Source organism: Galendromus occidentalis, unplaced genomic scaffold (genome assembly GCF_000255335.2).
Source record: "Galendromus occidentalis unplaced genomic scaffold, Mocc_1.1 scf7180000075612, whole genome shotgun sequence".
Taxonomy (NCBI): Eukaryota; Metazoa; Arthropoda; class Arachnida; order Mesostigmata; family Phytoseiidae; genus Galendromus; species Galendromus occidentalis.
The window spans coordinates 1910934-2012577 of NW_003803602.1; the positions used below are offsets into that span (position 1 = coordinate 1910934).

Here is a 101644-nt window from a genome sequence, read left to right on the forward strand (position 1 = left end):
TAAAGCTCTGGTGGGCATCTCCTCCTGTACCTTCATTTTAGCTCTGGCAGCCGTTTCATTATTGTACAGCAATATACAGGATGGACTATTCGGACTAGCATTTGTTTCGGAATACGCTTGACGTTGATCCGACTTCATCTCCGGTCTGGGGAAACCCTCACGAGTTTCCCTTTGTTTCATTGCGCTCTATATCAATGCTCATGACATGCCTCCACAGGCCTAAACTATTAGCCGAATAGTACTCGAAACTCCTATGAAGACAACAAACACGCACCGACTACTCACGGCTAGGCCGACATGCCGCTCCGGGACTATTGCAGGGATCGGTGGGGGAGGAGGGGCGAAGGGGTAGGGGCAGCGGTCGATGCGTTTGTTGATGACAATTCGAGTTAGAAAAGTTGACAAAGTGCGAAAAAGTAGAAGATGCTCTAACCGATATACACTCCTCATCGACGACATATTTTTTCCCGCGGGTCGAATCCATGACAAATCATCAAGAAAGTCGGTTAGTATCCTTATTTTTCAACTCTAGAATATCTCCCAAGACTGTATCCATCGAAATGGGAGAGATCTCCATTGAATCAGGGCAGAACTCTTAACAACTTGAGTTCATCCTTCAACAGATGGCTGACCAGATTGATGAGTGAGTGAATTTCGTGTTGTCGCCTGACAGGATTTCGCGCAGAGGGGCTGAATCGGGATTATCCGTCTGCACGGAGGAGCTTTCTCCGATTCCCCGAAGCCGCACCGAATGCCCGAGTCTCAGAACTCGATCCTGATGAATTTCCGTCTCGAAAATCGTATATCTATAGTTATCCACCCCTACATTCCCGTCCGGAGTAGTTTGTTCTGTTTTTTTGTACGGTATGCATGGAGAATGTGCTTGTTTGGAATCTGAGACGGCGAGCTGTCAAACTCGTCCTCACTTCTTTTTGATCGGTATGATCAATTATTATCATTTGTGATAAACAAAGCAGACGCTCTCGATGAGATCAATGTGTTGCGTGCTAAAGCATAGAGAGAAAATGCTCGGGATTCGGAAATGGGAAAAAATGCGTGGGAGTTCTAGAGCAGCACGACAAGCGTATAATATTGACTCATGGAAGAAAGAACCGATCGATGGGCAAGTGGTCGACCGATCGGAATACAGTACATCGTTCTGGCTGATTCCCATGTTTTCATGTTTGCCCACACGCTCTCTGTTCAGCCAGTCCTGATGCTCTCACAAGCACGCGATATCGCGAGTCCCTTTCGATAACACATTCCAGCAACAATATCCAAAGTGCAATGAACCGTTCTGGGTAAGATTCCACTCGCATCACACGGGGAGCACAAAATCCACACAGGGATCACGGAATCAACTGGTGCAAGACAATTCGATGGACCGTTGAGTTTTCACAATCAAGCATTCGCACTGAGAAAAAAGATTCGGAAAAGGCGAATATGACCGCGAGATATCAGGAACGGGACCTGTCAATGAGGTTTTACGTCGCCCGTTTGTCAACCATAGCCTTTCCCTCATAGGGATATATCGTACGGAACAATTTGTATGTCTTGATATAAGTTCATTCGCCTGATTTAGTGATTTCCATGAGCCCGCGGCTTCTCCGTCAAGCACTCGGACGCTTGGTCACTTGTTGGTTCGGCATTTCCATGATATTGTGGAATTCGATGTTTTGATTGGTGTCGCTTTCGACGACCGAGGTACCGTTAGGGAGTTGATTCGGAGGTTCCGTTGACGTCGCCGCCGTTCGGTTGCTCGTTTCCGCCAGGTCAGCCATCGCTGGCTCTCTTGAAGCGACTCTGGAAGCCCGAATGGCGTCCTCGTAACTCGGTGGAGCTTCTTCTTGAGCATACGGAGGGGGTGGGGACATGGCCGAATCCCGTCGCTCCGTTGGTCTGCTGCTGCTATTGTTGTTGTCGTGAGTTTGACCAGCTCTATCCGATGGGAGCGGCTGAGCTCTTTCCTGGCGTTCCCGTCCGCTAGAATCCCGCTGGGAATGTGCGGAGCCTCGACTGCGGCGGGAATCTGTAGCCGACGAAGATTCCCTCCGAAGTCCTGCGTCTCCGACCATCACGACGGCGTGACCGTTTTGGGAGCCGCTCGAGTTCGAACCAGCGCTGCCGTTCGGCAAAGTAGTGGAGTTCCGAGGGGGAGTGGTAGCCTGGTGGAAAGTCACGCCGCGCCACATGGGGACTATCCGCCTATTGCTCGTTGAACTACCCCGTCTCTGAGGAACTTTCGCGCCACGCTGATAGCCCAGGTACACGAGAATTATACATATAACTAACAAGGGTACAGGGCTAACCTTAAAGAACGTCAGGTGAGCGTGGTCAGCGTTGAAACGGTATTCATCGAGCAAGCATCGCACCGAGCCTTGACTGATGTTTGCGCCCGGTATGGGGTTGTACCTGTCACGATAGAGTCGATCAGCATTTGATGGGCGACGTCGACGTGTCAGGATCGTCGGGTTCTAACTCTACGAGAGGAAACTGCAACTGAGGGCATGAAAATTCCTGACCATAAACGGAACGCCACTCACCCCGGAAGGCAGCGGCACACGTGTGCCACGCAGTCCGAATACTGGTCCACTAACAGGCATTCCCTCGGAGAACGGCACCGCTCGTTGTAGGCTTTTCCCACGGAGCATTTTATTTCACGGTACGGGGGTCCCCTGCAACGATATCCACCACGGTGACTGCACGATCCCTCTCGGCTCACACGAGTCCCTTCTCAGGTAATTCTGATAGAGCGCATGAGCCGATTCATCGGTTCGAAACCGGTGAGGGAGAAGCTGCTCTTATTGTGGAACATTGTTCCTCTTCATTGTCGAGAGCTAGAATCCCGGAGAGTGACCCACCTGTAAAGACCGTTGGTGCACTTGCATAGGCTATGGTTTGTGTCGCAGACGGCGTTCGAGTCCTTGCTAGAGCAATCCAAGTCAACGCTACATTCGTACGCGGGAACCGCAGTCACGATATGGGTTCCCCCCACTGCGATGATCACGAAAAATCCCAGGGGGAACCAGGGTCTCCTGATCCGACGGCTCCAGCTCATGCCTCGCCTATATCGGATTGGCCTGGTAAGAGAAGAACTTCCGTAACAGGCAGCAGACAAGGGGAGCAGGGAAGAGAGGCTGCCCCCGGCAGAGAGTTGACGAAAACTTTCAGACTTCATTCCACATCGCTTACCGGTATTCGCTAGCAGTTGTTGCAATCCATGCTGTCTATCCGTCGGATGACCGTCTCCGGATACGAGCCGAGCTCTGATCAGACAAAATGGGATTCTTTCAATGATAATCAACTGAAATCGGGGCTATAGAATGGGTCCGATTGTTCGGAGACAAGACCCGGACCGTGTCGCAGGAACTTGGGATGAGGATAAATATTTTCCACTTCCAGCCTCCAGCAGAGTTCGCTCCGCTACGAGGGACCGATGCTTGTCGGGTCGATCTCTCCCGATCGAGGAGGGAACTTCTCCCGGGGGCGCAACCAACACGTGGGAGCTGATTCTCGAGCCGGAGTGATGACACCAAGGGCATCTCCTGATCGGCGTTTTCTGTTAGAGCTCTTCGTGCGCCATTGAGAAGAGATCTCAATGAGAGTTCTGGTTCAACTACTCTCGCTCTGTGTCAGTGTGCCGTGAGACCACTCGGCTCTCCCTGACTCCTCGAGAACACATGACATCCGCCCACAACGTCTGAGGAAACGCTCCCAAGACTAATTCCCTCGAGAACTTGACAGAGCACTGCGCGAGAGTGGAGCTTATAGGAATTTGAATGCGCAAGACTTTCACCAACCTGGCGGCCTCCTTTGGCGAGGGCCATCGATCGCTGTCAGATTTTCATTGTCACAACGAGCAGTGCTCAAGGCACAGGCCGATCTCGGGTCGCGGTAAGTGTCGGACGATCCACAGAATTCTGTTCTTTCAAGAATCCAACCCTTGTTCGAGGTCGCTTGTTTAGCCCATATCGTCTGCTAGGAGAGTTCAGATGAAGCAGCAGCTGAGAGAGAGATTTTTGAGGTGGAGAGAAAGGTCGCACCGACAGAGGCGGTCATTGTCGATGCCCGAGCAGGAGCAAGGCTTCTTTAGGCGAGAGAGGGAACAAGCTAAGAAAGAAGAGACGGAGGGAGGCGCTACGGATCGAGATCATTCACTCTCGACCCGCGGGATTTGCCCCGAGACTCTGGTATCACTCTGGTCGCCTATACCGGGTCCTGACTGTGTCCTTTTGTTCGGAGGTACCCGGGCGGACCAGCGTGGATGCGAACAACTGACTCGAGGAGCCAAAGACTCGAGGAGCGGGGGGAAGGGGAGGTTCGGAGATGCTGGTCCCTCTTCTCTGGACTCGAGTCCTTATACCGATCTGAATCGCATCTGAATGTATAATTTCCGTTATAAGTCATCACTGGATACGATAGTGAGAGAATAAAGGGATTTGGCAAAATGATTTTATTGCTCCTCGATTGTTGTTATCCGAAAACGGGAACTATTGCATCGCGTCCGGAGCCGCATGTTTTGACAAAGCGACTGGCGAGAAACATCTATCACAGCTGATCGAACGGATAAAGGCACTCTATACAAGAGCATGTACGAATCGTATCCACTCATGATGAGTATTATCCGCTATCCAGGGGTTGAACATACTCGATTTCACATCCATCTGATCCAAAGCTGGCAATAAATATGTCCGAAGCTTGAACTCGCTCTTAGTTTGTACTCCACTGTACAGGGGAAATTCGGCTGAGTGACTCTCGAGGTAACGGAATACAAGCTACCCATTTCAACGCGAATACAAGTATAGCAAAAATCTTTAAACTCTCCTACATATGTATGAGTATGTCCCTCAGGATGCTGCTCTGAACAATGCGGAAAGTAGAGCTTATCAAACAATTATTGCTGCTCTTCACGGAATCTCTAGCTATTCAAGCTGCCCATGAGCAGTCCCTGACCGCCACAAGACGCTCCGCGCAATCCGCGATCCGATTCCTCTGGAAGAAGTCGAATCCGACTCTGTCCGGTTCTGATATGGAACGAGGATCGACAGTACGATGAGCAAGCGTTAGATGGCTCCGGAATCCAAGGAGGAACTGGGGGCATCAAGTGCGCAAAATCTTCTCGGAACTCAGAATCGTGTTTTCCAGTGAAGGGCTCGCGAATTAAAACAGGCAGGGAATCACAGCCGTGGCTTCTGTTGATTTGATTGCAAGATGCTGCTTCCTGAGTGCAGCTTGCGCGGAAATAGGCGATCGATTCGACGACCTGACCTCCGTAGACTCTCTGACCAACGAACGATCTCGGATCTAACGCGACCAATGAAATGATTACATCTTTGCGTCTGGCATTCATTCATCCACAGAAATGAGGGAAGCTCTATGGATTAATCGATGGGGACGCTTGAACCTGTTGAGCTTAATCAGGTGTTATCAAGGATCAGTGACACGAATCACGCCGATTCGTCATACCATTGACCTATGGGAGTGAATCTATAAAATGTGAAGACCTATCCAGATGATTCACGACCGCTTCCGACCCGTGCATTTTTCCGCGGGGTCTCAGGTTTCGACAGCGATTTCTTGCGCTGAAGTCGGGGATTCGCCAGGGTCAACTTCGTCCTCTCCTACGTCGGTAGCAGCAGCAGCACCAGCTTCCACATCCTCAGCAGGTCCTGCCATGGGTGATGAGTGAGTGGAGGAGGCGTTCTGTATCCGATCCACACCTATAATATTCAGTCTCGATCAGGACGACCTCGAGCGCGGAATTGCTCCTTATGAGAATTCAGATCAGCGAAAATCCTTCCGAACTGCCCTGGCGTTTACCTTCTTCGGCTTCAGCATTCATGGCGTCGTTCAGCGGAGATATCTTTCCTTTCAGTATGTCACAGATGAGGTCTTTTTGAATCGCCAGGATAATGACGGCAAGAAATACGAAAACAGCGAAAGCCATGAAGTTCGCGTTGAAGAACATGATTTTGTCCGCCTCATCGACCATGTACACTTCTCCTTCGGGGTACTGCACGCAGCTCTTGTTGTCTGCGTTGAAATAGAAGCTGTAAAATAGCCGACGTAAGACGTTCTGAAGAACGGGAATATTCCCTGGGGAGGAATACGGCCTTCGAATGATTTTTTTCCAGTCTCCCGCGCCTTCCTCATAGTCCTCGTTCAACTCACCCGTGCAAACATTTGCAGAGACTTCTCATGAAGCTGCCAACGCAAGTGGTTTGAGTGTTTACGACGTAACATTGTTTCGACGAGCTGCACCATTGGTTAATCTGTCTGCCGCCTACGCAGCGGATCTCGGGAACAGTGATATCCCTGAGGGTGGAAGCACACGTTCCCATCGAATACTCGTAGAAGGATTCGAGAGGCGAAGCTCCGATCATTGTCAATCTCTGACGTTTTGCTGCCACTGACCTGTATAATTCGTGCAGGCAGATGCATCTAGAGTGATATTCATCACAAACTGCGTTCGGGTCAGCCACCGAACAATTGCTGTCCGTGCTGCACTCGTTTGTCTCATAGTAGTAGGGAAGGACTTCTTCGTTGTGCGACATTGTGCTTCGTGAGTTGTCCTCTAACGCTCGTAGTCTCTAGATTGTATAAAATTATTCCGTGTCGAAAAAAACTAAATCGTTGCTCTAAACGAGGAAAACTCACGGAGTCGCATGTTGAGGAAAACAGCCTCCTCCCGGGAGCGAGAGGAAAGCGGTTCGCAGACCTCCACGGAGAAAAGGATGGCCTTGGAAACGCTACTCCGGTGCAATGGCCGCGTCTGCTCCTGAGCACCCGGAGCCTCTCGACCGATCCACCATGCCTCTAGGAGGTTCCGACTCGGCGTCGAGGGAGAAGTCTGACAAGTCAAACGGGAGTGTCGCCCAGGACGATTCAAGCCCAAGTTTTTCCCGATAGGCTTTCCAGAATTCAGGGGACATTCGAACCTATATCATGCTTAGAGCAGCTGAAGCTGTGGCGCGGCGCCGGCACGGCGTGGGGAACGTGTCGAATAAAAAGAGCTTGACTGACCGAAAATGTAAAATTGAACAATCAGAAATGCTGTGAACTCACTCATCTCATCACCAATCTATAGCTCAGCTGATGAGAGGTCGACAGTCTGTACATGGAATCGATAGAAAACAATCCGCGCGACTAAGGAGTCATGAGCAGACCTGTGCGCCGCGGTTGAAGGTGACGGCGGCGGCGGTGGACCGAAATATTGACGGCGGCGGTGGACCGAAATATTGACGGAGGCGAAGCACCCCGCGGCGTTTTGCGACGGCACGGCCCGCCGCGGCGGGGCTGATCAGTCGGCGGCGGGGCGGCTGCGTAGCGCGTGGCTGAATCCGAGAAGACATCATGCAAGCATGTTTCCCCCACACCTTATCCGCTCTGCGAGCTGACTGATAGCATATCACTCGATGATCTCCTGTTCCAGCCAACTAAAGCGGGAACTGTGGTGGAAATTGATGAAATGCACAAGCCAAGAGAGTTATGTTCGAAAAACCCAAGCAGCTCATCATTCTTGGGGCTACATCACTCGGCTCAGATGAAGGCTTTATTAACATGGATGAAGAGAACTTCCGAGGCGGTCACGGAATCCATCGCACACCTTTTTTCGAGCAGTAAATTGCCAGCGGTCGAAAAACGTCTCTCCGGCTCAGCTGAGGTCGCCGGTATTGATAGGATGACCCGTGCTAATTTGGCTAGAGCAGGAAACGAGGGTTTGTTTTCGAGCCACCACTTCAGGACCTCACCTTGATCGGTTCTCTCACACAGACGAACGTGGATGATCATCACGAACGTGCACGTAAATTCGAGATGCGACATTAAAGAGTATCATCAGCGCTCTCAAATGCAATCAAGGCGATTTTCAATTTTCCCGGGGGAATGCAAGAGCTGCGAATTTGTCAAAGGTGTTCATGTAAAATTGCGTTTAGGAGGATCATGTGGAGTTATTGGCTCGGGACGAGTTTCCGCAGGCGGAACGAACGACGAGGCGCCGCGAGAAATCACCGGCGGCGGCGCGGCGGCGCGCCATGGTGAACATGCGGCTGGTGGCGGCGCGCCGAGAGTCTCGGCGGCGCAGCCCGCCGACGATTCTCCAACGCGGCGCACGGGCCTGGTCATGAGTCGCGGGATTCTCCCGAAAGAAGATTGTTGGATGCGGAACGCATTCTCATGAAATTCCTCTGTTCTATCCACCTGCTCTCGGGAGCGAATCTCCGTTCCTGCTTCGCCGTTGAATTGCCGGAAGTTCAAGTGAAATCTCCGTGCACACTGTCCGAAGAACATTCATGCAGGAACACCCTGGAGTCTAAACACCCCCAGGGCGTAAGATCCCGCAGAAGCTGCCAGCGCGGTCGAGACGGTCAACTAAGGCGAGCGTCGGAAGCACTCGGACAGAGTTTCCGTCCAGTGGGAACGGCGTGCGAGATGACGCAGGAGCACAGACGTGGAGCCCCACAGACGACAAACGTGACCTTGATTCTGCAAGAAAGACTTCCCATGGGACGTTCGAGTATCCTACGATTGCCTTTCCCGAGCGTTCAACATCTTTCCTCGAGACTCGAGAGGGTGACGAAAATGGGAAAGACGCTGTTCAGTCCGTCACGAGAAGGTCCGCCCGCATCGCTGCAGAAAGAACGATCTGTCTCAAAGGGGAGGGACCGATGGGATGGGACTGAGACTCAGCTCAAGCATGAACTCCGGATGCTCTTCCCATATTGATGATTCCAAATTATGTGGACAAAAACGAAGTCAATGGTTATTCCTGGCGGTGGTGTCGAATGTCTCGAAACGTGCGTTGCCAACTCCTCTCCTGACACGGTCCTTGTTTGTGACGATGGATCGAAGATTAAAGCGCATCGGCTCCCGCTGGCAGCCACTTCTGCGTACTTCAGAGTGGCCTTCTTCGAGTTCGGGAAGGTTCGCAACAACGAGTCCATACGAAAGTAAGTGTTTCGCGCATTTCGCCTCCTGAAAAGTCCCGGCGTTTCCGAGAGCGGTTCGACGTCAGCGTCGTCAGACGGATTTCCGGGCTCGGAGCATCCCGAGGGATCCCGTGGTTTCCACAGCCGTTCTCGGCCAATGCTGGCGAGCCCTTCTCCCCTATTATCATTGTCATGCCACCGCTCCATCTGTTGACTTCAATGTACAATCTTCGATCGCCCCAGGCAGGTGAGAGTTCCCATGCTCAAGATGGAGCAAGTCGAAGCAGCTGTTACGTTCGCCAACAAGGGGGAAGTCGAGCTGAGCCTGCGGAACATTCAGGACGTGCTCGAAGCTGCGGACTTCCTCGGAATGGAGTCTCTCGTTCAAGGCACGGAATTCGGATCATTCTTGGAAATCTGATTCATGTCGTTCCCCGCGAGAATTAGCTCATCATCAAGCTCTGAATTCGTTGCTGAAATTGGGCGTTTGACCGAAAAGTTTTCGTTTCCAGTCTGCCACAAGTTCATGAAAGAGAAGTCGAATGGCCCCAATGTGCTAGATCTCTGGCGGCTCTGCGATAAGTATTTGATGAACGGAATGCGAGACCATCTCTACCACCGGATCATGGAGGACTTCTGCAAACTCACTGAGAGCGACGACCTATACGAGACGAGCTTCGAGGAGTTTCACACGTTTTTGAACGACGATTGTTTGAACGTCCGAGACGAGGATAAATTGTGGTCAATCTGCGAGCGATGGATACGGCATGACTTCGAAACAAGGCACTCCCATATATTCGAGCTCCTGCAGACGATACGCGTTTATCTTATCGATGAAGCCGCGGTTCGCGATTTACTCTCGTCTAGTTCGCTCCTGAGCGGTCACGATAGGTGCAAGTTTTACTTGATGAGAGTGCACTCTTCCATGAACACGAGGACGCCATTCCTCCACGACCTCGGAGAGGAGCTGCCAGTGAAGTCCACGATCCCGAGGGAGCCTCATGGGGTGATCCTCATCCTGGGGGGCTGGCTCCAGGCACCTTCAAATCTGTTCGAAGTCTACGACCCCAGCGCTGACAGACACACCACTTTCCGTAAGATCGTTTGACCCCAAATCCTACGAAGCTCGAGCCATGACATATACCGAGATTGGACAAGGCCAGACCACAATGGAAAGACATCCAGTCTCGTCGCGCTCCCTCCGATAACCTCTATGTATTCCATCAACAGCCCAACTGGCCGACACCAACGAGTTGAGAGCATACCACAAAATGGCTTTGGTCAATAACGAAATTTACGTCATCGGTGGCTTCCACGGGGACAACCACTATCACAAGAATTGCAGAAAATTCAGCCTGTCCACACGAACATGGTCGCACGTGACACCTATGAACGTCGAGAGATGTTATGTGAGCGTAGCGGTCGTCGACGGAAAAATTTACGCCATCGGGGGCTACAACGGTCGCTTCAGGCTGAATACGGCGGAGGTTCTGAACTTGGAAACAAACCAGGTGGGTGGGGACTCGAGCGACGCAGGGCTAAAACGCGCGGGCTCTCATGCTGAATGAGAATCGGAGACGATGGTAGTCACAGTTTTCTCTCCCGTTTCCAGTGGTCCCTGATCCGACCCATGGAATACCAGCGGAGCGACGCCGCGTGCGCGGTTGTCAATGGCAAAATCTACGCGATAGGCGGCTTCACCGGCACCATGTGCAATCGCACTGTGGAGTGTTATGATCCGGCGAGTAATTCGTGGACTCTCGTCTCGAGCATGAGTACCGTACGTTCTGGCGTGAGCGCAGTAGCTCTCGACGGGAAGATATACGCGCTCGGTGGATCGAGCGGCAGCTCGAGGCTCAGTTCGTGCGAAGTCTACGATCCAGCGACCGATAAGTGGTCTCCGATTGCGCCCATGTTGACAGCCAGGAGTAACTTTGCGACGGTCGTATGCGCTTCGTATATCTACGTGTTCGGTGGTTATACAGGACAAGCGACGACCAAGTTCTGCGAATGCTACAGCCCGGCCACCAACGAGTGGTTCGTTCTGACCGATATGACGCACCCACGGTCGGCGTTGGCGGCGATTTTCATCCCGTGCTTCGACGGAATCAGAGAGCTCTCCTACCCCAATCGGAAACAGATATTTTTGGAAGCACAGCGGCCACCTGTTGTCACGGAGGTGGATTAGAGGAAAACTACCGCCAGGCGATAGCCTTGAATGACGATAATCAAGATGAGAAATTGGACCAGAAGACTCAAAAATCGGATGCGCGAGAAATAAACCTTTTGTGCATGATGTGAGAGTATTGCGGAGGTAGAGGCGGTGCATAGATATGTACAAACATGCCTCAGTCTTCCATGTTCAATATTTCCTCTTCTCCTATATGCCGATTCGACGGATGATGGAGGCATCATACGAACACCGCGTCTGATTCGAAGGAAATGGAATGTGAGAGTTAGAATCCAGCAGGGCTCCGGAGGGAACTCTAGAGCCAATAAATTGAGTCTTCCGCATTATGTTTCGTCCACAGCATGGGGAGCGAGTCGGAGCATGATTCGATTCTCATAATTATATATCGGCATTTATTACAAAAATATACTGTACATCGATAGTATTTTCACAAGTCTCGCCGCTGCTCCCAAATCCTGTCTCTCATCCCCAGGCCTCAGTCGTCGCGTAATGCAAGACGAGTTTGCCATTGGTGGCGTAAACTTCGAAGAGAGTTGCCAACTTTTCGTCTAGAGCCGGAGCGAAAGCTTGGTTCACGTAGAGGAACACTGACTCTGACGGCTGTAGCTTAGCCAGCTTCTTTATGTTGAGCACGAGATCAGATACCGGCAACTCTGAGCGTACGGAGAACTTCTGTATCTTGAGAATCGGCGCATCGCCGGTGGGTTTCAGAAGCACGTCGATCTTCTCCGGGACTCCCTGCAATTAGACGGATGTCTCAGAGAGAACCGCCAGACCCCAGACCCCTCGAATCGATGATAAGACTCGACGAGAGGAACATTTAGGCAGATCCTCCCTCGGTTTGCGCACCAGGGATAGTACCCGTTTCCCGATAGCATGCGCTCTCCCGCGAGAAGAGGCCGGAGAAGTGCGTTATGGGATCAGATGTCACTCACCTCCATAGCTCCCTGGGCGATCGTTCGAGCCACGGATCTATGAATGCGCTGAATAAATATTGGTAAGCATGACAGCAAGCATTCCGAAAAGCACACAGATCAACACTGTCGCAGAGCATCAGCTGACTGTGGTGCTGTGTGGTGGCTTTGTGGAGCTTTCTCGCTGCGTGTGTCGGCCGGTGTAGTGTGCAGGTCGATCAACTGCACTCATCGCGATTCGGGAAGAAGTGTTTCTAGGAAACATTTTTGTGAGTTTATCATTGTCCAAGCATCCTTTGCATAGTGCCCGATTCCGCAAGCGAAATTCTTCGGGTCTAGAATAGGAGAACACCTGCCTCGCGAGGAAGACGACGGAATCGCTCCATCCTCAATACTGCAGTACGTAATTAATCATGCAGAAACCGCGAAACGATAATCTACGATTGCATAGCTTGTTGCCAATTTTTGAATATTCGGTACTGAAAACTCGAGACTAAGTCCAGACATAGAGTCTCATTTCGAGATGTAATGCTGCACCTCGATACTATAATAAGAAAATGAATTACAGCAGCGAATACCCACAGTACGTAGGTGCCAGAATTCATAGACCTCGCTCGATGAGTCTAACTGAATCTTTCTTGCAGATCCTCGCTCTCCAGACATTTCAATCATTTACGATGTTATCGTTCGAAATAGTGGCAGCGACTTTGATGTCTGCCGTTCTGGCAGTCAGTGCGATTTCCATTACGGGCAGCGAGAGTACAATCTCTACTAGCCCTGCCACGCAACTAACAGGGAGCGTATCACCGCGGTATAATGAAGCGATCGATAGCACGCCTCTGGCTTCCACAGTGGCTCCACAAGCGCATCAAGCTCTGAAACCCAGCGGTGGCGATATGCCTGAACCATCCAGCTCATTGTCGGTCGCGGTTTACGCGGCAGTTCTTATAACTATAGCCGCCATGGCCTACCTGGTCGTGAAAAATTTCAGGTGAGTTCCTTGTACTCGAAAGGAGATGGTCGATAGCTCTCCCTACGATAGCTCGATAGTAATTCGCTGGGACGACTGACCGCGCTGACCAGAGATATCCATCATTTCCAGAATGCGATACGACGTGGTACGGGCAGATCGCTACGGCTTGAAGATCCGCCGTGGCCGAAGAGATCAAGAGGTGCAGCCATTGGCTCGAGATGACGAGGACGAGGAAATTTTGTTCGATGTCCGAGGGAATCTCAGATGAATGGCTGCACTCGTTCTTCTCTGACGTCATCGCGCGTCCTGTATATATTTTTTTCATCGAAATCGCAGTTTTTCTAACAGAGTGCCTTCCACAAGTCGAGAATACCGTTCTCCCGATTCCGAAGTGGGAACCTTCCGCCAAAGTATATTGGGTGCCATCTACACTATTTTTCTCTAAGAAAGAGAATGTCCCGTAGCTATTCCGCCAAAGTGATCCCGATCCCGATCCGCGAGTTCCGGGCTCGGCAATGAGAAATAATTGTGAAGTCACTCCGAGCCGCGCGGCCGCAGCGAGGAAAAAGATTCCTTGTCATTGTTAAGAATTTGCCACGGGGGACTTTTTCATTTACACCAACCATCCTCACGAGTCCTCGACGTGGGATACGTCCTGTACCTAGCGGTCAATCACATGCACCTATGAAGAAAAAAGAGATCGCACAATGCTTCAGAGTCGTGAAAATCTGTGTTCTTATTCGAAGGCTCGTCGTCGTCGGGAAAGGCATTCTTTGGGTCGCTCCCGTACCCTCCGTCGATGGGAGAAGTTTCAACCACATCATCCATCCTCGGGGGCAGGGTCTATTGCACCTTGAAAGTCATTTTGAAGTCATTCACTGACATCCCTGCCTCGATAGTATCTCCGGGCTTTACAGGGCCCACTCCTTCCGGGGTTCCAGTGAGAATCAAATCTCCCGCTTCAAGGGTGAAGTACTGGCTTATGTACGAGAGAATTTGCGGTACGCGGAAGATCATGTCTTTTGTGTTGCCTGCAAGAGGAAATTTAGCATTAGCCCATGTGAACAAGCCCGGTGCTCTGGGGGGAAATCATCGATTCTCGCTCTGTACAGAAGTTCTCCGTTTCGACGGGAGATCTCATGAACTGCCTCTCTCACCGTCCTGACGCGGTTGGCCATTCACTTTGCACCACAATTGAATATTGTCGGGATCCGGCACTCTGTCTTTGGGTATGAAGTCGCCGACGGGACACGAGGTATCGAAGGCTTTGGCAAGCTCCCAGGGAGCTCCTTTGGCTTTGAGTTTTGTCTGTATGTCGCGCGCCGTCATGTCCAGACACAAGACGTAACCACCGACATGGTCCAGCGCGCTCGACAGAGTGATATTCTTGCCGGGTTTCTCGATCACGACTCCCAGCTCGACTTCGTGGTGCAGCTCGTTGCAATCCGGGGGCAGTCGAATGAATTTTCCCTGAGTGATATACGCCGTAGCCGGCTTGAGGAAGACTAACGGTTTCTCATCCGGTATCGCGTTCCCAAGTTCTTTGGCGTGAGCTGCATAGTTGCGACCAACACAAATTATCTTCTTGCCAAACTCAACGAAGCGAACGAGACGCATTCCTGCAGACCAGAAAAATTAAGATTTCATGACGCTGACGAAACTTTATCTCGCCTTTCAAGCCGTCTTTCGACCTGATGAACTCCCTCAGAATGACCACAACTCATCCGACGTTTCCTTTCCTGAAAATACTTAGGTTCATGAGCTCACCGTAGATTGAAGTGAACGCGGCGGTGCGCGTTTCCACTTGCTCGAGAACCGAAATCCGGGGTCCCGGCGAGCTTAGAGCCGGACAGCACGATAGGGGACCACAATGTCACCCTGCGCGATGCACTTACCGGCTCGCCGATCTCAGAGGGAATAAAGAATCATTGACGCTCAAGAGGAAGACTCATTTGTGTTTATAACGGGGAAGCAATCGATCGAAAACCGGCAACTTTTCGAATGCGATCGACTCTGTTTCCGAAACGAGGGCACCAACACGTGAGGAGGCGGCGTTATGCCGCAGGATAACTTTGGTTCAGTTGTTTTGCTTAAGCGGCGGACCCATTGCCTCAGCTAGCCCGGATATCGCCCCTTCCTAGACGTCCGCTCTCCGAGAACCCCTCAATCTTTAATCGACGCATCTAATTGAAACCACCCCTCTCGACGACCCCTGGAACGGCCGCCTAGAAAGGCGAGAGCCGCCAAAGAAACGAGCCCGCGACGATTCGGCTGGCTTCGATTTACAAGGAACTTTGGCGCACCCTCCGCCGCGCGGGACAACCCCCGTCAGTATCCGTTTTGCTCCGATCAGGAATCGTGGAGCTCGTCAAGCGAAGAAATAGATCGACACAGAGCCAAGATCAAGTTGATTTATTTTTGCAACGATTCGAATTTAGTCTCATGGTTCCAACAGACATCTCTCCACTTAATATCATGGCCGATTAACAGAACTCCCATGGCGAAGTTTGATGCTCTCTCAAAGATTCGACACCCGTGATTAGAAGGAAGCCAGATCGTCCCGGCGGGCCGAGAGATTGACGATCAGCTCGATTCTGTCCTAGACAACGTAGATCAAGAGTGGAGTCCGAAGGTGGGTCTCCCTATTTATGTTTGGTAGAACAACTCCATCCCAGTTTCGTAGATGCATACAGAAATGTTTAATATACAACGCTTGGCCATGAGAACCCAGCCGTCTATCAACAACAAGCGGTACGGTTCCTTCTTCCTCCAACTCAAGTTTGTATTTCTTGACGTACAGTTTCCCCTTGTACTTCTTTATTGAAATAGATTTATCTATAACATTCTCCGTGATTCTGCGCGACACCAGCCGCGGCCCCAAAACTCAGATCACGAGAAGCCTTTCGCACTGTCTTTCTGGGTAGGATCGCCCGTTCTCCGTGTTCTCGCACCGCAGTTTTCCAGTCTCTGGAGCCTCATCACTGGGGAAGAAGGCTGCGCAACACCTCTCTCTGCTGATCGCTAAGACTTCTGGCGCAAGCCTCGAAAATTTCTCGGCTGTTCTGAATGACTTGCACAAGAGCAATGCACCTCTGACCAATGGGCGAAGTCCTCTCGATCGAGTTGTTACGAATAGCGTCGAGCATAAAGGCGATCAGTCGGGGTACGTTCTCGTTGTTGACACCGAGCAACGCGGCGTGGTTCTGCTCCATGAGTCCGCAAACCAACTCGAGGCAGGGTTCGATCTCCTCGTCGTCTTCGGTGATCGGGAGCCATTGGGCGAACATCCTGATCAGTTCGTCCATGTTCTGCACGGCGGAGGGTCGATACATGATGATTTTCGCGATTGCAGAAATCGCGTTTTCGGTGGCCGCAACGTTTTTCTCACACCGACTGTCCGGTTGACTGATCACCTGGCAAAGACTCGGGATCGCTCGACTCAGGTAACAAACCAGCTGTTCATCTCCGAATTTGGCGAGGATTCCGCAACCGTACGCGGAAGCCTGGCGGATCTCTGGTGACGGATGGACGATGTACTCGATGAGTTTGTCGGCGAAGACATCCTTGTACCGAATCGCCGCCACTGCTCCGGCGCACTCGGTTATGTCATCGTAGAAACACAATGCCCATTGTATGTCGGCCACCGGCCGATCGTTCTGAAGTAGACGAGCGAAAAGCGGAACAACTTCATCGAGGAAAGGAATCATTTCCGCTCCGAGCGCCTTACACAATTGTCGGTTGAGTTCTTCGACCCGCGTCAAGAGGTAGCCGTCTTCTTCGCCCTGCTCCTGGAGCTTTTCCTCGACGTCCTCATCGTAGTCCTCGTCGCGCCTTTGCTTCTGGCGCTCGAGATCGCGTTCGAAATGTTGGTTCAGGCACTTGGTGACAATCGACATCATTTTTCTGACTTGCTCCTGATTGAGACCCGGAGCTCCGACCACGTCGACACAACGCGCTAGGCAGTCAACGACTTCGGGCAAGACTTCCATTTCAGTCTCCTCGTCGAGTGCGCTGAGGATTTCCGGCAGGGTGAATTGCCAGAGCTCTGGGAGGTTCAAGTTGTTTGCTTTCGCGCACGCCAGGAGATCCGGTATGCAGTTCGCGGCGGAGATACGCACTCCTTCATGGAAACAGAACTTCAGAGTGGGGACAGCAACCTGGAAAGGAGGGATCGATCAGGCTACGGAAAATACGCTGCTCCGGACGGAAGGCTCGAGACAGGACATCGAGCCGATGCCGGAACTCCATGAGCTCCGGATGAATACCGATCCCGCAGAAAACTCCGGGGGGGAATCCAACTGGGATAATTACCTTCAAGACCTCCGAAACATAAGGACCGAAGCTCTCCTTGAGTTCTTTGGAGAAACAAACGAGCATTTCAAATGCCGTCGCCTTCTCTTCCAGACCTGTTGTTCGGATTCCGACGGATCGGTGGTCATCGAACGAGACGTATGTCCATTCCTCGTTGTCAGCTTCGTCCGGTACTTCATCTTCGTCGATAAGTGATATCTGAGGGCTAAGAGCCGCGGTTTTCATAACCGAGGGCATGACGCTAGGAAGGTATCTCTCAAATTCCCGTCCGAGGATTTTGCAGAGTCGCATCCACGCGTAGATCATGTACGAGAGAAGTGGCGAGTCTTCCGCTAGGTGAAGGTGGATTTCGTTGGCAAGCAGTAGCTCCATGACCCCGGCGGCGTCGCCCGTGAATCTTTCTTTTCCCACGGCGACACCGATCAGGGACACGCATTCGATGGCCTTACCACGCAGAAGCTCGAGTTCTTTCGTATTAGCTCTTTCGATGATGTATTTTAATTGAGGTACAAAGCTGTCGTAGAAGGGAATGAAGTCTTTTCCGCAGCTGTCGGCTAGCGCCGACGTAGTGACCAGCACTTGTTCGAGCACCAACTTGAGTCCGCGAGTCGCCAGTTCGTTCATCTGCGTCTGCAGAATACCAGCCAGCGGCGGAGCGATGACGCTGAGATATTGGACGATAATTTTTTTAGGGCACTCCTCGAAGAAATTCACCAACGCCGCTCCGGCATGAGCCTGAACGCGCGGATGACGGTTATCGGCCATTATATCACAAAGACGAGGCAATACCGTGGAGTGGAACTTCTTCTCGAAAGTTGGAGCGAAATCGTTTGCCATCTGTCCGAGACAGTTGATGGCCGCGTATCGGACTCTGGGATGTGAATCGCCCAAAAACCTAAGGACCCCTTCAACGATCTGGTCGAGCATGCCTGTCATCTGCTTCTTGCACCCTTCACCCATACTCGAGATCGCCATGAGCGCCGCGTGCCGCTGTTTCCAGTCGGGCGAGTTGAGCAACGGCGCAAGAACTTCCATAGCCGACGAGAGTAAAGCTTTACCGCCGAGAGCGATAGCCAGACGGTCCAGGGAACTCTCCCCGACGACGGCGGGACAATCGTTCTCCACCTCGTCCCTGTCACAGTTATCGTTCGAGTCCCAGGCCCTGTCTTCTTCAATATCGGCCATCATCATGAGAATTAGCGGCAGCAGAGCGTTGATGTGACGCACAGCGAACTTTCTCATCATTGCCGGGGCGGACTCGCAAAGCGTCACGATTAATTCGAGGCAGAGATTTCGTCGGCTCTCGAGAGTCGCCGGGTCTTGTATGTAGGCGAGGCAGATATCCAACAGGTGATTCAGGTGAGATCTCAGGATTTTCGGACACTGCTCCGCCAGCTCGGTCAGGCCTTCGATGACCGTGTCGTCGGTCTCTTCTTTTTGATCGGCGAGGAGTTGAACCATCAGAGGAATGAGATCGGCGAACCTCATCTGCTTCTCGTGAGTGTCCATGATATCCGAGCGAAGAAACGCGCTCACCGCGGTGGCAGCTGCGACCCGGATTACCGGGGAGTTGACCGGTTGCAGGGTTGCGCACAGGACGGTCCTGACGATTTCCACGCTCTGCGGCCCGAGGACACCGGGAAAATCGGCGAGAATGTGCAAACCCGCCCTACGCCAGTGGTCGTTCTGACTGCCTGCCCACATTAGAATGCGTTCCTGAAGTTCCGGCCAGGGCAGGTTCAACGCGTCATCGGCGAGGTTTCGAGCCAGTTCGGCCGTGCATTCAGAGATCCTCAAACCAACTTGAGGCGTCGTTTCGGCTTCGATGCTCTTGAGGAGATGATCTTTCAGCTGCTGCTGGTGTTCGACAGGTAATACAGGATAGAATCCGTCGAACTCCGACGTGATCAATCGCCGCAAGAGGATCATCGACAAAAGACGCTGGTCATCTGTCTGGCCTTGCAGGGTGTAACAGGTTAACAGGAACATGAGTTTCTGTGGGGGTTGGATGGCATCAAACCTCTGTTCAGCATTCTGCCGAGTGTCGTTGTCTACGGACATCAGGTCCCTGAGCAGTTGAGCTGCCTGTTCGTCCATGGCGACTGCGATGCAACTCAAGTTTGTCAAACGAAACAGCGAGAGCAAACGTGACGTTGCCCTTCGGATGAACCACTACACAATTCAGATCGAGCGGGTTTTGCGCCGCGTGAAACGCTCAACGTGCTCACAGTTGCTTGCCGCTTGAATAGAGAGGTTGTCTGCCTGACGAATGTCTCTCTCAAAACATTCGATGCGTCCATTCGCCTGGGAGAGTCTGCGCGCGCTCCCGCGCTGACTCGCTCCTCGAGGCGGCCCGAAGAGCTTCTTTAAGGGGGAGGTCGGCGCGAATTGCTCTCCAAGGACGGGAGCGTGGCTCCGCGTCGTATACTGGGATTTCCCTTGCAAGGGAGACCCTACAGAGGCTGAGAAGAGAGTCTATTTCGCTGAACGCAATTCTCAAGGACGAATTTTTTTGGCGCCGAAGAGGGCGCGCTAACCGGCAGACTCAGAAGTCAACGCGATCTCAGATGCATTGCGGACATGTATGTTGGTGGAAGTCTCTCGAAAACACTAAATATTCCTCAGAAATTTTGGGGACGAGGAACGCGGGAAGAATTTCCAGCGTGGGTAATTCGCGGGCGAATGGCTCTAGATGCTGATGGTGATGATCCATGCCGAACTCTTGAGATCGATCGGGCTGTTGCTTCCACTACAAGCGCACGTCGAGCTCGCGTCCTCCTACTCACTCAGTCAGTGCCAAGTGTCTCGGCGTCTCGGAGCAGTTGTCCACAATTCCTTCATGATAATTGGCACGGAGCTCCTCCTAGCCGATATCTGTATTTGATCTTTCCGTTGGAAGTTCCCCCGAGCATATCGCCTAATCGCAAGTGAATTTGGATGAACCTGGATCACTCCCCTCCGGATTCCTTGGGTTTCGTGGGGAAGTACGATACCCAAGGGTGGCTGCGGATCGATGCGGGGCTTCGGTCTCATGAGAGCACAGATCTCCACCGAGACTATGACAAACATTGAGGCTGTCCTCGTTCACGCCGAGGGACAGCGGAAAATAATGCCCTCTTGATGAAGTCGCAGTGATCGATCGGAACGACCTGCGCAACGAAGTAGGACCGCGCTCAAGAAGGTTGAGTTTTCGAGCTACCGGCATCATTCGCATTGCTCGACGTCTTCGACGATCCTGGTCACGGGCGCACGGGTCTGGTTTCGATTTGCGCGAGGTCCCCCGGCCTCTCCCCGACATCCTCCTCTCCGTCAAATTCGTCTGCGTTTCGCTCGCTGCGCCGGCAGCAGCGGCGGCTGGCAAAACAATCACAACTCGAGCAGAAGAGCATACGACATCTACACGTTTAGAACGTCGCCGGTAGAACTTCTTGGGTTTTCGCCTTGATTCCTGGAATTTCCGACGAAATGTCGCTCTTTGGTACCGTCCAGGCTCCGCCTAGTGAACAGGTCCAGAAAGCCAGAGTCCGCGTCGCGGAAATGCTTCAAGAATTAGACAGGTAATCGCAATATGGCCGGCTTCCCCATTTCTTGACGGAGCGTAAACTCGACTCGTATGATTTCGATGAATCGCAGGTCTCTAGACCGATTTCGCATGATCTCCGAAAGACATCCTCTGCGCCATGGCTAGATCGTTCGGCAGTTCCCCTGCATGCGTTCACGTGGAGCTGGTCACAGGCAGTTCGAAGCTGTCATGCATTGTCTTTGCTCCGTGTGAGATTTCGAGAAGTCAATGATTGCTTCCCGGAAACCGTGTCGAATCTCGAACGAGGAGTGTCCTAGCATCTGAATCCGTATTCATTTCTTCCAGATATAACCCACAGAGCATTCCTTTTCTGGAGAACTATGTCGACCTGCAATGCAAGGCCAACTTCTACGACCAGGAAGCTAATCTAGCGGTTCTAAAATTGTATCAGTTCAATCCCGGATCCGTCCGGACCGAGGTAATGGGGATTCTCCGACATCGGCGCCGATTCTATCACTACTCAATCTTATGTGTAGATGAATACAATTCCTCACCAGCTGGGAATATTCCCCCGAGAAAATCGATTCGCTCATCGGATATTCCCGTTGCAGGTCATCGCTCAAATCCTCCTGAAAGCATTGACAAACTTGCCGCACACGGACTTCGTGCTGTGCAAGTGTCTGATCGATCTCTCCCATTTTGGAGATCGAACTCTTGAAACAATCATGCAGCTACACAGGTATATTCCTCGGCAGAATGCAGGGAAATAATAGTAACCTGGTGATTCGCGAATCCCGTGGAAGGGATTAAACTCACTATGAATGCTCGAATTGCAGCGATCTGGAGCAGTGTGAATTTCAAAAAGTTTGGACGTCGCTGTCGAGCGACTTGCGAGAAGTCGAAGGAGTTCTCGGTTTTGAAGATTCCATCAGAAACTACATAGGAATCGTCGTCAACAAAACCTACCAGCGCATCGACAAGCGGATGCTCTGTGAATTCCTCAACGTCAAAGAGAAAGACCTCAAGCCTTGGATGGATCGTTTCTCATGGAAGGCTCAAGGCGTGAACGACATCTTCATCGCTAATCATGAAGAGAGCATCAAAACAAAGTCCATTCTGGAAAAAATCACCTTTGAAAGTGTAGAACAGATAATGGCTAACAGTCAAGCGAAGTGAATCGGTGGGAAATAAATCTTCTGGAGCTTCACATTCAATCAGTTTTGCCTCGATCTGCTTAAGAAACATCACGCATGAGCATGACGGACCTCCGCCTCACACTCAACCCACAAGAAGAAGTATGGGGCTCATCTGAATAATAGATCAAAAGACCAGCTCTGAAAGAATTCTCGGCACGATTCGGATATCGTCTATTGCTTTCCTCGTTGTCAAACGGAGAGGATGAGTTCAGTACGGCGCAAGAAGAAGGGTTTCCGGTAGGGAGGAATGGATTCGTCCCATGGGCATAGGTACCTCATTGATTTCTGTCTCGATCCTCGCGAGCAGTTCAACCTCTCGGATCTCATCCCGAGAGCAGATTGAGCCTAGGATCAAGACTCCGAATTCAGTCCGAGTCACTTCAGCAGAAGAGCCACCCATTATACATTTCCTTCGCTTCTGATCCCCTCGCTGATGGAACGCATCAGTGACACAAGGTTGAGCTTCATTCGAGTATATACACGGGTTTTTATTGCATACCGCACGCGGGGTACTCTCAGGAGACTTCGTCCTTCGCTCAATTCTTCCCCAAACGAACTGGGTTATCCAAGGGAAGCATTCAATAAGAGTGACTTAAATAAGCGGCCTCGACTAGTTCTCTCCAACAGGTATGGCATCCTCGATTTTTTTCACCATTCTTATACGGAGTTCCGTCGACGCATCCCCCCGCAGTGAGTCGTGGACGAACCAACAGCGGACTTCCATCTGGACCTATGGCGGATAAGAGATATTAATCGCCGGGAATCAACGCGTCCTATTATTGGAGAGCATAACAAGCTCTGGTCAATAATAATGTGAGAATCGCATTGGCCAAAGATTGTCGGCGAGCATCCCTGGAGCTGTCTCGCCAGCATGCTCTTCTAATACTTGGGGGGTGACCCCTCCGATACCACCGCGAATCTCAAACACGCCAATCCGACATTCAAATCAAACGCTACCATTTCAAGAGCGCCTCGGATGATGCCGGGAATTATACTGCAGTACTTCAACGTATTATGAGTGTCTGGTAACTCGACGAACTCGGTCAGAGGGTTCGAATCGAAAATCAGGGAAAACTCGTCCCCCGATGTGCTCCAATTCGTAATCGATGGTGAGATCGTCAGATACATCTTGAAGGCGCTCTGTTGATCAATGGCACGGCATTCAGTGAACCTCATCGCTGAAACCTAAATATGTTCAGTGGCACAAGTATTCCGAGATCGGTTCGGGGATCGATCGATTCACCTGGATCTTTTCTGCTGTGTCCCGAAGATCAACGCAACGTGGGGAGTTGGTTCGAGCGAGAAAATCCTCGATGAGTCTCTGTCCGATATTGAAGCCCATGCGGTCCAGATGCTTGTTGACCTAGCGAAACGCGATGGGTAATGAGAATATCGAATCATACACAAGATTTATCCCTCCGAAATTCGGAGAAACCAACAAACCTCTTCACAGTTTTCCAGGTCCTTCATCATCTGGGCAACCAACGCTCCATAGGTGAGCGTGAACAATTCATTATTCTGCAAGACGGCAAGAACTCAGCTACCCACTAATTTCCGGAATCGAGTAGTACTCTCCGAAACTCCGCTCTTCGAAAAGCCGATGAACGCGGAAGAGACAGGAAAAGGGCCGAGCGGTCGATCCGTTCGGAGCTGTCAAAAGGATATCGCCGGCTCCGAGTCGGGGAATTCATCTGAATCGGACACTCACGACTTTTTTGCTGTCCGGGACCTTGTTCGCCTGCCGAGACATTCCGGAGACCTGCGATAAGTTCGGGAGATCAACGAAACCTTAGAAATATATACGGTTTTCTTGGACTTCGGGAGACAACAACAGAGGCAGGGCGTTCGCAAATCATCCGTCGATCGGATGCGGGAAACGCAGCTGTCTTTCAGCGTCTATATGGGATCCATTCCAGTCTCGCTTGGCGCGGGAAACTCCGGGGGGCTCGGCTCGTTTGGTCGAATGCATACGCTTCTGATCGATGGAATGAACGAGTCTCGGCTCAGCGACTCGAGGATGACTCTTCACGAAAACTATTCATCCTACTTCACACCTCGTCGTCCCACAAAGCTCTTGATGACATTGCCCCGCCGAGCCGGGGTCTGAAACGACTCCCTCCGCTTCGTATTCTGAGCTTGAATTCCCGTGGAATCATCGGGAAGACGGCAAAAATCGACCGAAATCAGGAATCAGAATTATAGCTATCAGGCCATGATCACGAGAGAAATTCACAAGAACGCGTTCCTTGGATCGAAGGAATCATTCCGGATGGGGATGAAAACCGACGAGGCCGATGCATCATGGAGAAGCAAGAGTGAATCGAAATAAAATTTTACAGTGAAGGACTCCTCCCTACTCCATCGGAGTCGATCAGTCAGGCGAAAGAAAACAAACTACTCATTCAAATGAGCGGCGGGAGCGCGACGTGCGGAGCCAGGTTCAGTCATCAAAAAATGAAGTCACTGCGTGCTGCACGGACCCAAGATCGAGGGGAGCAGTGTCGGAATGCACAGTTGGCCGGACCCACTTGGCGGCTCGAATCCTCTGGTCTTCGGGTCGTTGGACCTGTACGTTTTGTCTTCTTCCCTGGACAGAGCATCTTTTCGCCTCACGCGACATTCCGCAGATTCGAGTGTTCGAAGTTGGATCGAGAGCCCCAATAATGTCCCGATACTGAGGCAAGAGCAGCAGAATGCGGAGCTCTTGCGGATAGCTCGAGCTCGCGGGTGGAGACGCTGATTACTGATTCTGATTACCCTTCAGAATTCATGGGGCGCAACACATAGATCAGTCCTAGCTGGATCATGACAACCGAACGAAATTCCAGCGAGTAACTGCGGCGGCAAGCTGAAAATCTAATTGTCAGTCCATCGGAGCTGAAGAGTTTCCGAAGTTTTCCGGGGGAAGAGCATTAAAAATTACGGCAGGTTTCTGAAAGCCGCGAATGGTTATGGTAAATTTTGCATTCCCGCGAGGCCGGCTCCTGCTGGGTTGCGTGCAGGTGGTGCTGGACCGAGTGAAGCAAAGGAGACAGCCCCGTAGACCAGGCTCGACGATTCCCGGGAAAATAACATCATGAAACCTCTGTCGACTTGAGATCGAATCTCGTGCCGCGCAACCTGCGCTCTAAGCACTGGTTATCCCAGAAGAGACGCTTCTTTTGGACTTGCCTTCCCTAATCCTTTGGCTTTGAGTTAAGCGGGACCCGCAGTTCGCTTGGTAGTGAGACCTCCCGCTCGCTTGCGGCGAACATTTTCTTTCGTTACGAGTCGGCGAGACACATAAGAAGATGGGGACGACAGCCGCCACGAAGAGATTCAGGAAAACTCATACAGCAGTGATTCTTGGCTGTTTATTCACTTACGTAAGTGAATCTCATCATATCTGCGATATTCCTGTCGCCAGCAGCGATCGACGACGCAATCTCAAGAGTTCTGCCCTCATTTCCATGAAGGGTTCGATGGATGGTGTCCTATCAGGAACTTTGGAAGATTTAGGAGAGATATACGGAAAGGACGTCGACGGAGTCTCACAAGTTCTAGTCACTAGGAGTGCCGGTATTCTTGCCGGTAGGTGCATTCCCCTCCGGAGTTCTTTATGAAAAGGTCAGAATACCATTGATAACGATCGATATACGTTCCGGGGCAGCGCTACGATGATTTCTTCCGTAGCCTCTCTCATATGCGGAGGCTTCGTCTACAAGTATGTCAACGTCAAAATCATACTCGTCTTGGTCCTTATAAGCGGTGGGATTGGTACAGCGATCGTACCTGATTTTGCGCCAAACTATTGGATAGCGCACGCTGGTCAGTTCGTGACGGGATTCAGTACCGGCGCCCTGGAAGTCGGTGAGATTGAATAGCCAGGGAAGAGTTCAGAGTCGTTATTTCGGGCTCGTCCGAAACTGGAAGGAAACCTCCGATGCTTTCCAGGATGCAATGTTTGGCTCGTCCAGCTGTGGGAAGACGGCGTCGAAACCGTGATGCAGAGCTACCACGTGAGTTTCGGAGTCGGGGCTTTTGTGGCGCCTCTGTTGACGACACCTTTCTTGGGTCCGGAACGAAGGTAGGAGAACGATGGGTGAGGTCAAACATGCTCCATTCACCTCGGAAAACTAACATCTTGAATTTCGACTCTACAGAGCTGAGTTCAATTCGACAGCGAAGCAACAAGATCTGACATTTTTCTCATCTGAAGCGGAGTCAGCAGTAAATGGAACTTCACATATCTCGATACCTTTCGGCGTTTTCGGGGGACTCTACTCATTCATGGGTCTGATCGTCCTGTTTCTCATGTTTTTCGATCGGTCGGTTCTGCGACAAGAACACGAGGAACGAATAGAGGAGGCGACAGCGCGCTCCGGCTCAAGATTCGAATGGACCGTGGTGCTGCTGCTATACGTTTACATTTTCATCGAAATGATCTACGAAGGGATCATGACTTCAATGATGACGTCCTACGTAGTTCACCGAATGAACATGACCAAGAAAGACGGCAACTTCCTGCTCTCCGTCTTCTCCGCATCGTATACGGCGGGACGGATCGTGTCAATGATACTGTCGACCCGCTTGAAACCAAACTCAATTCTGATCATGGCCCAAAGCATCACGGTTTTCGGAGCGGGCGTTATGCTGATGCTGGTTTCCCCTGTCGGGCAAGTCCAATTGACGCTGTGGCTCTGCAACGGCATCATCGGCTTCGGCCTATCCTCGCTGTATCCCACTGCCTTCACTTGGACTATTCGTTTCGTCGATTTAAAATTCATTCACATGACAGTCGCTCTCGCCTCTGCGTGCACAGGAGGAATGTTGCCCGCTTACATAGTAGCTCCTTATGTAATGGGTTCTTCGATCCAAATGCCGATCGTTTGCGCGATGTGTGCGCTTTCCATGGCCGGCGTTTCATATGCTATGCTTCGCACTACCAGAAACAGAACACCTCGACTAGAGCAGGAGGACGCGACGCTACTTATTATCAACGCGACTGAAGGCACGGACTCGGATTTCGCTCAGCGCCAGGAGAAAGAAAAATGACTCGGGGTGCGCACGAAGTGCCCTCCGGGATGCGCGACCGGGGCGATAAAGAAATGATTCACGGCCGGGGTAAAACTCCCGTTGTCTCCCTGCCGGTTCGTTTAGGATTTATTCGATTGGAGGCAATGATTCTCAATCTTTAGGAAGATGCGGGAATGATTTTGAGCTCGTCGAAGATGACGAGACATCACGCGGAGCCCTATCGATAATCGTGACTCTTCCTAGATCTCGGCGCTTCGTAGGAAACACAGACGACCCCTATATCACTCGAGTATCATCTAATCTAATCAGAATCGATCATCAGAGCTCTGTTCAGAAGCTGACACAAGTCATCCATCGACGAGCCGGCCTCCAGGGAGGTCCGCCGTACGGGAGCTCAGGAGTTCACGCCCGACTGATTTCAGTTCCCTGACGCCGACGGCATATGCCGACAGGAGACCACAGGGTCGGGATCCGTATAGGTAATTGTGGAGCAGAGAGAGACGACAGCCCGCGGTCCAATCTCCTGGATCGCCCGCCGTTGACAGACGGGACACATGTGGATGCTTTAGCGCTTACATGGGGTCCGCTTTCGAGCAAAGCATAGCCCGAGATAAACCTTTGGATTGCGTTCTCGGTTGTTTCGGAGTGACACCTATATAAGTAAAATTCATGGGGCAAATAAATCGATCTTGAACTCTTGGTCAGCTTGTCTTCGACTTTTCGATCTTCGCGGCGCCCCTTTCCCGGGGAGGGCAGCAGATAGCCTTGAATTTAAAGCCGAGCGGATCCAGCAGGAAGAAAGATATTCTGTGAAACTCCGCACACACCTCACTAGCGCCAACGTCGAATGTTCCCTCCTAACGGAAGTGTCTCCTGTCACGTGGAGGGCTAGGCCACCCAAACAAAGCTTCCGGTCAAAACAATGTTGCGGATCGATGTCCTCAAGTTCCGAGAAGCGCCACCTGCACCAAATCTGGCCCAATGCGAAAGGTCGAACATCTGGCGGAGTTCTGGTGGGAGTTATCTTTCCGAGCGCTGGACATTATGTTGCGAACAGCTTGTGATGTCGAATTCGTTGAAAGTTGAGTGATAGCAATATTTGGCTCCGAAGTCCGCTTGTTCCGGAGCTCTTGACCGTTTGAGACGCGTGGAAATGGAGAGACAAAGATCGTGCGATCCATTGCTGGAAAGGTAAAATTGAATCCTTTCGCGAGCGTCAATGATGCTTACGAAATAAGTCGAAATCGAGTAATCATCCGCACCCAATGCTCCAAAGATTATTTATCCAAGGAGAGAAACTGGTCGAGGAACTAATCCGCCTAATCTAACGTTTTGAAGCGGTGAAGCAGTTGAGAGTTTCCGCAAGCGACGACATTCCACGAGAGCGCAGACCCACGCGCGATCTCGCAGTGAAGACCGTTGGAGAAAGAAAAGAGGAGCCATGGCAAATTCTTCGAAAAAGCTGAGGAAAACTCATACTGCTGTGATTTTCGTCGCTATATTCGCTCTGGTGAGTTATCAACAGCCCGAGGCGACCTTGAACTGCTCCTTCGTGCTCGGATTCTGTCCGGTAGTGTCCTAAATCCTGTACTCATTAGGCTGTTAGGCAGAGGTGTAGTCTGTTAATTTCGCTGCTCACAACGATACGTGGTGCTGACTTTTTTTTCCACAATGCCGGGAAGGGTCTGGTATCCTCAGTTATACCAGCGAGCTTCGACGATCTGGAAGCCATTTACGGACTGGGGAAGAAGGGAGCCTCCCCGATCATAATTACGAGAAGCATCGGGACCTTGATCGGTAGGGAAATCCCCCACGAGAGCCATCGCAGACGATTTCTGAGTTTATGTCGAGACGATGATATTACTCGAACCGTTTTAGAACAGATGATCAATCAAAGGAACTCTCTCGCAGGTTCTCTGCTCTGTGGCAGCTTCATCTACAAATACGTCAACGCGAAAATTATTCTCGTTGTGGCGCTAATAGGCGGCGGAATAGGGACCATCATAGTGCCCGATGTGGCGCCGTATTATTGGATCGCGCACGCAGGACAGTTCGTGACGGGCTGGAGTACCGGAGCTCTGGAAGTCGGTTAGTTCCAGCTCTCTCCTCGACGGACAGGATCTCTGACGTGTCGGAAGACCCGTGAAGCTGATATTAGGTCGAGTTGCGAAATGGCGCTCCTTCTCACATTTTTCGACTTCCAGGGTGCAATGTGTGGCTCGTGCAGCTCTGGGAGGAGGGTGTGAACCCGATCATGCAGAGCTACCATGTCAGTTTCGGGATTGGGGCGGTTCTCGCCCCCGCGATTTCGGCGTCTTTCTTAGCTCCGCGAGTAGAGTAAGCGAGTAATTAGGCAGATTGCTCAGCCAGATACCTGATCCACGTCTCGCGATGGATAGAGTTCGCCAGAGAGGCCGGACACGATGAGTCACATCATCATCGCTTTGATTTTCCAGCGAGCCGACCAACGCAACGCACAACGGAAGCGACATGACGCTTTCGACGTCAGGGACGGAGCCGAAGGTTAATGGAACTTCTTACGTATCGATACCTTTCGGCCTCTTCGGGGGACTCTACTCATCCGTGGGCCTTGTCATCCTGTTCCTCATGATGATCGATCGCACATCTCTGCGTCAGAGCAGTACCGACGAAGACGAGCAGCCGACGGATTACGCCGAGACGAGATTCGAATGGACGGTCATAGCTCTGCTGAGTATCTATATATTCTTCGACGTGATCTACGAAGGAACAATGTCCGGATTCATTCCACAATTCCTCATGTATCGCTTCGATACAGACGCAGAGCAAGGCAATTACATGCTTTCCTTCTACTCAGCCACGTACACGATGGGACGGATCGTAACGATCCTAGTTTCGACCCGGTTGAAACCCGGAACGATTCTCATTGTGACGCACTGCATTTTGACTGTGGGATCTGGGATCATGCTTTTGCTCCTGATCCCCGCGATGCAAACACCGGCAACCATGTGGGTCTCCTCGGGAGTCATCGGTGTTGGCTTATCCGCGCTGTATCCGACCGCGTTCACTTGGGCAGTTCGCTACATTCATCTGAGATTTGCACATGTGTCAGCTATTCTCGTGGCCTCCTGCCTGGGGGCTATGCTGCCACCGTTTTTCGTGGCCCCTCAAGTGAAAACCTCCACGACTCAATTGCCTCTGACTGGCGCAGCCTGCGCTGTTGTGCAAGCCGGACTTTTATGCCTTATGCTCTACACCACGAAGAATAGAGTGCCCATTTTCGAAAAAGATGACGGAAGACCATTGATAGTGGACTCTGAGGAAGCGACGAATTCGGAAAAAGCGTTTCGTCTAAAAAAAGAGAGCCCTTGAGAATGAATGGCGAAGGTTTTCATAGATAGATTGAGATTTAGTTCTGTGACACAGAGAGCCTTCGAGACTGCTGAACTTGTAGGTACGATATTGTTTTCGAGCATTTTTATCCCGGTGCTGTTCTGTCGGGGCTCACGTGCCTGCTCCGACCAGACGGACCCGGAATATTGTATATTCATCATGTGAATGTGTTGGAAGAATATGCAGCAATAAACTTTATAGTGATTTGAATCGCTTGTCAGAGCTCCGTCTCCTTCGGTGGCGCCCCTCACCGCGCTCTGATTGTTCTTCGCCAACTGGCCGACCCCCACAATATCGCACTAAGAAGCTGGTTAGTATACAGAGAAGTTCTGGAACGCCTCTTCTCGATCCACAAGAATGATTGCGGGCAGAATCGCCGAGTTAATTCTTGGTGATCATTATTCCAAAGATCATCATTATGTAGGGAGGGTCGAGATATAAGCCACAAGATGCCTTAATCCAGCGGGATTCCATGGCGTCTTACTATTACGGTACTGGCCTGGGAACTGAGCGCAGCCTGACCGCGCCCGACACGCCTCCATGGATGAGGACTTCGTAATACGCGGGATGATTAGAACGTCTGATTCAGCCCAACCTTCTACTGTGATTCTTCAGCTAGGTGAAAAGGACTCTTTTCCTCGAAGAAGAACTCGTGCTCATTCTCTCGTACGCTAAACATCACCGGCAACCATTGAGGCTGTGAATAAAGAGAGCACGACGATGCGGGATCACGTGTTTCTTCCGTTATTAGGAGATATTATTTCTAGCAAACTCCTCTCGACAGGGTTCGGGATCATGCATAAATTGAATCGCCAGATGCCGCCGCGGAGGGAGCGAGTGAGGACAATATTGCATCCTCTCGAATTTCGAATCGTGATTTCCGAGTGTTCTAGCCGGGCTGCAAGGTATGGGCGGAGCTTGGCAGCGCGTGTTCCGGAAGGAGACATCATAAACTCTTCCGGGAGAGCTTTCAGCTGATTTGAGCTTACGAATGCTACGAATAACAGGGAGAAGATAGCCGTTAGCATAAGTCGTGGTAGGGGAAAAAAGGAAGTCGGGGGCAATGATTCGTACGGGACGGACGCCAGGAAGCCTCCCGATAGCACTGATCTCGAGCGCGGGGGCCAACAGAGATCGTCAGACTCGCTCTGGACGTCCTTTGCATTCGGGGAAGGAGGCAGGGCTGCATCTAACCTCATTTTTGAAGCGGTACATGGCTTTCGAGGGGATAGAGAGTCATCGACTCCACTCAGGAGCGAAGCACACACGAGAGGGACAGCCGCTGATCGCTCCGATTCATGGGAATGAATGAGGAGGAAAAAGCAAAATCCCAATCATGCGAGTCACTCATATGTAAGAACGTTCCTTGACGCTCTACTTAATGCCGGGGCTGCAGTGTTACACTCCCTATTCATATTATCTTCCGAATTCTAATATTCACTTGCCCGGCAGACTGCACAGCCGAGACTTTCGTATTCAAGGCCAGAGCGCAATCAGTTCATGAGCAAAGTTTGCTGAGTCAGGGTCATGGATCATGAGGAGCAAGAGAAATTCAGGCACGCGATCTTCTGCTCGCGAGGTCTAACCACGGAGTTTCCCAGATGCGACCGGACGAAAATGTCTGCCTCCGCACTCGAGGCTCTGTATGGGACTTATCTCGAAAGAGATCGGTGCGGATTAATTCCATTTATTCTCTGCTCGGGAGCATCGCTGCAGCTGCGACCTCGAACGAGCCGTCACAAACATTCGAGCTCGGACGTAGGACGAAGTCGCTGGAGATCCAAGGAGACGGCAAGGAAGGGCATGGATTCCATAGCCGATTCTCCGAAGAGACTGAGGAAAACCCATACGGGTGTGATATTCGGATGTCTATTCGCTTTGGTGAGTCAAACGTCCCTGCTCCGTCGGTTTCATGTCCGCATTATATTGTAGCTAAACTTTTCCGCTGTCGACGCTCGGGGCGGCAACGCGATGAGATTCAAATGCGATTCGAATAAGCCGAGGCGCGGAGCTTGCCGCTTCCGATCCAGCTAACATGCTTGCCATGGAATCCAGCTCAGTTCGATGTCGGAAACGATAGAGAAAACACCTGTATTTTCCTTTTCGGTGCTATCAGGGTTTGATCTCTGCGTTGGTCGGCGCCACGTATGAGGACCTGCAGAGCATATACGACATGAATCTCGGGGATATTTCAAGAGTGGCTGTTACGAGGAGCGCCGGAATTCTGGCAGGTGGGAATTTCGTTTAAAAAAAGGGAGGCTCACTCTTCATCAGCCGATGCGAGCTCGACAGACTTCTCGATTCCAGGATCCCTCCTATGTGCAGGCTTCGTATACCAGCACGTGAACGCGAAAATCGTCATAATATTTTCACTCATTCTCGGCGGACTGGGGACAGCGATTGTCCCTGATGCTGCACCTCATTACTGGCTAGCACATGTGGGTCTATTCGTGACAGGCTTCAGCGTTGGAGCTCTGGAGGTCGGTGAGCGGTGATTCAATTTCGTTTCTACTATCGTTTCGTATTGGAGGGCTCTTGGAAAAACCCGCAAAAATCCATTGCAACAAAATCATGCTTCGCTATAAATCCGAATGATAGAAATAGTTGAGCGATCACTCGAGTCAGATGTCTCTCGGGCTCTCTGAAGTTCCGAACGCTACGTTTTCCCTATCCTCAGGCTGTAATGTCTGGCTCGTCCAGCTGTGGGGAGATGGCGTGAGTCCCATGCTGCAGAGCTATCATGTGAGTTTCGGTGTTGGAGCCCTCTTGGCTCCTCTCCTGGCGGCGCCTTTCCTAGGACCACAAAACATGTGAGGACAAGGATGAACCCAATACCAGAAAAATACTACTCTTATATCTTCTAGTTCTGCCCTGACCTACATCAGTGATACATACGCTAGATCTAGAGTCATTCCACAGTGATACGGCTAATGTCACTGAGCTCGAAGCGACGTTTTCCGCAACCGGGATGGATGTCGCACCACAAGAGAGCTCCCATATCGCGATTCCGTACGCGATTTTCGGAGGTTTCTACTCTTTCATGGGTCTCGTCATGTTGTTCTTCTTCATGATCGATCGCACAGTTCTACGTCAACACCGGGAGCATCCATCGGATGGAGCGGCAGAGCGCTCCACGCTCAGCTTCGAATGGACTGTAGTTGCGTTGCTCGTCGCTTTCGTAGTTGTTACCGTCACTCTCGAAGGTATCATGTCTTCGATGTTGCCGTCGTTTGTCATCAATGATCCGGCCTTGCGTATGTCTAAAAGCGACGCCAGCTACCTCCTCTCGCTCTATTGGGCATTCTATACTGGTTCGCGAATGCTTTCAATGCTAATTTCGACGCGACTGAAGCCAAACACGATCTTAGTCCTGACTCAGAGCATCGTTGCCATGGGTGTGGGACTTCTCTTCCTTATGGTTTTTCCCGATGTGGCGGGTCGATGGACGATCTGGCTCGCCACTGCCATCATCGGTTTCGGAATCTCACCTCTTTATCCGACTGCATTCACCTGGACTGTTCGCTACATCAACTTGAAGTATGCACACGTGTCATTCGCTCTCGTGGCTTCATGTACCGGTGGATTCCTGCCAACATATGTCGTGGCCCCGTGGGTGCAATCGACAACGAAGGTCTTGCCCGCGGTCTCCTTGCTTTGCGTCGTCCTCCTCACTTGTATCATCTACGTGATGCTGTGGACTACGAGAAGGAGACGTCCAATTTCTGAGCGAGATGTAAATAGCGCTTCGGTTGCAGACGCGAGGGACACTTTCATTCAGGAAAACGAAGAAAATAAAGAGGATTCATGTTGAGAAAGATTCGGGATAACCTCGCAGACTAGAGCTACCGTTCCCCCATTGCTAATCCTACACGGAAATCTATCGAGTTCGGCAGAAGCAGAGTCGGCGCATCTTGAATAACGCCTCATTGATCAATCTTCCCTGTATTGAGCTGTCATAGCGCTTTTTGCGCAATGTCCATAAAAACGACTACGGACTACGTTAATCTAATGCGAAGAACGAGAGGCGAGCAATAGCCGGCTTAAGGAGGGGTCAAAGGATTTCGGGGAGGAAGATGAATATGCAGTGCGATGGCTCCTGACGCGAGAGACGTTCGCGGTCTAGGGTGTCAGGCTCCACTGAGACAATGGAATGCGCCCCGCCTTCATCGGACGTCTAGATCGGCTGAGGAAGGGGGCCCTCAGTCTTATCATTCGGGCCTTCAGTCGATGAATGGGGTCCACAAGACGTGATCGAGGATTCACGGGGAATCGAAAGCGTGATTCGACAGACGGTATTATTATTAACTCTTTCCAGCTCAGTATCGGCATCACCGAACTCTTCATCATTATGAACTCTTTACCTCGATCGTTCTCGCTCGTCATTCCCGACTCGGTTCTTCCCAGAAGGAACTCGCCCAAGTCTCACGAATGTTTTGAGTAAATCGAGCTGTTCCCCATCAAGTGGAGGTAGAGTCTAATGGTAGAGGCAGACTTGATCAAAGTTCACTCGGAGGACACCAATTTTTCGGACGGACTGCGCTGATCAGGGATCGCTGCGCTCAAAATCGTACCTATTGAGCGTGCTGTCACGACCCGCTATATAGTCCCTGACTTCAACGAATTCCGTTGCCGAAGGGGAACCACGACCCGACACACGACTCACACGCTTTAGCCTCCACTCGCATCCGTCACGAGAACGGTCCCGGGCAGTGGATGGAAAAAAAACGGTAGATATGGATTCTCAATCTGATGACGCGAATAGCAGATTGGGAGGAGCTCATACGGGCGTGATTTCCGGGTTCATATTCGTCGTTCACAGAGGATGCTCTTAGCCGAAATCGTCTCTCCGAAGAGAGGCTCGACTCTCCGGCGACAGACAGCTGTGCAACGGGATGAGATTCAAATGTTTGCTAGCGTTGCTGACGCGCGGAAGTCGCCGCGCTTGCATACTGAAGACGGAATTCTATTGCCTGGTGACTCAGCTCAGGAGAAGGAAGCTCCCATCTTTTTGTTCCCCGTGACCGATCTCTGGATTGGAGGATTCACAGAAGCTTGGTAGACATGATCTGGAGGAAGCAACTTGGATTGCTTGTGGGGCGAACCTCGGACTTCTGAGCTTCGAGGATACCTGGATGGCAGGTGCGCTCTCGAAGGAGAAATAAGAGGGCTCCGAGACTCGGAGGAGGACCATTGACCGTCGCGGAAGGTCGCTCCAGATTGATTGTGGGCAAGAATCATGAATTCACTGCGAGAATCGCCGCCGTAGTCTCCGGGAGGATTGAAGGAATCCCATACAGGCGTGATCTCCGAGCGTTCATTCGCTTTGGTGAGTTCTGACCTCCACGTTGCTATTCTCGTCGTTCGTCGGCTCGATTCCTGATCAGTCGACGGTTTTGAGAGTCAACACTATCGGATTCGCATAGCCCTTCCGCTTCGTGCGTCGAGTCAGGCGAAAATCCGAGACTCGACGATTCTATTCATGAAGTGGGATGAAAATCTCAGTTCCTTACGCTCTCCCAGGGTCTGGATTCCGCAGTTCCGGGTGCGACATATGAGGACTTACAGAGCATATACCACATGGAGCTCGCAGAAGCTGCGGAGATCGCGGTGATAATAGGTGAGAGAGCCCTCCCACACGACCCATTCCTTTCCTCCAACGAATCGGGAAGAAGATCTACATCGGTGGGGTATGGAGGATGGATTGAGATTCATCCGAACCTTTCCAGGATCTCTTCTTTGTGCTGGGTGCTTATATGAGCATGTCAATGCAAAAATCGTTATAATTTTCTTTCTCATCCTCAGCGGGCTGGGGACTGCCATCGCTCCCGACGTCGCACTTCAATATTTTATAGCTCATGCCGGTTCCTTCGCGACAGGACTGAGCGTAGGAGCTCTTGAAATCGGCAAATAGACGGTCATCTGTCTAGACTGATCTCTGGGACGGATTCACTCCTTTCCCGTTCATAGACGGGATGTGTATCCGACATCGAATAGAGGCATAGAGGCTCGATTTGCGCTGATCCCTCCCTTATACATATATCTCATTCACCGCATTCCCTCTGATTCTACACCATGAGTCATTTCATTTAGCTGCGTTTTCCTATCCGGATCATGGAACGACCCTCGATTCTTCGGTTACCCAAGGAGGTGCCCATAAATTGCAGTATGCCCTCCCAATATAATAATTCAATTAGAGGAAACATGGTATATCTCAAAAGTACTACCGAGGACGCATCCCCTTTCCAGGTTTCGACGTCTGGCTCGTTCAGCTGTGGGGTAAGGCGAGGACCAATGCTGCAGAGCTATCACGCAAAATCAAGGAGTTGCCTCGACGGACAACATTAATCCGAGTCAGTCGACAGCTCAATGAAATCTTCAGTTCTAGAGAAGTTTGAAATTGGATGCAAAGCTAGATGTTTCCTTACCCCGATTGAATAAATAACTCCGGATGACTCCGGGAATCGACTTTCGCTCGGAATCATACTCCTTTGAAATCGGCTACGGTGTGGGAGCCCTCTCGACCCACTAATAGTGATACCTTTCCTCGGACCTCCAGAAAAGTAAGTGGGGTTCATCAGAGCTCCATTCCTGTTCACGTGGAAATGACGAATTCGTAGCCGGGAGTCTACTGAAAACTGTAGAGGAAGACTTCCAAAGCGTAACGACCAACGGAACCGCCCATCAATTGACGTGCGTCTCATCCGGAAACGAGTTAGCTCCGAGCGAAACCTCCCACATCGCGATACCATACGCAACATTCGGAGGACTTTACTCCCTCATGGGTTCCGTCATCCTGTATCTCTTCACGATCGATCGCACAGCTCTACGGCAACACCGGACAGAGACATCAGAAGGGGCGTCGAACACCTCCGCGCTCTTCTTCGAATGGTCTGTTTTCGCTTTTTTGTCTAGCTGCATAATTGTCGCTGCCTTTCTCGAGAATGTGACGTGCACTATGTTGTTGTACGTAATACATAATCCGGCATCGCTGATGACGAAGAATGAGGCCAGCTATCTGTTGACCTTCCCTTCCACTGCGGGTCGTTGGACGGTTCGGCTCGCTACTGCAATAATAATCGGTATCGGTGTATCAACTCTATACGCCACCGCATTCACGTGGACTGTCCGCTACGTGGACTTGAAGTTCTTGCATGTGTCGATCGCTATCGTTGCTTCATGTACGGGAGGCTTCCTGCCGACGTATGTCGTCGCTCCCTGAGTGAATTCGTCAACGGAGCTGCTGCCTGCAATTCCTTTATTGTGCGTGATGCTCCTCACCACAAGAGATACACGTCCAATCTTCGATCGAGAAGAAGGAAGGAGTTCGATAGCACCTGAGAGAGAGATGCCTAGGAAGTGATTAGGGATGGGGGAGCGATAGACGTCGAGAGACATGCAGATACATGAATAATTCGTCATGAGAGCAAAAAATGAATAATATGTATGCCTTCCGTTGACCTCACGGGTTCCCATGTGCCCTTCCGCCGAACGATGCTGACCTCCCCCAGATGAGGGCCATTCGACGAACGGAAATAATGACGATGCATTCTCCGAAGGATGCTCCGGAAAATTTCAGAAAATCTCGTATCGCTGTGCATTCCGCGATTCACACTGACGAGTGGATCAGCCTAGTTCAGATATCACCCATCCGAGCGGCAGTTTGACTGCCATCACGTCGATATCCTGGATGAGAGAGCGATTGAACTCAGATACCACCTGTTTTAGCGTAGAACTACGCTATAGCCCTCGGTAAAGGGCACCATTTTCAATGGGGAGTATTGGGGGGCCAAAGCTCGAAAAAATTCGAATCTTGGAGATAGCATGCGTCTGTGCTGGGGTCGTCTGCTAGAGGCTTACGCATTTTTTCTATGCGAGTCACCTGTGTAACAAACTTGTCGAGCTTATTTCTCTGAAACAGAGCGTTTGACAATGAAAATGGTGATGGCTGAATATGTCCGGCTGAGAATGAGGCACCGCTCATGCTACTCAATTTCCCCCTTATCTTGATTATTTCATTAAATACAGGCCAAGAAGTAGGCTCGTTCTCGCAGAACGTCGGAACGAAGACTCGGAGGCTGAAAAAACTGAGGGCAAGAAACCCTCAGCATACCTTGATTAGTCCTAATCAACTGATCTGGAAACGCTATGTCGATTGATGGACCCAGAAATTCCCTTTTTCTGATCTTAAACATATATTTGGCGGAGGATCTCTCCTCCGCTAAAGATGGATCTATTTCTTCAGGATCGCCTCAGTTTTTGCTAAATTAATCGTTGAAACTTTCCTCAATTCTCCACCCTGCGACGATGTTGAAGACAACTAACACCTCCGGTTGAGGTTGTATAATGACAGCGGAAAACGATGTGCGCGCGTTCTTCATTTCATATCTCCTCTTATGAGAATGGACTCTCGTCGTTCATTCTAGCCTTGGCTACTACATTCGTGCGTTTCCTTTCCTCATTGGTCGATGTCGATGGTCGTGGAAGGACACCGGCGGAGAACCTTCTGACTAGCAAGCTAAGGATGCCGGACTCCGTGAAGAAAAAAGAACGAGTTGCGCCTAATACATCGTCAGCCATAATCCCGACATAAGAAAACGAACAGTGTTCAGACAAGCGATACGGAGCAGATTCCCGTGACAAACAAGGGCGAGAAGTCGTAGTTCAGTTCAACCGAAGTGGTCCTCAGGAAATCACCTATCAGGCAGGACGCAACGTGGTGCGAAGAGAATCTAGCCACGGCGGGCCGTACGGCTTAGCGGACGATTGGGAGGGAGTGGTTCACCCAACGATAAACTTTTTAGACGGTGCTGTCGTCCTGTCGCAGCATTGCGAATGAATGCACGTGTGTCTATCGCGTTGGGACAAATCATTCCAGAATGAAGAGCTCTCTTTTTTGAGTGCCGCCGCCCAGTGATGGTCTCGAAAAGGAGGATAAGGGAAGCCATCCTTACAATGCCGAATCATGATCATTCTAAGGTTTCGACATTCCATTAAGAACCTCATTTATTAGTCTTCAACTAATTCATTCCCATCATCGTCTAGATGCGGATGCGCGGCCTCGCGATACTCGAAAAATCCTCCATCGGACAATGCAATGATTGTTCCTTGAGATCGGCAATATGAGATCTCATCGAGAGAGCAGATCATGTAGCAGCGTTTCTCCTAGGCGGACATGGTCATGGAATCTAATGTACCTTTCATACGCATCGTCGCGATGTTCTTTAATCCTTATACCCTCCACGAGGAAGTGTGGCACTCGGTCACGTACCGCTTGCCGTCCGAATCGCGGGTTGCCAAGCGGAAAACGACGCCGCACTCGGTGCTGATATCGGACCGTATATCCGATTGAAGTTTGTCGGTTGAGTAATAAGAAGATTTTGATGTCATTCGTCAACATTTCTGAGTTTAGAAAATTTGCCGAAGTCTTCGAAGGCTGCTACCGACCGAATCCCGTTCCCGCAGTTGAGTTCTTTGATCTCGTTTTCCTCAAACTAAAAAAGCGTCTTTTGAACAACGGCCAGAGGAAATCTCGTGATACCCTTCGTCGACCGGAGGGTAGTATCGAAAATCTTTCGCAGATCTTCGAACTCACGGAACTACGTGTTCCGTGTTCACGTAGTTCTACGCCCACAAACCGCCTGAGTCCCTGACTCGGGCACCCCGGGGATTTTTTCTGACGAGCTGTTTTGGAGCGACTCTCAAAACAGACTCGATAAAAGAAAGTTTATGGACGGAATCTAGGGCAAATTCATTTCAGACTGGAATAAATGTTCATGTGTTCGCATTTTCCACTCTCAGGGTCTGGTCTCTGCAACTCGGATCATCAAGTTGTCTTAACACATTGAGTCCTCGAAACCAACGACATGCTGACAGGAGGGGTTTTGAGGAAGACTCCTCTCACGAGAATCAATGAGTTCATGACTGACGTCGGATACCTCTTATGGTTCCCGAAGTTCACGATTTGAAGATGGAGGCTGCACGGGAAGGTTCCTTCCAGTGTCCTCCCTGCAAGCGAGTTTCCTAGAGCGTCTCGTACACGCAGACATCGTCCTGCGATCGTCGTTCTCCTCCGGCGGGCTTAGCATTCCCAAATTTTCGGTGTCGCGCTTCAAGAATCAGTTGCTTCCGTGGTCCTCCCGAAGACAGGGTCCCGTGATGGAGCCGTGGGACGTACCCATAGACTCGACCGAGCATCAACTTCTGTGGACCACCGACTTTTTGCTCCGGGAGATCTCAACCGATGAGGTTCTTGAAGTCATCATATCTAAGTCAGGTCTCGATTATCCGCAGCAGCCTCTCATCGACCTGAGTCGAGTTCTTCTTCTCTCCATCGGACCCACACAATATATGGGGCTCAACCCGAATGATCCTTGAGCTGTGGGTTGATGGCGCGGCGTGGATCCGCTTTTCCAAGGCTATTCCATGACCTACAGCATGGGAGCCCCCCAGGCTACTTCGTTGGCAGCGCCTTCCGTCCAACTTCAAGGGAACGAAGGTAGGGATCTAGAGCAACGAGGACAGCGCAAGCGGAAGTCACAGGAATACGTCAAGCGGATCGAGTTAAGGAGAAGAAGAAGAAGCAAATCACATACGATCTTCTCCTTTGGACCGACAGTGGCGCAGTCGACGGACATGCCCACGAAGCTCGTCTCCGGTCTCGGCAGCGTATCTTGCGTCGAACAGCAAGTCCTTAATCGCGATGCCATCCGCGGTTCTAGGAGGTTCGTATTCTTCCTTGTGTCTAGTCCTTATTTTCTTCAGGATCTCAAGAATCGATTGTACAATCCTTCGCCAATGCCGGACGAAGGCCCCAGATGGAGTGGCACAGCTGAAATGAGCCCTTGCCGCATTGCTTCCTGATGTCCTTCACCGTCCTGAGAGCAGACTGTCTTCGATGCTCAACTCGTGCACGGTTCGCGATCCCAAGTCGCTTATTATCAATCGTCAACATGGATCTAAGCCGACAGCGATCCTCTCGTACTGGCTCAGAGCGCCATCTCTATCGGAGCGGGGCTCTGTTCCTTCCGGTTTCTCAATTCTTGTCGGGTCGACGGGCAGCCTGTTCCGCCGCCGCAATAATCGGTTCTCGCATGTGGCCTCGTTACCCGACGGCATTCAAGAGTGCTGTTCGCTGGATTCATTTGGAATATGCACATCTGTCGATTGCTCTCGCAGCCTCTCGTGCGGGTTGGTCACTTCCACCGTTCATGTGTACCCACATGTATTGTCGCTCGCTTCCTCCGAGTGCGAACGACGACGGCGACAGAGGTCTCACTTGCAGTAAACTTGTGCTTCTGCTTTCCCGCACGAGGGGCGGACGTCGAATCGAACTCATTAAAAAATACTGCGGGATCAAATAATACTCAAAGTTTTAGTTCTCTTCTCTTTTCGATATTGTCCTTTCCATTCCATCCATCGATTCCGAAAGATGAGAATCGAGCCTCGAGGAGGGAATTCGCATTCATTTGGCGGAGAAAGTTTCTGAGGCCCCTTCGTTTGCTTGAGCAAAGTCGGAGTAAGCCCGCTAGAGAGCGGTTCCAGCCTCAACCACTACCTGTTCAGATAGTCGTTGCGAAGTGGTTCACTGCTCTGAGCAGGTATCCTTGGTCACTCCTGAGCTCCTCTGCTCGTCTTAAAGGTCACAGCGCGAAGAAGTGGGAGGTCCTTTGCGCAGAGAGGACCTCCCTCATAGGGTCACGTGTAGTCCGGAGAACAACAGCAACAGTTGTCATACGTCGTGGCGGGGGCATTCAGATTCTGGGGAAGAAAGCTAGGGGGCGCTGCTAACGAAGGAGGGCCTTACTCGAGGCTCAGGCACAGGTTCAGTTGCTGTTCGAACGCACGTGCAGGATGTCGCTCGAAGCCCATCCACAGCGGAACAACGTCGACGACTTTCGAGACGATAGACCGCTTCGTGAGCCGAAGATCTAATTCAACTTCGACTTCGGAGAACTTCGGTCCCATCGGAGCAGTCTCCCCCGATGGATGTAGATAGGTGACAGCTGTGCTCAGTGATTATCGTCAGTCCACTTGTCATTGGACGGACCGCAAGGCCGGAAGAGACCGGAGCCGGACGAGAAGGGGAGGAGAGTGCAATCAGACAAATTTTCTCGGACTGCACCAAGTTGAAATTTGATCGGAGAGAAGAAGTTTCGGTCTTGTGATTCCGAAAATACTCCTCACGAGCTCGAGGCTGGAATCGAGAGCGTCGCGCTCAACAAGGAATCGAGGAGGTTCGAAAGTGAAACTGTGCTCCTCTCGAAACATACAGCATTTGTAACACAATGTTCCTACGCCAACTTTTGATCTGTATCTTATTGCTCATATCAGGTAAGTCTCATCGATGGGGTCCGCTGTCCCATGCGGCTAGGAATGTGTATTCCATCGACCGGGCTTTGGGAGCTAGGAAGCGGTCGATATCGAAGCGTTCGAACCATGGCGGGAAAAATATCAAGACTCGCTGGGAGAAGTGAACCATAGAGGTTCCCTGAACCCACCTCTCATTTTCATAAAAAATCCGCAGGCTCCCCAAGGAAAAATTCAACTCACGGATCGAATCTGATAGAATCGGGGCCGCATGCGAAAACATGAATTTCGAAACAATTCAAGAAGTTTCCTTCTCTTGACGGTAATCCGTGGCCTCCGTGTCGCAAGAGGAACCCCAACAGTGGTCAAGAGAGTATCTGGGGAGGTCATATCGAGGCCAAAAAATAAGGTCTTCATGCCCCACAGTGCTCATAGGCCGGCACCGTAGGGTGGTGGTCATGCGATCCTTGAGAGGAGTAATTCGAGGGAAAACTGATTTTCCCATCGATGGCTACGATTTATTCATAGAACAAGGTAGAGCGCCGACTCATTGCGTAGTCGCAGTCAGACATCCGATGGATTCGTCTTGTGGAGTGCATCGCCCGCGTGGCTGTGTGAGCTGACCAATTAATGGGAGTTATCCAATGATGGCGATCCATAGACAACGGAACATCGATTAGAGCTGTCGTCCTCCTCTGATCGTGGCCGGCGAGGAACGAAGCTCGCCTAAAAAAATCAAGTTGAAATTGAGCGACCGCTGCCCCGAGGCTACGTCGCTCGGCCGGATCGGAACAAGCTCCGTGGGTTCAATGTTCCGAGATAATTAGAAAAATCATCGCGATTTGAAAATCAAACTGTCAGCCTAATTCGCGGTCCTCTTGACAGATCGATACGGATTACGAGATTCGATGGAAGCTGATCGGTGGCCACACGACAAACGTGACCCATTAATGTGAAGCTCTCTATGCAAAACCTTGCTTTTCTAACTTGCGCTCAGATCCGTCAAGTCTCTCTCCCGACCGCTTGACGAACGAAACGGGAATAGCCAGCAAAGCGAGACCCATTGTTCTGACGCGGTGAGCTCAGTCGGCTATGAAATCTGTCATGTTGTCCCTCCAAATCGAGTTCGTATGGGCAGTGAATTGTCATTCGGAATCCGGATAGAAAATCAAATAAATGTGAACCGAACACAAATATGTACTGAACACCTACTCGAGGCCGCATTCTTCCGCGGAACGCATTGCGTTGAGGGCCGAGGGAGCTTCCCCGAGACGGGAGACTTATGCTTCGAGAACGTTCCGTTTCCAAGGCTTCGGTGTCCCCAGACGCTCGAAAGTCTCCGTTCTCGACACCATACGTGAAATGACTGCCTTATCGGTGTTCTGATACCCACCTGAGCCATGGTGAAAACCAATCACTAATTTCCAGTCCAGTAAGTCCTTCATGGAGTCAGCGGCACGAGTATTCCATACCGCATAAATCAGCAGATGATCATCTATTCAGTACGTAGGCACCACGACTCAACGCCCACACGTAGAGCATTATTCCGTATGGGGTTTATTGAGAAAAACTAAAAATAGCGGCGGCACGCTTCATTCAGCCGATGAATTTCGCAAAAGTCTCTCCCGCCAGCCGCTAGCCCCTACTCTTCTTTTTGATCGCCCTGAGAGCTCACCCGACCGCCACGCGATTCGTATCGACTGCTACTTAGCATGAATGTACATCTGTCGAAATCCGGGGGCAATTTTTTTCGCCTCGTGTGCTCTGATCTAAAAGGCCGTGCCGGTACGTGGTGTCGCTTTTATTAGAAAGTGATTTCACGAATCATGGCTTTTGTGGTGAAGCGCCATCCGCGCTGGTCAACGAGACGGCTGCCTGCAGCCTCCTCGGAGCGTCCACGATGCCCGCTTTAGAGCACGACACTCACGACTCTTTTATGACGCCACGGACGAGCACCGCGTAGAACGAATCTCGAGAGCTCACATCGACATCGGGAGCGTTCGGAAACAAATTCAATTCGATCACTCGCGCTCAAGGGGACGTGCGTATGAATGCGCTCACGCGTCCGCTTCGGCCATTTCTCTGAGCATGTCCTCATTGAGGCTTCCCGGAACTGGCACGGAGGGAGCGAGGAATAGGTCAGCAAAGCATGCCGGTCCTCCTATCTGGATGCCTGTCCCCAATAATTGTGGACACATCTGGCGTCACAGACCGCGACGCGTGCCCGGGCCCCCAGGAGACGTAGTGCGTCGGTGATCCGTAACGTGCAAAATAGACCTCTTCTTTCCTTTGGATTTGATAATGGCGTCGTTTGTCTTCAAAAGTCACTTCCGCAACGGCGCTCCTCCTCTTCCTCTCTTGCCCCTCCGATCTCCCGACTCCACTATTTCCCCCAAAAACGATTCCACAAATCGATGTCCTGCGGGTGAGTTTCCAGCTGCTCAGAGGACTTCACGGGGATGCCTGATTCCTTTTCTTCTTCCACCCGGAAACTCTCTCATGTCGAGCAGAAGAATGGACGTTTCGGTTTCCCGTCAAGCGCTTACGGGAGACATCAAATCCGAACTAGTGTTTTTGCGATTGCTATCGAATTATCGCGGAGCATGCGAATTAATGCCGAAATGAGCTTATTAAAACTCAGTCGCGTGAACCCAATCAAAAGCAAATCAGATCCGACCCTACTTGTACCAGGGTCACGTCCGTCTCTATCTGCTGTTGTCCTGACTCGGTTCGCTGTGATGTCACTTCACGGCAAAACGTTCGACAGCGCAACCCCTCGAAAGTAAGATGAACAGGAGCATCGTCTCGACTCTCGACACCGCTATAGAAGTTGAAACGTGCAAACATGAATCTTCGAAAAAATACCTCCTCCACTGGATCCCAAGTTTCGTGAAAACCTCAGTCGAAGGACACACACTCGCGATATCTGCTCTTGCTTGTCTCGCGCTCGAACAACAAGGGAAAGTTTCCTCCCTGTCGTCATATTGGTGGCCGCATTAAAAGCTATTTACCCCGTTCCGGACAAAGGGGTGTGCTAGGAGGGCGAAAAGGAGAACGAGACGCCGGGTAGACGAAATGAGAGGGCGACGGCGCAGCTCTTTGCATATATCGAACATTCCGACACTTTTTGGATAGGTGTGGAAAAAACTGTAGCCTTCTGAATGGATCCGTGTGGAGCGCTTGAGGGATCGGAGGAATTCGGCCGATATTGTGTTCTTCGCGCGTATTCTAGGCCGATATTCGGAACTCCTGAACGGGAGCGGCACATGTCCAGCATCGTTCGAGACTCTCTACAGTTTCGAGCGGAAAACTGTAGGGATGCCTCGTCGAGGAAGGGGATTCCGGGTCTGAGAGATACAATGAAATCTAAATTTGAGCACGGTGAATAAAGTCGCGTCATTCCCGGGAAAACCGTGAAGAACCCCTGTGAGGAAGCTGATTTTTCGGCTACCTGAGTATTTTCTCCTCGAAATAACCTTGGCGAGGATCTGAGCGGGACTCGGTAGCGTTTAAACAGAAAATTTGAAGTCTTTAGCGAGAGTGTCGGGCTTCTATCCCCGAGGGTTGTGCGAATGACAGTGTATCGGCAAAGGCCCCGAGGCAGATAGAGGCCATTGAGGAAACACAAATATCTTTTACTATAAAGAAAATAGAGCGTTTTTGTTGCGCTGTCCCAAGGGGACGCAAGCGACTTTCCTCCGTAGACGATAAGCTGGAGGTTCTACGCGAAACGCTGAGACGGCTCCGATCGAGCACACCCGAGACCGAGTCGGAGTTTCGGAAAAGCACGGATTGTCCCATCAAACCAACATTGGCAGAAGATTCGTGAGGATATGATCTGAATAATACAGCGTCCAGGTCGGGAGTTGGTGTGATGGGCGCCTCGATATGATTATCCTCAAACCTACGTCCTCACTGTCCATTATTTCGCCGGAAACGTCAGAGAAAAGCCCAGACAATCGTATCTCGCTACCCGCATTTTTGCGCCATGCTCTGAGTCGATTGTCGCAATCTTCAGAACTGGTAACGGGGCGCGAGAACTGGCATGGCTCCGCATTCTCCCGATGTCTGTGCATGTCCACCGGCGAGGGATCCATGCATTTTATGCGGTAGATTGCGTGCCCACCCACCCTCTGTAGTCCATTGCTGGCAACGGCCATCGTGCTATCGTGTAGCCGAAATGAAGATGCCTTTCCACGCCCATGTCGCAGACCCCATTACCCACAAGCTGCCCTACACTGATTTCCCGAAGTCTGCGTCCCTTCATTTTGTTTTCGACCCCGTTCCCTGAGTTGCCCCGCGTACCTACATAGTAGCCATCGAGGGTGTAGCAACTTCTCCGTCGCTAATCCTCAAGCATGTCGATGCCCGCCGCGATATTTTTTGGCAATTTCACCCTTGCGAGGTTAGCGAGGTCTTCCAAATTCTAAAGTTCCGTGAAATCTTCCTCGCGATGGATCGCGACTTAGCATCGACATGTCTAAGCTTGGGTTCGTCGAAGTTTATCGCTGGAAAGGTCTGATCCCGATGCGTGAATCTTTCTGTTTTCATGATGTCTCTTGACAGCGAACCAGATAGCCCTCGGAAACAATAGCCGAGCAAGTAAGGTGGCGGCTGGCAAGCGAGGCGGCAGGCAAGGAGCCTGCTGATACCTTCGCCCCGGTATCGGATGGCCCTGTTGAATGAAGCCATTGTGCGGCGCACACACAAAAGACCCCAGCATGGTCGCTCATTCGCTTTCTCACCCGCTTTCGCGCTCGGTCTGCTTGCTTTCGTGACCTGGTCACGCCTGCGGCATCTAGGAATAGTCTTAGACTACAGCCCTACCCTAAGTTCCTAGCGGTTGCCCCGAATCCCTCCCTACCCAGCGTACGTTGGGGGCCTGGGCGACTGTTGATCGAGCAAGGGGCGTACCGGTCGAAGCTAGGAGGAAGCCTCGTGCTCTCTGTGGTGGCCCCTCGTCGATTCAAACTGAGCCTTATTGAGGCTGCAACGATGGTACTCTCAATCGAAGGTCGCGAAAAACTCCGAACGCATCATTCCTACGGGTGGATTCGGGAAGAATCGAATCTCCACGCATTAGCGTTTCAGTCTTAATCGCAAAAGCTCCACGGCGGCACTCGCCATCCTCAGTGGGCACCGTATTTGGAGACTTCGACGTATGCGGGAAATGGAACTTTAACGGATCGAAAGAGTTCTGTCCGGATCCTCCGCTTACGGGGATACAGGGTGTCATAGGTTCCGCTGGTTTGGCACTCCAGGTCCATCATTTGAGCATCGATTATGGATAGAGGTACGGGGTCAAGACAACCGCTCCGTGGGGATTCAATGTGGCGGTGAACCTCCAAGACATGGTCAGAGGGCGCCCAGGGGGGGGGGGGCGAATCGAGCGGCGGGCTAAAGTTTTGGAGCCGAAAAAGCGGTAGACGCTTTCGCGCACTTTGGAAGCGCAAGGCTCACGACGTGCCTGAATATTTTCCCTGGTACGGAGAGGAATGGAGAATCGGTACCTCCTGTGGACTCCTCTCCAGACTCCTCCGCTTGTTCCGCGTAGAGTGTCGTAAGGTTGTATCGTCGTCAACGGTGCCGCAACTCCAGTGACGGAGCGGTCGGGATGGCGTGCAGGTCACGCCGCAAATAGCCGTGGACATCCAATGACTCAATCCATCGATTCGAGCGTCATACCTCAAACAGCTGCTCAGCGACCTATTGGACAATTAGCGATCGAGTTCCTGGCGACTCGTCTCGTTCCCTCAGGACCGAAAAAACATCAAGCGAAAATTGAGTACAAAATACCTTTCTGGCCCTGATCTCTAGCGGCTCATCCCGCGACTCGGACGACGACGGAGAGGAATATTTCGCGAGCGAGCCGGCCAGCCCACAAGTAACTTACAAAGGTACCTGCTGCTGCTGCTGCCGCTATCCTTAGCCTCGACCGTCGCGGGGCCTCCCGAATCGTGCCATCCGTCATCCGCGACTACATATAAGCATATAGATTGCATATCATACGGAACAGGATGCCTCGAATCAGATTCGTTGCTCGTTTCGTTTACACTTCAACATGCTTTTTTAGACGGGACTGCACCGGCTGAATTCACCGGTTTGGGGGGGGTGGCCCCCCGAACCCCTCTTCCCCCTTGGCGTATTCTCCCAAGAGAGGAACCACGGCTAGCCGCCGAAATTCGTGCGCGGTTGGAGGGTTCCCCCAACCGTGATGTTGTAGACCTTGATCATAGAATCCACGATCCAAGACTCTGATCAGTGATGTGACAAGTGTAACTCGCGTGCTGAGCGGAGCGATCGTAGATCCAGCGACCAATGCGGAGGCAGACGGAACAACCGATCCACCGACCTAGCGACGACGGCATACGACTCGGTGTGTTGTCGGAACAAGGGCAAGGGGTTTGCCGCCGCTGTCGTTGGCTCCGTACAAGCGACGACCATTGTACGAGGCGAGCAAAATGGCGGAGGCGGCTACGACGGGCCACAAATGCGACGTGATCTTTGTTTTGCGCCGCTCACGTCGGAACTCGTCGACCAAGCGACTCCGCAAAGCACAGCGATGACAACTGGGCCACTCCTCTTCTTCGTAATTGTACATAGTAGTCGTAGCAGCCGCGCCAGTATAAGTACAGAGGAAATATGTATTTGCCGATGTTAACAATGACGGATCTCGACTAGACGCATCCCATCATGACTCGTTCGACGTCTCGCGGATTCACGTTTGGGCCGAACGCGACGATCTTGGCTGCGGATCCTGGATCTCGGAGAAGTTCAGGCCATCGGTGAGATCATGTCAGTGATGGGATCTCAACGAGGCTTCTCGGGAGTATTCCGACGCGAAAGGGAAATTCCGTGATAATTTTTCCCAGCTCGGTGAGCGTCGATGGTGATTACGTGAACTTCCCGGAAATAGAGTACCCGAATCACCACCACGCACAGTAGGGGAGGATCGAGTGCTTCCCGAGGCTGTGCCGCCGAATACCACGCTCCTCGGCCCTCTGTGACGAGTTCTCCGAGGAGAACGATGGAGATTTGTCTACGATTCGAGAGAAACATGTACGATTGCTCGGGGGAAAACACGGGTTGCAATGGGAATTTAGCGCGAGGCTAACAGCCCGGTAGGACACGTTCATTGATAACTGGCCCATTTCGGTCGGACGTGACAACATGCCCCCAGACATCTTGTGTGATTGCAACAGTGGCAGCTGCGGCGGCGTTGGAGGCGATGGTCATAAGCTACAAAGCAATCTTCTCGCCGGCCATCGTTCCCTCTGTGGAAATAATAAAAAAAAAAGCTGAAACAAACGAACTATTGCAACAGGAACTCTCGGCACGGTCACACGAATGAATGAAAGGAAGAGATTCGCGAAGCCTCTCGGTGGATCGAACCTTATCCCACAACGTAAATAGCGGTGCGCCCGCCGTCGTCGAATATGAACGCGAGGGATCTCTGTGGCTCCGTACGATGTCGCCGCGAGTGCCAGCAACAATGACTACGGAGCTGGGCAGCGAGGAAAACAAGCGCAACTTACCTCAGGAAAAAACGAGTCGCGGCTCGTTCCTCTAGGGGCGTCGAGCGGCCGGGCAGGCAGGCAGACGGGTTGGTCGGCTGCCTGGCGTCAGTCCCCACGGTCCGTCCCCTGGAAGCGACGATAACCGGAAAAACAAAAGTTGTGTCTTCTCTAGGGAGAGTCCAGCCGGCCTGAGGAGAGATACCAGCGGCGGCGGCGAAAGGCCTTCGCTATCATCGAACGTCGAGCGGATGGCTGCCTGGCCGCTTCGCTCACCTCACCCATCTCGGCGGAGCAGTCTGCCTTCAGGACAGACAAACCGTTCATTCCGAAATCTTAGCGAAACACTCTGTTTCTGCGAGAAACAACTCAAATAGCAACAAAACGGGGGCCGCTCCGATGGAACCCTCCGCCGCCCCCGCTCGCTGTTCTGAGGGCCACCGAGAGGGACTCGCCTCGTTACGGAGCCGCCGATTTTCGATTTCTAAGAAGAAAATCGGAGGAGAAAAATTCGCGCGAAGCTGCCCGACAAGCATCGCTGTGAGTTTTCGGCGGCTTCGAGGGTCACATCAATGCAGAAAAATTATTGCAGTGCTCGACTCCGACTCAGAGAGATCTCGTGAAGGTTATCTCGCAACCATGAAGCGAGGTTCTGTTTTGATAGTAATTAGGTCTGTTGCTTTATGACCCTCAGCGATGCGTTCAGCGGCGAGTTCATGACCATGGTGATGACGACGATACTCATCATAATGAACTCCTGCGACGAGGATTGTTGGTAGAAAAAAAAGACGATTCGAGTTCTGCGAATGCCACGGACCCGCGCCATAGGTCTACGGCCGGGTTCCGGTCAGCCTTCGAGAATCGAGTTTTCTGCTCGATTGGACGATGTCGTTTTTGCATGAGGGCAAGTGCAGGACTGACGAGTGAGTGAGCCGTTGAGGATGAGGCAGATGAGCGGACCTGAGGAGAGATCGGAGAGGGAGTCTTCGCGCAACTAGTCGGGCAGGTGGGCAGCGTGAGTTGGAAGACCCCCTTCCCCCACCGGGAAGAGGGCGAGAGCGAGTGTAGCATGAATAAAACGAGCTTTAGCAAAATCAAGTTACCTTGCTTAATTATTCGCATTAAGACCGGTCTGTCGGGTCGTCACCGGCCCTCCGCATCGGCTGCATTGCTCTGTGTTTCTTCTGCTCCTTCAGCTCGGTGCGGCGGAGATTACTTCGTTAAAGTGACACACTGCCGCCCTCCGTTTCTGCTCTCTCACTAAGCGCTCGATCGTTGTTGTTTACTGAAACTCAAATAAACAATCCTGCAGGCGATGAATCGTGGACGCGCAGGAAGAAAATATCAGATTTTGCCGGAATGTCTGTCTCCACCTCCGATATATCTGAACCTTGGAGCGTGGGATGTGACGAGCGCATCCAATGAGAGGACACTGAAAAGAAGACTTCGGTCCAGCTCAGCCCCGGGGCTCGAGGAGCAGTCGGAGTCTAGTAGGTAATTGAAAGCTGCGCAGGGGTTGGTCTCCGCAAGCAAGAAGCAGTTGCCGGTCTACATTTTAATCTTACCCACAGCGGTAGCAGCGAAAATCATCAAAAAAAATGAGATGGGAGTAGCGGGCGGGGAGCACCGGGGAGGTGAGGGAGAAATTCGAGCTGGCTCACGACGCGCAGTACTCCCGCCGCGGCCTGTCGAGGACGAGGAATCACCGCCGAAATTTTTCGGGACTCCGCACAGCGATCGCGAAGTTTCGTCGAAATCCACGGTCAGTCTGTTTTATGCGGAGACAGAAAAAAGGCAGCTCGTGTTGAGAGACGCAGAGACCAGGAGTCTCTCGATTGGAGATTGTGACACGGCTCGGGTGTCCCGGGCTTGGGAGCCGGAGTTTTCCGTCGGTCAGATTCCCCCGCAAAGTGACCCGTCCATGTTAAGAAGTCTATTAGCTTTTTAGTCAGTTTGCTCCGCGGCTCGTTCCCGGCAAGGGTTAATTTCGCGAATAATAAACGTCTTTAAGACCAGCCGCATTTAGAGCTGGCACAGTAACCTCAAATTACACTCCACTTTGCGTCTGCAGCCATCAGCCGGCTTGACGGCTGAGGAACATTACCCCGGCGCAGAGGAGCCTCGCGCGGAAAAACTCGAGTAATAGATAAGGCTCGGAGGCGCGCGCGGGAAGCCACGGCCTGCGGTCGCCAACGCTCGCGGGAGCTCCGAACTCCTCAACTCGTCCACGTATCGGGTCGAGATGACGAATGCGGGTCAAATCAAGACGACCGTAGTCCGCATGGAGGAGCTTCCGAAGCAGCAGCAGGAGCAGCTGCTGCCGCCGCTACCTCCGAGCGCTTCCCGTAGAGTGGGTGGTCTGCTTCTCGCCAGCGCGCCCGCTCGCTTATCGAAGTCCAGCACTCATCTGGTGAACACTCAGTGGGCGGGTGAAGCGGGCAGCTCGTTGAGCAGCAGACGTAGCAGCCAACTCGACTTCTTCTCGAGGGAAACGAAGAGAGAGGGAGAGACTATGCACAAAGTGTTTTACTTGATTATCCCCAGGTGATCACCAAATGACTTCTCGTTCCCCCCGAGGCAAACGGTCCAAATAGTCGAGAGCGGTCCGTTGGACGAAACGGAGAGCCGAAGATTCGTCTAAGATTCCGCAGCTGATCCTAATCTCGGCGGCCGGCGTTATCGCGGCCGGGGGACACTTTGAGCGGGAACGTGACGAGATCTCACTCGGATATGGGCTGAAAAAATTGACGATCATTCTGTTTGCCATGGCTGGGGGGGACTTTGAGATTTGAAAAATTTCCCCCGTGACACATTTTACTCGGCCGCACGACGATGGGGATTGTTCTTTGCAGAACTTTGTATCTCCAGGGCTTGCTCAGGGTATTCGCCCTCTCGCGTTCTCTCGCTGGCTCGCTTGCGCGCTCTCTTACATATTAACCCTTGGTCAGTGCAAAATGACCAGCGCACCCGAGGGACCGAGCGGGAATTCACCACCACTTCCACCATCGCCACCGTTAGGGCCATCAGAAAACCGAAGATTTTTGTAGCTGCAGTAACTGCAGCCTTGCTCGTTAACTTGCTCCCAACAAGTGTTCATCCAGTCGAGATGAACTCGGCCCGCGCTTCCCACCACCTCTTGCGCCGCTGACCTCATCGCCGTCTTCGTCGGGCATCGGACGGCCTCGTCACCCGCCTTGGGAACGTTTGTCGTCGTGATTCCCGGGCAGAAGTTTCCTCTCCCTTGTTCGGTGGGCCTAGTAGGTGCTTGTTAATTCGTGGAGTATTAGGATTCGATTCGTTCGCGCGACCGTGGTATTCAGCCTCTCCGACCACGCAATCCCAACCGACCACAGAGGGGAGGAGGGAATGCGCTCTGGATGCAAGAATAAGCAGGAGAAGGAACCGATCGGCTCCGCTTCCAGGAGCGCAGTCGAACTCGAATCGGCAATGCGCGTCGTCGAGCGAATAGCGTGGTAATGGATTTAAATGGCGCCAATGTTTTTACCCCCATTAAGCCTTATTAGCTGTGGCCTTTCGACTCACGCTCGGTCGACAGCAGAACCTATTTTTATGGCGAAGTTCGCGCCGTGGACAGCCACCCTTGCCACCGCCGATCCCAGTCCGTCCGCAAGCCGCCCGCCTCCAGCGAATAGCGAGTCTAAGTTTTGCCGTAATGGCTTCTAACGGACCGAGTTTGGTTCCATTTAAAGCCGTCTCTCCGTTTCGTCGGGTCTCACCGTTGTCTCGCCTCGTCGGATCTTGTGTTCCTCGATCTCCTCCACGCATCGTATTCATCCTCATTGTGGCCTCGCTCCATCATCATGGCGTCTCATTTTGCCCGGAGCTAGCAACTGAATGGCGTAAACGGCTCCACGCTCCCATATGAACATCGCCGAGGCTCATTCAATAATATTTGCAGACTAAGAAACTCCCACCAGTCGCCGGAACAGACCGTACGTCGACTTTTAATGGATATCACAAGATTCACCGAGTGACCTTTCTTGAGAAGACACTGTGAGACCCACAAGTATTCTACCTTGGATGGCCCGTTCGGCCCTCGGTCGGTACGTTTTTACGTTCGATCTGTCGAGCGCTCCGCAGCGATCTCAAAGCATATGCTCTAATGTGATTTGGATTTCGAATTCACGATCTTGGAGCTCTCGTTACTTCCGTCGACCGAGCCAAGCTCTCACTCACCTCGTTTCGAGAAGCTCCTCGGGGGAGAACTCCCGGCGAGACCCAACCCGGAAGGAGGAGCTGAGAGCGTTTACGATTTCCTCGGAGCTCACCCCACCTCACCTGAAATCCATACAGCCCACTTTTTACTTCTCAACGCTTCCGCGCGGAGCAAGAACCCGCGATCCATGTAGATGCTCGTGTTCTTTTCGTAACATGTCGAACAATGGCCCTCCAGGGCCCTGCGCGGCGAGAAAGTGGCGGATCGCCGGTTGGTGTATGCGGGCGATTTTTATGAATTTTGAACGGAATATCTTTATTTGCTGTAGGATTCCCGTTTGCGGCGGCAACCCGCCAGCTGCCCCGGGCCGTTGAGGCGGCATCTTATCTCCGGAGACGAGAGATGCCGGGGTAAGACGAGCCGGGACGAGGGAAACGTTCGAACGAACAAGGAAGGATTGGCCAAGTGAATTGAGCTACCGGCATCAGATCCATCGCGGAATTCCCACCGCTTTCTCAGCCTGCTCGGAGGTGCTGAGGATGCTACCAGGCTCGCAGACCAGGAGTCGTGACGTGAATCGCGCCCTCGACGACACGGTAGACGTTCGCGGGGGCCTGACGCCCCCGAAATTTTGAACTCCAGCCACTGGGATCGCTTCTCACAGATTCTAATCCACCGCGGAATACTAAAAGCATACAAGACCATCAATTGACCCCGATGTCACGCGGGGGCGAAGGCACGGATCGCCGCCGCCAGTCTCATCATCAATTCAAATCTGAGAGCCACCATTCGACCGCTAGACGCCGAACGACCAGTGTGCTTGCCAGCCTACCCAGACAAGAGGCAGGCTCACTCGTTCGTTGCGAAGTTCGTTTTAAGCCCAGAGCTGAACGCGGCGGCCCATTAGAAATCATTACCATCGCTACGATTGTCGGCTAACGTGACACGCACCTCAACGAGTTCCCGACAGGCAATGAAATCGCATAACGTAATACACAGAACACGGAATGCCTAATACACGCTCGGCTTCCGCGTTTGCTGGTGCTGCTATCGAGCAGGCTCCTGGATCCTGTCCCATAGGGTGCGATCTTTTCGAGGAAAACACGATTGGACGCAACGTGATCCCATACCGAGGTCCGGGCTTAGTTCCTCTGCAGAGGTCTTCTCCCGTAGGACAATGTCGTGGGCATGGTGAATAACGGTAGCCTTCCGGATCTGGAAGAGTTCTGGGGAGTTGAGCTCGGAAGGGACTCATTCGACAGAACTTGGTGCCAGGGAACGTCTCTCGGTAACGAGCGGGTCCGTGGGTATCCCGTGTGGGATCGCACCACAGAGAGTCCGACAGAAATCTCTCCCGAGCTCAGCTGGGGACAGGTTAAGGTGCGAACGGAACATGGCGCTCCACAACGGGAATCAACGACAACGTCTGGAGAACGGATGCCGAGCACGTCTCAATGTTCTCCGGTCGGTTTCATCAGCTTCATATGAATCTACAGTAGGGCTTACCGTAGGCCACACCGACTGCTGGGATCGGTTAGAGGGGGACAGCAGCTTACCACAGTTTGCCGCTGTGTTTCTCTGGGGGCCACAGATCGTCATCTGTTCCTCTTCTCGTTCTTATTTTCGTTCCGCCGACGACGCTCCCGCAGGTTCCTAGGGAGCCACGGGGAGGAAAAACACAGCGACCGATCAAGCGACACGCCGGGCGAGCAGCAAGTCGGGTAAGCGACAGTGATTGTTCCGTTCGTCGCTGCCGTGTGATGCTCACGTGCCTTCGACCTGTACGCTTACGTAACTCGGAACGGAGTCGCCGGAGAAATTACGAATCGCTCGAGAAATATTATCGCTATCGATCGACCCTCGTCTTCTGGAATCCAGAAAGCCCGAGCTTTACCTTCCCGGCCTCTGCCGGACTCGCGTCAATTTCCCCGCCCACTCACACCTCTTACCAGATCAGCGGTTTCGCTCAAATCGTGAGAATCCGAGCTCGCGTCAGAGGGCTGCCGCAGCCGTGCGTCGGTGGGGATTTTCGCACCTTAAGGAGCAGTTTTGCTTCAATGGGTCTCCGAATCCATTATGGATAGCTCGATCGTTCCGAATAGAATATGAGGACGACCATCCTCTATGGGCCAGCAGGAAAAAAAGAAGCGGGACCGCCAAACTCCACTAACACGCCGCCGCCACTGTCACCTCCACCGTCTCCTACCGAATGCATCACCTGTATCTCCATACAGATCAGGGGCATATTGCGCGCTACCATCGAGCAGCGGTCCGCACCCCAGAACGACAGCATAATGGCTCCGACACGCATCGCCAACGCCCGGGAAAAGAAGACCATCTGATCGCATAACTTGTGCGGCGGGTCTGATTCCGAAATCCAAGGAGCACTTCGCGTTCCTTTCCAAATGATACGTCTCGAGCTCCGTCTGACGGAGGAAGGAGCGCCCCTGCCCCTCCTCGGGCCGATTTGGATTATCCTTGAGATCGATTGCCCTGCGATATCTTCGAATTCGGTCTCTTTCGAAGAGTCAGACGTCAGACCGATGGGCGCGCTCTTAGATCGCCTCAATATTAAAGCGCTCATGCGCGTCTTCTTTATTCCTGCGAATCGCTCGAATTCCAGAGTGGAGTTCTCTCAGAGGGGAAAACTTCGAAGAAGCGAGAGCTTGCCCTTATTGCGTCTAATTTCGCAGCCTGGAAAAACTTTGTTCTCCGCTAGCGGGATGGGTTGTCGAGTGTCGCGGAATTTCTCGATAGACGACTCAAACTGAACGAGTCCGCTGCGAGCTCGAAGACGCAGGAGGAGACTGCGGTAGCTCGAACAAAGGGACGAGATATGATATGGATGTGATTAGGAATTCTCGAACAGACGTCTCAGTCGCGCCTCGTGAATTAAGATCTGCCCCCCTTCCCACCAGCCCGATCCGTCCCCAATCGTTCCGAGTGATCCGCACCGGACATGCTTGCGCTTCGACGCCGTGGAGAAGAATCGACTATAAATTTTTTATGGCTCTGTTAAATTTCGTCGTTTTCTTCTCTATGACTATTTAATATCCTGCTCTCGAAACAATGGAGACCTCTCTGATTATATTAAATTTACTATCGGCGGGCAGATCTCGTCCGTTTTTACGAATTCCATTTGCATATCAATCAATCGCCGGGCGCGGCCATATTTCGCTCTCTTTCTACTCCGGGGTCGACTATGTACTAGGTATATGTATGCGTAGCTCCGCGAGGCCTACCATTCAAGGCTATCACGAACTCGAGTCGAGAAGTTCAGAGAATATCAAGGTCCCCCTCCCGAATCGCGGACGAGATCACTCAAGAGTACGGGCGTCGTCCTCGATCGCGCTGAAAGTCACCATGGTATTCATTTCCCATTCCTCCGGGTTCAGGAAATCAAGATGCTCTGGATTCCGAATAATTGCCACGCCTGGCAGCCAAGCCGATGTGAGCAAGAGTGCAAGAAACGGTGGGAAGCGAAACGAGACAAGAGAGACAGCTTAAATCCGCTCGGTTGCGCTGGTGCGAGAAGAAGAGAAGCACTTGTCGACAGGACACGACAAGCAACCTCTTGAGTCACCTACACTTGTTCAAATACCTGGCTGTCGCACAAGCACCTCCCGAAGTCTTCAAGACGAATTCCGATTGATGAGCAACTGCTCCTGAAAAAGAACCTAATCTTCTCGACAGTTGTCCACTGGGAGATGTCTCCTCCGCGAAGACTATGGGAACTCGTGATCCCGCCCGCGTTCCCATTCAACGAATCAATCCAAATACATCGCTCTGCTGAATTTGTGGTAGCAGCAGCGATAAAACTGTCGTCAGCTCCCGCTTATCGGAGAGTCAGGCAGACTATTACCGCGGAACTGCCGGAGTCTCGGCCGCGAGGCTCGAATTAGAGGCTAGGAAGGGGCTGCGAGTGGGAGAGAGAGAGAGGGTTCTAAGCAATATATCCCCTACGAGGATTCGAGCAGGGTATGTAGTTGCTTGTGCCGCCGCGACTGCTACAGTAGTGAGGAGTTTGAGAGCTACTCGGCAACAACGAGAGAACCTCTTCAGGAAAAACGGCGGAGCGGAACGGCCAAGTCGAAACACATCTCGGATGAGGAGGTAATGGAATTGAATCACCATCGGGTGACACGAACAGCTTTCCGTTTTGCAATTGCTGTTGCTCAGCGCCGTTTCTCTCTTTGACTGAATAAGTCCCGTGAGATTCTCTTCGAGACTCCTCCTTTCCGACTGCCGATTATGATGGATACTCGTCATCGATACGTCCGACCTTCCGTTTCGAAGTTTCCGAATAGGCGACGCCGCTCCGGTTGAGTTATACGAGAAAATATTCGAGATTCCACAAACAGGGCTCGAACGGCCGGACATGCTCATGATGAGGTCATATCAAAGTATCTCTCTGACCGACCGATTTTGCCACTAACACGGAGCAGATCGACTGGGATGGCTTGCTTTCGAACGAGGGTCTGGCTAATGGCTGCTAGGGGAACTCACGGAACGGTGGAATCGGTAGCAGAAGCAGAGTGGTGAGGGGTCAGGGACCTATATTAGTGTTATTATTGAGGAAAGAAGCAAGAGAACAGGTAATTAGTCCCTTAGGAGAACTCGCTCTCAAGTGCTTTTTAGCTCCATGGCGGCGGCGGCGGCGGTAGGAGCAGACAGAGGTCTGTCGAATGGTATCACTGACGCCGATGAGTGGGTCGTCGGTTGCTCGAAGCGAGTCCCTGCTTCTGTATGCCCCTCGCGACGAACGTGGAAACATGCACAGATATCTGGCTCCCCCGTCGCGAGGATCGTACCTCAGCCTTCTTCCGAAGCGTCGACACTGCCCGTCGATAGTGCTCGGCGCGGTGTTCGGGAGAGAGAAATGACGGATCCGCACGTCGCTCGGCAAACACCATGAACAACGCTTGATAAAACACAGATTCCACGGTTTGTCGACAGAACATATCCAATCAAGTCGATGATAACTTCGATCTATGTCGGTAGTCTAGTTTTTGGCGAACACGATCCGTCACGACGGAAAATCTATGATAACTTCCATGCTTCAAATCGATGATCAGTAATGAGAACACGGCTCCGTGGTGAATTATAAACAGAGAGTCCATCGGTGCGTCCGATGAGGGCGCTAGATCCGCAACATGCGACAATGATCGCGTTCCAAAAATTTGTCAGGTGATTTGCGCCGCGAATCACTCGCAACATTTTCCGCACAGACGAGCGCAGAGCTGCTCCCGAGCTGCGTGTCCGTTCGGTTATGCGTTCGCGTGTACTTTTTGTATGCCGGCAGATGCTCGGTACGGAGAACTTGGGGAGTTTTCAGAAAACTCCACGTCGCGACGTTCGTGATTTCGGATCGGGAGCGGACGCGACCTGTGCCCTCCTTTGAGACTCGGAGTCTGATTACCGGAGAAATGATTGCGGTCTGAGGGGACGGAGTGCCGACGTCCGGCTGCAATCTTCAGACGATGAGTAGCCCGGTGAACGGACAATGCCAGAGATCCGGTCCTCCCTTAATGAGCTTTGATAGTGATGTACTCGCCTAAAAATGGCGGTCCCGAACATTTCCGCGGATGAACTCGAGAAAATTGCGTTCATCGGGATTCCCGAAACAGAGATGAGAAGACTAGAAATGATTTTGTTTAGCACGACAGATTTTGTTTCGCTGATTCACCCCGAAACCTTCCTGCTCCACCGATCTCGACCATCGAAGCCGTGCCTACCACGGAGCCGACCTAACCTCTTCGTTGCTTTCGAATGGGGCGAAATCTTTCCGAAATCTTCCGGGGACGAGACGGAAATCTCGATTTGCAAAGAAGATTGCATCATCAGAGTCTGGTATCGAGTTCACCATCCGTGGTGTGCATGAGTTCAATAAGATTGAATTCATACGTGAATATTCATTTGGATCCAACTCCGAAAGCGGATGTACTGTAGCGGGAATTTTATCTTCGTACAATACTTCGAGATGCCAGGTTCCTCTTATCTCAGAACCAGACCGAAACAATCCTCCGTCGATCGTGGAGGATGGTTGGAGTTTGGGCTGCACATCTGCCAGAACAGCCCACCTCGGTATCGAGGAGAGATCTATTCGAACGCAGAGATAGCAAATACGAATTTCGAACAAATGGAGGAACAAACGCCTCACTGAACTGACGATTCGCTCCACCTGAGAACAGCTTGCAAGAGGGTCTGTTCGCTGAGTGAGAGCTCCCGAGGAAGAGGTCAACTGGGAACAGAACAAAGACCAACAAGGGACAGCTCGGTCAGGGCGACTCTCATCGAAAACTTCGGAATCTGAACGGAGGCGACAACGCTGGTTCGCACCGAATACCGGAAAGTTTTCTCCTCGCGTCGGATCACCAAAAAGATCGTCCGAGCTCCAGCCTCTCACCGAAAGCAAACTTCCCAGCTCCTGTCTTGTCGAATTAATGGTCGTGCTACCAGGGAGCCACGAACTTTCACAACACGGCCTGAAGGGGAGTCCCGGATGTAAATCATAGCGACCAGTTGTCGGAAAAACAGCTCCCGGCGGTGTGGAAGGAATAAACTTGCAAATCCCCCTGCGCGCTGAAATCGCATAGTTTTTCGTGGGAGCGCTTCGACTTTTGTCTTAGAATCCCTACCTCGGCGCTTCATTGAGACATTTGCCCATGCGATGGCGATTGCCGAGCTAATGGAGACTTTGATTCTCTCCGAACCATCGTAGGGTACTTAGCGAGGCGGCGCCGCTCCCGAGCGAAAGAAGAGCTAAGCAGAGAAGCGAATGGCAAATTTGGCCGAGGAATTAAACAAAGTCGAGTTGTACCATTGCGTTCCCGCCGCCGACGCTACCGTCCTCATCAGCTCGGCGCGAGCTCAGAGCGAAGAGAGGAATTAGCTATAGAGCGTTTCTGCGAAATTCCCGCAGGAATATACATACGCAGATTCCTTCGCTGGAATATCGTTCGACACCAAGCCCAATCGGTCACTGAATAGTTCCCCACAGTTTGATCTCGTCTAGTCGTGCTCTATTCCTCCGCCGCCGGAGCGAGCCAATGGCTCGGGAATCGACGAACTCACATTTACATTTAGTAGGGCAGTCAACGAGCGCGCCAATATCCTCTACCCATGTATGTATGTACTGGCGGGCCGAGTTCGGTGAATTCGATAACCACGAGCTGACAGGAGGGCTGCGATAGTGAGAGGAGACATAATTCAAGCGAGCAAGCTCGCCCGGTGTATCGCTGGTGGTCGCCGGTAGTTGTTGATGTGAAATCATCGGCGGGACAAGATGATGAGAAAGCAAAGAAAACATCGCGAAACCAATCGTTGTGATCCCGTGACTGGGTGTGGCAAAAAGTCATTGCTGTCGACTGCGTAGCACTACCGGCTGACTGTTTTGTTAAACGATTAATTCCCCTCTCTCTCTCTCTCCCCACCCCATCCTCCCCGCTGCTTCCTCTCCCCCGAATCCTCATGGCTTGGAACACAAATACCGCGTGATTCGGGGATGCCAGCTTCTCCCGATCTTGCCCGTTGTTCGATGCTACGTCTTATTTACTCGCTCCCGACTTTCTCATGCCTCGACGCAGTCAGACTGCTCGGGGGAACGAGTGGCCGGGTGGGTAAGTGGGTGCGGTATGCTAATTGAGTACAGGAACATCTCTCGCGAACAGACGTCGACGGCTGCAGAAATTTTCGCTCGTTCGACGCAATCGAGGGACTGCTTAGTTCTGAGGGAGATTTGCCTCTGGAAGAAACAATCATACGTAATTGAGCGATATTCCTGCCGGCAAACACCTGCATGCTCGACTCGGCGTTGGAGTCCAGACGGAGGACGAAGGGCCGAGACGGCAGTCTCCGCTCGCTGGCCCTCAGAGTTTCTCGACCCTGATGGCTGCCATCAATTATCGTTTGTGTCGTGACGCCTCTCCGAAAAACGACTCCTGAGTCGCTCCCGTTCTCCGGCTAAATGGCCGCCACCGTCGTGTCTCTCTGTTCGTCCATCTGTTCGCCCGATTGCCCGTCTGGTCGTCCGTCTATCCGTTCGTTATTTAGTTCGTTTGTCCGGACCCTAACTGACGATGTGTCCCAACCTCGCTGGCGGCCGAGATACGCTCAAAGAATCAGAGTTCATTTCGAAATAATGTCCTCGTGATGTTCTAGCTCGCGGCCGCGCGAGAGGAACGTGCCCACGTCTCCCGTTCCGATCCGGGTAGGGAGCACCAGCCGCGTGTCCGCAAAGTATTCAAAAGGCGTTCCTCATCTTTCAGGTGCCAGAAGCATCCGTGATGCCGCTCTGCAAGTTCCGGGGGCGATCATCGCGGGCAATCCTCTGATCATGTGGTGCCGTTTCGATCTCGAGGGCGAGGCCCTCTATTGTGTTAAATGGTACAAAGATAACTCGGAATTCTATCGATACTGTCCGTGGAGCTCACCGACTCCGACTACCTACAACGTCGCTGGAGTTGAGGTGGATATAGTGCACTCGAACGAGAGTATGGTTACATTGGTCCGGTCGGACGTTCGGACCGAAGGAACGTACAGCTGTGAAGTATCCACCGAAGGACCAGCATATAAAACCGTTTTGCTCGAGTCCGACGTGGTCACGTATGTTATGCCGAGCGGCGGCCCAGTTATCGATGGCCTACGGAAAAGGTACGACCTAGGAGATACGATTAATGTGACCTGCCGTTCAGCACCGTCGAAACCTCCACCACGTCTTAAATGGTACGTGAACAGCAAACGAGCGCCCAGTAAACTCACAGGCAAAACCCAGGTGAGCTCCAACCCGATGACCGACGGCATGGGTGTTCAAGCCGTGGGCTTGAACCTGAAGATGCCCATCACATCCGAGGACCTACGGAATAAGATCATCAAGCTGCAGTGCGTTTCGACGATTTATAAGAACCTCTCGGAAAAATATGACGAGATCATGTACCATCCATATCTAAATCGAACGTTGCTGCCGGACCCCGAGGGACCCCGGATTAATGGCGAGGAACTTTTGAACATCTACGACAAGGCCCGAACATCTGTCGAATGGAATTGCACGACCAAGGTGCACGACGCCAACGAGGCTTACCTTGAGTGGACAGTCAACGATGAGGAAGCAACTCGCAATATGACCGTGCACCTGTCGATAGCGCGGACTGGTCGCCAGAAAACCTACACTTCGAGACTCCGCATGACCCTCGAGGAGAAGTTCGTGACTTCGATGCGTCTCAAAGTTCGCTGTACCGTCGTATACTCTCAACCCATACAGTTCGTCAGCGAGGAGACGATCTTCACGGCGGCGAGCACGTCGTTCCACATTATGAAGATTTCGGAAGCGTCCCGAATGACGATCGCGCCAACTTTCCTTACCGTAGTTATTATTGGACTCGTTGTCTCCCACATTGGCAATCACTGATTATTATCCATTTCGGCGGTGATGAATACAACTCTTATGGTCGTCATCCAGTTATTATTATTATTATCATTATCGATATTGAACGTAGTTAGTTTACTCTTTGATTGCAAACTGACATGCGGCCACATTGGTCGGCCCACACATACTGTTGAGGGGAACGAAAATAAAATAAATCCAGTTAAACGAGAGCTTCAGAGTCGTTACTCTCGCTTTTCCACCCTCGCGGCGAGCAATCTCGCAACTTGACTCTACGAGCTGACTTGGCACTGATAAGCCATTGGGGGTTTCCCTGGTGCACGACGCGTCAGACCCAGGTCCTGAGCTCTTGCCGCGGAGATTTCTGTGCTCTTCCCGATTCTCTCCTGCAGGAGCATATATTTCCAACGGACGAGTCTCGGAAATATTTCCAACGGAAGAAATCTCATGTGCAGGAAGGTTATTTCTATCTCCAGTGTCAGCTCCTCGGATGGAACGCGCAGAAGCCGCAAAAGTTCCATGCCCTCGCTTACTTTCACCCACAGCTCGAGCCAAAGTCCTCGCGGCGAACTCGTAGTTTCCAGGAGCTGGTGGCCTAATCTCTACCTCCGTTCCCCACATTTTTTCGCGTTCATAGTGGTCCATTTTCGTCGTCCAGAGTGCAGAGGCGTGCATGCGGTCCTGCAGCCGAGCTCGTCATTCCCGAGCAGCGTGTATCCTTTCTCCTTGCCTAATCCCATAAAGTAAGAACAACGAACGCGAGTGCAGGCGCCTGCGACCAGCCCTCCCGATCCGACTGAGCGGCGAATGCGTTGTCCTTCGCTCGGATTCTCCTGGGATGGGGAGTCGCTCTCATGGATCAAGATGAAGAACAGCGTATGGGTCCAGGGAGTGCCATCGGCACTATCTCCTATATCAGAAAGTCCTCGGCCATCACATACATAACCTTGATGAAGGATAAAGTACCGATGGATGCTTTACTGTCGATCCGACCGAGGCAGGGCCGCCATCATTCATGCAGTGAAGGAACAGAGCTACAGCTCGGCTCAACGAGGCTTCGATACGCGACGAAAGCCTCCTCGTTCGCAGTGGAAGGAAAGTCGATAAAAAATCCGAGAAAGATGTCAGAAGTCGCGGTAAGTTTCTAAATCCCGATTCGGTATCCGGCTCGGCTCCGGGAATCTAGATCTGCTCGCTCTTTCTTCTAAACAGTAAAGCGGTTCCCGAGCGCGAATCCATGGAGTCGATACAAACGGTGCTGGTTCCGAACTCCCCTTCCCTGGAGAGCGGGAGATTCGCCTGAGCGGTTGGAGTCGAGCCACAGCTGCGGATAAATGACAGATGATCGTTTTTGGATGTTGTCGACCGATCTCGGTGGTTGATGTAAGCGATGGTGATTTCTGATGTCCCCAAACCTGTCGTTTATACTTTGCGGCGAAGTGCTGCGAAACGCTTTGTCTACGCACTCACCGCAAATGTTTCTTTCCGGGAGTTTCTCACCCGAGTCACAGAGCTGGAACTCAGCAAGTGCAATTCACGTCATCAGCTCGCAGCGGATCTCGTTGAATCCATAACGAGATAGACCGAATCGATTCGGATCGAATCGCAGAGAATTTGCTATACGGGGAATATTGTCTGGTACGATTCGCAACTCGGGTCCTCCTCGCCGAGTCCCAGGTCTCCACGGCTCTAAGATGCATCCGGCTCAGTCGAAAAGTGAATGGAGCGACTCGATCGACTTTTGAGTCCGTCGCTGCGTCGCCCGGTGCTGTGCATTCTCGTCGCTTCAGCATTCAAGGCAGGCAACCGCTGAGAGGATTAGCGTTGATTGTTGCCATCAGAGTCAATTAGCGTCGCACGAAGAGAAGAAAAACCCTAAGGGAAAAACCGAGATCCGAGGATCGAAACGACGACGACGTCCGGGAGGGGAAAAGACGCATCGACAGGGACGAACAGTCTTCGAATTGGAGCGACCAAGGATTTCGGGGCGCGTCGCTTGAGCGCCATGCGGGCTCTTTCGTGGACAGCTGAACATACAGTTCCCCTGGAACGAGCTCCGTATTCTCGAGCACACATAACTCAATGCCGGAGACATTTCCCCGAGATTGAATGCAAGACGGAGTAGCAGCGTTTTGAGACTATTCCCGGAGGCTTTTTTCCGGGAACTACGTCTCCGTACAGAATCGTCGACTCGTTGCTCATTCGGGAGAAAAAGGCGGAGTCCATCATCAAACAACAGAGTGGCGCCGATAAATGGTGCGACAACCGATGGGGAGCATCCAACAAGCGGAGATCGGGAGCGCCGGATAGACGAGTTCCTTAAAGAACAAAGGCTGTCTCCTTTTCATCCGGAGCCAGTTCTGAATGGTAAGATAAATGTCACCCTTGAGTGTACAAGACGATATCTCGCTGTCGCAGCGATACCCTCCGCCGAATCGATTTCTTGGCTTGATTGGCGGACTATTGTTTGATTTTTCAATCAGGATGAGAGTGCCAGACGTCAGGGAAATTCTCGGATAACATAGAGGTTTGACGCTTCCAGAGAAAGCGTGTTCTTAGCGCTCCGTCCAGAGATTCTGCAGCGTCCATGAATCAGGTTCATCGCTCGTTCTCCGACGATCGATGGGCTGACTCGGTTTTGGTCTCAATGAAATTATAATTAAATTTTCCCCCACCGGGTCAAATACGAATAAGGAATCTCAGATACCGTGATAAATCCGGGCTCCTCGATCAACTCGGCGCCGAAGCTCACGATGAAAATTCGATGCGCCTTGCACACACTCTGGCTAAAATTCACCTGTTTCCAGCCGCTCCCTAATGGGGTTCGGTTTCCCATGTGGGGTAAGGGGTAATCTACATCTACAGTGTTCGATGGTGATGGGATCGAGCCAAGGGAGCTCGATCATCCCTGATCAGCCTGACGAGAAGAAAACCCGCATCCGGAACCGGCCCAGGGAAGGGTGGCATGCCTGGCTTCGAAGTCAGTCATGAGGTTCAAAGTCCCTGACCTGTCATTGTCAAAGAGCTTTGAGCTTAGGCCAGTTTTGAAAGAATTCCGGTCGCAGAAGAAACGACGCATTTCGCCGAACTAAACCGCTGAATTCATAGGCTGGACGTTTTTTCTTTGTCCAAGAGTGATCTAACCAGTTATTGTATGCTTTTGTATATGGTCGCCCATATAGACTTGCATACGCACCTCGTGTTAAGTATTCGAGTGTGTTTTGCCCAGAATCGATTCCCTGTCCCCGGACACCCGATCTTGATCCCGAACTCGTGCATCATTAGTAGCGTATCTGAATGGCTTCTGATATCGGAGGTACCGTCGTGTTTCATCAGCTGAGCCGCCTGCACGTGGTCGTCGTCATAATAACACCCTCGCTGCTCGCCGGTCGAAGAGAGATGTTTACACTCTCTCATTGTGTGTGTCCGCCATCATCGTCGGTGCTGCGGTCGGTGCCAACTACGTTCCTTTCGGGCGCAAACCACGCGGGAGAGCACCACGTGCTCGACTTTTCACAAGTAAAATGGCCTCGTTTCTGGGATGGAAACGAATGCCTACCGGCTCACAGGGTAAGTGGAAAAGCTGAGGTTTCCGTGAATAATTTCTCCCGACAGCGGGGTCACTCTCTACGCTCTATGATGAATAACAATATTATAAGCTCAACAGGGCTGAGAAGATATGATGATAAATCTTTCTCTGAAATCTGCGGAAGCAGAAGATCATGTCAGTCGATTCTTCCTTCTTCGGAAAACTCATGATTCCTTCTATGGTTTCAGTGCCAACGGCTCTCGAGAGTATCGGCTCCCCGACGCATGGACTCCCCGACGAAGCTTCTGAGACGTGAGTGCGGAAATTCTAGCTTTTTAGACCTAGAATAGTGAGAGGCAAGCGTCGGCATGCTACCGTGATGAATCAAAACTCAATAAGCTCAACAGGGCTGATGAATAATGATGAGTGTTATTTCTCTGAAGCCATTCTGGCTCCACGGAATTATTCTCCTAACACACGTTCCGTGGATTTCTCTAATATGCATTATGTCGTTCCTCACGCAGATTATTCTCCCGAACGCCAACCTCGACTCCACGATGGGCAGAATTGTATCCTCGATGAACAGGAAACGAAAATGATTCCTCTCATTCTACCATGGATTGCGTTGGTCCGTTGGACGCGGGACGATTTAGCGCTGATCGATCCCTCGACGTGCCATCGGTCCTCCGTTGAGGTCTGAAGGTCACGCCCAGAAGATCCCGCCGCGTCGAAAGACGACAGCTTTCCTTGCTTGGGTGCTGATGGTGCTCGGGTGATGATCTCTGCGGCCTGGGTCTGGACGGCCTGACACGCGGAAGCGCGCTTGTATCACCTCCGTGGACTTCGAGCGTTCGCACTTCCTAGGTCCGGAGCAGTGGTGGGCGACCAACAGAAAGAACTGTCGCAAGGTGCGCATGGAAACTGTCGGCTCATTTCAGTCTCTGAGCTTCATCGATCCGCGGTTGAGCTGCTGTGAAACTCCATCGGTTAGACTCCGATGGATGTGCATCGGCCATTCATTGTAGGGTTGCCGATGGTCCGCAAAGATCTCCGAGAAGGGTCCGGACATTCTCATCCGCGTTCTCCGGGAGGTGGTAAAAATGACGCGACCAAAATGACGCGACTAAAATGACGCGAGTCCGAAATGACGCAGGCCCAGAATGACGCGACCAAATAGACGCGGGAAAAAATGACGCCGGCCCAAAATGACGCGAGAAAAAATGACGCAGGTCCAAAATGACGCGGGAAAAGACCCGGCGTTCTCCGGGTCTGAGACGGCGTCACACTGCAGTCCGCAGCAGCGGATCGAGGAACTCTTGGAGAGCGGGGCGGACGATGCCTCGAGGAAAGAGCCGATTGATACCCGAGTCCCCTGCGAGGTGAGAAGTATAGGGATTCAAGACCAGAGCTGTGCGCCATGGGATCGTCTCATTTGAATGCTATGTCTCCGCATCCTCGTGCGAGCTCAGTACCTCGAACCGAGTTTCCATTCTCTCCTCGTGGTTCTCTGTTACTTTCCATGAGGATTGGGCACGGCGGCGGTCTCCGGCGAATTCGTGACGCGGCGCACAGCTCTGGTCAGGACCCACGAAGGAGAAAGCGAGTGTTCGAGTCCAATATTTCTACATCGCTCCCAAATGATTGGATCAGATCCACAAAGAGTATGCAGCTCCCGAAAACACACCTTCCGATTGCCGTAGCATGATTATTCAGATATCCTTTTGTGCTGCTTCGAACTTGGTTGAATAAATATCGCGGTCCTTCGACGGAAACAGTGTATTCTCCTAGGAGTCGGACTACCTCCCTGAGACCCTTCTTGCTGAATGGACTCTCAGAGAGTTTATTGACAATCTTGAATCTGTATACAAAATGACCGATATCTTGGCTGCTTTGCTAGAAGATGTAGAGACAAGATTGAGGTGAATCCACGATTTTTCTGAGCTGGGGAAGTTCGCTGAAAATTTCTGAATCGCTTGATGAAGCCGGAAGACGTGTTGTGAGTTGTGATGCTTCGTTTTCGCGAGAAGTATTGCGTTTAAGAGAGGAAGGAAGTCCCCGACGACCTCGGGAATCTTATTTAGTGACGAGCGAACATCCCTCATCGTAGCCTGGGGCTACACCTTGTTCCGGATACTTATTGAGCATTTTGATATGCAGAGGATTAATCGGAATTGCGGGAAGATTCGTCTAGGTTCCGTCAACAATGCTTCCCTTTAACATATCCGTTGCTTTTCTTGAGTGAATTCATAAATTCACTGCTGAGACCGCCCTCGGAGCTCAGGACCTCACGGCTCGTATCATTCATTATTAGATTATTATTGTCACTATCATTTTAGCATCTAGATCGACGGTGCACGGAATTGCACTGTACTATGCTTGTACATTGAGCGTGAAACTGTAGGCATCGAAATTTCTTCACTCGCTTAAAATCAACGGCTACCGCTCGCTTATTCCATCTTTGGTGCTAAGTAAGGATCATTCGCCCTAAAATATTATGCGTTTCGGAATCGATTGATTATAATATTATGCGCTATAGAAATCCTACGAAGATGCGGTTGTCCCAGCTGCGTTCCTGGCCGGCGCAGCCAACTTCGGTGGATTCTTGCTCATCTCAACAGTGAATTGCTCCGGCATCTGCTTGAATTTAGCCGAGCCGCTTATTTTCCACAATCAGCGATTAGTCCCGATCACTGATCCGGTAGATCGACGACTTCTTTCGCTGGATTGGCTTCGACTTCTTTATCGGATTGTGCCACGGCTCCTTTAGTGCTCAGATACATAAGAGACACGTTGATAGTGTGGATGATCATGAAACCCGCGATGGCGTAGACGAATACGCGGGGATTGGTCGCAATTTTCCAGCCCACCGTCAGGGGTGGGATCATCTGACCTGTGCAGGAGGCCACGAGGACGAGGGTCATGTGAACGTATCGGAGCTTCACGTAGCGGACAGCCCACGACATTGCTGCGCCGTAACACGGAGCCAGGCCGAAACCCAGGATACCGATCGAGACCCAAAGAGACCAGTTTTGCGTCATGCCGAAGATCACCAGGATCGAGGTCCCGATGACGCAAACCGTGTTGCTGATAACGAGAATCGTGTACGGGAGGAGTTTAAAGGCCATGAAAATTGCTATCACTCGACCTATTGTGAAGGTCGCCCAATAGTCGGCGAGGAGATACGACGCCGAGTGCTCATCGAAATCCAGATCTTCGTTGGTGATCGCGTAAACACTGAGCATTTGTGCGATCTGGTTTTCCACCGCGACCAGGATCAAGATAAAGAGGATGAGATGCGCTACTATTTTGACCTCGAAGAATGCACTGTTCGTCTTCGTTCCCTTCCCATCGTCTTTGGGGGTTTGTTGAGTGACATTCGACGTGTCAAAGAAGAAGAGCACCAGCATCAGCACTCCGACCAGAGCGTACGACGATCCGAATATCAAAAAGGGCACATGGACCACGCTCTCGGCAGCTATGTCAGTATGTGCTTCAGTCGCATTATGACCGTGGGTTCTGCAATCGACAGAAAGTCGGAATCAGACAGGGCGCTCTCACGCACATCGGAAGGAATGCGTAGGATGAACGAAAATATTTCTTTCCGATTCCAGTAATTTCGACTACTCACTCAGTTCGGAGGAAAGGTTCCACGATGACCGGGGAAAGCAACGCGCCAATTCCGTAGCTGAGATGATACATTTGGAAAACGGGACCAACTTTGTCCTTCCACAGCTGTACCAGCCATACATTGCCTCCTGAAAGCGGGAATCGTGTGAACTCCGCCCGAGACTTCCATCTGGGAGCTTGAGCTCCGCTGAGGAACGGATAATTTATCCGGAGCGGAGTGGGGGATGAACAATCGGTCACTTCAGGTCTACCATACCAGTTTCGAGTACTCCGACGCAAGTCCCAGCGGCTAACGTGGCTGCAGCGGCATGTGCCAAGCTCGGGAGAACGGGTATGATAGCGTGGAAAAACCCTCCAAGGATCATCGCTAACGCTAGGCATATTTTTCCGTTGAAGAATCTGTACAATATGGAGCTGCCCAAAAGCGATCCTGCGGGGAATTCGAGGTATCTTTTCAAATAAGATCGGTTGATTGAATATATTTTCGAACGAGATTCCCCGACCCTTGCGATCTCATGCCGATAGTTCTTGGGTCCCAATCTGAATCTGGCTGGATAACACATTTCACGATCGAAGGGCCTGGGTATTACTCTTCTCATTGCTCCCGAAAACGCTTCCAAGGAGCACCAATCCTCTCTCGACTCATGCCCTCTCGACCTGTCGTCCGTCCGCGGACTCCAGTAAGAAGTGGGAAATAATCGAGCGTCTCCCGAACAACAGAGGCAACTCACCGACGAAGACTCCGAAGCCTCGCAAGGAGAGAAGCTGGACCGTGTTCTTGATGCTCTCGTGGTAGACATCATTCAATTCATTGAGTGTCGGGCCGAAGACGGCGGTCACGAAGCCCTGAGGAATGTCACAAGCGAAATTATTATAGAGAGGAAAACTTGATGACATAGATGACAAAGTGTCCGAGTACGCGCATTTTTTGCGTGTGCGATCGAGAAGAGATACAATACGTCGGGATCTCGTTCGGAAATCGCTCGTGAATTATTGACCGTCCTCGGAAAGAAGATGAAATGTCAGCTGAAACAGGGGAATCTCACCAGCGTGAAAAGCGCCAGAAAAACATTGCTTGTCTGCAAGAGACGGAGGCATTCCGAAGGATTGCCGGATGCTGAGCCGGCTCCCTTCATCTGAAATGGAAAGGAAGTTGCGGTAATCTTCAAAACCATCGGGGTGTGTGCGTCTATCGCGTTTGTCGCTCAACCGAAGTTCTCAGCTCTTTTTATACAGCTGAGAGCGCCAGTTAGATCGATTCTCGATCGGCGAGGACGAACGATTTCACTCTTGACTTGAAGCCAAATCGCCAGTTCGAGTTTCTACAATCGAAGGGAGAAGATTTTGCCGTACGAATATTCATCTGACTGACGAATTGCCGGCCACGGGCTCCCAATCCACGGGAAGAAATGACCACCCAATTTCGGAGTCAGAGATTCGTCCGCGGGTGTGATCAGCGGATAATATCTGAGCTCCGCGCGGTGAAAGTCTGAGGTGCGCCTGTTCTCCGGTCGGCGGAGGACCGCAGGTCTGGTCGACGGCAAACAAAACATACGCATTGAGTTACGCAGCCGCTATCCTCAATACTGAGACTTTAAGACTCTCTAGATCTAGAAATGTGGGTCTCCATCCGTCATCCCAACTCCGAGGGCGGTGCACGACGAAGGATGAGTGCAATCAGCTACATATACCGGATGTTCCGAAACAAGTTCGTCCAGAAACCCTTGGGATAACAGGTGGAATATCGAGTGCATTGACATTTTAGAGAAAACGTTGAGGATAGAAGATTTCACCCGTGTGCAGAGTTCCTGCCGGATCGTCTCGGCTGTACCTCTTCTGTGATTCGGATCAGACATGAGGGACCAGCGTAGATTTGAATTATGACATTCGAGACGAGGAGTCCGGGCCACGCGGTAAGGACAGAAATTCGGTCGACTTCAGAGAGATGGATACGAGACGATTCCTCGAGCATCTCGGAGCCGGAAGCGGTCTCGTCGGAGACGCCTGACACTGGACGATGCGCAACCAAGACTCTCGAAAATAGCCTATGCGTCCGCATAGAGATCTGATAGCCACATCAGGCGTCTCGGCCATAGCTCACCTTTGAGTTGTTGAACGCTCTCCGCTCGAGATATAGTTCGGGCTCTGATCACGATGAGCCCGTTGTCTAGGGGTCGCTTGAGCGGGAAAGCTACCCGGCTCTATCTGCCGAGGAAGGATAGTCCTGCAACATCATCAAGACAATTATCATCAAACTCCGATCTCCTGCTTCCCTTGATGAAATGGACCACAGCTACGAACATGACGTGAGTCATGAGGATGGAGTTCACTCGGACGAGTTCATCCGCTTCCAAATGACTAAGGTCGAGAATTCGCTCGAGCCTGGCATCAAGAAGGGCCGATAGCCGCTCTGCCCTCAATCTTTCGCCTGCTCTCCCACTTCTCTGAGCTAAACAGCTCATGTCGAATCGGTAGTCGGGCCGAAATTCATGTTTCGTGCGTGTGGGGGTTTAGCTCCGGGGAACGACGAGGCTTCGTTCCGCATGCGCTAGAGTTTCGCAAGCTCGGAAAAAGCTTGAACGGTTTCAAATGAACTGCTTCCCAACACCCTGGTTCAAGATTGGATCACAGAGTCATTCGATGTTCACGAAACGCGATCGGTACGAGTCCTCCGGGAAAAGATAAATACGAGAATATTGTCACAGATAAACACTCCCGGACACCGTCGAGCCGGCTCGATTCATTTGCAGCGATAGAATTTCGGAGACATACCCCGCCGAATTGAAGTCACTGATCTCGACCTCTGAACATATCGAACTCGGAATGAGAGATCAGCCGATCAAATTCCTACTGGCGAGCACTGTATGGGGCATCCCCAGGCTTCGCGGTTTCTGCGGGAAAATCCACTGACTGGATGGAGCGAACATGTCGGATGTTATCCACGGAGATGGAAGCCGGTCGTCGACATTTCCGAGAAACTGTCTCTGCCGCCATCAAGCACAGAGTCACCTCGGAGTAGCCCCTCGTGGGTTCCCTCTGCTATCTTACACTAGATAATGGATCCCTCATAGAAGGAAACCCGCCGGGAAAGTGGCGGGGTCAGCCGGCTTCCAACCGCTAGAGAAACATGTATCTCGCCGTAATGAATGGCTTGTTAATACGAAGCTGGGAGCCAATCCACATCGATGTAGTACCTGGGAGCGTCCATTTCGACGCTGAAAATCTGTCGAATACGCGTAATGGCCCTTCTTAAACTCACGTGTCTCGATGAAGCGCTTTTTTGAACACCACAGCCTCTACTCCGGTTGATCCGGCGCGTGATTCGGTCTCCTTGCGAGAGTCTCGCCTTGCGACGGAAGGGAGGACGGAGGCGAGGGTCGTTTCGTTTCCTCCCGAACCTCCACCAGCCCGTCATAGGGAGCGATCTGGAAAGAGAATTCCCTTCGAGTTTCGAGCGCGATCTCCGGCTGCGTGGCACGGGAGCAACCCACTCAAAATCGCTCACTCACTCATTCCAAAGCGGACCGTAGTGGGAATCGCGGGGGGATACATGGTTTACAGGAATGAATTCTCAATTCATAACATAATTACCCGAATTCCGATTGTCGGGGAGCTTTTGCGATTCATTCGCTCCCCCTCGAGTGACATTGAGTGCCGGGGCTCCTAAGGCCTCTCGGTTCGATTCTTAATTCAAGTGCTATCGAGTGTGGGACGTGGCAGAGCGCAGCACTCGTCGACAAAGAGAAAGTCGCCGACGGGATCGGCTGACCTTGCATGGAGAAACGGGGGAGCTCCATGCAGGACTTGAGCACGCCACATAAACCGAGGGACCTTCCGACTTGGAAAGAGTGATTTGCTTTGGCGTCATTGAAATATCGCCCCCCATCGGTACAGAGAAGATTCACATGGCTCGCTATGTTCCCAGGCTCAATAGAGACGGCACCCTCCCTCAAGTTACGACAGACCATCTTATCACTATTTTCGAGCGGACTCTCAGCTCTATATCCTCCGATCATGTCGCATGATAACAGATTGACTCTTCTCTGTAAACAGGGATCGTCCAAGCTCGTGGAGTTCCTGGGAGAGCACCGTTCAATGTGGAAACGGGAAGAGTGAGTCCACGATACTTCTATGCATGCGCATATTCAACGAGAGGATTCGATTCGTGAGAATAGTTGGGATCCCTCCTCCGATGACTAGGAATCCACTTCGTCGAAACAGCTCTTCTTCGTCCATCTCTCCTTAAGATATCATTTCTCGGGGCAACAACACTATCGAGCGTCGGTCACGCGGCATGTCGCGCGAATGCCCTTGCAGGCTCGTGGTGCGTGATAGAAGTCTCTCAAGTGCGCTGTCGATTGGCCACGTTCGCGCATTCGACGGAGATTGGCGGCGTATCGATCTGTAGTCGGCCCGCAGAACTACTACTGCTGCCAATTCCTCCGATGCGACCCTCGAAGAGCGGATCTGGAGCGAAATTGCTCCGGTGATACCCTCATCTCGCTCTCTTTTAAATATAGAACCTCGAGCCAGTAGCTCGACTGAATGCAGGAGTCTGGAGATTCTTAATGGCCATTATTTATTCAAGCTCCGGTTTCTGACTTCTTCAACTATCTTCAGAGGGAGACTTCCCATCGAGGGAGCAAGAACTCTTCCGCGAAACCGAGAAGGTGTTCCCGCCCGGAACCTCCGAGGCATCATCCGTATGGAGTAAGGGGCTTCATTCGGTCTTACTCATGGATGGGCATATAAATCGGACGGCCCGTATTTCCCAATGCATGCTACGAAATCAAAAATCTGAAGCCTCGATAAGAAAAGAAACAGGAGTCCCGGCGGTTCGTTTCGGCACACGAATCTCAAGAAAACTATTGAAAGACGCCGCCGCCGCGGATGACATTCTCAATCGAAAATAGAGTTTTCCGCTTCAAATAAACGCCAGAGACCTTGGAAACTGCTTGTGGGAACTTTGGATAATGCGTTCTTCTCTCATCTCATGTGTGCGGATACCTGAACCGTCGACCGCCTTCTTGACGATCCGTCGATTAATCGTCACCTGGAAGTGGCGACGGACGGCGCCCCCGACCTAGACTTATTCGAGCTCTCGGAGACTTCCAAAGGGACTCGCTTCCGATAGCCTCCTTGACTCTTCCAGGCACGGCCGAGACAATACTAGTCCTTGCTGAGAGGAGCTGTGTGCGAATTCAAATTTCTGAGAGTAAGCGGTTACGAATTCAAGAATTGAAGTCGGCGGAGGATTCCTCCGCCGTGACTCTCGGAGCTCGAGGAGTCATGGCGGTTCTTGACAGCCTTAGCCTACTCCAAGGTCCCGTCAATGAGATTCGAGTGGATGTTGACTCGAGAGACGGCCTGAAAGACTCTCGATTCCAAAGATATATGCACGTCGTAATTCCTTCGATATCTATGTCGACCTTTCCGACGCATCGTTCGCTCCACGTGCTCAGCTGCCTCGATCATGCTTTCATGATCTGTGGGTGATTACGATGATCATCTCGAAAGAAGGTACGCCAAGAGAAGAGTGCCAGAATCGAAGTTCCCACGATTATCTGATCTGAATGGAGGAGCAGCACGGAATCCAGGAGGCGCTGAAAGCTCTCTAGGGAAGTCTCCTCTCCTGAATGCGTTCTATAAGAGTTGGTCGTTCTCGAGTTTAGTTCCCTCGGCAGAAAGCATCTGATTCTTTATTTTCTAGCAAAGTCTGTTCTGCAGTTCATTCTTTTTTCCATTACTATGGAAGCGATGGTCTCGTTCCGAGCTCGAATGAGCTTTCGTTCGTCGCTGCCCACATGCATTTGTCCATGGACCACATTTCGCAGGTCACACAGCGGCCCCGTCCCCTACGGAGCCTACGACGAAAGAAACTCGATCGCGAAGCATGAGACTTGTCCAATTTTTCTTATGTGCTCATTCTACCGTCATAGTCGTTCGGCCCAATATTCTCGTATCGGTGATGGATTTTTGAGCAAGCGTGTCACCGCAGGAGACGCTGAACTGCAGCTACAGCGGACTTGTTTCCTTGGGTTCCCGCTCAGGTCTAGGATGAGAGCAACAAGGTGATGTTAACCTGCGAGAGTGATAATCCCATCTGCTCCGGAGCGCATGGGAGACTCCGTTGCACCGGCAGAGTCTTCTCGGACATTACATTTCTTGTCACGCTGCCGAAAGGTGGAAATATCGCCACGAATTGTCACGAGATGGCAAAGCAATTCATCCATCACCATGCATAGCATAGTGTGTGGATCCTCAGCGAATGGCAAATAATAATGGATAATGAGCACATGTGCTCATCACAACAAGCGTCCACCCCTATATTCAGAGGCAGGATCCAATGTCGGCGTCGTCAATTTTCCTGCAGCTGTCATCCATGACGCTCCTCGGGCGCAAGACCCGGGTTTGCTGAATTCCTCTGAGACAGCGAACTGAAGCAACCTTGTGACGTCGGTGCTCGGACTGTCACGGGCGAGAACGAGAGCGATGACAGCCCGCGGGAATCTCACTCCGCGGCACTTTCTCTCTAACTCAGGACGACAAAATGCGTATCTTTCACAGATTTCGAATGAGCAGCCCAAAGAGTGCATGGCATGCGATCTGGAGTTTTACATGAGTAATTTCAAACATCTGATTCCCCTCCTTCATCTTCTGTATTCGATATGTCCGGTGACCGCAGTTTCTCGTAGTCGCTCACAGGGCGTACCGACAAGTTCTGCACGGAGCCGATCATCTGAAAGCCACTTCGGTCAGAGCTCTAAGATCGTGATGTCTCCAACGAGCGGTTCGGGGTTGGAAATGCCGCCTCATTGCCGATACAGATCACTTGAAACGCCGGACACCGAACAAGCCCAGCCGACAACGGCTCAAAAAATGCGATCACGTACGAGGCATTCGCGTGGACGGAACATTCCTGGCGTTCCTTAAATCAAAAAAGAACTCTCGATGGGGCCTCTCATTGAATGGACCACGAAGACAACAGCAACAACGAGAGCCGCTATCCACGCGCATCTTTTCCTTCATCTGATCAACAAAACAACAAATTTCAGACCGTACCGACACCGGGAGGCTGACCGACGAATATTTGTTTCGATCCGGCGCCGGCTCTTCTGAGAATCGCACATCTGAAGTTTCGAGTCAGGCATCCGTGGGGCTAATTTTTTCGCTGAATCATAGCGGACCGTGCGGATTCGACCTTGAATACGCCCTGTGCACTTGAAATGACAAAGCTCTGAACGAGGAATAATTTCCGGATTCGAATTTGAAGAATTTGAATTCGCTCTCGAAAGCTTCCGATACGCGAAATACCGAAAATCGGAGAGCCCAAACTACTCTGAATTTTTCGCCGTGGGCTGACTCTAGAAAACAACACCCTCATGGACGGGAATGCGGAATCGTGTCCGCAGCGCGAACACTTCCCAGTCTGGTAGTAATAATCCTATTCCAGATACCTCCGCGATCAAGGTGGAACATTTTCGCCTCGCTCATCGCAGTCTGGAGCGGCCGGACGGTCGGCTCACCAGGGTGTCGTTCCGCTGCGCGCCCGGAGCCGGAGAGGCGCTGCAGCAGAATCATCGGAGCTCAGATCATCATCGGTCGTCATCATCATCAGCGAGCCACGGTTCGATTGCAGCAAGACGACACTCCTGTCAGATATAAGAGTGACGACAGGAGACGACGCAGGAGCCGACGTGCTTCGGAGGCCACAGGTAAGGACAGAGAATGTTACCGCGCTCCGCCGGGGCAAGGGTGCACGAGTGGGCTCGGCTTCATTGAACGACGACGGCGAGCGAGAGGCACTCGTTGGCGCCTCACGAAGTGCAGCAGGGAGGCAGCCTTGTAGAGCGATGCTGCTCGCCACCACTAGGGGCATTGAGTTGCTGATGCAGTCAAGGAGAGCCACTCCGTTTGTACAGACCGCCCCATTCTGGCTTTGGTTAGCGAGCACGGTGCCTGCCAAACATCCAGAGCTGTACCTGGTGCTCGCCATCATCACTCTACCTTAGCCTGTCGTGGCTCTCGGTTCTGTGCCCCCACTCGAGAGCTCCTAAACTACGAGTGATGCCCCTCCTTCACTAAGCCGGGACAGCACCGTCCACTGCCGGTTTCGCAACAGTTGTCACCGCAGTTGGAGGAGTGTCATTCCTGTCCAGATCGAATTCGTGTCCTGGAGAGCTTCCGCAGTTTAGCGAGGCAGCAGCCCCAAGCCCCATGGGAACCATGTTCACACCCGCGTGTCTCTCGTTCACGCTCGGTCGTCGAAGGAAACCTGCCATCCAGAAAGCTCAGAAGACCCGTACGAAGGCGAAATCTTTTTCAGACACAATGTCGCTTGATCAGTACCTGAAGAGCTTTCTCGAGACTCTGTGGTGGCAAGAAGCGAAAGTTCGTGGGGGCGATGACGTGTTTCAACAGGAGTTCGACTCTCTCCGGAAACAGAGTACTCCTGCAGGGGAGAAGAACGCCCAGCAAGCCTTGAAAAACGTCAACAGATCGAAAAATCGATACAAGGATATCATACCCTTCGATACCTCCAGGGTGAGTTTTCAAGTCGTCTATTCGAGAGCGGAACATCTGCGTTATCCTTATCAGAAACTCTCGCTCAGAGGACATTCTAGGGACTATTGAGAGTTCCGCCCTCTCATGAGAGGCACCGCCGCGCATAGCCTGCGCTGGAATTCACGCTTCCGTAGCAAAATATATCGGCGGCGCGTCCTTTACCGCACGCGTCCGAACGACGAAGATGTTACGAATTCAACTGTTTCATTGACGCTTCCAATCTTACAGGTCGTACTGCCAGAATATCCTGGGGTGCCAGGAAGTGATTATGTAAATGCATCATTAATCAAGGGTGCTTCAGGGTCAAGTAGAGCGTATATCGCTGCACAAGGACCTCTACCTCATACAGTTACGGATTTCTGGCGGATGATCTGGGAATACAACGTTAGCGTGATCGTGATGACATGCAATGAGATCGAAGGCGACAGATACAAGTGCGAGAAGTATTGGCCGGACCAGATTGGCGAGCGTCAACAATACGGTGAGTCGGAATTTCCTGCCGGACAGATTCTTCTTCCGCCAATTGTGTGTGGTTTCACGGGACTCGGGGAATTCTACCTCTGGAAGAATCAACCTGGGTCGTGGTCGAACGCGCATCGACTTCGAAATAACATTTTCTCTCCCTATCTTCAGGGAATGTTTCGGTCGTTCTGGAGGGGTGGAAAGAAGTCTGTCCTGACTTCCTCGTGCGCACGCTACGCTCCCGATGCGGTCAAACAACTCGAACCATCTGTCAGTTCCACTACACCACCTGGCCGGACCACGGAGTGCCTGAAAGCATCTCACCCTTAGTTGAACTAGTGAGACTCGTCCGTGATTGTCAACCGAGTGAGGCACTCCCCGTACTAGTCCACTGCTCCGCTGGCTGCGGTCGTACCGGGACATTCTGCGCGATCGATTACGTGCACGGTCTCGTACGCTCGGGGAAGCTCAACACTAATTTGAATCTCTTCAAGATCATCTCGGAAATGCGCCAGCAACGGGTTGCCATGGTCAGTGTCGCCACCATCAATAATTCCTTTCGGCTGATCGTTATTCCTCGGAGAGCCCGTCTTGGTTCTGATAGGGGATGCCAATGCCACGATTGTTCCACGGAGTTTTTCGAGAACCATATCGATTTCCTAACATCGATCTCTGCTTTCAGGTGCAAACCAGAGAACAGTACGTACTCGTTCATAAAGTCGTGGGAGCCCTGTTCGAACAGCAATTGAAACTGTTGGATTCCCATATATATCAAAATATTGACACGATCCAGAAGAACAAGGGCGGTTCCCCGGGTCGTCTCGAGCGGAGCAAATCAATGGGTTCGCTCGAAGGCCGGATCGTCGGCAAAGCGACTGTCATACGTAGAGCTCAGCCAAATCAAAGTGCCGGTAGACTATTCAGCGCGACACTGATCCCGAAAGGGGAAAACAATAATCTCGAAGAAGAGCAACTCATGAAAACTCGAAGAACATCCTCGGGTACCCTTTGGACCCAGGTTTGAGGTTGCGAGGAGTTCGTATAGCCTGGCTTCTGTTTTAAAATGCATTCACCGGTCGCACCTCCACTTGTTAAAGTTGCTGCGCCTCGATCTCTTCCCTGCCACCCGGATGTGGGATCGGTGGGTTTCACCTATTGTTCTCTCGAATTCCTCGCAACTTCACATCTGAGCTGAGCTCGCGTGAAAGTCTCCCCACCGAAGAAGGTTCCGGTGGTTGGGCCGGTAGCTACCTGTCGTCCGTAGTTAGTTTCATTCCATTATTTATTTTCATTCGCGGCATCCCCATGTTGTTTACTCATCTAACATTTGCAATCACCTAGGAGAGGGGCGTGAAGTCTGGGCGACCGTCGCTGGGGCTTTTCGTTCTCCATCGAAGAGAAGGTGGAGGACTATCCTGACGCTCCGGTGGTGGGAGGACGAGTGGATGGGTGTATGAAAGAATGTCTACCTCTGGAGGATAGGAGAAAGAAAGGAGAGAAAAGTCTGAGGAAGATTGCCATTGAATAGCTGGGAAATCCGAGCTGATTTTCCCAAGCCTCGAATCCTGCCGATGTGGTGTTGAACATCATCATTTAGCACGATCGATGTTACCGCAGACACATTCCATCCTCCCAAGATGTTGGAATACTCCACGCGTGACATTGACGTTACTGACGAACTATAAACATGCTATTATTAGGCTCGAGCAGTTCTGTGTGCGGTGGCTCCGAATCAGTCATGGGAAGACTGTTCTGCGGGAACGGGTAGTCGTCACACAGAGCCTGTGTCAAGAGTCCGTGATAAGCGATAGCATTTACCGCCGCTTCCCCCGTGTTGGTCATGAATCGAGCCGCTCTCAGCGACCGATATACATACATACACAGTTTGGAAAAAACAATGTGGCATCTCTTTAATTTATTCTGTACATAGATATTTCGAATCGATGAAATATGTTGATGTCAGTAGTTAATATATCAAATAATAAAACCCCGGGACAATTTTACCTATAAGTGAGCGTCCGTAATTTTTTCCGTGTCCATACCGGGCAGCACGAGCTTGAGCTCATCCTCAGACAGGGCGACGCTCGGAGCGAAGCTCTACTCCGTCCGAGAATCACTGATCGCTTCATATATTATTTTCCCTCGCAAGCTCCGGGAGGGCTGAAAGAAGCCGTGCCGAGAATCGATCAGCGAGTTTTTTGAGTGCCAATTCCCCCCGACCGAGCGTTCTTTCCGCTCGCAGCAAGCCATAAGTTCCTATCGAAGTCAGCTCCTCTGGATTAAAAGAAATGCCTGAGGAATCCTGATCCCCGAGAACGGAACGTCTATGGGGATCAAGCTGCTCGTGAGAGCTTCGTTCCATCCTCGCGAAGACGGCGGGAGTTCATTGGGAGTATATAATTGACATTCTCATTGACCACTTCAATTCTGATGTCGCTCATGTGTGTGCATGACTCGCTTGAGGTGATCGGAATTCTTCGAGAAAGTCTCAGACGTGACCGCTGGAATTGTTTCGGTTGAGTTCAAGCGATTCCGCACTTCGATTCCCCGTCTCGGCCTCAGAAAACTGGGGGATACCCCTCGGGCCTCCAATCATGCGGAGAAGTCGCGAAACATTCACGGGTATCTGCTCCTTGAAACTTAAAATGTGACATACACCGGATACATCGGCTCGAAAACCTCTGTCTCGTCCTCGATTGCGTGATGGAATGAATAATCGATATCAGAAACCTCGTTGCAAGATACCAGAATTCGTCAGAGCCCTGTATTGTGAGATGATCTCAGCGAGCGGACCCCACGAAAAGCGACAACACCAAGCTCAAACGGTAACAAAATAGATGCAAGTTTTATTTCGTCATTGAGTGTTTGGACAGTTCCTCCAGTTCTCGGTCAGCATACTCCACGTCGCGTCGTTTCTCCGAACGTGCGTTTCTCGGGAATATTTGGAAAAACAAATTCCTCGCATGAATATCGACCTGACATGAAGCTAGCCGAGTTATATTAATCACAAGTTCTTTCGCCTGCTTCCCCTCCCCAGATATATCCTTTGTATATAGATGCTGATGATCCTGTCCTTGGTGTTCTGCTTAGAAACTATTCGTGCGGAAAAATCGCTTCTCGTCGAAGGAACTCTGGCCCAGATTCATTAAGTAGAAATCGACCGGAAAAATGCTCTCTGCTGTGACGACAGGAGCCTTGTTTTCTTCTGTTCCTCTACTCCCCGAGGAAAAGAGGGTAGATGACCGAATTCAGCGAGTTCATAGCGTAAAGACCAGTTTTTTCTTTGATAGAATCGACACCGTAGAGAAATATCTCACTCTTGCACATTGGTTCGAGCGGGCGACATCAACGTAACGTTATCGTGTTTCTCCAGAAAATAGGCACCCTCGTCATTGAGGTTGCGAACAAGCTCATCAGTAATCGATATCCGAATGCCGCCGGGGCCTCTGAGAAAAAGGTACTCACACGGCGCCGCCGCAGCCGACGACAACGCGTATTTGAGATGGTACGCCGTAGCTTTTTCTAGAAATATCGGTGCGAAAGGCTCCTCTATCGAACTGCCGACGTAAATGGTGAGGGCGGGCTTGATGGACTTCGCATGCAGCAGGTTGAAGAGTCGAATACCTTCTGCCACGCCGCAAATCGTCACAAGATCATTCTTGTCGAGGCGCAACAAATCACTCCCGGAAAACGTGCTCAGAGTCTGAGCCGAGTTGTTGAAACGATTCATTCTCAACCACTCGGCAGTTTCCTGCGGAGTGGCCTCACTGCTCAAGAAGAGAACCTCTTCCGAGTCGGATCCCGCCAAACTGGTCGGTGGTGATATGCTGACCCTCTGCGCCGCGCGCAAGGGAGTCGCCGGGGTCTGCGGCGCGGTCGACTCCGGACTCGGAGGGAACGCCGTCGAAGGGATCGATGCGTTCGACGAGCTCTGCACGGGCGTAGAGGTGACAGGTTCTACCTTTGCCTGGGTACCGTCGACGGGCGGGCTCTGCTGTGAATACGAGCCCTGCTGGGGAGCACTGCATTCGGTGAAGAACGTGCAATCGAAACTCGGTTGGTAGAGTTCTTGTTCAGCCGACGGTCTCTTGATCATTTTCTCCCGATCGGTTTTGTGTTTTCTGTCTGCGCCTTTGGGTTTGAAGACTTTCACCTGACAGGACGCGCTATGGACCTGGTTCTGCATGACGCCCCCATCGTGCGCGTACGTTTCCACGATCAGTCGAAAAGGTACTCCCTTCTCGCCCCCGTGTTTCTTTGGCGTGAACTCTGTGCTTATGCAGTTGAGTCGGACGAAAACCCCGGTTTCCTTGGTCGGGTCCCACATGAACTCAAAGGCGTTGATGATTTTCGGATAGGTGACGACATCGAAAACACCGTAGCTGAGGGGGATATCGACGTCGAGAACGCGTTCGAGGGGATGTTGAGAAGTCCACTGTTCCATCTGCTCCTTTTCCATGTATTGCAGACGTCGTTCCTGGAAGCCGACCCGAACGATGCTCTTCAGCAGTTTCCCCTGAATTTCGGTGAGGTCCCCGAGTTTCTTCAGCTTGATCTCGTACGACTGTCCTTGGTTGAGATAGGTCATGGTGCGCTCGTTCACCTTGGTCGCAATCGAAGTCGCAGCACCCAGAACGCATTGGAACATGCTGGCGTGGACGGGAGCACCGATGCACGAGGACGCCGTCGCGGCGGGAGATGTTGAAACCGACGAGCCCGCTAACGACGGCTGCATGAGAAGCAAGTTATCCGTTGTGCAATGCCGGAGATCCGGTGCAGAGGTTGAATGCTTCTGAGGCTGCTGGCTGGGGTCGTTGCAGAAGCGTTTGATCGTCGTCGGTGCGGTCTCCTCCTCGGCTTGCAGCGGTCGATTTTTCTTTATTCGCTGTTGAGCTGCCGCCGTGTGATGTCCATGCGGCATGTGCCCTCCTGAAACCGAATCTGCGGTGTACGCCAAACGTCATTCAGTGCTGTCGACCGCAAGCGGACTGAGAGGAACGGGGATCCACGGGTGATCGGTGGGCGCGCGCGGTTGCATTCGCTCTTACCTTTCAGAGACGGCAGGGCCAGCAGGGTTTCGCTCATGTTGAAGGACGAGGTCCCGATCTCGATGCCCAGACCCGAGAGCGAGCCGTCGAAGTCTGCAGCCAGAGCATCATCGATGTCATCCATGTGCCAAGCAGAGTGACCCATCGTCGCCATCACGGTCTCGTCAGACGCAATGGGATTGCGTCGGATGCCGATGCTGCAGTTTATTGTATCTCACGAATCTGATCCACTGCGGCCTCGGTGAAGGCGCTCGGCAGCCGACGTTATGATACGACGGATCGGACCGGCTCTACGCTGTGGGGGATCAAAGAATCGATTGTGAGTGAATTCGCGTCTTCTTGGAGTCCGAGTTCCCGGCTCGGGTTCGCGTTTTCTTGGAATACGGTTCTCCGCTGATTCGCTGATCCATCGGGGGGGGTGAGCCCGGGTCCCGATGTAGAGCCGTCATCATGCGGGAGAAATACGGGAACAAGGAAACGGCAATCCCCTAGATTCGTTTGAGCTTTGACTGATCCATGATAAGGACATTATCCGATGTGGAGCAAGATTAGGTACTCAATCAAGCCGTGCTCGGGATCGATGCTCGAGCGAAGGCATCCACAAGAAATTACTCAGTCTGGATTCTCGACCTGGATTTTTTTTGCATTGTCCGCGGGAAGCTGCAAAACCAAGTGCGGCATCCTTCCGCCCAGCATCTCAACATGATTAGATGTGTCGAGCGAGTCTAAAGATAACCGCGCGACTTGCCATCGTCGCTCGCTTCCAGCGGTTTGGTCGCGGACTGCACTCGCACCAATTATCTTCTCGACGCTGTGAGATGGGTTCTCTTCTAGAGCAGAGTTCTAACGTATCAGAGATCATATTGCATTCTTTCTCCGGCGACGCGGTTAACTTGACGTTCCGCAAACGATACTGCTTCACGATCCTAATCGAAGAGAACAGCTTTCTGGTCTCCATCGGTGAACACTTGTATTGGCGCGCTTTTGGAATATTCTGATTTTCGAGTAACGCACGTTAAAAATTGATATTATTCGTCATCGTTTCTCCGTTCAAATCCATTCCGAATGGTGAACAATAAGAGTCGACTGGACCTTGAACCTCCGGTACACCGGAGGGAAAAGCACGTGGGCTATGGAAAACGGTCTGACCATGAACCCAAACACAGATCTCCAAATTATGTTATTGAGCGAATTCAGGTTTGAGGGTAGGAGCCGATCCTCCATTCCCACTCCGTTTAGGTGAGTGGCGATTTGGGAACGCGAAACGTCAACATCCGTCGCAGAGTATTTACACCCCGCACGGATGAGTGACAGCACTCGATGCGCTAAACCAGCTGTAAATCCGGGATGACACTCTCTCCGAATCGGTGCATTAGTTAAGGAATTCCGCGGGGAAAATGCGGAGAACGACCTAAGGACATGTCGTGAGGTCGACCGTATCCGGTCAGACTTAATCCGGGCCGAGATCCTCCGCTCCGGCGATGTAAATACATACGGCCAGAGCCCGCGGCAACAACAACGATGGTAACAACAAACACAGCAACAACACCACTGTTGGAAAATAATACTCAAACATCAAAGCGAACGATGTCAGCTGTCATGGCGTGAATTCCAGACTCACTTGAGAACTCGGCAAGCGCATGCGGATAGGCGAAAGTCCATGTCGTGCTAGAAGATGATTCGGAGCGCCTCTCTTCGACGTTACTGCTTGAGCTGGTCAGTTCAGTGAACGTCGCTCGAAATCCAGGGAAAGGTTACATGTCCTCACTCGGAGCGCTCGTCCATTATCAAATCAGGAGAGACTCAAAACCGAGAAACGCCAAAGGAAACCGTGAACTGCAATTACGACGACCAACGGCCAATGGTGGTGCTTACCACCATCAGAGCGCAGTGCCTTCTTTTTCTTCTTTCTTGCACTTGTGTTGCGGCTGCTGCAGCTGTGTTTACGGACAGAGCGATAGCTGGAAATGCGGGCCATGACAGTAGCAGATTGTTGGGGCCAGCTATTGTACTGTCCACGGGACTGCTGCTCCTCTGCCCGCGCCCCTGAAAGAGAGAGAAAACACAATACATAGCGCGCTGTGTTCACCCGCTCCGCGCCTCCGTAGGACAGCGGTGGTAAGCGTTTCTACCGCAGAGATGATGATGTCACACAAGGTCTCCTCATCGCGTTGACGACCCTGGCGCTCACTTAGGAGCAAGATCGGAGAATCTCCATGGATCTCATGTCCTCGGGTGGAGCGCGGAATTCGGAGCATTCCACCAATTCCCGCCTTGACCGTTTAGATATGAATCTCTTCCCGAAGTCCGCGGGAACCACGTTCTTCTAGATGAGAGATGCTGCTCCTCCCTTGGGTATCAGCATCTATTTTTGACTCTCACTTCCTGAACGAATTTCCGGCCGAAGATTCTTGGTTTAAAGAACTCCTCGTCTCTCTACCCTCATGGAGTAGTTCGGAGGAGTCTCCGAACATGAGCCATGCTTCGATAGTCTCTCTTCTCACGCGGTATCGGGTTTCGAGCATTCCGGGATTTTTTTCTGGAAATCACAGGAGATTACCCGGTGTCGAACTCCCCCGCGGTGACGAGTCCAGGGGAACAGGGGAGATCATTCACCGAAAACAATCCCGTCTCAAGAGCTCCGGGATTAGTCATTCCCCGTGACGGTCCAACATTCTGGCGTCACTTCCAGGAAGCAGAAGATAGATAGATAAAGCCTCGATGAATGATCAAGATTCCGTATGGGAGAAGGATCGCTCAATCGCAGAGTCTGAATCAGATCCTGTATTGTTTCCTAGACTGCGGATGAGTCACGTCGAGCGATCCGTATGACAGAACGAACATCACAGAGTGGTGGATATCGACGGATCCGCGGACTCGGTCGTCGATACGAAGGCTCCCCGTAGATCCAGCGGCTCATCGGGCTTTGTATTAGATGCCGTAATCATTCCTTAAGTACTCGGTTAGTGTCGATATAGCTGCGTGCCAACGTGTTTTTTCCCGCCGGAGTGGCGCTGCGATCGCTTCGGCGAGACATGACGCTAGCTTAACAGGGGAACGTCGATGGAATCACATTGGACTTGCTTGCTTAAATCGCGGTGGTGTGTGTCGCTGGCAAGCTACCGCTGTGCTGTGTCGCTGGTGCTGCTGCGAATACGACAACGACGACGACGACGACTTTACATTGACTGGGCGCTTTTTCACGGGTCGCTGTCAATTTGTGAAGGAATTTTCAAGCCGGTCGCATTGTAGCTTAGCCTACGTTTTGCTCCGCATTCTCGTGGTATCAGGAATAAAGTGCCCTTCAAAATGAACCGCCAGAGTTTGGTTTTGAGCGACGAACAGCGGGAAGAACTCTTCTCCAGCATTCCAGCGGTGAGTACAAAGTGCAAGAGCCTTCCTTCTCCTTAGGCAGCGTTCGCGCGCTGTCATCCGGCAGCGCGAGCCTCGGACCCGCACTCCGAGTCCAAAGGACGAGTGTGGTTTCACGTGAGAGTCTCACGCGGGATTTGTGTGCGCGGTGCAGCTCCAATGATTTAGCTCGGCGTGGGCCAATCGGACCGAATCTCGACCGAGCCTTTCGGAACGATGCGCTAGACAATCCTCTTATCCCCGCAGAGGGCGAATCGCGGACACAGGATAGATCTCCCGACTCGTTCGAGCGCAGCGGGGGCTCCGAGCGCTCCAGATTCGAACTCCGAGTGGGAGGAGGTCGGGGCGGGTGGACGTTCACGTCGGTGCGTGGTGTCCGCCCTCGATGTACTTTATTACTGCCTTGTTCGATTTAGCGGTCCATGGATGAAATAGTCGTCCGCTCGTCTTTCGATCGCCAGCTCTACGGTGCTCGCAGTCAGTCAGTCACTCAGTCAGTCGCTGGGCCCCCGGCGAATGCCAGCCAACATCCACACGACCAACGTCGACGACGTCAGCAACAACAGGAGCCCAAAACGGTCAGCGCCGCAAAACTCCAGTGGCAGCGTAACATCGCATGGGCATCACTTTGTCGTTCATCGATTTAATGCTCTTGCGCTCGTATCGTGCATGTAGCCGTGTCTGAAGCGTGAACATGGCGTCACGTCGACTCTTCCGCCACCTATCCAACGGGAAAGAATTCCTCCTTCGATTCGTTCCGTTTCCAGGAACCGAGCTTCAGGTTGAAGGCAGTCGACATTGACTTACACCCCGATTTCCATCGCGACTTCGATCCTAGTGACGTTGCCTCACGTTGGATCTTGACGTGATTTTCGACTTGTATTCACTGGAGGCAGTCTTTGAAATTCTGGGACAGACAACCGAATGGGGTTCCGTATTTGAATTTTGATCACATTCCACGGAGAGTCGAAACCGAAATTACGGGAAACGAGGAGGAAAATTGTCCCGAATGATTCAGCAACTCGATTTAGTGCGCGCCGCGAGACCCTTGCGCTGTTCCTGTTATGTCAAGTTAAGGGGGGAAACGAAGCTCTGGATGGGGACGCTAAAATCTCTGGACGTGAGAGATTCTTTCTCGTATGAATCATCACGCGATTGACTCATCGGCGGCTGGTTAGCACGAGTCGATCCGCTTCCGCCTACGGAAGTCTCTCTGGCAGGCCGTGACGTCTGACATAGGCCTCCTATCGCTTACAATCTCGATGTCGATGACATTTTCGAAATCGTCGCTTGGAACAGCAAAGCTGTAGAGATAACATTTAGCCGAAACGTCGCTCCGACCTCGTATGGGCTTTAACGCGCTTTCTGAGAAGCACATGACTCGGCTACCGTCAACAACATCCGCGCCCAGTGAAACCGGAGCAGACGCGGAAAACCAGAAAACGCGACTCATACACTTGACGATGCGTAAGTGTTGGTGATCAGTATGCGCTCGTGAAGCATCGGTCCGCCCGCGCAGTTTTTGCTCTGAAACCAGAGCATGGGTCGACAATCTCGCATGACCACGAGATACGAAGATACATACGTAGGGGGTTCGCGATTATAAAAACTCATATGAGGACGAAGCAGCTAAAGAAGTTTCACGATCCTCATCTGACTCGCTTAATTTATTCTCGCTGCATCCCCGCGAATTTCGGTGCGGAGGCTGCGAGGCGAGCGCCTCGACCTCGCCAATATTGTCCACATCTGTAGTTCCCTAAAGCGAAATGTTTGGATAGCGTCTGAGTGTTGAGCGAGCGAGCTAGCGAAGGTGCTGTAAAATGATTCCGCAATCGCCTTACGTCGCTGGGATGCCGTCGATGGTATGGCACTGGATTCCAGATCGCAGTTCCTGTGCCGCCGAAAATGGGACTGGTTTCAATAGTCGCTGACTTTCGCTTTCGGGCATCAGAGAGCCGGTCCGGGTCGGGAGCCACAGCACTCGGAGAGCGTCGCTGAAAGCGTGAAGACTTTTTTCAAAAGAAATTTCCCCCGTTCGGAGGGGAAAATATTCATTTTTCTGCCATGGTCGCAGCGGAGACTGCAGTCAAAACTTCGACGCTTGTGTAAGCGGAACACAATCCGATCACGGTTTCAGAATGTGTTCCGATGAAATATGTCAAGTGATGTTGTCCAGCGGGTTTGCCTCGCAGCAAGTGTCGGACTCCGACGATGTTCCGTCAAACTTTTGGCAGTTTGAATCAGGCGAAGGCGACGATGACGTTTCCGATCGCGCGAAAAAGCGAGTGTGTGATTGACACGCAGGAACCCCTAGTCGGAAGAGAGAATATTCAAAAAGAACCAAACAAACAAACGACGGCTCAGTAATGACGCTGAAAGCGCCTCCTAGTCCAATCGCGATCACCATTCGCCACCGCTCGGCGCTAACGAGGGGACCCTCGAACAGATTTGTTCGGATCATGATTTGTTTTGGTCACCGGTCTGCGGACACGCACTCCGGCACGATTTCCGCCACCGCAATAACAAAAACGATCGCGACAGCAACAGGTTCCCAAACATAAACGGAATCGAACTCGATTAGCCAACTCCAACGCGTTCGATATCTGCTCGGACGACCAACGGAAGCCCCGACCGGTCCGAGCGGCCTCTCGGATTCGCGGATTAGTCGGCCGCTGCCACCGTCTTTTCCCGTCCCTTACTCGCTTCTTAGTGAATTCTTCTCTTGATTCTCGGCGAGAGTTTGAGGCTCCATTGAAGTTTTTCTCCCTTATTTCTAGCTCCTCTTCTTTTCTCGCTGAAGACACAGAACTTCCATCCGGCTATATGGTCCGTCTTCTCGATGAAACCGATTGGAAGATTCGCTTTCCCGATAGATGACGTCCCGAAATAGTTCGCCGTGGTGCGAAGTTGGCCTCAAAAGCTGTGCGCTAACTCGTTTTTTTCTTCAAAGTTATTCCTCTTTTCTTGTCGCCGGCTCAGAGAAATCATCTGAAATGCTGCGGTTCGATGTGTGACTTCCGTTGTTCCCTCTAGAGACGTAGGAAATTTTGACCATCTTGGCGTCGGCGTCGGATACCTTGGGGACTGTCCGCTTGTCTTCAATCATTGCTCATTGTGCATTGTTTCCCACCTAGAAAAAGAGGGAGCAACTATAATTCCCATGTGTTTGATTGTTGACGTTGCATAATGGACCGATGAATCCCACGGTATAGCGGTGAAGCGGCGGCGGCGTCGACAGCGTTATCTCGCGGTTCCGAGAAGTGAAGCATACCCAACGAGTGGCCATTGTCCTTGTAACAAATATCGGCTACGCCCGAGACGCATGTCGACGCTTGAGCTCACGCTCGAATTGAATATGGATGTTTCTCGAGGGACTGGTGGACCCGTTACTCGGCGGCTTCGAGGCGAGAATGTTCTTCATCCAGGGGGAATTCCTTCCGGATTCGTCGGACCGCGAACTAGAGATCGGAACCGATTCCGTCCCGGCACGCTTTCCGTTTGTTTTCATCCGGAATTCCGAGGAGACCGGAGGACTTCACGGAACTGATTGGAATCATCCGCAAGCTCGGCACCGGTCTCGATGCCTATGGCTCCGTTGACTCGTGTGCAGCTCACGAATCGATTCCGTACGATTTCGAATCCTTGCGGTCGGGGTTCGCTTGCTCAGGACTGTGCGAGCTGTGATCGCGTTGCAGAATGATGGATAAAGCTCACCGATGTGCTTCTCGCCGCTCGCGTCCTCGCGCAAGATAGACAGACGAGCCGACATTCATTCGTTCGACGGTCCCTTAGTCGTTTCGCCCGGTCCCGGGAACCGTTAGCTCGCCGAGAAGTAATGGAACTTCAGTCAGCTTCAAGCGGAAGAGAAAGCGTGCCCCTGCTCCGTCTGTGAGTGTTTGTGCGGCACAGCGGCCAGACCCTTTACTCGAAGATAGCAGTCCCCTGACCCTGGCTCGAGCAGGGGCACTTCTGCATTCTTCGGTCGGACACGGCGCGCACACACAGACGTTGAGCTGGACAATAGGGTCAGCCCGATGGTAGGCGCTGAATCTCTCCCTCGCGGAGCTCGGCTCACTAGTCGAGAAAACGATTGACAAACATGTCAATCGATCCCCTGCAACATACAGGTGGTGGACTGCTCTTCCGATGTCCTCGAGAGACTCAGCGAGCGAGAATCGGACGTTTTTTGGGCCTCAGGTCCCGCACCCTAGTTATCGACTGTCGCGGCATGCTCTCCAGGGTTGCCAAACCTATTCTAGTCATCGAATTCGACCAAGGGACGTCGAGTTCGTCGCGAACGGACTGATGTGAGCCACTGATCCGCCACGAGTCAATGATCTTCTTCTGTCTTTCCCTCTGCATGAGGCGACGTTGAGTGGGAGGCCGGTATTCGGCGCGTTCCGTTTCGCGACGGGCCTGACAAGACGACGCTCTCAATTAAGGGAGACATGCTCATCGCTTGTCTCCCCTCGATACGAATCCCGTGGGAATACGAGTGAAGCAGCCGTCCGGCGCACGATTCTGAAGCCCAAGATCTTTCGAAATCAACGCTGTCCAAGTGGAGAGGGTTCTGAGATCAGACGATGGATTCTCCCGGAATTTTCAGAGATTTATCATAATTAAATCATGTATGTGTAACAAATAATATGTAGGTATAGTTAATTTCACCAGGATGCAGCATCTTCAATCTTCAAACGCGAGTTCCTTGGTTCGTCCACTGTGGTGTGAAGCATCTACTCGAGGTTCGCCAGCTGACTCGCTTTATTTGATGAAGGGCATGGATGGCGAAAACGAGAGTCTCAACAATCTATAATTAAGATCCGATGCGGCTGCGGATGTTCCGACGATCGCTGCTCGAAATTTTTTGTTTGCTTGTGTCCTTTTTTTCTCGGGAGAAAGTTTTATCGGTCGCGTGTGGAGATAAGCATTTACTCCAATCGGAATAGAGCAAATATCACAAAGGCGATATCCGTCCCGAAAACGTTTTTGGGCGTGTGGTGGTACATACGGACAAACGCACGTTAGACGTCAGATGAAGAGCAAAAAACGAGCCGCGGTGAAGCTGAGGAATTTCGAGCGGTTTTGTGAAACACTGTCCGAGCCACGTGATGGGCAGCAGAAAAGGGCAAGAGAGGCAAGCATGTTGGCTAATTCGCGACCGGGCCGAACTTTTACAACGAGATGGGACGAGACAAAGTAACGCGTCCCGACAAGCGGTCGACTTTGAGAAGGTTCCCGCTAGTTTCCATCTTTTCTCGCACCGGTGTGAGTTCCCGGCGCCACAGGGCTGCCCCGGCTGAGATAATAATGTTTCACATACTGCTTCTCCGCCGGGTCCGTTTCTCGATTATTTTCCCCCCAGCAGCTCACGGGAGACGATACTCGCTTTTTCTGATGAATCCATTCGAGAGACCCCGTCGAGGAATAAGTCAGTCGGATCGATCAAACATACATATGTACATAGAATGTCGCGGAAACTTCATGAAAATATTCGGTATTATACCTCGTGTCTCGTGTCCGTTACGAAAAGGGTTGTAGCGAGATATTCCTAATGACATCCGGTCGGTGCTAGATCGCGTGCGTAAGCGATGCTTGTCTCCGTCATCAGAACGCAAGAGCGCTCGCTGGCAGCTGGTGTTCGTGTCATGCGTTGGAACGTGCCTCGGCTCGGGTCTCCTAAAAACGACGAGAGCACCGTTTATGCTGCATGTCGATATGAAACGACTTCTAATGATACCACAGACCTAGAAGCTCTGAATTAACGAACTCGCTGCGGCTTTCGATTCCGGAGAATTGACATAAAGGGCTTTGCTCCCCGCGGTTCATAATCGAGCGGAGCCGAAGTGGTCGCCTTGTCATCTCTTGATTGAGCTGTCGGATACGAATGAATCTGGGTGAGATGATATTGACGCCGAAGGACAACTACGCCGGTTTGGCCTCCGTGCTCCGAGGGCACGAGCTGGACGGAATTCTCGGAGGCGTTGGATTCAAATTTTCTGTTTTCTTCCCGATGCTGAGACCTAATGGAGATCGTGCTTTCTCGTCATTTCAGCTCGCCAAGAATGGCATAGATTTGTCGGAGCTGAAGGACGCATTGGACTGCGTCGGTATCAAAATGGCGCAATGGGAGATTCGGAAACTCGCCGACGACTTGAATCAACAGGTGAGATTCGAAATTAATTGGATATACGGCTAGGACCAACCGATTATCCGAGATCATCGTTCGATTTTCTCTGGCGAGGTTGATGATAGCTCGAGTCGATCGTGAAATCAGGAACTCTAAGCGAATGTTCCACCACGACTGCGCACTAACGAAAGCGACCGGTACTCCACAGGGCAAAATTAGGAGCGCATCGAGAATGTCTTATGAGGAATTCCAGCAGCTTTACACGGATCTCCGTTCGAGAGATGAGAGCGTTCACTTCAAGAAAGCCCTGCAGAAAAACGAAAAGGTCAAGACACTCGGGGGCTCATCAAACGCATCGTCTGAAGGTAACGAACTTCGAAGAATAGGAACCAAATGTGGCATCGAAAAACTGCCCAGTCATGAGAGCGATCACGGCGTTTATGCAATTTCATGGTTTGATATGAATTGTTCTCGATGAAGGAGCGGGGCATCCGCCGCGATGATGGACTGGCGAGCCTATTCGATGCGGGTTCCGCGTATCACAGGGATTTTCTCTCTGCAGGCACAACACATTCCGTTCGATTCGACGAAGAGACCGCTTTTGCAACGTGGATCAATAGGGAACTCCTCGGAGATGCTGACCTCAGACAAATTCTACCGATAAACGAGCAGGATGGCTCTCTTTACGACAAGCTGAAAGACGGTATCGTCTTATGGTGAGTAAATTGCCGACGGGGCCCTCTTCATTCAAGTCAGATAAAACTGCCGTATAAATCGTGAATCGACCGAGTCCCAGAATTCGGGACCCCTAGCTTCAAGCCGTGCAGAGCAATATGACCGCCGCTCTCCATTCGGAGCCTGTCTGAATCAGTCTCTCAGAGTATTGGGATGTTTCTGAGGAGCCCGAACAAGGGGTCGTGGTCTCCCTCTCTTTGAACTACTTTTCGGAGGATCAGAATGAATCAGAGAGAGCTCATAGTTCAATTCTTTCTTCGTTCTAGTAAAATGATAAACAAATCATGCCCGGATACAATCGACGAACGAGCAATCAACAAGCAGAACCTATCAGTGTACACAAAGCATGAAAACCTTACATTAGCGCTCAACTCGGCGCAGGCCATAGGATGCAACATCATCAATATCGACGCACACGACCTCAGCAAAGGCGCGAAACATCTCGTTTTGGCGCTGCTCTGGCAGATAATCAAGGTGGGCAGCACTGCGGGGATAAATTTCGATTCCTCGATTGCTGATCGAAATTTTATCGGAGGAACTTACGAAGATCCACATTGTATCTGTATATATGTACATGATAATAATAATAGATATTGTCTGGCCCCCTTCCGGATCCACACGGGCAATGAAATGTTTCGATCCGGTACTTCCTCTTTCAGATCGGTCTATTCAGTCAGATCACCCTGCAGCAATGTCCCGGTCTCATTGCCCTTCTGAAGGACGGAGAGGAGGTCGCGGATCTGATCAAACTTTCACAAGACGACGTCCTGCTCCGTTGGGTCAACTACCATCTGGAGCGCAGCCAGTGCAATCGCAAGATGACCAACTTCACCACCGACATCAAAGATTCCGAGATCTACACATATCTGCTGCAGCAAATCGCTCCACCGGGCGCCGGCGTGCACACACTGGCCATGATGGAGCCTGACCTCTTGAAACGAGCCGAGACCATGCTCGAACAGGCCGAAAAACTTGGCTGTCGCTCGTTCCTTTCGCCGAAGAACGTCGTCAATGGGAACCATAAGCTTAACATGGCGTTCGTTGCCAATTTGTTCACTCAACACTCTAGCCTAGAAACTCCCACCGAGCCTATCGAGTTGGAAGACATGGAGGAAAGCCGCGAAGAGAAGACGTACCGAAACTGGATGAACAGTATGGGAGTATCTCCTCACGTTCGATCAGTCGGTCACGATCTTGTCGACGGTCTCATCATTTTCCAGCTCTTCGACATAATCAAGCCCGGAAGCGTGAACTGGCAGCGAGTGCATCGCAGCTTCAGCCGACTCAAGGGTTTCATGGAAAAATTGGAAAACTGCAACTACGCCGTCGAACTGGCTATCAAGGAGTTCGACTTCAAGTTGGTCGGCATTGCTGGCACAGATATCAACGACGGAAACACCACCCTGACATTGGCCGTCGTTTGGCAGCTCATGAGGGCCTACACCCTCAGTGTCCTGTCGACGTGCAAGGGTACAGGAAGTCCCGTCGTCGAGAAGGAAATCTTGGAATGGGCAAACGGCAAACTCGCATCCGCCGGTAAAGACAGCCGGATCAGTTCGTTCCAGGATCAGGCAATCGCCTGCTCGAGGCCCGTGCTCGATCTTGTGGACGCTATCAATCCGGGATCCATCAATTACGCCCAGGTTTGTGTTATGTGTTGTTCGGAGATCCGGCATTCGTCTGGCTTCATCTCGTCTTCAGCGTTCGGGTCCTTGTATCGCTACGAGAGATTCCCGTGACGGTCCTGTGATCCGTTTTCGTGTGTAACCGCATGTCGCTTCGAGAACTAATGCATGTTTCGGTGGAATACCAGGACAATCTAGGTCGGGATCAGCAGTCAGTTCATTTTGGCACCCGGAGTATTGAAGGTTGGACCTCTATTAACCGCATGACGTGAGCTTTGAGTACTTGTGTGATTCCGTGACAAGCCATGCCATATCCCCTCCTGGAGTCGCCCACGGCTCTCAAGCCTCCGGCTGAGATCTCGATTACACACAAACATCCCGAAAAAATCAATTTCTTAGAATGATCCAGCCATATATAGCTCGTTTCCTCATGTTGCCGCTACGAGGCCACTCGCCAGGCTCATCCACATCACCCTCCACACGAGGGATGACGTTCAGCCTGTCGCTCAATACTTATACGTACATTACCTTATTATACGTTCTATCCGTGGCTTTGCTGTAAAGCAAGATCGTGCGTGTGATTCCAAAGGCTCATCCTCCTCGCATGTTGTCCGCACGCAGGTCTATACTACCCACTTCCGGAATGCTGGCGCTCGGATCCGGAGCATACACGACAAGCGAAAATTGTCGCTTGCAGCGATTCTCACAGAAGTTCTGGCTTGCAGGTGAAATCTGGTACGAGCCAAGAAGAGAAGTTGGACAACGCGAAATACGCCATATCAATGGCACGTAAAGCCGGGGCGCGAATCTATGCTCTGCCCGAGGACATTGCCGAGGTCAAGCAGAAAATGGTTATGACGGTGTTTGCCTGTCTTATGGCTCGCGACTATAAGCCCAACATGGGCGTTAAAGAGTAATGAGAGCATTCTCTTCCCGACTATTTATCGAAGAGAAATTGCAAGCGCCGCAGGTGTGGAAACATTTCGCTGGAGATAGTTTTCATGCGTCAAGATTCAATTCTCGGTTGCGGACGTACACTTAAATTTACATCATCTAATGTTGTATTATTATAATTATTCCTCTTTCCTCGTTGGTTTCGTGCTCAAGGAGAGAACTCGGATACGGAATTTCTACCTTATACAAATCCACAAGTTTTTCTACATTCGTTTTCGCGAGGAACAAATTGAATATCCATTCCGGATCAGCGACCGAGCTGCGAGTCCACCCAGAGCTGAGCCTGGTTGGACCTTGTGCTGACGCGTTGGCTATTCCACTATTGTATTTCCATTCCCGAAGCTTCAATTTTTATCGTGCGCGGAACACAAATCAGATCATTCCTCTCCGATAACGTTTCGATCGGGGGGCTTCGAAAGGGCCGATTCGCCAGTGGCCCTAATCGAGTCCCGTGGAGCTCTTGGAACATTAGATACAGTGTTAGATTAGCAGGGAAATGAGGGAACAGGAGCCCTAATAGGAACGAAGGTCGAGTTTTCCTGGAACGTGAACGTGGCCGCTCTCGGAGGCAGTTCACGCCAAGCCTGAAATTCGCGGGCGAACTCTCCTGGCAATCTTAGTGCGCGGGAGAGACATTTCCAGAGACCGGCCAGAAATGAGACCGGTGTGGAGCGCAAGTGTGTAATATAATATATATTTAAGTCGGTTATTTTTGTATCGAGTATATACTGAGTAATATCGTTCGAACTACAGAATGTGAGGCTTGCTTTTGTGTGGATGCTTGGTTTCGCTTGGAGGTGAAAGATTCTATATGAAAGAATCCTCTCTGCGTTCTCGCGCAGAATCTAGGAAACGTTTTGGTAAGAATAAAGACAGATTGTTTGAGTTGTCGTTACCATTCTCGAGCCCATGACAGCCACATGGGCTCTGTACATTTCGCTCTCGACAAGCCTAAGGCGAAACCTTCGTTCGAGCTACTTACGATTTCGTCATGCAATTTTCTTCCCACTTATACCTTTCTATGGTGATCCATAATCCCCATCAAGTATACCAGTTACCGATTAAGCAAGATCAACATCGAATCCATTCTTCTCCTCCGACCTCGCACCCAAGTCTCGTTCCGAATGTCTCCTTGAGGGTTCTCCTCCTCGGACAGAAGATTGATGCTGAACGAACCGACAACAAACCTCCATAACCAACCGCTTGTGTAGTGCCAAAGACCCCGGGGGTCAGGCTAAACAGAAAGATAACGAGAGGAGAACCGGGCGTGCTCAAAGAATGATCAGGAAAACATGCTAGATGTATGGTTTGTAGTTCGATGAGAATCGATGGAAATGTGGAACTTGGAAAATAGATATTCGGATCGCCCTCGCTCCGATCTGACTCCAGATGTCCGCTCGGAAGCTACCGGACCGGAGGTACGTTGCCTTCGATCCAGAACCGTTGTTTGGGCGCCCACAGTTAAAAAAGTTCAATAAACGACTTAACTGTCTATCCAAGCTCCGCCTCTTACGAATAGTTTCCTTCGGTCGTCATTCCCGTGCATTGAGATTGATGACCATCCATTGGTCCCCGGAAGGAGGAGGGAGAGAGAAGAAGCGGGCATGTAATACCGAAACTCAGGCATGGAACGTTAACAGCTGATTCCGAGCTAAGCATTAAAATGAGGTGAAGAGGAGCATCGGATGTATCGATTCCAATAACACGGTGAAGCGGAGTCTCCTAACTCCTGCTCGTGTCCGTTCTTCTAGAACCATGCTCCCAGCCTGAAATCGTTCCCGAGTACGACTTACAATTAGAAGAGGTCCCGACATGATCGTTCATCATATACTCAGAAATCAGACTCCGTCGCCACGCCCAATTTAGACCTCACACCTCGAAGAGGCTCACAGAGTATGAAAATGAGTACCGAAATTTATTCGCGGACACTTTTCGTTTGATCGGCTCATATTCGTCGTGGAAAAGTCTACCTAAAAGCAGCAAGCTGTGATATTCTCGTTCTGAAACGGATCCTCGGCGAATGAGGCATCTTAGGCGGGCGAAGTGGAACTTCTCAACTAGTCATCATCATCGTCATCACTCGAATCTCCGTGTTTCGTCTTGCGGATGTTCTTCGGATTAACTCCGTACACAGGTCTTTTCGGTTTGGGTTTCGAGTCTGGTGGCGTCGTGAGGTCTTCCGCGTAGTTGATGATGCCTGGAATCGATGACGTACGATATGATAGCAGTGATATTCTAGCGCTGAATGTCTTGGCACGCGACACATATGTGAACCTCCGCCCTCTGGACGATCGGAGCTTCAGGCCTTACCTTTCTGAGCGATTCTCCACTCCATCATCTCTGTGGAAAACTCGTCGGTCCCTCCCAATGAATCGAAGCCAATGATGTAATCGACACTTTTGAAGTCTTTGAATAACACCAGGGTCGGCAAGACGCGTATCTTCATGCGGTCGCATAAGAAAGGCGCTTTGTCCACCGAAATTTTCAGGAAACGAGTTTCAGGATGTTTGACGGCGAGAATCTGCAGATGCTTATCCACGATCGCGCATCTCATCGTCTCCTGACGGTAAAAGTGCACGACGACGTGCGTAGATTTCTTGCAGGCATCGAAGAATTCCGTTTCGTTACTCAGCTCAGAGTATTCCCCGTGTCCGAGCTGCAACCACTCGCGTTTCTTTTCCTCGGCCTTCTTCATTGCCGCCATCCGCCGCTGTCGGATGCCTGGGAGGAGAGACGTGACACTTCAAACTCGACGCGAAATCGGAGCAGAACTCATGACCGCTAACAGATCCTGGGGTAGTGATCAAAGTCTAGTCTAATCTAGTCCAGTAGAGTGACTCACCTTCGAGATCATCTTCATCCAACTTCTCCAGCCTCTCGATCTCCCGGTCAATTTCATCCTCGGCTATACGCGCGGCCTCAACGAGCCGTTCAGCTAGCTGCTGCTGAATGACATCATTGACGGCAGCCATTCTATTCTGAGAATAGTAGATTCAAGAGTCTTCGTTAAATTCTCGTTCATCCCAATGGATGGCAGTGAACGAGGCTCTTCTGCGGAGACAAATCAAAGAACGCGCTTCCCTAGCGCGCCGAGTTTATCTGTCAGAGGTTGATAGCACTCGGATTGCGAATCTTCCCACCATCGCGTTCGGACGGCTAGAATAATTCTCTAAGATCGGTCAACATCAGTCCTACGAAACTTCAGCAACGAGCCCAACAGCGACATCCTTTCGGCTCCGCTCCGGCTCCAAGGCCCCTCAAGGTGTGTCACGATAGAACGCCTATGACACACGGCGATTTCCGACCATGAGAGGATCTGATAGTCTCCGGAGTTTTAACTTCGCGAGAGTGAAGTACTCACCTCGTGATCCTTCGCTGTTGACCAAATATAGAATGCTTCTGTCTCGTTCGGATCGCCGCTCGCGAAGAGAGGAGTGAGGAGGGGCTCCTATCGGGATTTGCAGACGGCTTTTTTGTTTAGAAAATAGGAGTCGTGCGCGGTCAATTCAAATATGGAAATACACCGAAGGCAAGGTATGGTGATTGGCGATGCTGAAAACCCTCAGTCGATCGCGCTGTTTCGTTGAGTATGCTGGACGAGGGTTTCGAGCCAGCGCAAAGAGGCAGGAGCGAGAAGGCCAGATGTGAAATCTTATGACTCGAGAAGACGGGGATTCTCGCGTCTACAGTCCGTCAAGTCGTCAGGGGATCGGAAAATCTACCGGAGCCGGAGAGGAGGGAAGCCCGAACAGGATTTCATCCTTGGCCGCAGTGGCGTGCCCGAGGGGGGGGGGGCAA

At 51.7% G+C, this 101644-nt stretch overlaps 17 protein-coding genes across 17 annotated transcripts; 9 read left to right on the forward strand and 8 right to left on the reverse strand.

Moving 5' to 3' along the window:
• Positions 1-1517: 1517 nt before the first annotated feature.
• Positions 1518-6554, reverse strand: LOC100897952 (uncharacterized). The gene is made up of 8 exons (XM_029111993.1): positions 6415-6554; positions 6172-6315; positions 5821-6050; positions 5582-5720; positions 3193-3266; positions 2862-2994; positions 2544-2675; positions 1518-2412 (listed from the first exon to the last, which is right to left on the reverse strand). Exons 1-8 carry the CDS (start codon positions 6552-6554, stop codon positions 1611-1613), a joined length of 1794 nt encoding a protein of 597 aa, XP_028967826.1. The 3' UTR covers positions 1518-1610.
• A 2203-nt stretch (positions 6555-8757) lies between these two features.
• On the forward strand, positions 8758-11115 carry LOC100898098 (kelch-like protein 10). Its single transcript, XM_018640145.2, has 5 exons — positions 8758-8948; positions 9171-9316; positions 9440-10021; positions 10158-10438; positions 10540-11115. The coding sequence occupies exons 1-5, from the start codon at positions 8758-8760 to the stop codon at positions 11113-11115; spliced, it is 1776 nt and encodes a 591-aa protein (XP_018495661.2).
• A 465-nt stretch (positions 11116-11580) lies between these two features.
• On the reverse strand, positions 11581-12191 carry Atg12 (Autophagy-related 12). Its single transcript, XM_003737718.1, has 2 exons — positions 12054-12191; positions 11581-11856 (listed from the first exon to the last, which is right to left on the reverse strand). The coding sequence occupies exons 1-2, from the start codon at positions 12057-12059 to the stop codon at positions 11581-11583; spliced, it is 282 nt and encodes a 93-aa protein (XP_003737766.1). The 5' UTR covers positions 12060-12191.
• Positions 12192-12248: 57 nt separating this feature from the next.
• On the forward strand, positions 12249-13732 carry LOC100907870 (uncharacterized). The gene is made up of 3 exons (XM_003737720.1): positions 12249-12431; positions 12677-13023; positions 13135-13732. Exons 2-3 carry the CDS (start codon positions 12710-12712, stop codon positions 13271-13273), a joined length of 453 nt encoding a protein of 150 aa, XP_003737768.1. The 5' UTR covers positions 12249-12431; positions 12677-12709; the 3' UTR covers positions 13274-13732.
• Positions 13720-15020, reverse strand: LOC100907731 (acylpyruvase FAHD1, mitochondrial). The gene is made up of 3 exons (XM_003737719.1): positions 14773-15020; positions 14163-14624; positions 13720-14036 (listed from the first exon to the last, which is right to left on the reverse strand). Exons 2-3 carry the CDS (start codon positions 14620-14622, stop codon positions 13849-13851), a joined length of 648 nt encoding a protein of 215 aa, XP_003737767.1. The 5' UTR covers positions 14623-14624; positions 14773-15020; the 3' UTR covers positions 13720-13848.
• Positions 15021-15921: 901 nt separating this feature from the next.
• Karybeta3 (karyopherin beta 3) lies at positions 15922-19420 on the reverse strand. Its single transcript, XM_003737818.2, has 2 exons — positions 17317-19420; positions 15922-17162 (listed from the first exon to the last, which is right to left on the reverse strand). The coding sequence occupies exons 1-2, from the start codon at positions 19411-19413 to the stop codon at positions 15984-15986; spliced, it is 3276 nt and encodes a 1091-aa protein (XP_003737866.1). The 5' UTR covers positions 19414-19420; the 3' UTR covers positions 15922-15983.
• Positions 19421-20686: 1266 nt separating this feature from the next.
• Positions 20687-22056, forward strand: eIF3k (eukaryotic translation initiation factor 3 subunit k). The gene is made up of 4 exons (XM_003737721.1): positions 20687-20873; positions 21185-21317; positions 21451-21578; positions 21676-22056. The coding sequence occupies exons 1-4, from the start codon at positions 20782-20784 to the stop codon at positions 22013-22015; spliced, it is 693 nt and encodes a 230-aa protein (XP_003737769.1). The 5' UTR covers positions 20687-20781; the 3' UTR covers positions 22016-22056.
• Positions 22057-22508: 452 nt separating this feature from the next.
• On the reverse strand, positions 22509-23896 carry Bet3 (blocked early in transport 3). Its single transcript, XM_003737723.1, has 5 exons — positions 23744-23896; positions 23479-23553; positions 23279-23398; positions 22993-23175; positions 22509-22765 (listed from the first exon to the last, which is right to left on the reverse strand). The coding sequence occupies exons 1-5, from the start codon at positions 23783-23785 to the stop codon at positions 22646-22648; spliced, it is 540 nt and encodes a 179-aa protein (XP_003737771.1). The 5' UTR covers positions 23786-23896; the 3' UTR covers positions 22509-22645.
• Positions 23897-25247: 1351 nt separating this feature from the next.
• Positions 25248-27069, forward strand: LOC100898528 (sodium-dependent glucose transporter 1). Its single transcript, XM_029112001.1, has 5 exons — positions 25248-25400; positions 25491-25605; positions 25685-25884; positions 25969-26088; positions 26198-27069. Exons 3-5 carry the CDS (start codon positions 25692-25694, stop codon positions 27067-27069), a joined length of 1185 nt encoding a protein of 394 aa, XP_028967834.1. The 5' UTR covers positions 25248-25400; positions 25491-25605; positions 25685-25691.
• Positions 27070-27872: 803 nt separating this feature from the next.
• LOC100908534 (sodium-dependent glucose transporter 1A) lies at positions 27873-30641 on the forward strand. Its single transcript, XM_003737724.2, has 6 exons — positions 27873-28242; positions 28390-28561; positions 28734-28848; positions 28963-29139; positions 29256-29388; positions 29508-30641. The coding sequence occupies exons 1-6, from the start codon at positions 28205-28207 to the stop codon at positions 30400-30402; spliced, it is 1530 nt and encodes a 509-aa protein (XP_003737772.2). The 5' UTR covers positions 27873-28204; the 3' UTR covers positions 30403-30641.
• Positions 30642-32226: 1585 nt separating this feature from the next.
• LOC100898670 (sodium-dependent glucose transporter 1A) lies at positions 32227-36334 on the forward strand. Its single transcript, XM_018640158.1, has 7 exons — positions 32227-32304; positions 32540-32654; positions 32749-32907; positions 33101-33233; positions 33343-34156; positions 35944-36040; positions 36150-36334. Exons 1-7 carry the CDS (start codon positions 32227-32229, stop codon positions 36332-36334), a joined length of 1581 nt encoding a protein of 526 aa, XP_018495674.1.
• Positions 36335-42707: 6373 nt separating this feature from the next.
• LOC108864461 (uncharacterized) lies at positions 42708-64006 on the forward strand. Its single transcript, XM_018640163.2, has 2 exons — positions 42708-42753; positions 62688-64006. Exons 1-2 carry the CDS (start codon positions 42708-42710, stop codon positions 63824-63826), a joined length of 1185 nt encoding a protein of 394 aa, XP_018495679.2. The 3' UTR covers positions 63827-64006.
• A 5100-nt stretch (positions 64007-69106) lies between these two features.
• On the reverse strand, positions 69107-74299 carry LOC100908672 (sodium-dependent glucose transporter 1B). The gene is made up of 6 exons (XM_029111719.1): positions 74218-74299; positions 73060-73182; positions 72005-72094; positions 71215-71804; positions 70960-71086; positions 69107-70847 (listed from the first exon to the last, which is right to left on the reverse strand). Exons 4-6 carry the CDS (start codon positions 71759-71761, stop codon positions 70019-70021), a joined length of 1503 nt encoding a protein of 500 aa, XP_028967552.1. The 5' UTR covers positions 71762-71804; positions 72005-72094; positions 73060-73182; positions 74218-74299; the 3' UTR covers positions 69107-70018.
• A 4287-nt stretch (positions 74300-78586) lies between these two features.
• LOC100898813 (tyrosine-protein phosphatase non-receptor type 12) lies at positions 78587-81009 on the forward strand. Its single transcript, XM_003737821.2, has 5 exons — positions 78587-78673; positions 79285-79502; positions 79752-80004; positions 80157-80515; positions 80668-81009. Exons 2-5 carry the CDS (start codon positions 79290-79292, stop codon positions 81007-81009), a joined length of 1167 nt encoding a protein of 388 aa, XP_003737869.2. The 5' UTR covers positions 78587-78673; positions 79285-79289.
• Positions 81010-82807: 1798 nt separating this feature from the next.
• gem (transcription factor CP2 like gemini) lies at positions 82808-85187 on the reverse strand. Its single transcript, XM_029111790.1, has 2 exons — positions 85034-85187; positions 82808-84926 (listed from the first exon to the last, which is right to left on the reverse strand). The coding sequence occupies exons 1-2, from the start codon at positions 85185-85187 to the stop codon at positions 83299-83301; spliced, it is 1782 nt and encodes a 593-aa protein (XP_028967623.1). The 3' UTR covers positions 82808-83298.
• Positions 85188-88104: 2917 nt separating this feature from the next.
• On the forward strand, positions 88105-99340 carry Fim (plastin-2 fimbrin). The gene is made up of 7 exons (XM_003737726.1): positions 88105-88408; positions 94458-94568; positions 94741-94897; positions 95095-95248; positions 95534-95741; positions 95927-96910; positions 97618-99340. Exons 1-7 carry the CDS (start codon positions 88343-88345, stop codon positions 97807-97809), a joined length of 1872 nt encoding a protein of 623 aa, XP_003737774.1. The 5' UTR covers positions 88105-88342; the 3' UTR covers positions 97810-99340.
• A 321-nt stretch (positions 99341-99661) lies between these two features.
• On the reverse strand, positions 99662-101268 carry LOC100899103 (thioredoxin domain-containing protein 9). Its single transcript, XM_018640392.1, has 4 exons — positions 101208-101268; positions 100689-100824; positions 100157-100567; positions 99662-100043 (listed from the first exon to the last, which is right to left on the reverse strand). Exons 2-4 carry the CDS (start codon positions 100816-100818, stop codon positions 99904-99906), a joined length of 681 nt encoding a protein of 226 aa, XP_018495908.1. The 5' UTR covers positions 100819-100824; positions 101208-101268; the 3' UTR covers positions 99662-99903.
• Positions 101269-101644: the final 376 nt, after the last annotated feature.

Excerpts from the sequence above, each read along its gene's own strand:
- Fim (XM_003737726.1), top strand. The coding sequence starts at position 88,343 with ATGAACCGCCAGAGTTTGGTTTTGAGCGACGAACAGCGGGAAGAACTC. Across the intron at positions 94,569-94,740 it reads CCGACGACTTGAATCAACAG|GGCAAAATTAGGAGCGCATC; the intron begins GTGAGATTCGAA and ends GGTACTCCACAG. Across the intron at positions 94,898-95,094 it reads ATCAAACGCATCGTCTGAAG|GCACAACACATTCCGTTCGA; the intron begins GTAACGAACTTC and ends TTCTCTCTGCAG.
- LOC100908534 (XM_003737724.2), top strand. The coding sequence starts at position 28,205 with ATGGAGAGACAAAGATCGTGCGATCCATTGCTGGAAAG. Across the intron at positions 28,243-28,389 it reads TGCGATCCATTGCTGGAAAG|CGGTGAAGCAGTTGAGAGTT; the intron begins GTAAAATTGAAT and ends AACGTTTTGAAG. Across the intron at positions 29,389-29,507 it reads TTCTTAGCTCCGCGAGTAGA|CGAGCCGACCAACGCAACGC; the intron begins GTAAGCGAGTAA and ends TTGATTTTCCAG.
- LOC100898528 (XM_029112001.1), top strand. The coding sequence starts at position 25,692 with ATGATTTCTTCCGTAGCCTCTCTCATATGCGGAGGCTTCGTCTACAAG. Across the intron at positions 25,885-25,968 it reads TACCGGCGCCCTGGAAGTCG|GATGCAATGTTTGGCTCGTC; the intron begins GTGAGATTGAAT and ends GATGCTTTCCAG. Across the intron at positions 26,089-26,197 it reads GTTGACGACACCTTTCTTGG|CGAAGCAACAAGATCTGACA; the intron begins GTCCGGAACGAA and ends TCAATTCGACAG.
- LOC100908672 (XM_029111719.1), bottom strand. The coding sequence starts at position 71,761 with ATGATGTCTACCACGAGAGCATCAAGAACACGGTCCAGCTTCTCTCCT. Across the intron at positions 71,087-71,214 it reads CGTCGGAGTACTCGAAACTG|GAGGCAATGTATGGCTGGTA; the intron begins GTATGGTAGACC and ends TCCCGCTTTCAG. Across the intron at positions 70,848-70,959 it reads GAACCTTTCCTCCGAACTGA|AACCCACGGTCATAATGCGA; the intron begins GTGAGTAGTCGA and ends TGTCGATTGCAG.
- Bet3 (XM_003737723.1), bottom strand. The coding sequence starts at position 23,785 with ATGTCTCGGCAGGCGAACAAGGTCCCGGACAGCAAAAAAGTC. Across the intron at positions 23,399-23,478 it reads ACCTGGAAAACTGTGAAGAG|GTCAACAAGCATCTGGACCG; the intron begins GTTTGTTGGTTT and ends GCGTTTCGCTAG. Across the intron at positions 23,176-23,278 it reads ACACAGCAGAAAAGATCCAG|AGCGCCTTCAAGATGTATCT; the intron begins GTGAATCGATCG and ends ATTGATCAACAG.
- LOC100907870 (XM_003737720.1), top strand. The coding sequence starts at position 12,710 with ATGTTATCGTTCGAAATAGTGGCAGCGACTTTGATGTCTGCCGTTCTG. Across the intron at positions 13,024-13,134 it reads CTGGTCGTGAAAAATTTCAG|AATGCGATACGACGTGGTAC; the intron begins GTGAGTTCCTTG and ends CATCATTTCCAG.
- LOC100898098 (XM_018640145.2), top strand. The coding sequence starts at position 8,758 with ATGGTTATTCCTGGCGGTGGTGTCGAATGTCTCGAAACGTGCGTTGCC. Across the intron at positions 9,317-9,439 it reads AATGGAGTCTCTCGTTCAAG|TCTGCCACAAGTTCATGAAA; the intron begins GCACGGAATTCG and ends TTTCGTTTCCAG. Across the intron at positions 10,439-10,539 it reads TGAACTTGGAAACAAACCAG|TGGTCCCTGATCCGACCCAT; the intron begins GTGGGTGGGGAC and ends TCCCGTTTCCAG.
- LOC100897952 (XM_029111993.1), bottom strand. The coding sequence starts at position 6,554 with ATGTCGCACAACGAAGAAGTCCTTCCCTACTACTATGAGACAAACGAG. Across the intron at positions 6,316-6,414 it reads TGCCTGCACGAATTATACAG|GGATATCACTGTTCCCGAGA; the intron begins GTCAGTGGCAGC and ends TTCCACCCTCAG. Across the intron at positions 2,676-2,861 it reads TGCACCAACGGTCTTTACAG|GGGACCCCCGTACCGTGAAA; the intron begins GTGGGTCACTCT and ends ATATCGTTGCAG.
- LOC100907731 (XM_003737719.1), bottom strand. The coding sequence starts at position 14,622 with ATGCGTCTCGTTCGCTTCGTTGAGTTTGGCAAGAAGATAATTTGTGTT. Across the intron at positions 14,037-14,162 it reads TGGCCAACCGCGTCAGGACG|GCAACACAAAAGACATGATC; the intron begins GTGAGAGAGGCA and ends TTCCTCTTGCAG.
- Karybeta3 (XM_003737818.2), bottom strand. The coding sequence starts at position 19,413 with ATGGACGAACAGGCAGCTCAACTGCTCAGGGACCTGATGTCCGTAGAC. Across the intron at positions 17,163-17,316 it reads ATGTTTCGGAGGTCTTGAAG|GTTGCTGTCCCCACTCTGAA; the intron begins GTAATTATCCCA and ends CCTCCTTTCCAG.
- LOC100899103 (XM_018640392.1), bottom strand. The coding sequence starts at position 100,818 with ATGGCTGCCGTCAATGATGTCATTCAGCAGCAGCTAGCTGAACGGCTC. Across the intron at positions 100,568-100,688 it reads GGATGAAGATGATCTCGAAG|GCATCCGACAGCGGCGGATG; the intron begins GTGAGTCACTCT and ends CTCTCCTCCCAG. Across the intron at positions 100,044-100,156 it reads GTGGAGAATCGCTCAGAAAG|GCATCATCAACTACGCGGAA; the intron begins GTAAGGCCTGAA and ends CATCGATTCCAG.
- LOC100898813 (XM_003737821.2), top strand. The coding sequence starts at position 79,290 with ATGTCGCTTGATCAGTACCTGAAGAGCTTTCTCGAGACTCTGTGGTGG. Across the intron at positions 79,503-79,751 it reads TACCCTTCGATACCTCCAGG|GTCGTACTGCCAGAATATCC; the intron begins GTGAGTTTTCAA and ends CCAATCTTACAG. Across the intron at positions 80,005-80,156 it reads TGGCGAGCGTCAACAATACG|GGAATGTTTCGGTCGTTCTG; the intron begins GTGAGTCGGAAT and ends CCCTATCTTCAG.
- LOC108864461 (XM_018640163.2), top strand. The coding sequence starts at position 42,708 with ATGTTCCTACGCCAACTTTTGATCTGTATCTTATTGCTCATATCAG. Across the intron at positions 42,754-62,687 it reads TATCTTATTGCTCATATCAG|GTGCCAGAAGCATCCGTGAT; the intron begins GTAAGTCTCATC and ends CTCATCTTTCAG.
- eIF3k (XM_003737721.1), top strand. The coding sequence starts at position 20,782 with ATGTCGCTCTTTGGTACCGTCCAGGCTCCGCCTAGTGAACAGGTCCAG. Across the intron at positions 20,874-21,184 it reads ATGCTTCAAGAATTAGACAG|ATATAACCCACAGAGCATTC; the intron begins GTAATCGCAATA and ends CATTTCTTCCAG. Across the intron at positions 21,579-21,675 it reads ACAATCATGCAGCTACACAG|CGATCTGGAGCAGTGTGAAT; the intron begins GTATATTCCTCG and ends CTCGAATTGCAG.
- gem (XM_029111790.1), bottom strand. The coding sequence starts at position 85,187 with ATGGCGACGATGGGTCACTCTGCTTGGCACATGGATGACATCGATGAT. Across the intron at positions 84,927-85,033 it reads GGCCCTGCCGTCTCTGAAAG|ATTCGGTTTCAGGAGGGCAC; the intron begins GTAAGAGCGAAT and ends CGTACACCGCAG.
- LOC100898670 (XM_018640158.1), top strand. The coding sequence starts at position 32,227 with ATGGATTCCATAGCCGATTCTCCGAAGAGACTGAGGAAAACCCATACG. Across the intron at positions 32,655-32,748 it reads GAGCGCCGGAATTCTGGCAG|GCTTCGTATACCAGCACGTG; the intron begins GTGGGAATTTCG and ends TCCTATGTGCAG. Across the intron at positions 33,234-33,342 it reads TTCCTAGGACCACAAAACAT|TGATACGGCTAATGTCACTG; the intron begins GTGAGGACAAGG and ends GTCATTCCACAG.